This window comes from Scomber japonicus, chromosome 10, assembly GCF_027409825.1.
Source record: "Scomber japonicus isolate fScoJap1 chromosome 10, fScoJap1.pri, whole genome shotgun sequence".
Lineage (NCBI taxonomy): Eukaryota > Metazoa > Chordata > Actinopteri > Scombriformes > Scombridae > Scomber > Scomber japonicus.
This window is the reverse complement of record NC_070587.1, coordinates 23,668,743-23,792,579: the sequence shown is the minus strand read 5'-3', so window position 1 is coordinate 23,792,579 and position 123,837 is coordinate 23,668,743. Positions and strand designations below refer to the sequence as shown.

Below are 123,837 nucleotides of genomic sequence, written 5' to 3'. Positions count from 1 at the left end.
GAGAGGACTGGTCTGTTTTTGGTTGTTACTGTAGAGAGGACTGCTCTGTTTTTGGTTGTTACTGTAGAGAGGACTGCTCTGTTTTTGGCTTACAGTCTCTTGGTTTGATGCTTGGACATAAAGAAGAGGAAAGTAAGTCATCACTGGTAGTAATTAGTTCAATTCAGTTAATTACACCTGAGTCTCTTATGGACAAGAGCTGACTAATAAAAGCCTGGCTGCCTCATTAATAAACTGGCTCATAAAACTGATAAATATTCTACTTTTTCAGCAGTAATCTTTGACCTGCTGCTGAGGACTTTGGCTAAATTTCCAGTTTCACAGACTGGTACTTTACAGTCAGTTGTATTTACATTCAGTATTTATATTCAGTATCATTTGTTCTGATTATAAATGTGAAAGAATAGATATTGCTCACTAAATAATGATGATTCCACCACCTCTCCTGACATCTAGCTGTATGAGAGTGAGTCAGAGACAGGTGCAGGATTCAGGGACAGAGCAGAGATCCTTTACTGTGGTGAGTGATGAAAGGGATTTAACAGTTTAGAATCATTTGTCAATGGGAATATTGAATGTTAAACATTTCAGTCAGTGTGCCCTGTATGACCAATAAAGTCAGGAGAGAATCACTTATTTGAAAATGTGATAACTTAATATCATACCAGAGAGGACCCCCAGACCACCCCTTCCATTATATTGTCCCACCCACATTTCAAATGCTTCCTACAGCCATGCTGTACATAGTCATGCTTCTTTACTTAAAGTATACATTGAATAAAATGTATTTGACATATGGTGGCGACCATAAAAGGGCCAAAAAAGATTGGGGGCCCGCCCAACTCCCCTCAAATCTCACTCCAAGGTTTTCTGAAAAGTTGACAGCTCTGTTAAACAGCATGGAAACATACCTGCAAATATCTCTTCAGTGTAGATGCTGATTTGGTCTTTGCTCTTCAAAATTCTCATTAGCATCACACTGTGTATCCATGACTTGTAACTATAGCTGTTTTTTTGTGTTTTTCTTTTTTAACTTTGTCTCTGTTCTGTAAGATGTAACACTGGTTGTCAGTCAAACAAGAAGCACTGATTGGTGATTCAATGTGATTTCAGTTTGACTTCAAATAGAATCAACTCATTTCACCTGACAAACCTACTTCCTAGAAATTAGTTTTGAAACATTGGCAAATATGTTGGAATGGAAACGTAATGGAAAGCAAACCATGGCACTAGACATAGGATCACATCCTGAGTCCTGTTTAAGCAATAAAAGTACATTAAAAGCATCATAAACTCGTTGTGTGTCATACATCAAGACACTTTTGGCTTCATCAGTATTAAACCAAGACCACAAACAGAACCATAAAAAATATATTAATGCTTTAAATGCTATGAGTGGATTTTGTGTTGCAAGAGCAGATCTGAAACAAAAGAAACAAAATGGAGCTTTTTAGTAGTTCAGGGATGTACATTTTATAGCCCTGTGTTCAATCATGCAAGACCACAACCCATTTCTCTCAATAGGTGGTCCATATTCTCATTCACTCGTTCAGTCTGCATATATAATCTGTGATCGTCTGCGTAACCTTGTGCAGCTCGTGCTCTGCCAGGGTGGTTTGTGAGGTCAAACTACGTCAAACTTTTCCCCAAATAGAACCACACTCCCAAACTGAAATGCATATTGCTGCAATAAATGGTTAAAAACTTTTGATGTGACTCCTGACCAAAATAAAGTATGTTAGCAATATTACCTTGCCAAAATGATACATAAGTTGGCAGTAGATTTCTCTCCAAACATATTAAAATTTCTAGTAGACAGGGTTGCAACCTTTAAATTAGTCTTCTCTAATCATGCCTTGTGGCTCCTATTAGAGTTTCTCTGATAATCTTTACATGAGAGAAATATCAAGACCCTTTTAAACTCTTGAGACTGAGTGTCAAAGCAGCAGAGGCAGCAAAGTATAAGGATCTAATTAATACATGGCACACCAGAAGATATAGCTGCAGGCAAGGTTAAGGTGTGCATATATATAGTCTTTTCCTGGGCACCAACCTATAGTCATTTCAAAAGGGACACAATTATTATGTCTTGTAAGTTAAATTAATTTTTCACATTTGCGTGAGCTGCAAGAGTTCCAATTAACAGTTAATATGATAAATGACACATTTGTTTAATGTCTTTCCAACTTTGTCTCTAGTATTAAGAGACACCAACACATCTCTATTCTTATCAGGTAATGTTTCAGTTCAGATTTCTTGGAAGCCATTGGAAAGTGACTGGCAGAATTTAAGATGCTAGTGGGTCACTAGAGGTATTTAACTCGCAGGGCAGAAGGTACTGAAGTGTCCAACATCGATTGGAATGGATTGCCATGAAAATTTGTACTGACATTCAGGGTTCCCAGAGGATGAATCCAGATTACTTTGAGGATGTGCTGACTTTTAATCTAGCACCAGCAGTTTTTATATGCATGCCTTGTCAAACATTGAGCCCACCTCATATAGTATGACAAGATGTCGCTATACAGTATATCAAACATGAAAACTATCTAAAAGTAAACTTTACTAAATAATAATAAAAGAATAAAATAAGAATATATAAGAAAAGAATAATAATGGACATGGGACAAATGTCAAAAAGGCAAGTATCAACAAAGCCAGATAAGCCTGTCACAACAGGTGAAATGATATCCATCAGGTCGAGATATAAGCAGCTTATTTTGAGGTTTGAGAGAGTTCAGTCACGCTGACAGTTGGACTGATGCCATGATAAATGTGTCCCTTGACTGTATATTAAAAAGTGAAACCACTATCAAAGGTGAAAAAGAGAGAGATCGGCTAGCTCATATGTCAGTTAATAGCTTGGACTCAGCAGTGCAAGTCTTGTGTGATCAAATGAAGTCAGAAACTATCTAAAAGCTGGAGATGACACAAACACTATCTAACAATCCAAGCGGCACAACAAGAGATTTTAAAATGCTGCACAATGCTCACCAGCTAGCAGCTAACTTTGTATGTCTGCAAAGATGTACTAGTGTTAAACACACCTGCTGCTGCTGCAAGTGAGAGTAGTAAGATTGAACCAAAACAGTATGCTCTTGCATTTATACAAAATTATTGTTTTTCTCAGTTGACAAAGGGTGAATTCAAATGTTAAATGTGTACAATTGGCAAAAGTATGTGTTAAATAAGAAATGATCTGATGTAAGAACATGCCAAGAATACTAAGGCCATATTTCAATACTTAATAGTCTTAGATGCTTAGTGCTGGTAAGTTTCAGTCAGTAACAAATTGAGTGTGAATACTCAATCCTACTTGTGCACAGGTGGAAAAGTCCTACATCTAACTTTCCGAAGTATTCACTAGAGAAAGTAGATCATATAAAAGACATTATTTCTCATGGAAAGTAATTCAGGGTCATGCTGCTTAGATCTGAGCAACTTTAGTGACAATCAAGGTTGACAAAACTGTTGCTTGCTCAGAAAATACAAGTGCATATAGAATATTCTATTATTAAGATGACGACTGATTATGATATATACTTGATTTCTTTACCAACACACGCATCTATGAATAATATGTCTCTTTCTTCTCTCACACATGCTCTGATCCGCATCATGACTAATCCAGATGTGTGTCGTATGTGTGGCTCTCTGGTTAACTTTAAGGAAGAATTGTTCCTTTTTCTGTGTTTTTGTAGGTCCAACATTGACCTTCAACTGCTGCACAACATTTCGAAATATCTTGACTATATGTAATTATTTGTTACCCTGGTGAGGCTGGCCCATGTAGCTTGGTCAAAGCTCTTAATGGTTTCTACTATAAGCTTTTTGTGTGTGAAAACAGGTACTTGTCCACTGATCGATAGAGTGAATGTTTATTGCTGATGTCTTTTTAGCTACTTCAGCTCCTGCCTCATGGGAGAACAAAGCTCATGGATCTACTACTCATCCATTTCAGGTCAGTGACACCTTCTAGATATATCCACTTAGCTGGATAAACACAAAGGCACGCTGTGACTTTCAAGTTGCTCTCCAGCTATTGATTTCTGTCCAACTAAGTCTTGAGGGCCTTTGTGGACCTGCTGGGCTCTGATAAAACATCCAGTTTGTTTCTCTGTTCAGTGATGGGAGCTTAAGTATATTACTACTGATGTACTGAATAAACTGTGACCTCTGTTGCATACTCATAAGCAAAGTTTCTTTTTGAGATTTGATTAAAATACATAGACACCTGTAAAGAGAAGATTTTTAGTTTATTTAAGACAATTATACAACGTTACCCACAATGGAATTGCAATTATATACAAAAACAAAAGACTCCCTTGAGAGAATAAATTAGCAGCTGGAGATTAGCCAACATGATAAATAGTTTGAGTACAACCCCAAACCCCATATAAGTATAGTCTCTCAGGCCCCCTACTTTGAAATATTCCTGACAGGCCTCTCCCTTAAAATAAAATTACCTTCCTGTCTTTCACTTCATTTAACACACAATAGTTGCTGTCTAGGGACCTCAAAGGATCCTGGATTAAGTCCCAGGAGATCTTCACATATGCAAAGCAGTGACAGGTATGAACACACTGTGATATTATCCCCAGATAATATCGTTCAACAATTTTAGATCATAGAATCCCCTTAACATCTTCTGATAACTGAGGCATTTCAGTTGTATGTCTTGCCAATGCAGAAACATATTTGTTGGAATTTCGATTGAGGTGAGGAGGAACCTCTCACAAGAAGTACGAAAAGGTTTGATGATGGTAGGGAGAAAGAGCTCCTAGTCTGTAATGTCCTCCCTTTCACATTAATAAAGAGGGGCAGAGAGGTTCTTCACTGACACTGACATTTCTTCACAAGTCCTTCCCCAGATTGTGTATCTCATCCAAGAGGAAGTCCATGTCCCGCTTGCTGACCTGAGGGCTGATGATGATCATCCTGAAGAAGTTAGCCTTGTCTCCGTGCGGCTGGTAGCCCACCATCATACTGCCCTTCTTCATCATGCGTTCCTTCACCACCGGGGCCACCTACAGAAGGAGAGAGAGGACGCTGCAGTGACTGACTGTGCGAACAACAGCCTAACAACCAGATCTGTGCAAATGTATTGATTTGATGTCCATCAATGATTGATTTGAGCACCTCATAGCAGAATTCTATCTAAATGTTAAATGTTCAAATATTTCTGTTCAGTAATTGGTTACTTACTGCATGGAGCTTTTTCCAGAACGCAGGGCTGTCTGGAAGATTCCTCAGACTTGGTGGAATGTACCAGAAGCAAACATTCGTATATTCAGGCTGTAGATGGAAAAGCAGATTTTAAAATGTGGCATCTACAACACATATAAGTGATTATTTAAATATATCACCAACTTAAATAATAAGTGTCAATCTTACTGAATTCAGTTTTGGACAAACTTACTTCCATCAACAGACGAAACCCTTCTCTTTTCTTGATTTCTTGGGTAAGATACCTGTAAAGAAAAAAAAAGAGCACATTTAGTTTCAGAATATTACTTTCACTTTAGGTTCACAGCATTCTTCAGGCTCAATAATCCAGAATAGTAACAGAAATTACACAAATTACCATCAAGAATAAGTCATAAGACATATTTATCAGCGAGACTGTGAGAAATGTGGCCATTCACAAAATGACCACTAGAGTGCGCCATCTAACAGCTGACTTCTCTAAATCAAGCTTGAGAACTGATATGATGTCTTATAATAACTTGTGCATCAGTTAGTGTGTATGGATTTTACTGGGGCTCTGAAATTTTCTGAACATGCAACTAAATACTGTCTGTTTTCCTCTGACTTACTTGGCCATGGCGAGAGCTCTGTCCACCCTCTTCTCCATCTCCTTGGCTCCCAAAGCCTTCCACATCAGCCAGAACTTGAAGGCGTCCGGCTTCCTGCTGCACTGAAAGGATTTGTCCCCTGTGTCATAGCTGACATCATAGAACTTATCCTGCTGGAAGAGGTAGGAGGCCTGAGCAGAGTAACAGCGCTGGAGGAGACCCTGAGGAGACACAATGACGAGGATTGTTTATAAAGCATATTCATTCTACTGAACATAGATGGGTTTTTTTACATATTGCATTAAGACTCAAAATGAGAACACAGGAAATAAAATGCTATCTAAAGTGTGTATCCATATTAACTGGATGAAACAAATCACATCTGCACCATAGTTAACACAGTTTTAAGGGAGGTACTGTAAGAATAAGATATACTTTATTAATTCTGAGGGAAATTGAATTGTCACAAGTGCACCATCCAGTAAACATCACACACAACAATAGAATGAAATATAATCGTTTTTCAATATACATTGAATCATTGTATTATATATGATATAACTGCCTAAACCAGTTACAATGAAACAGTCATTTAAAGAAATGTTCCTACAACATAGTTTAACATAAACGGTGTGTCCGTTAAATATGAACCTAGGGTTAGCTTAAGCCAGGCATGGCCAAACTATTCCATGAAGGTTCATGTGGCAGCTGGGTTTTATTCCAACCAAGAAGGAACACACCAGGATTGATTCATTTAATCAACTGATCTCAGACTTGTTTGTTTAATCCAAGCAAAACATTGTGTAAAAAAAGTGTAAAGTTCTATTTTTACAGGATTTATGTGCAGTACTATTTATTGGCAGGAAGCAGTGACTGACATTTTTAATCAAGTAAGCTTTAAATCAAGAAGATACTTTGTGCGAAGGTTGTCCTCTGTCATATTTATACATTTAAGAAATTGATATTTTAAGTAAAGAATGACAAAAAAGTAGTAAAATCCTCCTGATAAAGTTTATTTCATGGTTTGTTGATGTTGCTTCCTGGAGCTGCCCAATCACAACAGAGTGGGCTCATTGGAAAGGGAGCCTTAAAGAAACAGGAGCTAAAACGGCCTGTTTCTGACAGAGGCTTAATGAGGGGCTATGTCAACGGTCAGTAAGAGTTAAATTAGGTTTTTTTTAACTGTAAATTATGCAAAGATATTCCAGTAGAGCCCCAGATGAAAAATATAGACCTGGAAATGTGCATATGTCCCCTTTAAATAAATCATATCCCTATCATATGCAATATCTGTGATTCTTAAACTATCTTTCTCGCTTAATGGTGCATTCAAAGACACTCATTTGAAAATCTGAGATGTTCACATATGGTTGCCTGTCTTAACTGCTTTTTCCTGTAAAATATTTAGTAATCGACAATATGAAATGGTTACACAAGCCAAAAAAGAAGAAGCCTGAGAACGACTGAACTGTATGTGTTGCCTTATGTGGAGCAGATGACACATCAGGTGATAAGCAAGTCTTACCGTTTTGTCCCTGACCATGAAAGCACAGCACTGCAGACATGCCATCAGCATCTTGTGAGGGTTCCAGGCCACAGAGTTAGCCCTTATCAAACACAGAGAGAGTTTGCAGTTAGATTATTATCACTGAATCTGGTATCACATTTCACCATGTATGTTGCTTATCAGTGAGATCAAAATGCTTCCTCCTTATAACTGAAATTTTCACCAGCAGGTATGTTGCTTTGATTTGACTGCTTACCTGTGGATTCCCTTCAACAAGTGTCTGTGCTTCTTAGACATGAGAGCTGCTCCTCCCCAACATGCCTGAGAAACAGGGAAGAGAAAAGGGATTTAGATTGATTGGAAGACAAGATTTTTGGCTAGTGACTGACCGACTAACTGAATTAATTCACTCACGTCCACATGCAGCCACAGGTTGTACTTCTCACAGATGTCTGCGATTTCCTCGATGGGGTCAAACGCTCCGAGCACCGTGGTCCCTGCTGTGGCATTTACCATGAAGGGAGCTGCACCCTGAACACAGACATAAATAGATTTGACTCTATGGTTTTTTTTTCAACATTTGAGAATATATAAGTCATATTGTAACAGGAAAGATGGCTTCCTCACCTCACTTTTAGCCTTCTTTATTAGCTCCTCCAGAGCAGAGGGGATCATCTTCCCTCTGAAAAACACACATAATAATCCATCATTCATTTTGTGATAAAAGAGTCAGTTGATGTTGAGATGAAACTATATTTCCCGCCTGAGTTCAGTTGCTCATTACTGTGGCAATGGTTGATGTTTTTACAAATGAATGTCTTGGGTTTCAGTGAGTGTCAGCTGTCAGACTGCCATTAGTAAGGCTCACAGAGGAGCAACCACGGTATCAGTCAGTATTATAAAGTGTGTGTGAGAAGCAGTTTACCTCTTATCAGATGGAACCACGTAAACATTTTTAGTGCCGATGCCCAGGAAAGCCGCTGCTTTGGAAATGGAGTAATGACACTGAAAGAGATTAAACAAGAGACTGTCAACAAAAAAAGTGTTTGCTCTGGTCTGCTTCATTTATTCAAACACGACAAGCAAGATAATTCTAATCGCACATATCAGATGTCATTTGTAATTCTCCATAGTTAAGCCGTGAAGGTCTGGTACATTTTTGAATTAGGAGTCCCTCATGAGACGTAACGAGGATTGATGTAATCTGCTTAATCAGGCAAGTACGTCATTCACTTCAAGATTCACTTCTATGAAAAAAACTGACTGACAAACAATTATCTGTTCATTTAGAATTAGGGAAGTGTACAGGAGACAAGCAAAGTGTGAAGAACGTCAGAAAAAAATCTAACTGCTATCTTCATTAAATCTTTAATTGCAGAGAGAGAAAGCAGTTATTTTACATGTATTGACAATATACCTTGACATGTTTAACCCTCACATATTGTTCGAGTCAAATTTGACCCGTTTTGACATTTGACAGCTGTAAAAACACCCCAAATGTCTTTTACCCTGAAATTCAAAGACTTCTCCTATAATGGCCTAAAATGCACAAAAATGTAAATTATTTCAAGTTTTTGTCCTGTGAAGCTGTTCTGGGTCAAATTTGACCCGTATCTATTAACATGTATTTTTGTTAAATGAATAGTTAATAGTTTTAATAAGATAGTAGTTATGAAGATTTATTTTCATGTAGCAGTGAAGACTGATGGCTCTAATGGTTATACAATAAACTCCACAGTTCCATAAAGTTCTTTTTTAGTTTCAATAAAATACATTTAAATAATTATTACTGTTATATGTTCATGTCTTAGGGAAAATAGGACATGACATAGTGTGATAGTAGCTGTTTTTTCTCTAAACAGTGATGTAAAAGCTAAAAAATACACCTTCTGCTCTCGGAAACATGAATCAAGGTTTAATCACACATTTATTGATCAGTCAGATTGACTATTGATGCTTTCTAAACACATCTGTGGTTCAAAACTTAGTTTCTTATTTTTTTAAATATTTTTTATATTCTAAGGAATTCTTAGACCGGGTCGAAATTCAGCTAGAACATACTGTGAGCATATGTAAGGGTTAATGCAGGTCTACAAAAACACTACAAACTCTTAAGCTTGACAGGTTCCAGTAAAACCAACCTCCTGTGATGTGAAGAGGACCAGTCGTGGAGTAGCAGAGAGGCCGAGCTCTTTAATGTCAGGACAGTGATGGTACCTGGCTAGGTTCACTGCATACATGTTGGACAACGAGCCACCTGCAGAACAAACAGCACACTTTATTAATGATATATTTGTTATTGACTTTATTATTAATCTGTTGTCATAGCAGCAGAGGTGAAAACACTAGTAGCTGTCAGTGATATGTACCAGCGTTGAAGATTCCATCTCCTCCTTCTTCCCAGCCAATCACCTCCATCATCTTCTTCAGAACAGCCTGCTCCATCAGAGTGAAGACTGGAGCTACCTCATAGGTGTACCTGATGAAAATCATACAGTATGAAGAACATGATTTCAAATGTTGGTTGTGCATGAATCCTGCTGGGTTTTCTACAAAAATGTACAAATGTGAATCAGTTATGACTAATTTGTGTGACTCACAGACTGGGTTTGAGGGCTTCTGTAATGAAACTTGCCACCATGGAGTAGGGCTCCATCCCTGCATACAGCTGGTTGAAGAAACGAGGGTGGGCTATAGAAATGATACAGAACAAAAAAAAAAGATTAGTTTTTGTAAGATGTTGCAAATGTAATATGATTCATGCTGTGGCATTGGATCATTTTGCTCAGAGTTCATGTAAATATGAGTCTCTGTCTGTCCTTGAGAAAGAGTGCTGTCTTGGTGACGGTCAAAATATTAACAACTCTCCTATTGAACCAATTTCACTTTGAAATGCTCTGTTCTTTCATATTTTAGTCATTCAGTTTAGTGTTCTCCACACTGCCATTAATCAAATATACAGGATACTAAATCCTGAATGCAAGAATCAGTCTATTGCACAATGAAAAGTTTGATCAAAAAGGCACCCTCCATGATGGGAGGAAAAAATATTTTTATATTTATTTTTATTTTTTGTTTTGTTTTTTGATCGGACTTTACAGAAACATATACACTCTCTTGATGTTGATCATTACTGTTGCTTTCATATGAAGAAAATAAATTCTCATGATTTCCAGTTTCATTTCTCATTTTGACGGCTGGGCAAGTGAGGATTGGTCAGCATGTCACAATATTTGTATCATTCATCACTTAGCGGAAAATGAACAGTGCCATCTGTAACAAAAAGCTCAATGGGGAAGCCAAAAAAGAAGAAGAAAATGAAGCGAAAGAAGTGGCTGCCAAAAGATAAAATAAAAGTCCTGTGAAAAAAGTCGTATTTGCATTAAGGAGCCTTTCTGCGCTCTCTTTGATGCCTCAAGTTTATGAGGTTGCAAGGTTTCCAATGACAGCAGTGTTATCCAATCAGAATAAATTAAAGGTTTGTTTGGGGGACATGAGCTTCAGTGCCCAGGGGGCTGGGGGTACTAATGCAGCTCCATGGACACTAATGTTCTCAATGCTACAGTCTTCCACCACGTAAAAACCACACAGCAGCCCACCATCTGTTTCTGAACTGCAACATTCCCAGGATAGACAGCTAACCTGTGTTTGTTTCAACTACATTTATAAGTTATAAGAGCTGCTTTTGTGATGGAAACATTTCTTGAGTTAAACTTCCTGAACTGACTGATCTTATAGGAATTCATTAAAGTTTAAAGACATACTGGTTTTGACGCTGTACTTGATGGCATCTCTGCAGCGTTGCAGGATCTCGGTCTCAGACTCTCCTTCGTCTTTCAGCTCAAGGTCCAACAGCTCCTTCAGCTGCTCGGGGGAGCGCCACTCACAAACCTAGTCAGCATGGACAAACATCTCACTGTCAATGCAGCAGCAGTGGTTCTAATACAAATGTGAGATTTCCTCGAATTTGCTGCATCTGCATAGAATGAAAGAACCTAGTTACCTTTTCTCTGACATCGGTGGCCTTCTTCACAGCATCCTCCACGATGATGTCCATGGCTTGGTGGATGAAGCTCTCTGTTGCATTGATGTTCACAGCAGGACCATTCAGGCGAACATTGTCTATGACAACTGGACTACACGTCTCTGCCTCAGGGCTCTGGTTTTTACTGAGGATATCCTCTGAAAATACAGAACTATCCATGTTACATGGTCAAAAATGACATTTTTTCAAAAGCCAGTGACCTCAAATTGGAATTTCTCTTAGATTCTCAGATATAATAAAAAATACGATGCTATATCAGACTTGGCTGGCAGAGTGGTGTCATTTTACTTCCCCAAGTGTTCTGGGCAATGTGTACCAAGAGTACCTGTGAGGTCAGTGTAGTGGTTCCTGCTACATGACTCATGAACTTACCCTGCTCCTGGAAATTTCCACTTTAAGTTTCATTTGATGAAATGTGTAATTTGACATCAAATATAAGTCTAGCTGTGATTGTAGAGGCAGATACAGTTCAGTTTAGGAAGTTTCGCAACAGGCCTAACCTGTTAATTTAATCAATTCCTTGTAAGGAGTTGTTTTTCACTATGCTTAATATTCTTAGGAAATCTTGGCCACCATCACTTATGAATAGAATTCCAGGAACTGAAAATTAGCCTGAACACACACACAATGACGCACGACACCACACGCAATCAGTTTGTTTTCTACAGTTTGCTGTTTGTATTGTTGCTGAGTATCTGTAATAAAGATCCCAGTTGGCTGTTCGACGACTTCTATTCTCCGTCTCATACTTTAAGATTACCGAAGTTAGGTGATCGGGTAAAGCTTCTATATAATTGGCGTCACCACGATTATGCATAGTGAAAAACAACTCCTTACAAGGAATTGATGAAATAAACATGTTAGGCCTGTTGTGAAACTTCCTAAACTGAACTGTATCTGCCTCTACATGATATATTTGTTTGTTGTACAGTTCAATTTGTGTTCTTTCTTTCCTAAAGTAAAATAGATTAGGTAAAGAACTGGATAGATAATTGGATGCAGATGTCAGTTCAGTGATTACTGCAACATGACTCATGAACCAATCCTTCTTCTGGTTTTTTCCACTTCGAATAATTTACCGCTTGGATTAAACTTAAACAAACTGTGGGTGTGTTTTTCTTGAGATTAGTTTTGCATTTGTTCAGAGGGGCTATACTTGAACACAACTTACATGCATAACTGGCCCACTTTATTATACGTAATTATGTAATTATGATAGTCCTGCAGCTATCTGGAGCTAAGAATGTTTCTACCTTCTTCAATGTAATCCGCTGATGCTGTTTAACTGGAAAGATTGCTTTAACAAACTTGGCCTCCCTTTTCCTCTTAATGTGGACTATTTTATTTGTAACCATTTCCCTTCTGTTTGATGAGATTACCTGTCCAAAACTGCACTGTAGCTGATGACGACCCACTTAGATATTGGTTTCTATTCCACCGTTGTAACAATAGACTACACAAGACTTTCTTTGACATACTGAATGAGCTGATTCAGCTGTCCAGCTTTTGCTTTTTTTGAAGTAATATTGTATTTTACATGAGAGGAGGCTGTCAGCCAGACCGCAAGCACCGTGACCTACCTGACAGCCTTGAGCTCTCTATATGCCTCTACCACACCGCTGTCACGCACACACATATCTCATATCTCATGCACTTAATCATTCATTTCTTTAAAGTTTTATTTCCTTGTTGGTGGACATTTGACTTACAATCAATCCACACCAGGTCTTACAGGTGGAAGAAGAAATGAAATAAATGTGGCTAAATAAATTAAAAAAAATCATATCATATATCATAAAATGGCAGTATTACAAGTACTGCTGGAGTCTGACTATTTTCTATATTATGTCTATACTTCTATATGTGTTGGTTAAGCTGTGGGCAGTAATTGAAACTAACTTCTAACTGAAATTTAAGTATAATCTTGACATACAACTTCAATATTTCCCTTTATACTTCTCTGTGTGAAATGTTGTACTCATTACTCCACTACATTTATATGAAAGCTGTAGTTACTGGTACTTTCTTTGCTGATATATTATATATTTTTTAAACATGCCAGGCTTATAGATTCAAGTGTATTAAGTAAATAAGAACAGCTCTACTCTGAGCAGCTACAACTGTGAAATGCTGTTTAATCATTATATCAATCCATTATTGGCCCCTGTGATTGTTATATTATGTTACCTAATAATGCAACAGTCACAGAGATCATCATTCCAAGTATCTTTACTGTGACTTCACTGTTGATTCATTAAAGCCAGCCAGTTGAGGTGAGTATTGTATAGTATAGTATTGTAGTTTAGTTTAGTTTAGTTAGTTTAGATTAGTTTAGTTTAGTTTAGTTAGTTTAGATTAGTTTAGTTTAGTTTAGTTATTTCAAACATGTTAAAATAACACAATAAAATATATAGGCAGTGAAACAAAACAAATATAAATGACAGCAAACTTTCTGTAAACAACACACATAACTATTCAATGTTCAAAAAGGATGTCGGGTGGAGTAAAGAATTTTTCTAGTCCTATTCTTTTTTAATACTCCGTTAAAGCCATAAACATTCAAAACAACACAAGCAAATAAAGACAACCAGCACAGTAAAAATGACAACAACACAAGTCAAAAAGACACACTGTACCAATCATATTATTCCAGTCTACCTCTGATCATCCATTATTTATCTGTTCAATATGTTATTTTTAAAGATTTGTTTGAACTTACTTAAAATCCTACTAGTTTTCACTCATTTACTACATTTGTTCCACAGAGTAAGTTTGTATTTGATAAAATGTATAATATTATTATTAATACAAGTCTGACTGTAATATAATAATTTGAATGTACAGTCATTGGGTCATTTTGCCACAGATGCATTATCTATTTGGTGAAAAACTGGACATTCAGATTCTTACCTTTCATGTGTCCTTCCATGGTTGATGCCATTGTTAACTTTGATGCAGCTGTAGTGTCTGTTGCCTGTGTAAAGTATTGCGCAGTGATAGTGGGATGTCTGTATTTATACACATTTCGGATCCTCTTGGTAACGCTACCATCGCAAGACAATGTTGCGTCATAGCTTTTGACATATACTGTAAATTTCCATGTAGGCAATTTCAGGTCTGTGATGTGTGAGGGGTTTTTTGTGTCATGAGGTACTCATTGTGTCATGTGTTTGTCTGAACTGCTTTAAACGCCTAAGCCTCAGGCATTAGGCATCTTGCCTGATTTAACAATCAGGCAAGACACCTGGTAGCACAACTGACAATTTCTGACTTAGAAGGGGGCAAAGATTATCAGTATTCCTTGGTTGGTTTCTGTACTTTATTACTTTGTTATCCTGTCTTATTCAAATTTGCACTGCAAGGTACAGTATAAAAGCTGAAACTGTTTCTTGCTTGGCAGAACGACTGTGGGTCCTTTTCCATGCGGGCATGTAATGAGTGAAGAGAAAGATTCATCACTCTGTTGTCTGTGATTCTTCAGATAAACTTCTAGCACAAAACTTCTACTACAGTGGAGTGATGACAGATTCAACCAAGCGTAATCAGATTTCATCGTGAAACCAGGTCAAGTATGCTGGATAAGAAGGTAAGCTGCTTCTGTTAATGTAGTCCTATAGTAGTCAAGGTATAGACGGGCCAATATAAGTCACACAACTAACAACTGATATTTAACCTGACACCACTTTCCAAAGCAAAATTGGGAACTGCAGTTACTTTATGTGCCGAGAAGAGAGCTCTGTCCGAGAGCTTCAAAAATCTCTGCTGCTGCTTCTTCATCTTCAGGAAAGAGGAGGAAGGGGAAAACTTCCTTTATCTCTCTATATAAAGAAATAAAGGAATGTCTGTCTGTCTGTCTGTCTGTCTGTCTGTCTGTCTGTCTGTCTGTCTGTCTGTCTGTCTCTCTGTGTCTCTCTGTATATATGTCTATCGTGTATTTCTTGAACCATTCATACAGTCAACTCCAAACTTGGCAGGTGCATTATTGAGGAAAATTGAGAGCGTCATTTTAAATTGTGTGCAATTTGGACCTGCATTACCTTGAATCTTTGAATACACCAGCGATCAGTGAGCTGCTCTGCTCTGAGCAGGGGCAGGGCAGAGATTCAGGACGGCTGACTCCTGCAGGTCAGGGAGAGACCAGAGACGAGGCGTGACACGAGTCATAGAAAAGTGTTCTGAAGAGAGAAAAGTAGACAGAAAGCATAGCATTAGCAGAGAGTGACTACACAAGAGGTGTTCAAGTACATTTATGAACTCAAGTCAACTGCATTTTGGACACACTCAGAGCCAATGTCTGTAATTAAACGTGTAAATGAAGGAAATACTTCCATGGTTTGTCTCATATGTTCAGAGACTGTGGCGATTGTGACAGACAAAGCACAGATATCTGCAGTAAACATACACATTCAAATCTGAACTGAAGGCATAGAAAAAAGGAAGAATCTAAGATCCTAATATGATCAATCCACTTTTAGGATGTACATTATAGACATCCTATAGAATGTTAGTTTCTTTCATGGTGTTGGTGTATAAACTTGTTCACTCATCACATCAACTGCATTCATTTTTCTGTGTGTTTAAGTAGTGGCGAGAGGACGAGCAATCGGGAACATTTTGTACGGGAACTACACCCGTAACTCTAAATTCTTCCAGTTGAGCTGCACCCAACTAAGAACCAACTGTACTTCATGTCAATATCTGAGGCACATAACATTTTAACTGTTCAGTTTGTGCAAAGTTTTACCTCAGTGCATTTTTCTCCAGTGCAACCTGTTCTAGCTCCCAGATCATCAAATACCAATGCTTTTATACTGTACAAATAAATAAATACATTTCCACAGCTGAATGAGGACATGGCCAATGGCAGCTAAAGCCTTGAGTGGTTGGTCTAATTTTTTTTGACACACTTTCAAAACTATATTTCTATATTCTAGTCTATATTTTGCTGTATTAAAACTTTCATTCTATTAAAAGTGCACGTAACATGTGCTGTGTCTGTTTGTCCCATGGGCTTGAATTCCTAATGCTTTGTAATGCTGTGAATTCAACACCACCGGCTGTACGACTCATGTTCCTGCTGAGTCAATGAACATTACGTCATCAATGAAAAGGACACAGAGAAGAATGCGCTAACAGTACAGATTTCGAAATACTTGTGCATGTGTTTTAAATATGGAAAAATCCATCGGTGGAGTAATCTGTCATCAGCCCCTCGAAACAACAAAAATTTGAGACAGCAGCTCATTAGATCAAGGTTAAATTTAGCCCAAAGTCAATGGGCTTCATGCATGAATGTTTTCTTGTTATTCTTGTGCATCTGTTCTCGTGCGAAGCAATGAGAAGAAAACTTGAAAATCTTAGGTGGGGTTCCACAAACTCAGTAAACTGGCAGAACTTCTCATAAATTGCTCATTTAAGTGTAATTGATGAATGTTACCTGCTTATGAGGATTGTCCATGCTATGTTATCATTAGTATAGTCCACATCCCATAAAAAAGCTGATATGTAATTAGATCAGCTCTGCACTGTGACAGAAAGAAAGAGGGAATGATTTGACCTGAAGTTACAGTGGATATAAAAATGTATACACCCCTGTTAAAATGCCAGATTTTTGTGATGTATAGAAAAATGAGACGATAAATTATTTCAGAACTTAAGCCAAGAATCTTTGGGCTGACCTGAAGAGGGCTGTGCACAAAAGAGCCCCAGATAGACCTCTACCCAAAAAGACTGAGTGTTAAAATCAAATCAAAAGGTGCTTCAACAGAGTATTAGTTTATGGGAATATTTATGCAACCAGGTTATTGTAAGTTTTTTATTTTTCACCCCCCCCCCCCTGCTGCACCAAAATATGCCAATAAAAAGCATGAAATATAAAGAATATTACAGTAAGTTGGCAGCCATGATGATGATAATATGTTAAACAGAATATAAATTTTGATTTAAGTTTGTTTTACTTTATTACATTGTTAATTTTAGTAATAAAAGTCAAACAGGTGTTTCTTCTCAGTGAAGAAAGGCAGAGATGATCTATTCAGTACATGTAGGCAATGACAGGTACATTTAATTCGTACCTCAGAGAAAATGCATCTTACATGAGGCTCAATAGTCCTTCAAGAAATAAAGGTTATTGCACTTTTGTTGGCCTCAGATTAAATTATAAGCACTAGAAAATTGATGAATGCCACAAATGTTCTTTGTACATACAAATGCATGAGGCCCAATGTTCCTTCAAAAAGTAAAGTTTAGTGCACTTTTATTAGCAGGAATTTGTCAAAACATTGCTCATAACTCTTTTGCTTAAAAGTCTGAATATGCTCACACTGTTCTTTCCATATTTCTGTTTTTTACATTACTGTTCACAGGAGAGTGCTTGCATGCTAAGCCCACATGCCATGGCCTTTCTTTCTTAGTTTACTTGTTCAACAGGCCAGTCAAATCCACTACCACACGTCCAATGTTATCATAGCAAACATGCATAATACAGAAAGTTCCAGCCTCATCCAGCACATGTTATCCATCTAACTTTGTCCTCTAGGGACAAAGAAATATTGGTTAATGTAGATTATATGACTGGGCTCAGATTAGCAGATGCACTAAACCCATATGGTTCCACAAGACAGAATCACACCTTAACATGACTCTCTTTGTATTATCTGCAATATGATATTGACTCACCACAGACAATAAAATATTCTCTTGAAAGCAGGTGATATAAGCAAATCTGCACATCCATGGAGTCTCTCTTTTTAATGTCAATTATTGCACAGTGCACATCTGTATTTCAAGCTGCTGTGTGTGGGTGGACAGTAAATGCTCACCAATGACAACAATGAGAGAGAGAGAGAGAAAGAGAGAGAGAGTATTGTTATCCTTTCCTGGAAGCAGATATGTGCAGTCCATATGATATGATTATGATTCTTGTATTCCTTGGGCTTTCAGGCAGGGTGAAGGAGAAATGTTTAAAAATCTTTTCTTTTAGGTCCTCAACTGCTGTATTTTGTCCAGATTCAAAAGATTATAGGTAGTGTCACCATAGATACTATAATATGTAAAAGAACACGCCAAAATCCGTTTTCTAATAGTAAGATACACGTGTATTCTGCATAAAGACAAAATCAGATGGAGGCTGCCATCAGGTGGCTGGATATGGTACTGCTTCACAGATCATGTGAAAGCAACAGGTAGACTGTGCTTCAATTCATTCTCTTGTCCTTTTGGCCCTCACACACTCCCATATGTAAATATTAAAATATATACTCACACTATAATACACTATAATATCTGATGATGTGTTTCTGAGTCAAATCAGTATTATTATGAGTCAAATCAGTATTATGTTGCAATTTGGGCGGGAACACCTTTCAGGAAGTGGAGCCAAATGTGACTCAGTGCCAGTAAAGGGTGAGATTAATTTGAATATGTACTGTAACTCCTTCAAATCAGGATATCATATCTAAAAAACAGCAAAAACGTAATTTCTGTAAATATATATTCTTAAATATGATTTTAGGAGCTGTGATACTTGTTTTGACAATAAAATGTTCAATGATTGAGACACAGGCAACAATATCAGTGTTTTTTATGGTGAAAAGGGGTGAAAGAAACCTTGCGAGCAGTTTGGAGCTTTTCTCATTGATAGTGAAGAAAAATGTCTGAGGAGCAGCTCAAATTATTCCTTTTAATCCAAAATGGATGCATATTTGCTATTTATGAACATTTAAACACAGGTGTAGGGTTGAATAAGGTAAAAGTAAGAAATAGAACAACGTGGCCATATAAATATATTGGATTTTAAGGCAAAGGTGGAATGGAGAGAAATTGATCTTGGTCTCTGTGCTTCCTGAGGTTCCACACAGAATGAGAAACCAGAAAATCAAGGATGAGGTCCATGAAGTATTCTTTAAATTCTGAATTATTGTATAAAGAAACAAGGGAACATTTGTATGAATATTCTAATACAACATTTCTAATGCATTTAGTATATTGCTTTTTTCCACATGATAAATGTTCTATAGAAGTTTTCCCATATGGCACAACAGTGTCTGGGTGGTTGGTGGGCTGACGCTGAACTCATTCCAACTAAAATCTGAATCAAACTACTGTATCTGTGCTGGAAAAATAGCATTATGCATTATGAAACTGTGGAACCTATATCACACCTTTACTAGAAATGAAGCAGCAGGAACACAGCTGACCACAAACAGCTTCCTGTGTTTCGATAGTGAGATAGTCGCTGAATCTGCAGCAACTAAGAGAGTGCATGGTGCAGAGATGTGACAAATGAATGAATTTGTCTCATTAGCTGCAAAGGTCACTCTCTACCACGTCATTAATTACCTGAAAAGCTGCAGGTTAGTCCATGTAGAATTAGTGCAATGATGATTCACACTCATTTAAGCATGTGATTACTCTTTTGAGACCGGTGAGGGGGGGCACCAGAAGCAGGCCTGCAAGTTATCATCATCACCATCAGTCGGTCATGTTACATTTCACTATGTGTTGGTTCTGCGGTCATGTTTTATCCTTATCCAAGCTAACATCAAATACATGGTGTGTAGAAGAGGAAGATGGGTACAACCAAATTATCAAGAGATAAAGAACGGATTTTCATCAGCACTAATCAGGTTTCAATAGGTTTGGTGATGGATGCAGGTTTTACAGATAACGGCTCAAGCGCAAATTCTACAGAAAGTGTCTAAACCGAGATGATTACTCAACCATCCGGTGTGAAAAACAATACTTATCTGCCTTTGGTGTTATTTTCACATCGACCACATCATGCAAAACAAGTATGGAGAAAATACCGGGTTACTGTGGTGTGCAAAACTCTCTTTCTAATGTTGTAGATTGGAACAATATGAAGATATGTCATTTGCATTAGAATTACTAGATTATTGGTTTGATGTGTTTACCTAACTTACCTGACTTCTGCAAAAGTATATGAACAACAACACCTATAGAACTGAGTTTGGAGTATGAGGAGATACAGGCCTTAAAATTCCAACCTCATCTCTCCTGCAATGTGTAGCAGTCTATATGGTTGCTGCTGTTTGCGAGTTTTGCATACCCTGCAAAGAACGGAAGGTAATTTACATGAGGATGTTGGTGCACATAATAAGTACAACTCCAAGAAGAGTATAGATTAATCCTTTGTTATTGTTTGCCTCAGTATGTTCTTGTCTTTCTTCATTTGCGGACAATGATTCGATGCATTTGCAGGCTGAAAGAGATTCACTTGCAGGCATTGTTAAAGATGAAGCAGCTCATGCTGTGGGTTTGAATAAAAAAGTATGAGAGAGGATTGTGGCAATCAAAACACACAGACACATATATTGCCTTGTTTTTATATAAATTACATGGAAGTAAGGCACCCTGTTTCATTAAAGTGCTTCCATGTCCATGTGCACCCACAGTTGACACACACACAGACACACACACACACACACACACACACACACACACACACACACACACACACACACACACACACATACAGTACACACACACACACAAACACACACACACACACACACACACATCTCATTATAATCCTGAGAAAACAGAAACAGTTTCGGATTGCTTTCCAGTGTGGACTGATCTCAGGTTATCAGGCTGTTTGTTCCAGGAACAAAGAAACAAATCACTAGATGTGAATCAGACCTGAGAGGTCCGATCGGCTCGTATTCAGGTAAAAGGTAAGAGATGTAGCAGGGATTTAAGTACTGGACTAATATGCTCAGCTTTGCATGTTACCCGCAAGGACTGTGAGCTGGAACATTCCTTTTGTTTGCTCAGGTAATCCAATAAAGACAGCATTACAGTAGTCTAATCTGTGTGAGATGCTTCATGAAGCAGTTTCTCAATAGTTGTTAAGATTGTTCGTTATCCCTAAAGCCACACCACATGCATGGCTTATAAAAAAAAGTAATGGTCCAAGGATTGACACCTGTTGTACATATGCTAACGTTTTGTTCCAGCAGATTTTAAACTACAAATGAAACACAAAAGCTTTTATCCTTTAAGTAGAAGAAAACCAGTGAAGAACAGACCAACTGAATCTGCCAGTGTTTCAATTTTACTATCAAGCAACCCCTGATGTGTTCTTTAAAAAATAATAAGTGATGCAATGATGAATAATTAAGCATTTAAGAAACTGACACAGATAAACATATAATACAGACAGGAAGATCACTCAACATTCATTTGCAGTAAAACTGAGGATCAATGTCTAGACGTACACAGTGCAGTGACACTGTTCAAGCCTTTATTCTCTCTTTGTTGATTCTTCTCGAGAGGGTTGCCTCTGTTCTGCATAGAGGTGAACCTCATTACAGGCTCCAAACATCACTTTTTGTTCAGAAAGCTGCCCCTTTGCTTCAGCAGATACTTGATGAATTATCAAGCCCTGGAGCTCCTCCCCGAGCAACACAGCTCTTTCATCTCAGAACTATCCCTCTCCTCTTTTCTTTTTGTTAGGATGGGTTTTAACAGAACCTCTCTATCTGACTACTTGCATCCAAGAGACATAGATCTAATAGTCTCAGATTCCCCAAACTGCTGGAGGATTCCAGCTTTGTTTCACGAGCCAATCTGTTAGATCTGTTGGCTCTTTGCACACTGGTTGTTTCAGTGCATCTCAGTGATAGAAGAGAATAGAACAGAAATGTATTTGAAATGTTGATATATCAGTAAATTCACGTGATAATAGTCATTAGAAAGGGCGGCTGTAGCTCAGGAGGTTGCCACTAATCGGAAGATTGGCAGTTTGATTCCCGGCTCCTCCAGTCCACATGTTGATGTGTTCTTGGGTAAGATACTTAACCCCAAATTGCTCCCGATGGGTGTAGCAACAGTGTATGAATGTGTGAGTAAATGTGGTAGTGTACATGTAGTGTAAAAGCGCTTTGAGTGGTCAAAAAGACAAGAAAAGTGCTCTATAAATACAGTCAATTTAACATTTACCATTTAGAAGAGAATAATAAACGCCTGCAGCAACTTATGTTAGCAACTTATTAATAAAGGGGAATAAATATCATGTCTGCAATTAATTAAGGGTCAAGAGTTTCCCATTCTCTACTCCAGTGGTAAAAATTTGTTTTATTACTAAATTATCTGTAATATTAATTGTTAATAAGTAATTATTAAAGCATTCAAGTAATATATACCATCCCAGTATGCACCGGAGGTCAAGGTTGCTCTTAAAGTTGTTCTTAAAGTTGTTCTTCTTGTTCTTAAAATGGCACGCCACCATTTTACACATGCAGTTCAGTATATTGCATCATTTCTTCCACAGTTGAAGGACAATTTCTAAAGTTTGATTTTTTTAAAAACCTGATGATATCTGATGAAAGATTCAGTTGTTGCATTGTGGGAAATGTAGGCGTTTCTGTAAGTGTTTTCTGAGCTTGCTTGTGCAGACTATAGACTATAATTCATAAAAATCTGCCTCTTTTGATCACCCTTTTAAAAATCTGCCTCTTTCTTTAAAAACATATCACTTGTGAGTCCCTTGATTTTGTAAAATCGGAAAGAAATTGTGGAATGCTCCTTTAATACCCTCCTGTCACACTGGCTCCACTTCTACTAATATATGCAATATTTTCTATGAAATTCATTTATTTCATTGGCTCATGTGACTGTCTGTCATCACGTCTCCTTTTCTCTCACGCTAGCGCATCTTCAACGGTCATACTGCTCTTGTTATCATTGGTCGCTTCGATTGTCTGTCAAGTAGCGCTCTGCCATGGGATTGGGCTTCTCCCGGAGCCGTGTCCCTCATGGCTGTACCTGTCTCACTGTGAGAGGCTGACACTTCTTCCTGCTCCACTCGCCGTTCCCGCCCCCTTCACCCAGCTCCAAGGAAGCGAGGAGGAGCAGCAGCCCGAGCCGCATGTGTCACTTCCAGTATGCTGCTAAACCGAGCTGCTATGTGACTCTTTGGGAACATTTAGCTGCTTTAGCCGTCGGTGGGAAGAAAGGTTAGAAAGTTTGGAGCTACAAACCGGTGTTTTGGGGGGGCGCGGGGCGCATAGGGAAGTGGTTTCGGAAGTGGAGCGTGGCAGAGAAGGTTTGAGGGGGGGGGCTTTACTTTACTGTGTGATACCAGATAGCTCGTTTTTGCTTGCCACGACGGGACTGACGTAGAATATGGCGGAGCATCACCCGGTTCCCGACAAACACAAATCCTCACTCAACTCCGGAGCGTCGTATTCGGGGAACGGGAGGAGCAGCACGGCGGTGGCAGAGAGAGGTAGCACCGCCGGCGTAGGAGGTGGAGTAGGAGGAGGAGGAGGAGGTGGTCTGTCCGGCGGCCTGTCGCAGCCGGCCGGATGGCAGTCCCTGCTGTCTTTCACCATCCTGTTCCTGGCCTGGCTGGCCGGTTTCAGCTCCAGGCTCTTCGCTGTCATTCGCTTCGAGAGCATCATCCACGAGTTTGACCCCTGGTGAGTCCCCCACACACTGAGCTGAGCCTGAGCTGAGCAGACAGGCTAACAGAGGGAAACTGAGCCCTGTGAATACACTGTGAGCAAGTTTCAGTTCAAACATGAGCTGCTTGTCATATAAAGGTTTTCAATGAGCAGGTGCCTCAAAATCTGTAGGCATGGAGCCACATTGGAGCCACAAAGGAACCACACTTGCAAGCTTATGTTTGCTTAATATGACTAACACTGTTTTTTATTAGAGTTAAAACCATGATGATAATAGTAATAACTGTATTTATATAGCACCTTTCATACAATAAATGCAGCCCAAAGTGCTTTAAAACAACAAGAAATGACATACACCAAGTACTTCACATGAAAGAGAGTATAAAAGGAGTATAAAGCAATGTTAAAAATAGTGGAGAGAAATAAAAATGTAATATAAAACAATCATCACGATGAAGCCATTGATACCAAACTCATTATACTGATTAAAAATAGCCCAGTTCATTCACCTTTTCAGTAGCAAGGGGGGAAGCCCTTATGTGTCTACTGCAATTCATAATGAAGGCAACACAGCTAGTGGAGGAGGGGTAGGTGGTGTAGGAGGAGAAGGGGGAGGGGGGGTGTCACAGCAGAGTAAACGAGGACAATGGTGACAGCTTCATGTGACGCGGCCGGGGCTGTGAACCCGGAAAGACGTTCAGGCTCGTGGAGGAGGTTGAATGGGAGCTGTAAAGTCCTCCTGACACAGATTTCACCTTCTGTTTACCTGCCCGTCACCTCTTGCACTGATTTGTCACCTCGCAGCCACACGCCGGCACTCATTCTGGGGTCTGTGTGCAACTATAGCGCTTATAAGGGCCCAATCAGCACAGCTTTTCATTCACTATATACTCATTCATTCGAGGAACTTGTAGCTCTGGGGTTGACATTTGCATAAATTCCCTGTGAAGTGCTTTAAACTTGTTTGTCTTTAGATTGAAATGCAGCTCTTAAAAGTTCAACTTAACATATGCGATAATAGGAGTATTTCCATCCAGACCTTCCCTCGAAACGCTCGAGCAAGTGCAAAAAGGTTTTTCTCACATCGTCTTGACATGAGTGAGGCCAGGCAGCTGCTGACAGTTGGACAGCAAAGGTTGGCAGATTTTGCTGCAAGATAAGGTGTAAAGAGGAACCAGCCAAACAGTCACAAAGAAGAGTTGCTTACATTTTTCTTTTCTCTACCTCCTCCTCCTCCTGTTTGTATTCACTTCCAATACACCTGATTTCCTACAGCTCGCTGTTGAGATGCGATGCTTTCCAATTGTTTTTATGTTCCAGTTCAAAACCCTCTACCCGGCATGCCAGAAATCATCCCAGCTTTTTTTTTTTTTTTTTTTTGGTAATATTTGTACTCCAAATGACCAAGCTTGTGAGTGACCCCCCCCCCCTTCCCCTCCTCTTCCGAATAATCATTAAAAGCTGAAAAGCATTTTAATGATTATTCTGAGACCGGCCAGGCAGCGCATGGATTAAAGTGCCAGCTTCACGTCTGTCTCCTGAATAAAAAAATAAAAGAAGAGGAGGCTTGAAAGCTCCGGCTGTGGCGAGAGAATTCTTCAGTTTTAGTGCTTTGCCGTCTGAAAAGCCTAACATGGCACGACACAGAGTGAAATTTATTCATATGCTGCTTCATTGTTCTATCGTTCTCCCCCCTTTTTTTTTTTGCTATCAGAGTGGCAGCATTATGTAAACTAGGTGTGTGTGTGTGTGTGTGTGTGTGTGTGTGTGTGTGTGTTGTGTGTGTGTGTGTGTGTGTGTGTGTCAGTGGTTTCCCCGCTCCAGCAGGATGTGATCAGGTGATGCAATGTGCTGAATGTCAGGCAATGTTTGCTTTAATAGTAATGTTTGTGGGTCACAACTTGGGAAACTTGGGAGCCAATTGCACAGCTACATTTCTTATTGATTTGTGTATCAAATATAACACATCAGCATTCTAACTGTGGCAAAAGTCTGCTAGGTGTGTTTGTGTGTGTGTGTGTGTGTGTTTGTGTGTGCGTGCATGCATGCTGTAGTAAAAGGGAAGTTACTCATATTTGCCCAACTGCTGTAAATGAACAACAGGCTCCAGTTTGAATATGAAGTTTTACAGTGTAACAGATAGAAGGAAGGAGTCTGAGGTCACACTGAAGAAACTTTCAGGCTTGTCAAGCGATCAGCGTGATAAAAGGCAGCGGGACTCGCAGCCACGTCTGATCATTGTTTGATAGCAGCTCCCTCGCGTACAACCCTGCGACCTCACTGCAAGGTCTCTGTCATTGCGCGACTCCGCTTTAAAAGGAAGAGAGCCAACAGTGGGATCGCCCCTCCGCAAACCCTGCTCATTCTCTTCCCCCCTCTCTCTCTCCCTCCCTCTCTCTCTCTGTCTCTGTCTTGCTCACACAATTTCTGATGTGTCGTTTTGATGTGGTTAGTTAATAGTCTTTTTCCTTCAGAAGCGCTTACATGGAGCTATTAGATGTGACAGCAAAGCGTCAGGCAGCCGGCCCGGACACGGTTAGCAACGCTTTCCAGTTTACGGGCTGTGTTAATCATGCACAGAACAGCGTCAGAAAAAAAAAAAACAGCTTCATTAGTACTTATGTCTCTGTCTGATGCATTAAAAGTTGCTGGCGAGCGAACCGGACCTCCCCCAGAGCAAGGTCTTGTCAAAAGGAGACGGAGGCCGATCCACCTGTCATCTGGCGCTCAAAGCTCCAGCACGATGAATAACGACCCAGAGGAAAGATTTGAGTGCAATTAGTGTCACTCGGGGGGTCAGCTCTCCTTTTTAGATAGAATGACACGGCTGATATCAGCGTAGACACGAAGCCATTACACTGTTCAAATAGAGGCATTTCAATTAAAAGCTAAGCTGTCTTGGGCTGGACGCTGAACCCTTCAACATGTAATTCTGTCATATTGTGGTTTATTTACTCTTTGATCAGATAGTTCTTAGTTAGTAGTTAAATCATCAGAAGACCCTTTTTACATAGAGCGCCACAAATACATGTCATGAAAAAGATGCTAAAGATCTCAGCAGATATATTTACTTCAAATGTCGCTTGAATTTAAGACACCAACCCCCCTCTAATTAGGTTCAGCACCATGAAAGGATAACATGATGACAGGAAGCCACAGTTTAAATTGCCCCACTACAGTTTGACGTCAGCATCTCCCTACGTGTAACCGGCATCAGTGATAATGACACACACACCCACACACAAACACACATGCGTTCACCACCTAAGTCACTTTTGGATCATTTACATAGACTTTCATTAGTTTCCTGGGGGATTCCCCTAACCCTAACCCTAACATAACCACTGCTTGCATACTACTGACTTAAAAGTCACTGGCAACATGTCTATTGTCCCTAACTGCACAAGCTGCCCCTCATCTACTGATCTTAAGTCTGGTGTTGTCCCCGAAAGTAAGGGAAGTCACACACACACACACACACACACACACACACACTCTATCACTCTCACACACACAGCTCAGTGTATAGTATAACTGAAACTTGAGTGTACCGACACATATTCTCTCTTTCTCTAAACACATTCTGTAGGAGACGTTGCTATGTGAAGAAAAACTGACCAGTCAAACCACAAAAAACCAGAACAACCTCAGTCTGGTTGTCTCGGTCCGCACCAGAGTGCAATTACTGCGTTCACACCTGCCCACATCGATCGCACCACTGAGCAGAATGAACCAGGGTTTGATTCAGCTGAGCTAAGAAGGGCAGGTGTGAAGACGCTCTAAGTGGCTCTGAAATATCTCTATCTGAGTGCAGTTTTACGTTCACCAAAGACTCACACAAAGGTCTATACAATCTGCCATCGCTGTTTAGAATACGTTTGCTTGTAGCCGTTGCCATGGGTGATGTCGCTTGTTGTGATTGGCTGGATGTATTTTTATCGCTGGAGGAAACTAAACAAATCAGCATAGGAAGAAATAGAATAAATGTAGCATTTCAGGCACGAAACGTTGTGAGAGGAGTAGGGCTAGGAAGCTGTTTTTATGAATGACAGCCCTGCCAACGATTTCACACTACACCTTTTAATAATCTTAAACATAAAGCCCTATATAAAGTTGCTGTTCTCATAGGACTACTTGTGTTAACACAGCATTTAGCCTCACAAGGTTACAACAGTACTGAACATTGTCATATCACACTCAGCTTGAATGATATCATTGTTTGAGTTTGTTACTGATTTGCCTTGATTTTAATATCCATGTTTGCCTGCAGAGTAAATACGACAGAGCTATGAGCTATATGCATATAGAATAATAAAAGCAAACAGTTAGCATGGATTACCATCTACCCCCACCGTCTAATACCAAGATACCGTCCACTTTGTTTTCACACGCACTAATGGAATATAACAGGAAATGGCCCGATGTTTATAGAGGATGGAGTTGATGATGTGTATGCTTTTTATTGCGCCCGGGCTAGAAAATGGGTTATCAGTCGTGCCACATTACAAGGCACTCAGAGAACAAGAGAGGAAGGTTTTTTTTTTGTTGTTAATGAAGAGGTGTCAGACCTGCACTGTGCTGCTGTTACACATCTGTCTGGAAAATATCTTTTGGTTGAAAAATGAAAAGGGAGGCAGGCTCAGGAGGAGAAATTAAACGCACCCGCTTGAAATGGAATAGGGAAGCAGATCCTACATTTAGCCCCATTGGATTCATTTACACAGGCTGCCTCTTCAGATCAGTCTTTTCAGTTTTTTCCTCTCTCTTCACTCATTTCTGCTTAATCACCTCATCCCTTTGCTTCATTTGAGGTCAAAATATGAAAGGTAAAGATCCCTTTGTGTTCTTTTCTTATTCATTTTCAGACATAGTTGATAGTTAAAAGCTGTAGTGGTCACCTCAGAAAATTAGGATACAAGTCAGCAGCGCACTGTGAGGCCACGTCTGGGTTTTGGCCGATGATTCATGAGAGCAAGCATAGTTCCACTGTCTGCTGTTTTGGCGCCTTTAGTGGTGCGCTCTGCACGGTCACAGGAGGTCATGACAGTTTGTGCCTCGGGTCCGTTCTGCTGACAGCCTGCACCAGTCCACCTGAAACCTGATCTTTGAGCGGCAGAGACTCCTCCAAACAGCAGCGCTCTGTTCTCACTGACTGTCTCTCCTGCTGGCTGCTAGTAACTGGCAGAAAGATGAAGAGCCATATAGCTGCCTGGCTATTACACACACACACACACATACACACACACACACACACACACACACACACACTGGCAGGCTGAAGTGCTGACAGACCTGCTGGGCAGCACTGACCTTGTGCAGGTTGGACTTTGCTTCACACAGCGTGCAGATATTTCTCCATGCTGCCAGTTTGATGCATTTTTTAGCTTTCATGGTGAGTTTTTTTGTTTTTCGCTCTGACACACATTGACCTGAGAAACATATACAACACCCTGTGATAAATCAGAGCTCTGTGACACTTCCAGTGTGCAGTTGTTGACACTGGGGCCGGGCCTGTTGCTGCATTACTGCAGTAATATGATGCCTACCACAGAGTTGAGCCCATTACTGTTACCACTGCTCATACTTTCAGTCATTGTTCTCGTAAGTGGTTAACAAGGAAACAATACTCCCTACTCGGAAACATGAATATTGAAAATAATTTGATAGAATAATTTTAAATATTGCACTTTGTGGGACTATTTGAACATTTTTTACATGACTTCTTATTGACTGAAGTGCACTGCTCTTTCACCTCTGTGAGTACACAATCTATTTAACCTTGACCTGTACTGATACTGTGTCAGAGAGTAGTTGACTCCACTCTATGGTAAGTTTGCAGCTAGAATAAGTAATGCTGTTGGATCGGATTGCATTATATTGAAAGGTGAAGAAGATTTACCCCAATATTCCAATAGGGATAATATAGGCATTGGAAATCAGTTAGAAATACAGTTTATTATGCATTTGCACTTTGCAACAGTGGAACATGAGCTGTGTTTGGTGTAAACTGCAGGGTAGAGTGTCACCCTGCAGCAGGAGATAGGACAACAGTTGGAGCCATTTGCTGCAGGAAATACACAGTTAAAATATGTATTTTATTGCATTTAAGTTATGGGATTGCATTTATGTGTATGTGTATAGCTAGAGCAGGCATGTCTTAACTATTCCACAAAGGGTCGTGTTTCTGCAGGTTTTTGTTCCAACCAATCAAGAGCACATGATTACACCAATCAGCTGTCTGAAGATGGAGATCAGCTGATTAAATGAGTAGAGCCTGGTGTGCTCCTGCTTGATTGGAATGAAATCCTGCAGCCACATCAACCTTTATGAAATAGTTTGGACACTTCTGGAATACTTACTAAACCGTAAGTGTATAACATGTTATTTCTATTGACAGTTCAGCACAGGATCAGTTTGGTATCACAGTACTAACCAACATTAAGTGTGTTGCAATACAGTGTAGCAATGAGCAGGCAGATGCTGGTTAGTGAATAACAAGAATTTAGAACTCAGCTACTCTTTACCTACAGACACAATTTCATCAGAGCGTGTCTAGTTGAAGGTTGCTGCATGTTTGTACCTATTTGTACCTTTTAAACTCAACTTAAGTGGACGTTGATCCCCTCTGATCCCTTCAGGAAGTTGACAGACATATGAGCCCTCTCTTTCAACATCTCCCCCTCATTTGCATAATGAAACAACTGCCACTGTATCATATTTCAGCTGTTGTGTCACAACACCATCGTGGGTGTCGCCCCGAGCTGGCACGGTGCACCGGGGAGGCCCGAACATTTCAGAAAATGTTTGGGTTAAGCATATTTTTGAGGCTTTGAGGGCCCACTTCTGTGACAGGATTTTTCTTTTTCAGCAGGAAACCTTCCCCTCTGTGTCTGTGTGTATGTGGAAGATCCCCTTTTTTATTCAGCTTACATAATAGGAATTCTGGCGTTTCATTATGCAACATGCAGGATAGGGGATGAGTCATTTTAAGCTGTCATTCAGAGGGGGAGGGTGGAATAACCTGGCAGGAGAAGAAACTTTAACTATTTGACCATACCTGGACTGGCCATCTGAAGCAGTGGGAAAGTTCCTATTGGCCTGCCTGATTTGTCTGCTGATTGGCCAGAGCTGTCAGACCAGTGTCAAAATACTAAATTATTAAGGTACATCAGAGCAAAGACAACCCTTCCCTTTCTTTGCTTTTGACCTGATGTAAGATCCTTACCTATCGTGACACCTGATTTGTCCAACATACAAAGCCTCCTGCATCCACACACATCATCGCCTGGCAACGTTCTAGTAGGTGCACAAAACACAGTGATGCAGGATTTTCCCTCTCATTGTAACAGTCAGGCACAGCGCCTCAGTGTGTCTTTACAGGACCAAAGCCAAAATGAACTGACAGAAACTAGTATGCAGAGAGTTCTCTACCATGTTTTGGTGTCATTACGGTTGGGCTAAATTCTCTGGCCTCTTCTCTGCGTTCTGTGTGTTTATCAAAGGCAACAGCAGAGAGGCCTGAAAGGAAGATAGTGTTTTACTCAAGTTGATGACAACTACGCTTGTTGCTGCAAGATCAAAAAAAAACTATCACGAGTAAAAAAGCCAATAAGTATCAAACACTATTTGCCTGCCATCTCCCATCTACTGGTGTTTTGTGTTACGCAACCACAGTACGCTAGTTAAGCTAATAAAATGATATCTTGTTGTTTTGTGCGAGCTGATGTTATCGAATACGTCCATGCGGTCACTACGGCTTGCCAAAATCAACTGTTCTACAAGCCATCAAAGTGATGTTACTCTGCGTTGATGGTTTGTAGATGAGTTGTTTAGCAGTTCTCAACTAGATCAATTGTGGGCTTTACTGTGGATGTGCATGTTTGACCATGCTGCATGTTAGCAAACTAGTGTAGGAAAGACAAACTATATATTCATTGTATTAAAACGTGTTATATTGGGATATATGTTGTTATCGGGATATGTACTGTTATCGGAATGTGTTATCGGGATATGTATCAGGCTATGCATCGTTATCGGAATATGTATCGGGATATGTATTGTTACCGGGATATGCATCAGGATATGCATTGTTATCGGAATATGTATCGGGATATGTATTGTTATTGGGATATGTTTTGTTATCAGAATATATGTTGGTGAATGTATTGTTATCAGGATAGGTATCAATATCTGAATATGAATGACCTATTTCATATGGCCCAGCCACAGACTCATAGTGAATAGTTATGAACAAGCTAAAACAAAAGCTGTTTGTATGCAGCATTATATTAAAATTAGGCTGAGATGCTGATAAACCAGCCCCTCCTCTCTGCTAGCGTCACCTACAGCAGTGAATGACATCAGCAGCAGAGGGAGGAATGACTGATACTGACTGATGTCTGTGTTCTTCACTCAGTATTTTCATATCAGGAATATCATTTATATTACTGACATGTTATTATTGAGTTCATATAGTGACTTTGCTGGTGCTGCTCTAGAAACAATATTGATATTTTCACTTTTCATCATGTTCTGAATGAATTTCTTTTTTTTTTTATAAAATGATAAAAAAAACAAATTCTTTAGTAATGAAAACCAGTAAACGTATTGATTAAGAGTTATGATTTGATAAAGATATAATTCTAATCATATTCATCCCAGCAGCTGGTAAGGCTTCACACTGACTATAAGTTTCAGGCTCACAATATGCCATAATGTATATGTTATTCTTTTTTAAATATATATAAATATTGTAATCATACTCAGAAATGATGTGAAAATGCATAGTTTGTAGTCACATAACTTTCTCTTTGTTCTGCCTGCTTCAGCTGTGTTGCTGACTCAGCTGTTATTCTGCTTGTAGCTAAATATGAGGATTTCACTCAGTTTAATTTAGTTACACTTTGAAGATTTGGCTGTGTTTCACTGTGTGCACTTATTTAAAAAGTAGCCTAGTCTAGTCTGAGGTGGCCTGAATATTTGTCCCAGTCCAGATCGAAGTCAGAGAAAGCAGGTGCAGTTATGACAGTTTATCAGGTTACATATCTGTGTGTGTGTGTGTGTGTGTGTGTGTGTGTGTGTGTGTGTGTGTGTGAACATTGAACTATTTGCACTGTGGTTTTGACCCCTGCTGGAGCTGTGAACTATTATCACGCTGTCCCACTTCCACTACAACTTTTTGATCTGCGACTTCCTCTACGGTTTATTCCTTTTTTTTCTGTGAAGTGTGTGTGTGTGTGTGTGTGTGTGTGTGTGTGAGTGTGAGACTTTGCTTACTTTCGGGGACAACACCAGCAGGAGGGGGGGCAGCATGTGCAGGGCATGTGCACATCAACAAGTGTGTGTGACTGGCTCTTCTGTGCATCATATAAACTCCAGAGCAAGATCCCTTTGTCTTTGTCTTAACGTATCAGTACTGTATAACTGTACAAGCACACTGACAGATAGCGATGATGAAACAGCCGTGCAATAAACCGTCATGTTCTTGTCAGGCGTCTCTTGATCACGTCTTCTTGTTTTTGTTAGTTTTTTGTTTGTCTTTCGGTTTTCTTTTTTTGTTTTGTGTGCGGTCAGCCTGTTTTTTATTTGACAGCCTGTATGCAGCTGTGCTCAGTTTGCTACAGTTCAAAGTGTGTTCACTTAAACACAAGTTTGGTATAGATTCAGATCCTTTGTCAGAAGAGCTTATCTTAAGATAAGGCAGTGAGTGGATTATTTAACTGCTTTACAGAATTTGGAATTTGGACTCTGCATTTGACATTATTTTTTATGATATTAGAAGTTACTGACAATTATTTTTATTAATGATGGATCTTTTGGTTATTGGGTTTTTTTATGTATCTATTTATTTTTAATGTATAGATATTTTAAAATATGTTTTTACATTATTGTCTTTTTATTTATTATTTAGAATTATTTTTAAATGTGTTAACATTATTATTTTACTTTTATTTTTTAAATTGTATTTTACATTATTATTTTTAATTTTTAAATAAATTTAAATTATTTTATGTTTTATTCATTATTTTAACAATACAATATCTTGTTTTGTTTTTATTAAATATATTAAATATTTTATTTTGTCTGACCAACGGTTCAAACCCTAAATATGCTGAGTTTACAATATAAAACAGAGAAAATACTGCAAATCCTCACATTTTACATATCATTTGAATTAAAAAAAATAGTTTGGGGTGTTCTGATTTCCTCTTGCCTGTCGTCTGTTTGCTCACTGTCAATATCTGCAGCCTAAAGGCAACCCCCCACCCCTCCCCTAATTAATGAATGATGAAAAGAAATGCTAATTGTTGCTGTCGCTGCAGTTCCAGCTCAAGAGGCTGGATTGATATGACAGTGATTTAGGAAATAACTTAGTTAAAGGGTGTTAAAGGAAGGAAAAGTACAGCTCACATTTACTGCAGACTTTACACAGTAGTTTTATTTGATAGGTTGAGTGTAGGTGTGACTTTCATTTGTGCTCAGGATACCTTCTTTACACTTCAACAGGCCCCTACTGCACACAGCCAGTTGTTCACTGACCTCCAGCTCTATAACTAGAGGCATGTGACTGAGTGTAAGGAGTTGTAGATTTGTGACTGTCACACACACACACACACACACACACACACACACACACACACACACAGCGCTGAATGTCCCCACCACCCTGCTCTGACTCTGCTGTGTTTCTCTCCCTGTCTGCAGCTAATTGGCTTCTCTTTACTCTTCTGTGGGACTTGTCTCAGTGTGTGGAGATATGTGGGTCTGACCCCGCTGGCCTCAAACAGACTTAAGGGCGTTTTAACTCCTCTGCTTTGTTAGCTTTGGTCTGAATCAGTGGATGAGTTGCTACTTTGTTGCGTTTTTCCATCGGTTTCAGTTCGGTTTCACACGCCAAAATTTCAAACAAACCAAAATGTATCAATGAAAGGCACGCAGGAGCTGTCACCCCGTTGACTGGTCAGAAACTATTCGAGGATGGTGGGTGAAAAAAGGAGCTTGATTTTCAGAAACTGCAGATAGACTACTACAACATTTATAAAAGACTAATTTTCATTCTCGCTTTCAATCATTGCACTCAGGGATACAAAGGTGTACTTGAGGGTCGATCAGTAATGTGGTCTTTTATCAGTTATAAAGTGTACTACTGTAATTACTGAAATAAGCAGCTTCTCTCTCCACGCCTCTGCGATGCTGAGAAATGCACACTGTTCACTTATTTTCTATTTTTCTTTATTATTAAGAATACAGATAACTAAAAGCTAAATCCAGAGCTTTTATAAATGGTGTGTGTGCGGTTTCTGAAAATAAAAGCTATCAATGTTTTCTTTTTTTTTTACACTGATGCCCCCCGTCCCAGCATGGCAGATTGGCTGCTGCCTCCAGGCACCATCTGATGTGATGTATGGATAATCCAGCCGAGTCGTATATCAAGCCTAAATATGCAAGCAGCAATTTGAACACACTTCAAGGCAACGTCTAGAGAACAGTATGTTGGGTTAAGTGAAGAAGACTTGCTGCCTTCAGTTGGCTGAAGAGGAGACAGGATCATAATGCACAGTGCAGCAGCCTTCAGGAGAAGGTTTAATCCAAAGATTGCACCTTCCTGCAGTCGTGTTGGCTCACATTCATACTACAGATGAACCGTACCAGAGTTGACTTGTAACCAGACTGAGAATAGGTGACAAACTCTCCAGGTTATTGGCCCTGTGGACATAGCTTGAGAAAATTTATGATGTTGTGTACATGTATGATGTATGATTATGATGTTTTCCAAGGTTTCATAAAGTGTCCTTTTCTCTTTAGGACTCCCACAGTTTGCAGTAATAGTGAAATTGCAGTTCTTCATGTGCCTCATTCTTGGTCACAATCTGCACAGTGTTTCCCCTCGTATGTTTTAAACAGAAGTGCAGTAGCACAGCTCTAAATGATGACTGCCACTGCTGAAACACCACGTTTTACTAAATAATCATGATGAACCCAAACCACAAACACGCTTTCTAGGTTTCGGGCAGCTGACTGAAGGAAGTGGTTAGCAGCCTGCAGCCCCTGTTCTCTGTCCTCTCCTCTGCTCTCTGTGTCCTCTCCTCTGCTCTCTGTCCTCTCCTCTGCTCTCTGTGTCATCTCTTCTGCTCTCTGTGTCATCTCTTTTGCTCTCTGTCATCTCCTCTGCTCTCTGTGTCCTCTCCTCTGCTCTCTGTGTCCTCTCCTCTGCTCTCTGTGTCCTCTCCTCTGCTCTCTGTGTCATCTCCTCTGCTCTCTGTCCTCTCCTCTCCTCTGCTCTCTGTGTCCTCTCCTCTGCTCTCTGTGTCCTCTCCTCTGCTCTCTGAATTGGGATAATGTCACTTTTCTTCTTGTTGTCTGAATGTAAAAAACAAACTTAAATTTATAAATATTCTAAGCTATTAAATGATGTGAAAATGCCGTTTTTAGTCAAATAGTCACGCTTTCATTACAATGAAAAAATGCCATAATGTTAGCGTAGCAGAGCAGTGAACTGGGGCACAGTGTGTGGAGACAAAGACCAGGTAAAGGGATCTGTCACAAGCTGATGTCAGCTCTGGCTGAAAGAAAAAAATTGTTCTAAACTGAGCGTTCACAGCAGTCTGACGATGGTGATTTTTCCTCCCAGGGATTACCTACATACCTTCATGTCATTATTTGACAGTTTGGCTATGTTTAATATGAACATTCAACATTGTAACATTACATACTACTAAAAACCAGAAAAAGCATGGTAGGTCCCCTGTAAAATTTGGTGAATGGCCATTTTAACAAGTTTGTCTTTTTGAGTAATTGCTCCGTATGTTAACATGTACAGTCTGTTCTAATCACGTTATTTATAGAGACACTCTGACTAGATGCACCGCTTTCCTTGCAAATTCTCCCTTGAAGGAAACATCACAGACACATTTAAAATGCAGAGCGCCATATGCTGAATTTTTATGTCGGCCCACGGTACTTACACTGCTGCAGACTGCACTTTATACTCCCCATGCTTGCGACTCCTGCTGTGATTTTGAACTAGTTTTGTGGAAGCACGCTGTGAATGCTCTGAGAGGGAATTTCTTCAAATTTGGCACAGACATCTATTTGGACTCAGGGATGAACTGTTTTAGATGTTAGTGATCAAAGGTTAAAGGTCACTGTGACCTCACAACATATATTTGACCATTACTCAAGAATTTATTTGCTAATTATGACAACATTACGCACAAATGTATAATTAGATAAAATGGTGAAGTGATGACATTTTATATAGAAAAAGGTCAGATACTATCCCACCAGGAGACTGTGGTGATTCTAGTGATCTTCTGTGCTTGTTGGATTGAATGTGAATGTGTGTGAAGCTTTCGCAATTTGTAGTGTCTGTGTAGCAACATTCATATCTGAAGTCTACTGTCATGGCTACAACTTTGTGTTCTATCAGAATCAGTGTCAAAGGAAATTAGATTGAATGCCTTTTTATTAAATTCCTTCAAAGTCTTCACTCCAAAATTATATGAGGCTGGATAGACATGGATTTACACTGGTCTGGTTGGCAGAGATAGCTGCAGGGTTCCCTTTGCTTGACTTCATTCCTGAAAGATTAACATTTTAGATCATTAAATAGCAGTTTTTTAGATAATTATGAGAAACATCATTCTTCTCTGACGTCCATTTGTCTTCTTTTTTTTGTCCATTTTTGCCCTGTCATCCTTTCTGCTGAAAGCACTATCACCCCTTTCCATTTTCCCCTGTTGTACACTATCATCACTCTTACACTTCTTGTTCAGTGGAGAGAGGCTGACAAGCTCGCTGACGGCTCCACACAGGCAGGCAGACAGACAGGCAGCCAATCAGGCCGCACATCTGACTGATTTAAGCTCCCAGAGTATTTCCAAATGCATCAGTTTTAGGGTGAATGTGCTGGGCTTGCAGATTATCCCATTAGGTTGAAAGTCATCTGTAACCATTTCAGTCCATTTGCTATCTGTTTTGGGATCAGATGAGTGTTGTTGGTCCTTGTGTGTGTGCAGAAGTAGCTGGCTATGCATAAGCAGTGAGGATTTGTCATGGTTCATTTAATGAGTAAACAGATGCAGGCTGGCTGCAGGCTCCTGCTCCGGCTCACTCACTCTAGGAATCCCCACTCTATCTCTACACCTGTTCCTTCAGTCACATTTCCCCAGTAAACTTCTTAAAAGTCATGTAAATGAGACCCTGGTTACCATAAGAGAGGTTGGGATTAGAGGAACTTGATTTTCCTTGATAGATTTTGTCAGTTTCTTGGCTATGTAAACAGGAAATGTATGTGTGTGCATGACAAAAGACTAAAAGCAGGGAAATATCACAGCAAAACTGAACATAAGGCACCATCTAAAAGTCTAAACAAGTCTGCTTCCACCACTGGACATTTCTACTATTATTATTATCATAGTTAAAGGCAACACATGAGTGACCTACACTCAGTGCTGTGCCCAAACACATCCTGTGTAGACAATGATGGACATGCTGCTTACCTTTCATCCTACTGCCCTGCTGTCATAGCAATACTTTCCCCAGCTGATGTAAACATGCATCCAAGCCCAAAGCAGTAACCCAAAATCAAAATCCAGGAGAGCTGAGGAGATATGATTTCCTAAACCCTAAACTTACCTGAAATCCGGTTTATTGATCACATGAACATCTGGTTACAGGTGAGATTTGATGTGAAGTACATGTAAGTACACTAATTCATGTTGAGCAGGACACAAGCTCATCCAAATATGAATGTACACAGTAGAAAAGAAGATAATATTTCTGTGGCTTTAGTGTTAGTGATTACTGTAAGATGAGTCCTCATTGTGTTTGGGGGAAATCCACGCTGGTGTTTTTTTTACTCACCATCCACTTATGTCTCACTATTCCACGTTAAGCATTTACTAATGAAGAATGAATGTGTTTGTTGCAGTGATCACAACAGTCAATTTTCCCAGCATGCACTCAGCAGGACTTTCCAACGTGATAATGAAATGTCCTTGACAGAAGGCTTGTAAAAGGCAGTTAAGTCAACAGAAACATAACCCTGATAGTAAAAGCACAGTAGACATGGTGAGAAAGTAGAGAAAACCACAGCAGTCCCCTCAGAGGTAATTCCCACCCTAGACTCCTCCGCCGTTTCCTTGATGTCCCTCCTCCCCACTGTTCTTCCGCTAAGATCCCGCATATTAAAAGAAGCGACTTCCTCCGCTAACGTCCCATCAAAGAAACGTCGTTATCCTGATTAAACATACAAACAAAGCTAGGAATTACCATAATGGCCTCGCTTTCTTTTTTTTCTCCCCCTCGCAGTTTATTAATCTTTTAATGTGACAACAAACAGAGTCTCTGTAGCTGTCACTGATAAATATTTATCAGGATTACTCTTTCTTTGTCCCAGTTTGATAACTGACAAAATAAGACAAAAGGAACTTGTTTGCCTTTTGTGTTACATAACTTTAGAATTTGCTGCACAACTCTGCAATAAAATTGGAGAATTTAACTGAAAAAAGAAAAAAAGTCCAGTTTCTTCACTTGACTCCCTGCTAGGCTTCACTGATTTCTCCTCCTTTCTCACTTCTCTATCTTTCCCTCCTACCTTCCTCTCCCTGGATTTGGTAAATTATATTTGTGCCTTCTTAGGTTGCTGCTGGTTGCCAGTCAGCCCAGAGTTATTCTAGCACAAAATTCCTCTTCAATATAACCCAACCAGCCCATGCTCTCTTTTCTTTTTACTCTCCGGTTGTTGCTTCTTTCCCTTTTGTCTCTCATCATTCTGTGACATGATCTATGCTTCTTTGTGCGCTCCCTCGTCTTTTTTGTTTTTCTTGTTTTTCCTGTCATGTGGCTCGACTCCCAGCGGAGCAACAGGCCCCTGCGTGTTTGCCCGGCAGTGTCATGAAGTGAACATATGGGGATTTCGGTGAAGGAGATAATGGCAGTGTGGTTGCATTTTCTTTAGATAAAAAAAGATTAGAGGGGTCTGGATAAGGAGATTGATCTGAGTCCTGGCTGGTGACCTGGATCAGCACAGGAGAGTGAGGTGTAATATTTAAGGTCAAGAAAGTAGTAGTAAATTCAGCTAAATATAGGGCCAAACAGTGTATTGATATTAAACCAGATATCATCTTAGATTTTAGACCTTAAAGTTAGGCCCATCATAATAATTACTTCTGTTGGACGATATACTGTTTTAGAAGTAATTGCGATAAACAATATTATTGTCATTTGAAGACCATTTTATACCACTGATATAATGATAATGGAGGGGGGGGGGGTTGGAGATGCTACTACTAATACTACTACTACTTGCTTTGACAATGTGACATGAATAGCCTCTTAGCTGCTAATGTGAAGTGTGGAAATATTGATGGCATTGTTATTGTACGATAGGTCAAGTGACGGGCCTAATTACAGTAAAATGATGTAATATTCTGAATTGTCCAGACCGTTCTAGCTCTTCTATTGTTTCTCTTTACCCACTTAGTCTCTATATTTACATTTATCTCTACGATATTATCGCAATATCGATATCAAGGTATTTGGTCAAAAATATTGTGATATTTGATTTTGTCCATATCAAAAATGAGATGTTTCAGACATTGTCTTTCTTTGGCAGTTTTTTGCAAAGTGAGGAACATTGTTAAAACATAATTGTAGACAATATATATCATACAGCCCTAGGCAGGATAGGTAAACATGACCTAGAACTACAAGAACAGTCCCACAAAGCTACAAGGTTGTCCATGGTTTCTGATTGTTTATATAATAATAATATAATAATATAATAATAGAGCACCTTTTTTAAATAAAATCCGGTCAACATTGTAGCCACCATTCTAAATCAGCTCAAAAGATATATTAAAATGCAGGTAACCATGGCAACAATATTTCAGCTTTATCCTTGTGTTACTGAATCATGTGGTGTTGCCCTTTTTTAAAAATGAGTGTAAAAGAATTCCTGCCATGACAATCATTACAGATGTCACTCAGCTCAGTTTTTGGCTTTTAACACTTGAAGGTAATTCTGTTTTGGGTTTTTTTTATCTGTTAATCGACAGAACTCCCAATCCACCAGCAGTTTACCAGCTGCTCGTTCAAAAAACCAAGTTTAAAAAGTGATCACTGAGCCCCTAGTCGAGGGAGAAGCTTCGTGAATTCTCCCTCTCAGCCGGAGAGCCAAATGACAAATAGGACAGTCTTGCCCTAGAAGCCAGACTCATTGAAACATATTGCCTACTTCATCATGTGGGCAGCCTCCCACCATAGATAGGCCTGTGACCTCTAATTTAAGAAACAAAGCTCCAGGCCTCTCAGTGACAAACTGCAAATGCTCTAGTTACTCTTCATGCATCCCGTCCCCTACCCTCCACCCCCCCACTGCCACCCTCTCTCTCTGTTTCTGCACAGTTAGAACCGGCGTGACCACATTGACCTACATGTTCCACTGCGTCCATAATGGAAACGTCATGCTTTTACTTTGCACTCCGATGGCGGGCGGCCGCAAGTCATTCACACGGCAGCCTTGTCTCGGTATCAATGACCCGCTCTGAATATGAGATACATACAGTGGGCAGCCATTTCCACCGCTATAGCTATGCCATTTATTATTAGAAGTTGACCTCAGCCTGAATGGAGGTAGAGTGGAGGAGAGACACTAAGAGAAGCTGAGTGGATGAGCCTCGGTCTGCTTATGCTGTGAGATTTTTAGTTTAAAGAGAAAGCATTTTATTCTCAGAGGAACGATCAGTGCCTTCAGCGATACAGTAAACAACCAAAACCAAGGCCGGGCCAGCCACCGCCTCTGTCTATAATCTCTAATAGCTCTAATACATTTTGTCATATAGTCTGGAGCCTGTAGGGCGAGCGGTGCGTTCACGTGGATGACTCTTGCTTCTAGCGAGCCAGCTAGATTTCACGGTCTGCATTAAACAGCCCAGTACACCCAGACGGACCGCGGCATCATCTGTATTCCTAATAAACCCGCATGATTTTTACGCCGGCGTAGCAGGCGGTGGGGGGGGGCCCGACACACACAGTAATCACAAAACAACAGTCTCTGGGCCAGGGCTGCAGTGATATGACAGGAAATGCAGTCATCACTCAGTGGAAAATATGAAAGACCAAAGCTAAACAGTTCAGATAGTTCAAAGCTTGTCTGCTACCAGAGCAGTACATGTGACAATCATAGTCCTGTGTGTGTGTGTGTGTGTGTGTGTGTGTGTGTGTGTGTGTGTGTGTAGAAATCATCAGTGCTAAGAGTAGGGCTTTATCACTAGATTGCCTTGAAGTGAACTTTAAGGTTTCTTTAGAGCTTCCTCTCAAGTATAAAAAAATAAAAGATAAAAGTCAACACTCAGGAAACTTCAACTCAATTGAATTTTTTTTAAAGTAAACTAACTCTGTACCCAACTTTTTTTCCCCACAGAGGCTTTTCTTGCAACGCGACCATATCACTTGTGTCGCCATGCTGCGTACTGAGCACTTAATAACTTAGTCTGACATGCAGAGTAATGGCACCGGGCCATCAGCTAAATGGAGGTCAATTCCTTGCCGTGGCCGGTCAGCTTGTCTCATCCGTCAGCCGTGGTGGCAATTCACAGTAATCAGCCATCAGCTGGAGAGTTTTATTCAGTACCCGAGACATTTTTTTGACTCGTTCATAAAGGAAGGGGAAAATGGCCAGCGAGGTCTGAGAAGTACCAGACACTGTGGGTAATACATAGAGAAATCAGCTCTCTGCTCCTGAGCTACAGCAGTGACAGAATGAGGTGATAATGGTTAGTTTGTGTTGTGGGTAAGTTGATACACATATAAGCAGTGTATTTCCTTAAAAGGCAATAATGAGATATCCCATGTGTTTGCATCTGTTTCTACTGTATACATGTATTGTTTATGCAGGGTTATAAATGTGAAGACCAGGATAAGTAGTGATTATTACCTTTTCTTCTAATAAAGGTCATGTTAGACTCCATATAACATTTTTAATGAAGGTTAAATGAACTCAGGCACTCTAGAGCACTTATCACTCTTTTTGAAGCCACAGAATCCTTTTATAATCATTTCTTATTAATCACACACTCCATGCACACGTTGTGATATGTCATCATGTGACACATGAGTAGAGCCCGACTGATATGTTGGTCAACCGATATTACTGGCCGATATTAGCCTATCACAGATATATCGGTATTTGTGTTTATGCTGTATATTTAATAGAGCCCACTGATATATCAGTCAGCTGATATGATATTGCCCTATCAGATATATCACTATCTGCGAATATGCCCGATATTTGAAAATGTTTATGTGTATGTTCTGTACATATAACGTTACTGGCCAATATAAATCCATATCAGACTTTTTTTGCTTTGTTATATCTCTATTGGCATCAGCCCCTAAAATCCAGTATGGGTCGGGCTAGACTCATGACATTTGACATATTAACTATTATGAAGAAGTAAAATAAGACTGGGCTAATCTCTGTCTAATAAGAAAGTCAGCTAACACGCGACATATGAAATAATATCTAATAATACCAAAAAGAAAGTCAACTGTTTCACTTTGCTGTCTGGATTTCATTTAACTTAAACTAAACCATCAATAGAAAATGAGAAAAATAAGCATTTCTTTTTTTTCCTTTTCAGAAACAAAAGCTTACATTTTGGGGTTTTCAGGAACAAAAACAAAGATGAATGCATGAAATTGATTAGTGCTTTTAATTTACCTCTCTATGGCTTAAACTATTCAATTTGCTGGTTTTGACTAGAGAGCAGTGCTTTGTCTCTAGATGCTTCTGGAGCTCACTTGGCACCTTTTGCAGCGTGACATAGTTTTCCCTGCAGATAAAGTGTTACAGTGCGGGATAACGAGCAGGATTCCTCTCTGCACAGAAGCTTGTGAACGTTTCCTGTTGTTGTGCACAGGTTTGTCTCAGGATGTGCTGAGGGCTGATAAGTATCAACGTTTTTCTTCTAGCTTTATTTACAGAAAGAGATCTGCTCATCTCTTCCCCTCATAGTCACCAGCTCTGACTCCTGTGCACCTGGAAACTCCAGCACTCAGAGAGCACATTGTGTTACTATGACAACTGACAACCGTGTGCTGTCAGTACAACATAATTGCATATCTAACTAATGCAGTGATTTCCATGTTTGCTCATTTCTCCCGTCGCTATGTGTTTGAAAACGTAATGTAAAAACGTATTTAAAGTAAACATCTGGTAGTTTCTGAGTGATTAAAAATGTACGCCTGCAGTGAACGTGCTGTAAAGACAAAAATTGTAAATGGGTGTCGCTGCGCCCTCAGCCTGTCCTTCAGGCACCCTGGAATGCTGTGGCACCCACTTTGGGAAGCACTATTGTAGAGTAGCTGTAAGCTGCTTTGAAGTGCACCGCGGGCTGCTCAAGAGATGCAGCACAAACCCCTTTTTCCTAGTTGAAATAAGCCGGTCTGTCCGCTGTAAGCTGCGTGCTTTACAGCCTGGAAGAGCCGGCAGATCTACTGGAGCGCAAGCATCATTGCCTCAGTAGCCCAAAAAGCTGCATCGCTAATATGCTTGTGTGTGGTTAGTTATTTCAAGACACAGCAAAAACCATTAGATCAACCTATGCGATTACAGACAGTTATTGTAGTGAGTCAGACATTGAAGTGAGCTGATAAACCTTTACATGCTGTGGTCAATAGGCTTTCATCAAAAGAAAAGTTTTTGAGTCTTTTTCCAGAGGCTGTGTGAATAGCCTCTGCCTCACTGTTGTTGTGTATGTGCAGTAAATGATAGTTTGCAGAGCTGGTCCGTCTCATCTCCTAATCTGCTCCTGAGGCACTCAGATGTGTCGAGCAGCTGGTTGGAGGAGCAAAGCAACTCCTCATTAAATAATCATCATGACTGCAATGGGCTGAGACAGTGTTGTTGTTAGGCTGTTAGCGCTTCTGACCGACCAACCACCAGCACCGCTTAAAAAAAAAAGAAAGACGCCCAACCAACCCTGTGAACTCGCCTTTTATTAAGGAAAAGCAATTAGATCAATTGTGTAGTGCATCACTTTGTGCTGATAGGGTTTGGCTAGTGTTAATGTAATGCTCCAGAAAAAAGGAAGAAGTGTTTTTTTTTCTGAGTTCAGCGCTGTAGACATCCCTTGACTTTGAAGTGTCAAAGGTCAAAAAAAGTTTAGAATCAATACAGCGCAGAATTTCAGCTCCTCCGAGCCCTCACTTCATCCTCAAACACACAAACACACACTCTTCTTCCTTACACTCCCTCGCTCCAAAAATCCAAGAAGGCATATTTCCTTAATGTATATTTGATGGCGCCTACTGTCCAGGAGGAAGGATTTTTTCAGTGTGTCAGGTCTCAAAGATAACTAGTCAGCAAGGTAAGCTCTTCCAGGCAGGAGGCTGATGTGATTCCCTCCTCCTCTTTTCTTTTCTTCATCTCATCAGCTGATATAAACTTTATAAAAAAAAGAGCTGTACTGGTTTTACCTCTCCGTCTTATAGATTTTTCTCTAATGTATTCCTCTGTGCAGCATCAAGCAGCAAAACGTCTCAGTTAGAACAGTAGCAGTCCCACACGCTGGGACCTAAGTGAGCAGATGAGGCCGGTGAGAGAGAGAAGAGTGAAGGAGGAGAGAGGAGAGCAGTCGGAAGCAGCAGGGATTCTATTCTGCTCCGTCAGGCTGCTAATCAGTCTCGTGTCAAATTCAACATGAAAGTTTCCCTCCGTTCAGTAGCTTTTAGGATACTTTACCAAAATCAGTAAGAAGCACCTGCTCATGTCACGTGACCATTTCTGCTCCACTGTGCACTCTGGCTTCCCTAAAAAACTCACACACACACACCGCATCAGCATACACCTCTCTGCTCTATGTGTGTGAATGTTATGAATCCTTTTTCTTTCTTTTTTTTTAACTCTGACCTTTTATTCGGCAGTTGCTGCAGGTTTTGGAGAATGTACTTAGTGTGAAATGAATGTAAAGTTCAGATAAGGGACAGATTTTTATCAGGTAGTAATTTCCAAGTACAGGGTGGAGTCAGCATTGATTTCCTTTAATCAAATGTCTCCTGAAAGCTGCGTTAGTCAATATATTTTATATTAAAATGGACTAAAATGTCTGTGTCATAATGAAGAGAAGCTTTGCAACCTCTTCTGACTTGCTGTTTTTTCATGAATTAACCCTTTATACACCAGTAGAAACAGTCTGATAAACCAACTACCTGTCCAGCACCAAGCTACACAGAGACAGGAATATACTCTTAGTGGTAAACAAGGTCACATGTTGCTGGATGTTTTTTCTTAGGAGTAAACAGAGACCAAAACTGAGCTAAAATAGGAAACTGGCTAACATGAAATCGACATACTTAAACTTATTAGTCCTAATAGTATTTCTTTAGTCCACAAATGTAAAAATCCAATTACTATATTTACTCCATAATTTGTCTTTAATAATATGATATTCATACGTTTCCTCAAATTAAAAATGTATGTTTCCTTACATTGGAAAAACAATTTCTGAGCTGTGAAAGCGAGATGTTCTTTCGACCACTTGTGAAATCTTCTCATACATAAGAGAAGAGCAAAAATAAGAAAACTTTGGCAAAATGCAGAAATCAATACATGAAATGGAAATAGTAAATGGACTGTACTTTATATAGCACTTTTCTAGTCTTTTGACCACTCACAGCGCTTTTACACTACATGTCACATTCACCCATTCATACAGCCATCGGGGGCAATTTGGGGTTAAGTATTTTGTGGACTGGAGGAGACAGGAATCGAACCACCAATCTTCCGGTTAGTGGACAACCTCTCTACCTCCTGAGCCACAGCTGCCCAGTACTACTGAAATAAGAACAAATCATAGATACCAATAAAAATGAGAGGGAGTTGGATGGTATATGGCTTGTTGGCCCATTATGTCAGGACTGTGTAAAGCAGTTTTAAGTAGTTCTCATCACTGCTGGACATCAGGCAGATACAAACTTAGCCTTCTTGACTGCATTAAGATAAACTTTCACACCACATCGTACTCTTTGTGCTTTCTTTTCTACAAGTACGTAACAACACCGATACCAAAAAAACCTTGAACAAAAGGCACTGGGGCCGCACTGGGGCCGCACCAGTGAACAGATTGATGTAAGGAATCACACCAACATGATGAGATGAGGGGAACAGTGACCGTACTGGTACGCTCCTCTTTAAAGGCTTTCTTCTCTTTCTCATCAGTTTCTGAAATGGACTTGAAATGCAGAGAATCAGAGCATGAAATAGCCTACTAACTCAAATGACTTTTCTTGAATAGGATTTTTTTTTTTTTTTTTTTTTTGAGGTGCGGTTTCAGTCAAAAAAAGGACTATTTTAAACACGGGTCATGGTGCCAAAAAAACACATTAGTCATCGTTACTGTTTTTTTTTTTTTTTTTTTTTTTTTTTGAGCTAGAGTTGAACCTGTAACCTGCCAATAATAGGCTTAATCCTACAAGCCTATATATAGAACTATATATAGAACTATATATAGAACTACATGGACAGTTTTGATGTTGCATTGAGTGCTCTTCCCCAGAGAGGAACAGGAAGAGAATTAGCTGCTGCTATGACACCGGTCTGAGCCTCGGTTCACTGATGGGGCCTATTTTCCCTCCTCTCTAGATAACTAAAGCAAATTTTCATTAGAGCTGCCCAAGGGTAATCTCTCTAATTTGCTTCTGTTACTGGCCAAGTCTATGACCACCTGTGGTTATCATTTCTGTCGCTTTACTCCCCCTGTTGCTAGCTTGTAGGTGATTTTAGAAAATGAATGAATGAATGAAGGTCACCACTACCTCTATAATATTCCAAATTATGATCCCCCTTATTTTGTCAACAGTCTCCGAGGTGCAAACGGAGCAGGAGGATTAAGGTTAATTTAGTTTGGAAATGGTCGTATCTGATTTATTTGGCTTATGCAGAGAGAAGTGGAGGAAAAAGTTATGCAATTGTTGCTTCTTACCAAGCCCCTGGGTGCTGTTTTTTAATCAGCCAGTCATACTCAGGTGCAGCCACCCTCATTGTGTCTCCTGCCTGCCTGCCTCCGCTTAGCGCAATATAGGATTTGCAGGAATTTGATGAGACATCATCAGATTTTAATAAATGCTTTTGTGTGAGGTCCTCCTCCTCTCCCTGGGCTTTAAACCGGCTTAATTTTCACTCAGTGGCTCTGACTTCCACACACCGAACCTCCCCGACTCTTTACCCAACCAAACAGAATGGGATGTGGGAGGTTAATCTTGTACACTTTTCTCTCTGGTGTCAGCGTATCACTCTCTCTTTTTTTAATCATATTTTACATGTGATACGCCGTCAAATGTTCTGCGGAGCTACTCTGAAGCTCTACATTGACAAGCCTCTGTTCACTCTACTCCACACTCTTCTTCTTCTTCTTCTGCTGTGTCTCATCCTCCTCCTGTGCCTTCTCTCTTTCTTCCTCTAAAGCCCTCCAACAATTTGTATAACTGGCTTTAATTTGAAATCTGAGAACCAGTTTTGCTCCTGGGTCCATTTCAAGATCAGTTCCGCTTCCAAGTAGGCCTGTCAAGATAAACTACTGTTGTTGGGTATATTCCTATATGTCCCAGACATAATTGTGATGAACAGTATAAGATAAGATAAGATATTCCTACAAGAAGTGGATAGCAAAAAAATAGAAAGAGCATCAATAAAAAGAATAAAAAACTATACATAATAAGTAAGCAATAAAGACAATAGTGGTATTAAATATATATTTTTTAAAAACAGTATTTCAAGACCATTTAATGCCTCATAATAGTTACAGTTAAAGGTGCAGTGTGTAGGATTTAGAGACATCTAGTGGTGAGGTTGTAGATTGCATCCACTAAATTCTACACACTGCTCCTTTTTAACATCGTAGCACCAGTTCAAATACATACTTAGCTACTTAGTGGGGGTCTTGGCACTTCCTATTTACTCACATCATAGCTGCAGTCTACATACTTAGCCCATATAACCCCACAATAGTTTTTATTTTATTACACATTTTTTAATTGAATTGTTATTTTTCTTGCTGTGACCTCAGCTCACAAGCTCTGTGATGATGTTAATTTCACAAACATGCTCTCTGAGCCTTTCTCAATTAATTACTGTAATTAGCTACGACCTCACTCTATTTCCAGGACTGAAACGCTTCAAATCGCTGTGTTCATTTCAGTGTACAAACAAATGATGACTCAACTTTAGTTATATAAAAAATGAATGTACTTTACGAACAACTGAGTTTATCCAACTGCTTTACAGCTCATTGAAAACAGAAGAGAAGAAATGAATAGTATAGGGTTAAGGTTTAGTGTATAAAAATCATAAAAATCACATAGTAACACAATGAAAATAGAGACGACAAACACCTTCAATTGACACATTTTAAAAATCATCTTCTAGATCTATCAGCTTCATCCAAGTAGAGGCTATTCTTCCCTGCTTTTTGGGGCTGAACACAGCAAGCAGCTTCTTGAAATGTTCACATTTTGCTGTAAATAAAAATGACACTATTGAATCAGAGTGTTTGAGTCTGGAAGTTCATTCCTTTAAGACCTTTGTGAACAGTGTGACTCAAAAAAAAGCCAGATTGGTAACATCCTCCACATCCTTCACTTCCCCCTCTACATCCATTTCTACTAATCGCACGTTTTCTCTTTCTTGTTCTTTGTCATCTTCTCCTCCTCCCATTTTCTCTCTCTCCTTTTTTGGAAGATCACATCTCAGCCAAAGCTTCAGAACAACGCAGCAGTTCACAAACAGAGGAGTTGAGCCCCCTCCGTCTTCTATCTTTGCGGACTGTGAAATTAGGTTTTTACGTAAAATTGGGCCAGTGGAGTTTAGAGATGATAAGAGCAATTTTTAGGGGGATTGTTTGCGTTTGCAGACAGATGGAGAAGCAGGAAAAGAGAGCCTCGTTTCTTTCATGTCGGCTGCCCCCCGTCTCATCAAGCATTCAGAGAGCCCTGCCCCATCCTCTCTACACTCCTCTCTGCCTCCCTCCTCTGACCAGTTACACAACGTGGCTGCTGTCACGGCAGCACAGGCCACGCAGGTGACCAAAAAATGCTATTATAGCTTCTAACTATTTTACCCCAGGGCCTCTGACCCCCCACCCACTCATCTGTGCGGTTAGCACTTTCCAGCACGGCACCAATCTCAATATGTTTTAGCCATTTCCAGTTCTGTGATGCTGTGAAACTAGGGCTGCCTGTGCTGGCTCAGTCTCCTTCTCAGAGATGATAAAGACAAATCCTGACCTTATGCTCTGACGGTTAGCTGAATGCTTCTCATCAGACACATTATAGCAACACCGTGTTCAGTTCGATCACACATGAAACAGGCATGTCCGAACTATTCCATAAAAGGTTGTGTGCCTGCAGGTTTTACAGGCAGCCAGTTGACAAGTCCTACATTTAAAGGAGCAGGGTGTAGGATTTTTTTCTAATGGCATCTAGCGGTGAGTTTGCGAATTGTAACCAACAGAATACCCCCTCCTCCACCCCCCCCCCCCCCCCTCCACTTCCCCTTTGAAGTGTGTAGTAGAACCTATGGTGGCCATGAAACTTGGAAAAGAAACCTCAAAAGGCCCTATCTAGAGCCAGTGTTTGGTTTGTCCTTTCTGGGCTACTGTAGGAACATGGTAGTGTGACATGGCGGGCTCCATAGTTTTCTATGGAGCCCGCCATGTCACACTACCATGTGACATGATAGATATAAAGGACTCATTCTACGCCAACAGAAACACAATGAATCCTATTTTCAGGTGATTATACACTAACTTAAACATACTTTACATATATATTATCCTCCATTTCTTCCAAGTTTGCTAAATTCTACACACTGCACCTTTTTAATAGTACATTGGCCAGTATGTGGTTTTCACTCTTTGTTGAGTTTTTCAAAGACAACTAAATTCTAGATAGCAAAGCTTAACAGAACAATATATTACAACAGTACAGTGACTCGTTGAGAATATGTCACATGAGCCCGGGTGAAGTCAGGGCCGTGTGTGTGTGTGTGTGTGTTTATGTGTGTGTGGCCATGCTTGTCACGGTGTGTTTCACTTTATAGTCATACTTCAGTGAGTTTACATGCCCTTAACTAGCCTGGTTGCTGGTTGCTGCTGCTTCTGTTCAGTAAACTAATCTCTTAAAAACCATATAAACAAGAAATGTGCTCCCTTTTTGGAACAAGAGACTTCTGTAGATGTTGGTAGTATTCTGCTGGAGAAACCTGGCTTTGTTTTTTCAGGGTTTTTTGAAACAGGGTATCTATAGCAACACGTGCATGATAAATAAAGACTTCAGACTTTGTTTTTCTTGTCCAGTATTTGAATCTTAAAAAAGCATAGTGAGCTTTTAAGTTTGGTCTGTCTCGCTCTCATGAGACTCTATGTGAGTCTTGACTTAACAGTCTGGTAATGAAAAGGCTGCAATTCATACAACCTAAGCCAGAGATATACTCTAACATCTCAAGCTTTAAACAAATTGTCAGGCAGTCTGTGTTTGTGTAAAGAAAGTGTTTGAATAGTTTTAGGTGGATTTACTGTTCTCGTTGCGGTTTCCCTCAAGAGCGCCCCGCTTTAAAACAGAACGCGCCACATACACATCCTACAGAATCTGTAGTTCACAAGGATATTCCCCTGCTCCCATCTTCCCTGAATGACTTTCATATGCGGTGTTACTGCAGAAAACGTATATGAAACGAACCACTTCAGTCATGCTGGTTTTGCATAAAAGTGAGGCAGCTGTTAGAGGACTGAATACAGTAAAAAAAAACCATAGAGAACATCTGTCTGGGAATGCAGGTGAGGCAGTGGAGGTGTGTATGTGTGTGTAGCTGCAGCTTTGTTCTGGCTCTGTGCTACCTTAAGCAAATAGTCTCTCTATGCCTATTATTCACCACAATGAAATTAAGGGTTTGAAGGATGGAATAGGGTTAGAGGACGGAAGCTGCAGGAAATGATGCATCCCTGCTTGTTGAAATGCAGCGTGTTCATTGAATAAGTCTTAAGCCATACACAAAACATGCACAGCACTGTTTCTTTATGGAATTATTTGTAGAAATATAATCTCATGCTTTATTTTATTTGTGTTGCATATCAGCCTCGTGAGTTCATACTGTTTGGCTGCATGCGTGATTGAAGCATGCAGCTGTGCGTTAGTCTCTTTGATGCCACCTCCTGTCATCTCTTCCGAGCTATGTGTCTTTTTTTCCCCCCAGTCCTCCTGCGTCGGGGCTCACACACACACACACACACACACGCATGCCATCTGAAAGCAGCAGGTAGCACGATCGCCCCTGCAGAGGCTGCTGCCACCCTGCCCGTCTTTGGAAAGAGATAGAGCGGGTCATTAAAAGGTGACGCCGCCCTCGGTTCGGCTGCTCTTTTGGCCATCTGCCACGCTTAAAGATACAGCAGAGCGATTGTCGGCGTGCACGCAGGGAGGAGGATGCGCTTATACCAGAGATGATAAAGCTGGGTGTTAACTTCCATGTGTGTCCAGGAAAAGATGACACAGCAAAGAGATTAGAATATCTAAAGGAAGATAAAGATATTAAATGATCTAACTCCATCTTTGCCAATAAATAAACACACCTGTTAGATTTTTTTTAACACACAACTGATGAAATTGATTGAAGGAAAACTGTAAATCGGCTTTATTTCATTTATTGTCTTGGGTAATTAAAAGCAGGATTATGGATCAGTGTCAATCATCAATCACATACGAGAGACTTCAGCATCAAGATTTAAACGTGCGACCTTGCCGCTGCACTGCACCACTTCAAAAACCACCAGAGGCTGATTGCCAAAGGAGACACTACAGTCGCTTTCAAAATAAAACAACACTTTGGCCCAGAGGAATTTCGGCACACATTTACAAAAGAAACCGAGTTTGTTTTGCTTGCGTTTATGAAAGCGTTTAAGTTCACCTCAGAGATCCGCTTTAAACTATTTTCAATTTGCAGTGACAGGCTGCTATACAACTGTTGCCATGGCAATTAGTGCAAATGATGCTGGCACCTTTTGTTCTCATTCAGTGCTTCAGTGTCTCCTTGGCGGGGGGCAGAGAAAGGTGCTACATCGAGGACCGTATGTGGTAAAATAGATTTACCTCAATGCAGTAAAGCTTTCGACTGTGAGTCTCAATTATTTACAGACTTTAATTTACCTAATGACAATTGACTGACAATGCTATGCTACCCAAGATGTATGTATTCAGTGCTGGATTTTGCAGCTGGGAACAGTTTAAAAAAACAAACAAAAAAACTGCCTTGTCAGCAATATATTTAAGTGAAAAACCGAGAAGAAAACACACACATTTGTTACTCTCCGTGGATTTAAACAAATTGACATCTGAATATATTTTCTCCTCTGCACACTAAAGCTATTAGCCAAGAGTGAATAATGCGCAGAGTTCATCCAGCCAGTAGCAGTGTCATACATCTTATATTTGTTTTATTAGTTTATCTTCCAGGGACAAGGATGTGTGTGACATAAGTAGGCCGCTGTGTGCCTGACAATTATATTACACTGTGAACTCATCACTTGGTTTCAGACCCACAAGGGATGCTTTGATCAGGCTTTTTTTAGGTCCCTGGTGCTGATCACTGAGTTAATGTAATTAGAAAAGGCCCAATCTAATACTGATTGATTGTTTTTCTGGTACACAAACTAGCCTAAATAGTAAAGTCATATTTTTGAAGTTGCAAACCACAGTTAGGGGCCATGGAGCAAGAAATTGAAACTCTAATTTGTTTGATTACACTTTAAATATATTACATTTTGATACACACACAAGAATGAATTCTCCAAAAGCTCAATTATCATCTGGAAAATAAGTGAAAATAAAATGAAGCTCTGTCAGTTTGAGCCTTTGGACACTAGGAGCTCAATAGTGGTGTAATGGAACATAATTGATCTGTGATTCATACTGACTGCCCCCCCACTTGTTCAAGCATGCATGTGAACTCTGGATTAATCACAAAATTGAATCTCTGATTGGAGACAAAGTAAAGAAACTGCTGTAGCTATAAGTCATAGACAGGCAGTGTGTCACTAACAGAGATTTTGAAAAGTAAGAACCAGACCAGCATCTAAAGGGTCTGAAGTGACATTTGCAGGTATGTTTACATGCTACAGCTGAGCAGCTAATTATCTAACTGATGGTAGCAGTGCACTTTGCTCCAGTTCAATGTTTGTTTGGAGGCTCGTTCAACCCGCTCAGCTGCAAAACAGGATGTGTGTTCATATTTGTGAGTTATCATCCAGTTTTGATGATGTGGACACAGGCGATGTTTTCATTTACTGGCATGTTTAAAGGAAGAGGCTATCATGCCTCATATTGCACCTTAATTTAACAATTATTATAGAATATATAGTGTATTTTATTTTAACATTGGACATCTTGTTTGTTGTTTTCGTTTCGTTCTTGGGCAAAAGTTCCTTGCTTTAAATTGATCCAAATAAATGGAAAACAGTTATTTGTTTTCTTTTTTTTGCAGGTCTGATAAAATGATCTTATCTGATTCAAAATCGTGATAAAATCCAAACTGAATTTTTGTGATCTGTTGCACCCCTAGAGCCCAAACATACCGACGGCCTGCTTTAGTGATTGCATCAAGTCAAGTCAATTTTATTTGTGTGGCCCAATATCACGAATCACAAATTTGCTCCTGGAGGCTTTGAGCCTGTACAGCAAATACAACAAATCCTCTGTTCTTAGACCCTTGATTAGAATAAGAAAAAACTCCCTATAAACCTCTTTTAATGGGGAAAAATGGAAAAAACCTCAGGAGGATGCCTAACTCAAGAGGGACAGATGTGTAACAGATGTTTGGACAGAATAGAACACAAATGACAGAATACAGCATTGAGCAGGATAACAAAATGATAATGGATTTATGATATGTATGACTAATATGATGAAGAGTACGCCAAGCAGCTTCCAGATGTCAACAGAACAGGACCTGAACCATGTGACCTCCATCACCATGGAGACCTGGCAGGAGGACAGACGACACAGGCTCACATCACAGCATTCACATACACAGAGGAGAAGAGACAAGAAAAGACATTATTCACACAGGAGAGAGAAAGAGACAGACATGAGGTGAGGCTGAACTCCTGCAGGATGGAGAGCCAGGTCCAAAACCTCAGGGAAGTGAGCAGAGATGAGAGAGGACAGGAGGAAAGAGAGAGAGAGAGAGAGAGAGATGTGCACACAGCTCAGATGCTCATGTGCTTGTGGAACAAACAAACAGAAGGTTAGAGAGATGTAGTGGTTATCAGAACAGTCACAATAATCAATAATCAATAATCTCCATGTCTGGACAGCACTTAGTTAATTCAATGAGACTGAAACCAACACATCATGTAGTACAAAGTCATGATTTGCTCAATTAAAGGCAAAAAGATGAGTTTTGAGTTTAGATTTAAAGGACTCAGTGGACTCAGATTGTCTAACATCAGTATGGAGGTTATTCCATCAAGAGTCCCACAGTGATTACCAGCATGAACCAGTCTGTGTTGGCCTACACAGCAAACATCAACTGCCTCAGACACCTGCATGGTAGATAAGGCAGTGCTGTTTGATGGACATTTATTTGTCTGCCTGATGGTCTGAACCTGGCCCAATAAAGTTTTTGAGCAGAAAAAAGAATATGAAATAGAGACTAGTCGAACCTGTAATTTCTCTGATAGTTGAAAATATTTTCATGTTCTCATCTGGCTCAAGAAAGATCAGTTTTGCTTATTTCTGGCGAGCCCGCACATGAAAAGAGCTTTCCTGCATTTTAATGAGCTCGGATCTCACACAGCGAGACAATATTTCGGTTTTCCCGAGACCCAGGATGGGAAGGGTTTTAAGAGCCCATCCAGAGAATCGAGCGTTGATGGTAAGTGTTTTTCTTCTGTCCACTGGCTGGCTGGCTGACTGAACGTTTTGGGATTTCGACTGGCTTTAAGGGACTGTGATTATAAGAGGAAAATGAAAGGAACCAGAGCACCAAAGACACGATGGATTCTGTGTACAGGCTGGCGCTTTTTTGTCTCGCCTTATTTTTTTTCAATCAAATGGCTGAGCGCCAAGAGCAAGCATAAACACCCGCACATGGACTTTCAATCTACAACTCAATCCGAAAGGGGCTGGGTGAGCCATATGCTACAATCCCTCCATCAAATTCCTGTTTTTCATGGAGGGACAGTTTGTATTGAGCTCTCTAACACTTATGGAAAGGCTCGGGGAACAAGCAGACTAACTGCTGTGTATGGGCATAGTCTCTGTCTGAAAGCCAGAGGCTGGATGCAGCATTTGTACAATAGCAGCAGTCTAGCAGACCCGCCTAATTATAGACAAGGCTCTAGTTGGATTGTTCTTACTAAAAGTATCGCTGGCTGTAAACAACTTGAGAAGTAGAAGGCTGACAAAAGATTGAGGAGGAACAAGGAGGAAGAAGAAAATGAAGGTATAAAGAAGTGTGAGAAAATGAAGGACGAATGGGGACACTCAAGTTGTAATTTTCTCAGTTTCTCTTTGTGTTTCTAAGAGGAAATGGCAGTAAAGTCTAGTTTCTACCATGTTGTTAGCTGAGATTGTAGTGATGGAAAAGACAAGTTTGTGCCAGTTTTCCTTTCAATTAACAGCAACTGTTTTTTTTGAGTGCTGTTACCCTGGACACACCTGTCCTGACATGAACTGACTTAAGTGGAAATGTCACCCAGCCCATTGTAGATCTTTCAGTCAGGTGTGCTGCAAACCTTTCTGTAAGGATGCTCTGTACTGATGGTATCTCATCAGCCAGATAGAATCGTGTAGTTTGAACGCTGAGCTACAGCTTGCATTGTAGCACCTGTGCATGTATGTATTATAAGAACTTGATACTGGACCAACAATAGCAATCATTCAATCCTGACAGTTGCTTGGCCTGCACATACACCAACAAATGTCCCTAGCTTATAGTTTATAGTGCGAGGCTCCGCTCGGCCCACAGACTTTACATCGTAATGATTTTCAAATTGTGTTTCTCAGCTCGAGGAAATTTTTTCAAATATATAACCTCCATGGATCAAAAATTCATAATAAAAAGAATCATAATTTACCTTGTCCGCTGTTCAAGGTGTTCCGTCAACAGTTTTACAGACATCTCTTTTACAGTTGTGGTCTATGGAGATGTTTCGTTACAATACTGTGTGTGTCCGCTGGGGAAAAGTGGCTGATTGGCTGTCCTTTTTACTACATTTAAGGCCTGAAACACACTTGAACAATATATCACATCAGTACTTGTGATGATGAGAATGTCTTATTGAGAAAAGGTTTGGATCCCTGACCCTGATGAAGACTTGATTACCAATGCTCGAAGAATAAATTCTAGGGATGCACCGAAAATTTGGCCACCGAACATTTTTGACCGAAAATGGCCCAAAAGAGCATTTTCGGTTTTTGGCCAAAATACTTTTATCACAGAAACAACACGGCCGAAACAGAATGTTGTGATGATGCAAACAAAAACCGCGGCCAGCACACGCTTGTCTGGATAAGCACCAACTCTTCTTGCCCCCTTTGAGCAGCTAACTAAAGAGATCCGCTCCTCTGATGCATCTGTAGCAGATGTTATTCCTTTAATTGTAGCACTAAAGCATCTTCTAAGCAAAGAGGTTGAGACGGACCACAGAGTGAAAACAATGAAAAGTACACTCTTAGAGTCTGTCAGCAGTTTCACTTAGATCTATTCGGATCCTCTGCACTTAATCGCGGCTGTACTTGATCCACTTTATAAAGATCATTACTTGGATGTGGGATTAAAGCAGCGCGCACAAGGCCGTGATGGATGCGGAGAAGCACAGCTCAGGAGAAGGAGAGCAGAGCGCGGAAAACAGAACTCGTCTCTCTGCACCAGATGAGATCTTTAGACACACTGTTATGTTGTAGGCCTGCAGAGAAAATATTGTTATATCTTTCAGCAGTTGCACTTGTTCTGAATGCACTTTGCTGCAGTAGTCCTACAGAGAACATTTTAAAATGCACTTGACTTAAATGCACTTTGTGTTTTTATGAGAGAACATATATAATTTTACAATCTTTCAGCAGGCCAGTCAGTTATAGGCCTGTACATTATTATTTAATGTACACCAGTGGGGTCAAGTTAAACATTTTATTTTGAATTTTATTTTATTTTATATATGTGCATTGTTGTAAGGTCAGTGCTAAATAAATCTGTTCATACGTGTGTAATTGATCTATTCTTTGAATTGCAATGCCTTAATTTTAGTGAGGTTAGTACACAGTCATAACCATAAATGCAATGGTACTAATAATTGGCATAATATTTTCTTTCGGTTTTCGGTTTTCAGTCTAGGTTTCCTCATTTTCGGTTTTCGGTTTCGGTCAAGAATTTTCATTTCGGTTATTATTATTTCACCTTAAGACTGAGTGGCTTAGTTTGTTTTTTTGTTTTTTTTAACCATGTTTGTCAGTACCTCTTAAGGACAAACATCAGACTTCCTGGATTCTGTTTTTTCCTGATTGTAAAGATTAGACACTGTGGATAGAGGAAGTTCCCACATGCAGGTAGAAACATCCCAATACTATCACAGTTTTCAATTTGAAATCTCTCTGCTTCTCACATCTGTAGAGTGTATAGCTGGAGGTGACTGGCTGGCTGTGGCACTGATGTTTGTAGTGATGTTCTGGTTCACATGCATTCTCAGTTTTGTAGATTTCAGGTTGAAGTGTGCAATACTATCAGTTTTTCATATTGATGTTATTTCATCAGTTTACTTTCCAATACTGAGACACAATCATTACTTCCAAACTTGTTCATAGGAGGAACTTTGAAGATTCTTCTGTTGTACATTTCAGTTCTGCAGTTTCTAAATTCTGTTTAATACTTAAGTTTACTTAATAAGAAGTTGTTTGTTCTCTTTTTTTATGTACATCCAATTTTATATCACATAACCATACATGGGTTTGTTTATACTTGTACATTAAATAACTTACACTCTCAAAGTAGGTGATGGTAACATGGGTGTATTAATGTTAACTGGATATACAGTGTTGCAAGATTACGTCACATTCATTCCTATCAAAGTTACTCACTTGCCAGATCATTGAAGCAACATTAAGCCATAGTTTTATCCATCCATCTCTTTTTGGTCAGACTTCTTTGATATGATCTGAGGTCGCTGCCACCAATCTTAAACCAAATCCTTGGCTTATCATCCCTGGCTCAGCTGAATCAACAATGAATCTGACTTAAACCCAGAAGCTTTTTCTTTCTTAGAACCTAATTACAGCAAAACCAACAAAAAACCCTCACACACTATAATACAACTAGTGTCCCAAGTACTAAGATGAGGCTGGATGAGTTAATTAACATCTTACATTTAGAGAAGATTGGATATGCTTTAAAAAAAAAAAAAAAAAAAAAAAAAAAACTCTTTCGGTTTGATTGAATTTGGTAACCCCTCATTAAGTACTTAACAGCATAAAATTAGAAGACAAGATATAGTTTCCATCCATATCATCTTACATTATCATACAAATATGAAAGAAAGTGATGAATGAAAATACACATGGATTTTGAGTGAGATTACCTAGACACTGCTGTTCCTTCTTTTTTTTTCAAGTTGATACATATAAAGCATTCTTTGGCTCTATAATTGTTTAACTGAGCAGTAACTGATTCATGGTCATCTGTATATGAACCAAAATCTCAGTAACTGGTGTAGCTGCTGTTGTTTGTTTGGTGTAGCTGCTCTTGTTTGTCTGGTGTAGCTGCTCTTGTTTGTTTGGTGTAGCTGGTGTAGCTGCTCTTGTCTGTTGTTGGTGATGTGTCTAACAGTCCTCTCTCTCTCCCTCTGCTCTAATCCTTCAGGTTCAACTACAGGTCGACTCACCACCTCACCACCAATGGCTTCTATGAGTTCCTCAACTGGTTTGACGAAAGGGCCTGGTACCCTCTGGGTAGGATAGTAGGGGGCACTGTAAGTATTTCTTCTAGTGTGTGTGTGTGTGTGATAGTGCAAATGTGTGCACTTTCTATCACAACCCCACCCCTTTCTTTGTCCTTATTCCTCAAGAGTCACTTTAATGCGATGAATCTTCAATCATCCTATTAAACTCTCGTTTGACTACACACACACACACACACACACACACACACACACACACACACACACACACACACACACACACACACACACACACACACACACACACACACACACACTCACACTCACTCACACTGACAGTCAGTAGCCATGGCTGTATGGTTTAACAGCTCCTGGGGGAGGCAGCAAGCAGCAGGGAGTACTCACACCACACACAGAGTACATCTATCTTCATAACAGCTAAAGGACAGACAGACCGGGGTCACTTTTAACACATCGTTACACTACTGCTCATCTCTTACTTCCTCCACTGTATATTTAAACCTCTCTCTCACTCTCTCTCAGTTGTCTCTTTATAAGTTGATTACTGTAGAGCTAAGCAGTGTGGGTTAATTTGTCTGACAAAACAGCTTTAAATGCGTGTCACTTTGAAGCAGGATGTTTGCATCATAAGACATAAAGAACAGAGCAGATCTGCTTAACACACACTGCTCAGTCTCTCTTTTTATTCTAGTGGATACTTGAATTTGTTTGCATTTACTGCATTCAGATACAGACTATATTTGGTTAAGAGGCAAAGCATTGGGAGGGGTGTAAATTGTCACAGCTGCCTAGAAGCATCACATTTAAAGACTGTTCATTCCGACAGTTTATTGAGCATTGAAAGCGATAATCGACACACGTCATTTGATGCTCCTGCAGGTATCAGATTTGAAATCCCAATACCACAGAACCGAGGCAGATTTGTGCCGCTCTTTGTATTTACTGCTGCATCAGTCAGATGTAATGAACGAATGAATGAGAAGGAGAAATGCAGAGGAGGGAAAATGAAACTGAGAGCGTCTGTTTTTCCACAGTAAATCATCTGAGCGGTTTTGATGGTGATTTATTTGTGCATTAGAGCGTAACCGCCATGAAACAATCAGAAAATAACATTTTATTTTCTCTCATTCACTCTATCATTGCTTGCACTAAAACCACTGTGCTGTCTCTCTCTCTCTTTCTCTCACTGGCCCTCTCAGCTCTCTCTCTCTCTCTCTCTTGTTTTTTTGCTCGTGAAATAAAACAGCTGTGGTCGCTGGATCCTCAGTAGAAGCTCTAAAATCAAAAACAAGGTCAGAGTAGGGACATCAAGGCAGTTTGATGCACCTTGTAACATTTTTGGTGCACATTCAGCGATTTAAAACAATAAGATAATCTTTTATTTGTCCCATGATGGGGAAATTTACAGCGTTACAGACAAAAAGACTAAAGAACAATAAATGATCAGCAAGTAAACAAGCAACAGTAAGAACAATTGGAAATGTGTCACTTTCAGTGCTTTTGAGCCTTTACAGTTGGTTTGGAGACAGGAAACACAGTAACATTTGCTTTCATGGGAAAATTTGTTGTCAAGGTGATGATATAGGCTTCCTGTGAGTTAGCTACAGTATTGTAATGTGTGTGTGTGTTTTTTTCCCCTGCTGTTTAATCACTCCATTGATGACATTTTGCAGTCACAGCAGTGAAAAGATGCATGAAGCAGCATTTTGCCAGCTTGTCTATATCAGTGCTCTTCTCATCACATTAAATACATATTATATGAAGAAGAGTGAATGAGAATGAGTCAATAACAGTCAACTTTTATAAATTATATACAGAAAATTTGGATTTGGAGAGATCCTAAATCCTCTTTCCCCTCCGTCCTCCAGGTGTACCCAGGTTTAATGGTGACAGCGGGCCTCATCCACTATGTGCTCAACCTGCTGAACATCACCGTCCACATCCGGGACGTGTGCGTGTTCCTGGCGCCGGTGTTCAGCGGCCTGACCTCCATCTCCACCTTTCTGCTGACGAGAGAGCTGTGGAACCAGGGGGCGGGACTGCTGGCGGCCTGCTTCATCGCCATCGTCCCAGGCTACATCTCCCGCTCTGTGGCAGGCTCCTTCGACAATGAAGGCATCGCCATCTTTGCATTGCAGTTCACCTATTATCTATGGGTACGCCATTACATGCTGTGTTAGTCTTCCTGTTGTATGCAGCTCTTTAAACTGGTGCTTATTCATGTTTCAGTTGGCTGCTCTTTGTTAGAAGTTGTGAAATAAAGTGTAAAGGATGATTTCATCATTTTTCAAGTCTGGCTTAAAAAAAGTCAGGAGCCCAAATCAAGAATGAAGTAGATTTTTGTTGCTGTAATCATTCCTGTAGTTCATACTGACCATTAGAAGATCCCTTCATTATACATTTACAGTCTAAGTGATGAAGGACAAAATCCTCCTTCTGTGTAAAAATGTCTTTAAAAGTTGATCTGAAACTTTGTCAGTTGTCCAAATGAGTCAAATCATGTAGATATATTTCAACGTTAGTCTTTTTCTTACTATACTTCCACCAGAGCTCAACAGGGAAACACAATTTGATGGAATTTGATGCTAAAAAGACTGTAAATGTGTCAAATATCACTTGATATGATTTTTAAATGACTGTGTGGACACACTGGATTTTGTCCTCATCATTTCCATTGAAAGCACATTTATAGCAGATCTTTTAATAGTCAGTATGAACAGGAAGAGTGATTACAGTGAGGAAAACCTCTTTCACTGGCAAGACAAACTTGAAAAATTGTGAACCTGTCCTTTAAATAGGCAGACTACAATGCTAAACTCATGTCTTTCTAAGTAGATTACACTTTACAGTAGACTTAAAGTTCTAAAGCTCTAATCAATATATTTTTTCTCATAGTGATGAACCCACAGACAGAGCTTTAATTGACTTCATAATTCTGAAATCTGGTTCATGTTGGCAGTTTTATGTTAGAGAATTGTTATTTTGTGGAACCACTCGGTAGCAGTAGTAGTGATCTATGCTGCCAGTGTCATTTTCAATTAAAACAGAAGCTGTGGTAATAGTTGTAAAAGCAGTTAACCTTTCCATAGTTCATCATACAAATATGTCAGTTTAAGAGTCATTATTTCAGTTAATTTTGCTTTAAAATAGCTCAATTAATTTCTGCTTTCTAATAATAGTGATTGTGTGGAAAGTGTGCAATCACAAATGAATGTGTGAAACTCTATAAAGGGAATTTTGAGAAGAATAAAAGCCTTGTTAAGAGTCACTTCACATGTGACCTTCTTATGATCCTGTAAAGTTAAGTGCTCATTTATGTTGTCCCCTAATGCTGAAAACAGGAATCCCAAGTGTCTTTTTAAACAGGGTAGTTTTGGTTTCCAGTGTGTCTAATATGTTGTATGGAGATGACTTAATGTGAGGATATACTTATTCCTTTAACCACTAATCTAAGCAGTCAATCTGCTTTAACAGAAGCAATCCTCTGTGGTTTCTGCATGTGATTATATGGGCCAATGTTATTCTTTGTGAATATGATCAACTATGACATTTCATGTGCACCACTTATATTTAAAGAAGGAATTCTCTCTCCCAGTTATCAGACCCTGAAGTCAGTTGATTTGTGGTATGTCTAGGCTCTTACCAGGTGTGAGATATACCTGGATAGGAATACAGAATCACTTCATTCCGTCCCTGTCTTCTGTCCGACACATCCCATCGGCTCGACTCTAGCATTCACCCATCCAATAGTGGCGCCTCCCGCCCGTGCCTTCGTTAAGTCAGGGCTCGTTAGCCTCGTTAAGCCCCTGTTAGCCCCCACGTGCCGCGCCGGGGAAGGTAAAGATGTGTAGGACACGGCGCGCTGCTTTGTGCAGGTCATTAAATAGAGAAACATGATGAATAATTCAGACGTGTTGAGTAAGCAGCAGCGAGGGAAATCCTCAAGGTAAAAAAAAAAAAAAGACGTGAACAGCAGCTTAGTGGAGGCATCTGATTTAGATTCAACTGTATGTGTGTATGTAATTGGTTAACTCTGTTCTGTGTACTCTGCAGGTGAAATCAGTAAAGACGGGGTCGGTGTTCTGGGCCATCGGATGCTGCCTCTCCTATTTCTACATGGTGAGAACACACACACACACACACACACACACACACACACACACACACCTACACCTAAACCATAAACTTCAAACACACAAATGAAGCAGCAGGTAAAGTCTCACCATGTCCACACATACACACAGACTTTTTTTTACCATCCAGCATTTTTTGGACGTCAATCTAATTTCTGTTGCTCCCACATCGACGGAAGCCATTTCCATTAGACAATGACAGACCTTTTGGAGAACCTTTCCCCCCCTCCTTATCCCACCCTCACCCGTCATTCCTTCCAGACTGTGACGGGCCCGTAATGAATCGTTTGAACGCCCCACGCTGTAAGCTGTGACGCCTCTTCTCTGGCTGCCACTCACAGCCTGGCAGTTACATGACACTCACAGACAATAAGCACAAAGCTTGAAAAGAGGTAGATGTGTGTGTGTGTGTGTGTGTGTGTATGTATGTGTCTGTGTCTGTGTGTGTGTGTGTGTGCGCGCGCCTGTTGTTCTGAAACACGTGTTAGACCCTTGTGTGTGTTTTTGTGTGTGTGCCTTTGAGGGGTTTTGGGACCAACAACATAATCTGAATGGAAGCCTTAATGCTGTATCTCATAATGATTTCACAGCTCTCAGGTGGGCTGTTCAGCTCCGCTACCAGTCTCATTATGGACGTGTGTGTACGTGTTGTGAATAAGAGAAAGAGAAAAATACAGCCACCCTTCACTTCCCAGCCTGCAGGGACTTGTAGGATGTTACAATGCTGATTATCTGCTGCAGCTGAAAGCACCGATTCAGCAGGGATCACATCACAACCACCAACCAAGCAAACTAACTTTTCTTATACGACTGTGCGCAGGTGCATCTGTGCTCCAAATTATTACACACCACCTCCATTAAAAGACTCACTTTAATTGACAAGAAAATGCTCTGATAAAAAAAATCTGCTCTGTGTTTCTCAGGTTTCAGCTTGGGGCGGTTACGTCTTCATCATCAACCTCATCCCTCTTCACGTGTTCGCCCTGTTGCTCATGCAGCGCTTCAGCAGGAGAGTCTACATAGGTGAGAAGCTACAGTCACACACACACACACACACTCTTGAACATATGAATACTTCATTTATGTTCACATTAATTCAAAGGAAGTAAACAGATGAGTTGGGGGGGGGGGGGTTACAGTGATGCTTGTTTCATATGCAGCATAGCACATCTGGGATAAGCAGACAACAAGTCAGACGAGTTGTAGCTGCACACACACACAAGCCGCACACACTCTGATGTTGCGGTATCACACAGAGAAGCTTGTTATTCTTTGTCATATAGGCGCCGTTTAAACACTGTTACCGATAATTAATGTCATCCATTAGCAGCCGATGATGCGTCTGTAATGAGACAGATATCAGGTTTACACAATTCCCTCAGAGAAAGAGCAGAAGGGGATTCAGGATAAAAGTAAGAGATGGAAAAGTGGAAATGCAGTCAGGGAAAAAAGAGAGAGAGAGAAGGGGAAGAACGGGGAGATGAAAGCCGCCTTCCCTTCAAAGAGCCCGCCTTGTCGCTCACTCTGAACTTGCCTCACTGATCATGAATCGAGTCCTCACCCCCAGGCTCACAGCTCCATAACCATTGTTTCAGATTCCAAATCAATAGCCAATACACACTGAAGCAGTTGGGGATCCTGTGGAAATAATGACATATACATACATACATACATACATACATACATACATATACATATACATACATGCATACATACACACACATATACATACAAAAGAAGAGAGTACACAACTGGGATAGGTTAACTTGGCAGCAACAGCAGAAGAAAGCTGTGAAGTATGGAATCAAAGGGAACCCATAGTGAGAGGAATGAAGACAAGTGCAGAGAACGGAAGAGTGAAAAGAGAGTGAGTGGAGAGAGTGTAGGATTGAGACAGGGGTGACGGGTGGATTCTGCATCCTCCAATAGGATTATTGGTAAAATGAATAATTTAGCATCAAGCTGACTTTCCCCATCTTCCTCCCTTTCCTCCCCCCATACTGTTCTGTTTTTCCCTCCACCGCCTGTGTCTGTCTCTCTCTCTCCCTCTCTCTCTCTGAAGACGAGCCTCACACATTCCGCCCGCAGCAACACAGTAATTGCATTAGTTCAAAGTTGTAATAGCTCAGCACGTTCTGTGATGCGTACGTAGTACCACGATTGGGAGTCCAGTTGGTCACCTGTCGTCACACAGCTACCCCACCTCTTTCTCTCTCCATCTTACCTGTCTAATAAAGCAGAAAAACCATAATGAAATCCAACCAGAATTTCATTATCTCATGCGCAGCGTCTCCCAAGAAGATCCCCCCCCCCCCCCCCCCCCCCCCCAATCTCTTGATGGATGCCTCCACTCTCTTAACAGGAATCATCTTGGCTGCTGGTTTTCCCGGCACTGGTCCGAGCCATTATACCGCTCAGCGTCTAAGAGAGCAGGTGCCATGTGCCGCCCACCGGGACACTTTAACACAGCGGCGCCTGGCTCATCTGTTACAGAAGTGACGTTGCTTGGCTGCCTGAAACAGGAGCAAATGATAAGATTAGACTTGACGGGAGGGTTTGGGAGACATATGAGGCCACATTTATTCGTCATCTTCAAATTTGGATCCAGTTCCAACAGAAAACGCTGCCAAAGTTGCGGAAATGGCCACATATAGCGTGTGCCCGATTTTTAAACAGCTTGCACTTTTTTTTTTTTTACTAGCAAATAAAATTGAAGCGGGCAGAAGGCAGCATTTGTTATGGTCAAAAAAATACATACACACCCAAACAAGCAGCACATTAATTTCAAAGGGTAAGTCTGGCAGTATTCTATATATTCCTTTTTCCAGCTCCATGAAAAGACTATAACCAACAATGAACTGTGTATACCAAGCCTGATATATCTTATTCCTCTGTGCCAGAAAGCATTGTTGTCCAAAAACTATTAATGCATCAGTGAGTCACATTGTTGTCTTGTTCCTTCTTTATCATGAACACACACACACACACACACACACAGTAGTTTCTTTTGACTCAATCCCATACATACCGCCCTGCTGCTGGAAATTCAAGAGAATAAAATGTGTATCAATTCAAAGCTGAAAATAGCTGCACCATTTACTTGAGTCTGAGCAAAGTTTTCTACAGTAACCAGCTATTTAAGAAATTGCCTTTTAAAAAAGGAACAATGTATTTTTGACAAGTTTTAAAAGATTTATGAATCATTGGGCTCGGGGCTCCACAGACAAGGTAGGAAAAGTAGAGATTAAAGAATTATGAACGCATCGTTGATTTCAGTCTTTTCATGGGATTGTTGAATAGGAAAAACACAGTTCAGCAACTCTACTGAACTCTCCTCTTCTTTAAACTCACAAATGCAAAGTTCAGTCTCAGCCCATTTTTAAACGTATGGTCCATTTACTAGCTTCTTTTTATGGTTTTGAACTGCATCTCAGCGTCTTTTCAGCAGATGCTTAGTTGTCATGGAGATCGCTGAGTAGTAAGTGGACCTTGAGATGAAATGATTTTGTTCAAGATATTTCAACAAATGTCATCTATTAACTGTCAAAAAACAAGATTCCATCCATGTTTTCAGACTCTAAGGTCAAGTCTTTTACACTGACAAAAGCTTCAGAGCTGAAATGTGTTGCAGCTTTTTGATTGTTGAACCTCAGAATTTCACTCTACGTTTGCAGTTGAAATCATCACCTCCAGCTGCTACATGTGTGGACACAGTTTGACTGCTAAGTAATCTCTGAGAGGTGCAGTGCAGGAACACATCTGCAGCAGCAGCACTCAGCATTTAAAGCACTGACCATTATTACTTTGACTTCAAAATGCAACAGATGTAATATACATGGTGAAACACATATTGGATTATTACTATTGTATTCATATACAAAGTGTGAAAAACCCTACCAATAAGGCAGAAAAGATGCATTTAATGACAGTGGACTAAATATCAACAGTTAAACTACAGTGATAGAACATTATTAAATACATTTACTCAAGAGCTGTACAATTTTTGAAACACTGACTACAAAGCAGAGGGAAATATGGTGCTTTTACTGCACAGCATATTTATTCCACAGCTGTAGTCGCTAGTTACTAAGGGTGTGCATCTCTTAAATATAAGACAATCCAATACATATCTAAATGCATGGGGTACAGTAATATTTAGGGACGATTCGATGCAATTTGATATCTGCAATATGATGCAAACTGATAGTTATTTGTTTAAAGTAGACATTCATTTTACATTATAAATGAACATAAGTCAATCCTATAAATGTGGCATTGCTTACCTTTAAATATACATATTTTATAAAAGAGCAGGGAACAAGTATTTTTGTTATTTTTGACAAGTGTCAGAACCATGTCATTGTGTTTTTGAGAACTTTGCAAAGCCCCTCTGACAATGAAAACAAACTGCATATTCAATCTTCACTATTGGCACAAATTAGAGCTAAAGAAACTAGTAAAGGAGGTGAGAGAATTACAACATTAGCAGTTCTGTGTAAGCTCAGATAAAAGAACAATGAACTAACCCTAGTGACGTAGAAAATTATAATAACACAATTTCAAAAGACATCCCTTGTCTCATTTTGTAATTTCATAAGTGCTTGAGCCAACACAAGAGAGTTAATGCTATAGTAACAATAAGCCTTTTTTTCCCCATGTCTTCTCACTAAGTATTGAGATTAGTCGTACTACTGCTGTCCTTTAGTGCTATTTACACTCCTTACATACTGCAACACTTTTATCCACTGTTCTGTTCTTCTTGTAAAATCTGAATCTCTTCCAACACAGTTGAAGGTCCGTTATAAATCCTGTCCCTGCACTTAGCTAGTTAGTGAGCTAGCATTAGCATTCGCTGCTTACAGATTATTCTATCAGTTTTATATCCGTAATGTAATGTAATATAGTATGGCTCTCAAACAGACTTCTTTCCCCCCATTGGCTTTACAGAGCTTCATCACAAGTTTCAACTCATTGTTTAACTGTTTGGCTGCAGTTGACTGTTAAGCTTCACTCAGCACCCTCATAGCATTTTCAACTGTAGCAGGTGACTGTTTTCAGAGACAAAGCTCTAAAAAGCCACTGAACACTACCTGCTCAGCATCAAACACACACAGTTAGCAATCACTCCTATTCTATCTGTCATAATACCAACAACAGTTGAATATTTAAAATCTCACAAAGGTGGGTTTTATTGCAGGGTAATTGTATTTGATCACACTTGACTGTACAGCAGTAAATTGGTAAGGCAGTGCGCTGGGGATGCATTAAAAGTTATTTGCTAGCGTTAGGTTTCAAAGCTGTTCTTTACACAGCAGTTTGTAAAGCAGGTCTGTGTACAGAGGGTCAGCAGCAGTCTGTATTTACATTTTCATTGCTCTGACATCTCCTGTAATGTTGTCCTCATCAAAAAGACAGCAGTAGAGGAAGGAAGTAATTGAGTCAGGGTAACCTTGGATCTGCTGCTTTTATATCAACTAAGTAAAACTGACAGACTGCAGGTGAAGGAGTCAAAATCCATGGAGTCTGATTGGATAGCAGAATATTTGAACTTTAATTTGTGTTATCACTTTGTTCCCAGCAGTCTTATCGAGGCAGTGAGATAAATAATCATGATTCCTGATTGAAACTGTATGTTCATCCAACAGAACAGCAGGGTATTATCACAGCAAGACACACATCTTTTTGGTGTAATAGCGCTAATAATCATCTCTTGTTGTGAAGACAGCAGTGGAGAAGAGGTGGAGGTTTGATTCTGTGCCCAGACACAAATTGGCATGGACAGCACACACACACACACACACACACACACCGAGAGAGAGAGAGTTCCCTTTAGTGTGATTTGCTTTCTAAATGTATTTTAAGCACAGCAGAGAGTGGAGATTAGAGTTCTCTCTTTTGGAAAAGCCATATTGCAGAGTGACAACCACATCAATGTCCATCCCCTTTTCTTTAATGTTGAATACAAACAACATTCAGTGATCTGCTTTAATACATACTGTGATCTGATTCAAAACAAGAATATCCGTAACGAATAATTGAATGAATGTAGATTTATTTATTTTTTTAAAGAAAGGAAGAAAAAAAGAGATGTTCATTTCATCTCAGCTGCTGAATACAAAAATGACTCCGTGTCTCTGGGAACACCGACCTCCACTCACTTCTTGTTTTTCCATCTCATCTTTTCCCGCCAATTTCTCTTCCTGTCATTAAAAGAGAGCGATGTTCAGAAGCCCTCAAAAGAGCTGTGATATCCTGTCAGTCATGATTCCACTTGTCTGACTGCTGAAAGCTCTTACAGTCTACAGACACACATGTGCTAAAAGAGAGTCATGAAGTGATTTCTAACCTGAGGTATAGTTTGAACGCCGGTGTTCGTTCAGGAGAACCGCCACATTCATTTCATGGGCTGCGCTGTGGCAACATTCTACCAGAAAAGTGCCAGTTTGGAGGCTTTTGTTATCGAAGCTTTGTTTCACTGTTTTTTTGACCCTCGAGGGTTTGTATGAAACGCTTTTCAGGGTTAGTCGGAGCGTTCACAGTGAGCCTTTTGTCTGGTTTATGCCGCCGACTCCCAAGTGTGTAAATCGTTTGAACGTCGAAGCTTAATCGCACTTAGACTGTCAGTCATGATTTAGGCTCAAAAGGTATTTTTGTTCTTGTGTACGACGTCAAGGACTTTGCAAGGCTGCGTTTGAAAGTCAGAAAGAGATGGAGGGTGTCCTAGAATTACCTGCGCCATCTTTCATTATTTATTTTATTAAAAGTTTTTCTATTGTGTATTTTCTCTTTGTGTGTACATGTGTGGTCTTTTTCTCTCATCTCTTTACTTTTTCATAAACTCAGATCAACTTTCTCCTCTACAGCCTGCTGGGTTTACAGCAGGATTTGCTTCTGGGTTTAGCAGTGAGATCAGGTTTAAGGGTGGAGGTTAAGCATGTAGTAATGTGCTGTGAGAGTGTGACTGCTCTTAACTGCCTGATTTCTCCCTCCAGCCTACAGCACCTTCTACATCATCGGTCTGGTCCTGTCCATGCAGATCCCCTTCGTGGGCTTTCAGCCAATCAGGACCAGTGAACACATGGCTGCAGCAGGTTAGTAACCAATCATTTGGGGTTAGGATGAAAAGTGAAGAATAGCATTAGAAGCCAGCAGTATGTGTTTTACTGCAGGCTTGTGGAGTTTTATTGTGAAGAAGATCATTGTTGATCTCTAGTACAAACACATTCTCCTCTGTACTTCAAACATGTCATTTGTATTACTCATACTCATTCATATATAAATAAATCATATGTAAGTATTAATGTAGCATTTTAATCAGGACTGCATATATTAGATCTTCTAGATAATTAAATTTAATCATGCAGCAAGCTCAACTCTTAAACATTGGGCTGAAGTGCAGTTAAGGTGCATGTAATGTCTTTAATTATTTCTTTAATGAAAATAATGAAATGCCTTAAAGAGCAGGCTAAAATACACTTTTAAGGTTTAATAACTGATTTATTGAAGATTTTAGGTTGTAGAAACTAGATCTGTAATGATCAGTCAGATAATCAATTAGCTGTCAACTGTTAAATTCATCTCCAACTATTTTGATTATCAATTAACCGTTATGAATGATTTCTTAAGAAGAAAATATCTAGATTCTCTGATTTCAGCTTCTATTTAATCTTCTCTATAATGAACTGAAGATCTTTGAATTGTGGACAAAACAAACTATTTGTGGATGTTATTTTGGGCTTTGTGAAAGAATGATGACTTTTTTTTTTTTTTTACCATTTTCTGACATTTTATAGACCAAACAACAAACCAATTAATTAAGAAAAGAATCAACAGATTAATATGATATAATAAGAAACCATTTACAAATTAACATCATAATAAAGTACATATCCATTTCCTCTATAACATCCCTAACCCTAACCCTTCACTCAGTTTACTAGTTAAATAAAGATCTTGTGTTGTGTGTTTTCTCTGCAGGTGTGTTTGTGCTGCTTCAGGTCTACGCCTTCCTGCAGTACCTGAAGGACAGACTGACCAGGCAGGAGTTCCAGACTCTGTTCTTCCTGGGAGTCTCTCTGGCTGCTGGAGTTGTTTTTCTCTCCGTTATCTATCTCACGTACACAGGTTAGTCCATATTGTGTGGTTTGTAGAAGGTTGGTCTTCTGAATAGCTGTGAAATGCTTTTTTTAATTTAAACTTCACAATGAAACAACAACTTTTTTTGTTGTTGTTCTTTTGTGGCGAGATAACTCAATTACACTTGTGATGTTTAAGCTGGAAACACACTCCACAGCGTTACTGTAAACACAGGCCACAGTAGAGCTGACTAGTCACTTGGTTCGATATTCAATCAGCTGGAGAATTAGCTGTGTAAACATATTGGATTACTAATATGGATTTGCATTTAGAGATTGTTGTCAAAGGAGAAATGAAACATCCATACAAAGCTGAGTACACAGCAGCTTTTACCCTGGTAAAGATTCCCAGTTCCCACCATGTTTTCTGTCTGATTCACACATTTAGTCTTAAAGGAATAGTGGATCAGACTTAGTAGACTTAGTTTTAGTAGTTATGTTATGGTACAATTATGACACAAAGCTTTATTTTAACCAGATGATGAAACATTCGCAATCCTCGATAATAGCAGAGCTTTTATTCTGTCAGAGATAATAGACCTGCTTTTCACACATGAGTTGTAATGAACAGTGGAATTAAAGCCAACAGGTGGCGAACACACACAGTCAGGTAAAATGTATCAAACAACACAGCTGAAGTTTGAGAAATGACTGTATTTATACACATCATTGGGAAGGAATGTTATCTTACTTTTGTGTGTTTTTAAAGGATGAGGCTTGTATTATTGAATATTTTTCCTAAAGCAACAATGAGTTAGTTTCCTACTCTGTCTGTGACGCTCATCCCAAACCAACTAGATCTAATAGAAGACATAAATATTTAAATAGAGGTCATGAATATATAGTTTATAGCTCAGTAATTTCCCAGAAGAGCTGGCCACAGTAGTTTTCACCTAACACCACCCTAATCAGGAGCAAATGCATTTTTGGGGACTATTTTCAGCAGTGGATTAATACATATTTGGTCCTCATGTGAGTATTTCTGGGGTGTTTTTTGTGTATTTTTTTCCCTCAGTATCTTTTGGACCACAATGGAGCTCTACAGCACAGAGTAATAAACTATATCAGGCATTCTTGGTACAATCAGTTCAATGCCAGCCTCATGCTTTAGCTCTCTTGTTGTCCTCCCAGGATTATAGGCGTTAACTCAAAAATGAGGTATAATTTCATTTAAATGAGGTCTATTCACCATCATTTCCAAAATGGAAATGGAATGAAGTTGGCTAAAGTGATAACACAGAATCTGGTGATAATTTATACCTTATGCTTTATAAACACTCAATTTTGACCGGGGAGGACAAAAGATCCACAGTTGACGGGAAGATAACAGGAGGGATAAAGAACTGAAGCAGCATTTTAATATCTTGACTATTTACAAGCGTTGTTACTTTGAACCCCAAAATAGCTGGAAGCTGTAATATTGTGGTGATTCTGCCAGACAAGAGACATTTGGACCCTTTGATGAGTGTGGTCACAGTCATTAAAAGCCTTATCTAAACCAAACAGCCACATTAACGCTACATGTAAAGCAATAACCAGTTATGATGAGAGCCATCAGCCATCCACTGACATCACACATGTATTATCTATATGATAGGACCACCTGCTGTATCCTGTTTTGCCGTGTAACAGCCGCGATTAGTTTTCGTGCTCTCGTTTATCACAGCAGAGCCGGCCAGAGAGAGAGTTCATTACAGCCACTCATGACGTCCGCAACACGCAGCAACACGCTTATTAGAGAGTAATTATATGATCAATACATGCAGGAGGAATGTTGCAAAGCTTTTACGCCTTCCACTGATGCGTGACAGCATGCACAGACAGTCCACAGCGGTGTGTGTGTGTCTGTGTGTCTGTGTGTGTGTGTGTGTGTGCAGGTCAGGTTGTGTGGGCTGCTATTTGTTTTAAACACACTCACATTCTAACAGAGTCCATATGGTTTGTGTGTGTGTGTCTTTCACCTTCAGGGTACATCGCTCCATGGAGTGGGCGCTTCTACTCCCTCTGGGACACTGGGTAAGTCATCAGAATGAATGTTTTGTACTTTTCCACCAGATTTAAAGCACCTCACCACAGCGCCAATAATGAATTAGGTTGAAAATTATGTACAGCAGCACCTTTACCTATAAATCTGTTGAAACTGTAGGAGGTAGAAAAGTGGTGGGGCGGGGAAAGATAGTCACTTTCATCCGAGATTAATTCCACCTTGTCCACTGGTTGATTTACTAAGTTTTAATTTATTCAGCTTTAGTCCATCTCGGAGCATGTGGTTAATAACAGATCAAAGGGATAATGATTCTTTCTTGAGCAGAGGGGAGGGATGGTTTTTACCTTCAACAAATGGAGATTTCTTTTCTCTCAAATACTATAATCGATATTCTCATGTTTTTGTTCAGATTTGACAGATAAATCAAATGCATACCAAGTACAAAAATGTTGTTATTGTGAAGGAGTGAGTCACTCAGCTTCATCCGAAAATCCTAAACAGATAATGCCCCTCCTCCCCCCTCCCTCATCCCAGATCTGGCTTTGCAGAGAAGTGGCAGACTGAAGCATCAGCTGTAAAACCCTGAAACTCTCATTTTGTCAATGTGCAGTGTGTGTGTGTGTGTGTGTGTGTGTGTGTGTGTGTTTTGTTTGTGTGTGTTTTGCTGCAATGCAGTGAAAGTAATGGGGGTCCTCCTCCTTGGACCCCGAGACAACTGACCTCATCTAACAGAAAAGTGTCGTTTTATAATGACAATACTTTCACTATGTTTACCGTCACTATGAAGAACTCCTCCTCCTCCTCCTCTTCTACCTTTGCTAAACTGTACTCCTCTGTTATATCTCACTTCTGTGTGTCTCCTGTGTCGTCCACAGCTACGCTAAGATCCACATCCCCATTATAGCATCGGTGTCTGAGCACCAGCCCACCACCTGGGTGTCCTTCTTCTTTGATCTTCACATCCTGGTCTGCACCTTCCCAGCAGGCCTCTGGTTCTGCATAAAGAACATCAATGATGAGCGTGTCTTTGGTAAGAGTCAAAGCACACAGGAAGTTCTTTTTCTATATCATTTTTCTATACTTTTTTAATAATGTGAACACTGTTATTGACCAAAATCCTCAAACATGTCACCACTGGCCTTTGAACACAGTCAGAGTGTGACTCAGTGTTGATGATTAACAACCAAGGCAGCAGTTTTGGATTTGGAAGCGAGGTGCATTAGAGTAGCAACACTATCAATAATGCTGGTAATTTCACTGGTGTTAATGGCTTTTACACAGTTGTCATGAGTTATTTCTTTTCCTGTCACTCTGCACTTGAACACTGTGATACAGCCTGACATAAGCCTTTAATCCAAACAACATCAGTGGTTGTGTGAATTTTGAAGTTTTTATTGAACTTTCAATGGTAACAGTAAATTCCATGGATGCAGGGTTGGTGATACAGGTCATGGCTCGGGTCTAGACATTGTGAGACATGGTGTATGGAAAAGAGGAATATTAAATAATCAGGAATAAAGATAAGTCTGACTCGCATATATGACAGTGAGAGGTTCAGTTCATAATAGAGAAGGAGGGAGTGTACTATAATCACAGTCACTGGTGCTCTCAACCAAGTTTTCATCAGTCCTTCCATATAAGCGTTGCAGATAAATAACCAAACCTTACATAATAAAAGAAAACATTCCCTTTGATACATTTGGTATTTGAGATCTATTCCTTAGTAAACATACAGCAGGAGTCAGGGGATTGAATATTGTAATCTTAGCATAGTGTTGCAGTGTGTACTATAATTTAGCATAAAAATACTACAGTAGTAAGAAAAAAAAGGTCTCCTGAGAAAAGCATTCAGATTAAAGTTTTTTTTAGTGCTGAATTTATTTGATAGTAGATATTATGCAGAAGCATTATAAAGCACATCGTCATGGAGATGTGTTTGAGGTAGAAATATATATTTGTTATTTAAAATCCAGCTTGCCCACACAGCACACTACTTCATATAGTGTGATTACAGCTTTGCATAATGTAGCGTAGTTACGTTTTTTTGAAGTTATATTGGCTGAATTTTTTATGCATTTTATTTTAGTGTTTGAAATTATTTATTCATTTTGATGTAACCCTCTAAAATTCAGTTGGACAGTACTGCATACTGAAAGTTTTCAGTACCTGGATGAAGCAGAAAGTGGTGATGTGTGGGCATTTGTCAGTGAGACATTGATCAGTGTGTTGGAGACACACTGCAGAGAATCAAACACTTGTATGTGTGTCTGTCTCCCCCTGTTTCTTCTGATGCTCAGTGTATACTTCCACTTTTCTCCTGTTTTCCGCTGCCTCATTATCACTGACTTTGTCACTTTAGTTCGCCAATGCTACTTTAGTTTCTGAACCTGTCTGTTTGTACTGTACTGTAAGTCTTATTTTTGATTTAAAAGTAAAATATATTCATCTGGACTTTAATGTGTGTCCCTCTCTCTCTCTTCTGCTCTCTCTCTTTCCTTGTTTACTTTGCTGCCTTACTCTCATCTTTTTTTTCTGCTCATCTCTTTCTTGCTCTCTACTTGTTGCCTCCTAATCATGCACCGAGACTCTTTGATCTCAGTGTATGAGAAAGCATGTTAATACAGACACACAAACATTTTATAAGCATATGCGTGTGTAGTGTACATTTTCTCTACCTCTAATATAACTTAACAGCATTAAACTGAAGTAAACAGGATACATTATTAAATAAATCATCATAAATCAAACCTCTTCATCTCTCTCTCTCTGCTCTTCCTACACCAGTGGCTCTGTATGCCATCAGCGCTGTGTATTTTGCCGGCGTGATGGTGCGTTTGATGTTGACTCTGACTCCGGTGGTGTGCATGCTGTCGGCCGTGGCGTTCTCAAGCGTCTTTGAACACTACCTGGGTGATGACATGAAGAGGCAGAGTCCGCCCGCAGAGGACAGCAGTGACGAGGACGACAGGAAGAACGCCGGCAACCTCTACGATAAGGTCAGGGGTCAACAGCATGGGTTTGTGTGGGTGGGTGTGTAAAATGTGTCACCTATTTTCTTATCTTTCCATTAATGATTAATCATGTTTGATTAAGTGGAAGACAGAAAACTAAATGAGCTGCTCATTGCTTATTTGAAAAGTAATGCAATGACACAATGTCACATTTGTTTAACAGTCTCATAACAGCACAAGCATCATTTTGTTTCACCTTTAAAAGTCAGAATATCCCTGTGGCTGTTGTTTTATATTGAATCCTTTAACTACACACACAGAATACAACTTGAATAACTGAGAGCCTGCTCACCTAATATCAAAACATTAACATAAAAAACTATTAACAACATTTAAAGCTGCACTAACCATTATTTTTACATTATCCAAAGGTTAAATGACTGTGTGTAATGTGGAAGGCGTCACGCAGAGTGATGAACCTACAGAGCGTTATCCACCGACTCTGCAGTTCAGCTTTATGGAGCATTTTTACCGTCTTTCAGCTTTCTTGTTTTTATGACCTAAAGCTTCACTGTTCTGGTTCCCTCTCACTGCTCTCATCTATTTTGTTTCCAGCTGAAGCAGGCAGCTGTTTTCAGAGAGAAAACTCTGATCAACCCACTGCATTCTACCTGCCTAGCAGCAAACAGCAGGCAGAGTTAGTGATCAGCTAGGGAACATAGTGGAGCATTTTGGAGCTAAAGCTACTTTTTATCAGATCAAAATAGAGCTAAAAGCAGAGAGAATATTAGAATTTACATTACAAGTGGCTAGAAACACAACTTCAAATGAATCCTGAAGTTGCTCTCAGCTGAATGTGTAAATAGGCAAATATTTGCTAACCCATTAGCCACAAAAATCAATTCATGCTGCTTTCAGTTAAATAAACTTGTGTACTTACATTTGTCAGACCTGGCTTTAATATACAATGTTTCCCCCTTGGAAACATTAGGTTTCTTCATGTATTTTGTCTTCTCAGACAAAATGATTCTTGACAAACTAATGAAAAGCCATTCTTGGCATGAAATGATGCAACATCTTCTTGTGACCCCAAGCACACAAAGTGTAGACATGAGTGGTGAGCAGCTCAGCCAAAGAGAATTAGCATTTTACAGGCCTGCAGAGGAGGTATTCAGAGTATTTTACAAAAAAGAATAGAGAGAAATCAGAAAAAATAAACACAATTTAATTTAAGAGAAATATTGTTCCTTTCTCGATTCAGCTTGTGACCCTTCAGATTTATCCAGTGACCCTTTTGGGTGTCCCAACCCCCAAGGATGCAAAACATTAAATGTGAACAGCACACATGTAGACAGTTAAACATCCAATAATATCCAAGAATTGCATCCTTTCCAGACTCATCTGAAAAATATTTGTCTTGTTAGAAGGAATTTCTAATAAATATTATTATTGAAAATATTGTATGCTGGTATCTCTGGCAACATAAAAAACAGCCTCCACCTTCCTTCCTCAGGGAATCTTAATAACACTGATGGTCAATGGTTTCCTCATCCGTTGAATGCTTTTCTTCTGAATCGATACACTGGGAACAATACTAAGCTAACCTCTCACAGCTCTCCTCTAAGAAACGCCATAAAAGAGCTGAATGTCTGTGTGAGAATTCTCTTAATGTCTTTTAGTACATGAACAGCTAATTTGTACCGCTAACCTGTCTTGTAAGAGTCTCAATAACCTTTACAAACGGCCTCCTGTCTGCTCGTGTTCTCCCCCTGCAGGCCGGCAAGGTGCGTAAACATGTGTCAGAACAGGAGAAGGCAGAGGAGGGCCTGGGCCCCAACATCAAGTCTATCGTCACCATGCTGATGTTGATGTTACTCATGATGTTTGCTGTGCACTGCACCTGGGTCACCAGCAACGCCTACTCCAGCCCCAGTGTGGTGCTAGCATCGTACAACCATGACGGGTGAGAGTAATGATGACCCTGTGCATTTCTCATATGTCATATTAGTAAGATATTACCCAGTATGGAGTGTGACTGATGCCAAACAATACAGTAGCAGTGTGTCTGGATGATGGTAGAAGCTTTTCAGTGTCTTTAGTGACTGTAGTGGATTCATGTTTACCTCAGTTGAATTGCAGCACTTTTTCTCACTTACCCCTCAGCCAGACATATAGTTTTTATTTTCCAGCTTCCTGGTTTTGAGATATCTACTGCTTCCCGATCTTTGCCACCACACTCAAAGCAATGAAAAATGACTTTTTAAAATTTCATCAGAGCTTTCTCTCCAGGAACAGTGTTCCCATTACTCACAGACCTCACTTTTTATCAGAACTACTTTCTACCACAGAAATAGTCCCCATAAAAAGCTTTTTTGTGTTATAGTCCATCTATACCAGTGTTGAACTCTTTCAAGTATCATTTTTCAATTCTGTGAACTTGAACAGATAAAAAGACATTGGGTCTCTTGGTACAGATAACACAATAAAAATGTAATAAAAGTAATAATCAGATCAGACATTAGTGTCAGTGGATCCTTATTCTGACTGAGCCCTGACAAGAAATTATTGAAACAGTTTGCTCTAATAGACTGTTGTTAGGAGACCACAGTTCATTCATCTCCATTGTAGTGATGGTAGAAATCTATGACCCAGTCAGATAAAACAGAAACAATCTGCATGATTAGATATCAATAGCAGTGACTGAGTAAAAGGTTTTGGTCTAATATAAGCAGTTTATACTTCCACTGTGTCGTCGACTCACCCACTTGTAACTCTCTCCTCCAGCTCCCGGAACATTCTGGATGACTTCAGAGAGGCCTACTATTGGCTGAGGCAGAACACAGACGAGCACGCCAGAGTGATGTCATGGTGGGACTACGGCTACCAGATAGCAGGCATGGCTAACAGGACAACGCTGGTGGACAACAACACGTGGAACAACAGTCATATAGCACTGGTGAGAGAATGAACACTGTTGATGACATCTGACCTTTCACCTAGATTTTCTAAATGCAACCTTTGATTAAAGGGACCGTCCACCAACTTTTAAACATCACAGGCATATATACTCTTACCATCTTGTGGCTGTTTTGAGTTTTGTCAAATCTGAGAAAATAACTCTGATGTCAAAAGTGAGAATACAAACGCATTTAAATCTTCTTTTAAAAAGTGGCCAAAACAGACCTGGATTAGAATATACTGGAACTTGTTGAATATACAGATGAGTGTGTCTTTCAATTTTATTTTTACCTCTGTACTTACATAGTTTAACAGCTCCTACTTGAGTTTTTGTCAGCCAGTATGTGGGACTGTTACTGTCTTGCTTTGGTCTATTGCACCACCAAGTGGACACATGTTTAATATGTAGGCCTACTCTGCACTGTAACTGAGAAAAATGTCACATGGCACTTTCATCAAGTTTGGACTCACAAGAGACAAGATTTTAAAAAGTCATCAAAGCAGTACAGATATCCTGACTTTGTCCCTAATACAAGTCCAGCCTACACTTCCCATAATGCAATGTGATAGCATGTTTTTGCCTGGCCTTTCAACCTCCATGACTCCTTTTTTATGATTAATCTTTTATTCTATATTTAAACAACACAGAAAAAGTGAGAAAAATAAAGTCATGACAGATTCATCTGAGCAATGTGTTGCATAGCAACTCCTAAAAGAGAAACAACATAGTCACAACTCACTCAATAAAATAGTTTCACGTCTAATCATACAATAATTATCAGCATCATCACGTCTATATATGGACTTATCATATGATACATGGACCTTGATCCTTTTTTTATGTCAGTGTTGCCACACTTCACATTAGCAGCCAAGAGACTATTCATGTCACATTGTCTAAACAAGTAGTGTCCTCCATTCCTCACTGTGCAACTCTTTATTCCAGTTTGTCAAGTTATTTCTTTCTACTTATCTTTGTGTATTCATATATAAACGGTTTTTCAGAAGTAATTAATCGTTGACTCAGATTTGACAAAGGTTGACTGGCACAGTGCTGGTATGGGTGTACTTTCTATTCCATTTCAATTTGGCACACAAAACAGCAGACAGCTCTGTGCAGCATATAAACAAATGAGCACATTTACTAACAGCTCTGTGAACAATACACACTCATTTATCCTGGCTCTGCTTAACAGCTGCGATAAAACCAACTGATGAACTATGCTCGCTGTTTAAAATCGATGGACTATCACGTCATTCTCAAGCTCAACCGGACTGATACCTTTATGTCTGCGTTCCCTCAGGTGGGTAAAGCCATGTCATCTAACGAGACGGCAGCCTATGAGATCATGAGGTCGCTGGATGTCGATTACGTCCTGATCATCTTCGGCGGGGTGATTGGCTACTCAGGAGATGACATCAACAAGTTCCTCTGGATGGTGCGCATTGCAGAGGGAGAGCACCCCAGAGACATCAGGGTGAGACACACACACACACACACACACACACACACACACACACACACACACAGTCACTTAATTAAAGAACTCCTTCCACGACAGACCACAAAGAAGTGAGCGTGCTGAAGTAGTTAAATATAATGGAGAGATGCTTGTTTGATGCGCTCTCTCAGGCCCGCTGAAGGAAATCACTGACTGATGATCGAGTGTGTTTTAAGAAGTTTTAGCTGCAAAATAGCATGAAATTGTGGCTCAGAGTGTGTTTTAGTTCATTTATCGCTCCAACCATCTGTCCTCCCTGTCATCCACCCAGGAAAGTGACTACTTCACCCCACAGGGAGAGTTCAGAGTGGATAAAGATGGCTCCCCCACCCTCCTCAACTGCCTTATGTACAAAATGTCTTACTACCGCTTTGGAGAGATGCAGGTAAGTCCTCATGATGAATCCTTCTAACTGGCAAAATGATTGATTTTTTTTTTTCAAAGTCGTTAATGGATAAATATGATTAACGTCTCCATTTGTTTTTTTTTAACTTCCGTCAAGTTGGACTTCCGGACGCCGCCAGGCTTCGACCGGACGCGTAACGCTGAGATCGGTAACAAGGACATAAAGCTGAAGCACCTGGAGGAAGCGTTCACCTCAGAGCACTGGCTGGTCAGGATTTATAAGGTGAAAAAGCTGGAGAACAGGGACCGCGTGGAGCATAAGCTGCGAAGCTCCGACACCGCCAAGCAGAAGTACACGTCCAAAAAGGTAAGATGGGAGAGAAGGCACAGCAAAGAAACGTGTGTGTGTGTGTGTGTGTGTGTGTGTGTGTGTGTGTGTGTGTGTGTGTGTGTGTGTGTGTGTGTGTGTGTGTGTGTGTGTGTGTGTGTGTGTGTGTGTGTGTGTGTGTGTGTGTGTAGGAGTGTGTTTGTTTTAGAGCCACTCTGAGGTTTCTAAGTAACAGAAAAATGAAAAACAAAGCTGAGCCTGAGTCCAGCTCCATGACATTATTGATCAGCTGCTGGTGCATTTTAGGGGGTTGAATGAAAAATCTTTACAAGCCAGCGCTGTAATGATCAAAAACTAAACATGGAGCTGCTTTTGGAGCCTTTTGGAGCCATAACCTGCCTCAGTTTAATACATGAGACACACTGAGTTAGATTTCATTACAAGTGTTACTGCCAGGAGGAAAATGATCCCCAGGTTAACAGTAATATTACCCACCAGCCTCTCAAACAGCTGCTGATGTCATGTTTTATCTTTACCAGATTTTTACCTTATCATGGCTCATTGTAAGACACCACAGCAGACAGAAAAGTAACACATTTAAGTCAGGGACCGTCATAAAAGTGCCAGAAGACACACACACACACACACACACACATTTTATTTTCATAGTACAAGCTCCTGTTTTAAAGGGAAATCAGGGAATGAACTTTAGGCAAGGCAGCTTTATTTATGTAGCACATTTCATACACAGGGGCAACTCTATATGTGCTTTACATAAAAACTAAATATCACATGATTTAATAGTAAGATTTGATGATGCAGCATGTGCTTGGCTACTAAAGCCCTCCTCTGATGTTTTATTAGTTTATTCATTTAGATAATTTTATAAAACTATGATGATGTAGCAGTGGAGATGAGTCTAATCCACTCCTGATGCATATTTTTGAGATATAAACAGCTAGAGGTACAGGAGGAAACTTTAGATAGAAATCTTAGTTCATATGTAAAAACAAAAAGTGTGAAGGATGTTTTTCTATCAATCTATCAATCAAACTTTATTTTTATAGCAGCTTTCATACAGGTTAATGTAGTTCAAAGTATTTCACAGTTGATTGACAAGCTGATAATGAGACAGAACAAGTATAGACCAAGAACAACACAAATAAAAGGAATTAAAAACAAGAGGAAAAAATAAAGATCAGTGCACACAAGAGAAACAAAGAATGATAAAAATGTAATGGAGTTTTTGGTCATGTGTCCCTCTGCAGACTGCCAAGAGGAAGCGTGGATACATCAAGAACAAGCTTTCCCTCAAGAAGGGCAAGAAACTGACCAAGAAATCTTTATAGAGCGTCCACCACCGACAGAGGCACACTGGAGAACAACAGAAGAGAAAGAGAGAGAAAGAAAGAGAGAGAGGGTGGGAGGGAGGGAGGAATAAATCTTACGTTAAAAAAAACAAAAAGAAAAAAAAAACAATCAGTAAAAAAAATCCACCAATTAAGACGAATAAGGAAGAAGCAGAGGTTCTCCAGCCTCCCCTCACCCCCCCACCCCTCCCCTCCCACTCCCACCCTCCGTCACGTCATCCCCGTGCGTCCTCACCTGGAGGGTCCAGGCTTGGAAACGTTACATCATCACAAAGCGGAGATCACGTCGACCTGATTTAAAAAAACGCAGAGGGGTCAAAGGAGGCGAAGAACGGGAGACGCCAGCTAGTCCCAGCCCCACCCCTAACCCCCAAATTCCCCAACCCCCCCCAACGCTGGTTTTAACCTGAGGAACTGTGACCTTTAACTCACATTTCTTTTTCTTTTCTTCTTCTTCTTTTTTTTTTTGTACTTGAATGTGCCGGTGAGTGATAGGAGAGGCAGAGAGAGCAAAGAGATGAGTTGTCTTGTAGTTGTAAGGACTGCTCTATGCATTACATCATTTCTTCTCCACACACCCTCTCACAATGAAAACAGGTAAAGCATGACTTCAGGATGATTGTTAATGGTGTTCCTTCCTTGTTGGAGTTCATTCAATTCAAATTCTCACTCCTGATACATGATGAGAATATTCCAAAACATTGCAAAACCTGATTTACTCTGATCAGTGTTAACACATGCTGGTTTTAACTGTGTTTCATCAATACACACACACACACACACACACTCACACACACGTGCCAACAAGGAGAAGCCATCGCTCTTCATCAAGCCTCATTCTGCTGCACTGACAGGACATTTTTAATGATAGAACCAGACATGTACAGACGACTTAAAGAAGCATTCTTGTTTATTACAACTTATTTTTCAAGTTCATTTGTGATATCTAACAACAGCATCATCTCTGGAAGGAAGTCATGTGGTAAAGAAACCCGAGCAGGCGGCTTTTAAACAAACCTCCAAGAGAGAAAGAGAAAAAAAAATAATTTCCTTTTTAATTATAGCCTTCAAAATAAAGTTAGCGTGAATCTGGTTAAATCCTCAGTTTGTTTACAACCCCAACTGATGTAAAGCTACACAATAAGAGCTGAGAATGATCCGTCCATCAGTGTCCAGCTGCAGTGGGTTTAAATATCAACATATCTTTTTAAATCCAAGACCAAGAACCCAAGTCTCCTCTTTCTTCTTCTTCTTTTTTTTGGTTGTTAATGATTAGTGAAGAGCAGCATTGTGCAGGCAGGTCTCTGAGCTTTAGGGAGTCAGTGAATTTGTGTTCTCAGTGTAGTTTTTAATGATCACTCTGCTGCACGCTGCAGGTTCAAACTCCACTGAATGTAAAATGGACTGATTTAAGACGGAGCGCCGTCGGATGTGAAGCGGGGCCTCGGAACTCTCCGGCTCTCGTCTGCTAGTCGCTAACAGAGGACATCTGTCTCGTCCTGCCGGGGTGATTATTAAAGACACATTTGAAGTGTAGCTGCTCATTAGCTTTAAAAATTAAAAACGCTTTCAGCTGTTAGCGCCGAGGGTGCCGAGCCTTTTTCTTTCTTTCTTTTTTTTCCCCCTTCCTAAAACTCTTCCAATTGGAAAAACCGATGAAAATGGGAAGCAGCGCCTACTTTTGAACACACAGCTGTAGTGTTCTGTAGTGTTCCTACACACAAAGTCTGTCACGCATCCACCAGCTTCTTTTCGAGTCAAATGTGAAGACCCCCACCCCACCTACCCCACCCTCTCTCTCTTTGATCTCCTGTCAAACGTTCCACTGCGCTCTGTAGATAGCAGACTTGCTTCTCCCCTCACAGGTACAGTAACAGGATCAAACGCTCTGCTCCCACTGCTTTATTCCCTCGTGAATTTAGAAAAATATGAAGTCTTCTTGAGCTGCCAGCAGGAGCAGGAGGAGGTGGCTCTCCACCAGAGGGGCCGGGGGGGTGGGGGGCCTTTCATAGGGTTAAAACATTACACTCAAATCACTGTTTGTCAGATGTTTTACCTCCAGTGGTTTTCCTCCAATTGGCTAAATTCCCACTTTGTTCCGGTTGTAGCTCCGTCACACAAACCAGTGGCTTAAACATGAGGATTTCTTCCTACATATGTGATATAATATGGTTTGAAAGTGTAATGCCCCCCCCCTACTGTAAATCCTCCCCTTTATAATTTAATCCGCCTTATTCTCATTTCTTGAAGATAGTCCAAGAAACATAATCCACGCTGCGCAAGCTCCACTTTGATTCTGTTGTGAGCTTGTTTGTTTTTGTGAGAAGAGCAGCGACGTGGTAGAACCCAGGAGGAGAACCAAGAAGATAGAAGATAGCATCGGCCTTAAAGAGGGAGAGAAAAAAAATGAAATCATATCCAGAGCTCAGCTTAGAGACAGTCATTGAGTGTATTTATTTACATGGACGATGAAGGCTGCGCTGGTGAACTAAAAAAAAAAAGAAAAAAAGCGAGTGTAGCGTCCTATCACGACATGCAAGGATTTTATGTTGTTTTTTTTTGATTTTCTAAGTCAAGGTTTCTTCCATCGAATTGTAATGATCTGGATGCAGGTGTGAGAATGAAACATGCCTTTTTGAATAAAGAGGTTGAAATAATAACACGCGTTTGTTGTTTTATTGTTCAGCTCATGTGCACAATGTTTGGATTTAACATGTATTAAAAATGTATCTCTCTGAATAACACTACTATTAGTTTAATAATATAACTAATACCTCCACCACCTTATCGTTTGCATTCATTTCTTGATGTTTAATTAGTTCCTTGTCTACAAAGTGTAGTCGACTGTTGTGTAGTTTAAGTTGATATTAAATGATGTAGTAACAATGAAACACAGTGGTCACCAACACTGCTGCCCTGCATGTGTTAGGTAGCGCTCCACTCTAACACACCTGATTCTAATTATTAACTTGTTATCAAGCCCTAGACAAGCTTCAGCTGCTTCATAATGACTGATTAGAATCAGGTGTGTGAAAAGTGAAAAATGTTCCTTTGGGTACCTGCCTAGTTATAGTTTTAGGGTACTTCACAAACTGAACCTATCCTTTAAAGGACCAGTTGTCCTGTTTGTTCAATCACACTTTATTCTTATATTACTTTTCCTACATAGTAACATAACAAAGTGCTTTATATAGAACAAATGACTCAATAAAAACAGGAAATGAGAAAAATGCTATAACTCATGAATCTGTAATGAGGAAACACCAGAGGTAGGATGTGAGCAGTTGGTAAGTGTATCTGCAAATCAAACCATAGACTTGATATGTAGTAGTTAGTGTAGCATGAGAAATGTGAAGGCTTCCCTACATCTGCCTCTCAGGACATAAATAATGAACTGTGTCTTCATCTCTTTCAGTTGCTGTTGAACCCTAACCCTCCCTTGAGCACTTAGAGCTACAGCTTGGTGCAACTGACACACAAACACAAGCTTATAATACACAGTTGTTTTAATGTTTCATATTTCAAATGATACAGCCATAACCATTCTCTAAAAATGCACACAATAAAAACAAACATCACATTTTGTCTTTAAAAAAAAATCATACAACTGCATTAACAAGAATGCATTGTTTCTACATAAACTGTTACAGCTCCGTTGTCGAAGCTAGAATATATTTATACATTCAGTCAAATCACTGAATGTATTAAAAAATTCCACAATGAGCACGTTCACACTACGTGACATTTGTGATGACATCACAGATGCAAACTAACAAATAGGAGATGAAGATTCAGACTCAACAAAAGGATGTTAATACGTATGAAAGGCAGGAGTGCCACCTTTAAATGACGAGCATCTTTAAACATCTGAATCCATATATGAGGAGTCAGTAGTGCTGTCAGGGTGACATCATGACAGCAGGAGGCGTGAATGAGCTGCAGAAGTCTGTTTCACTCACTAAATACTGCTTGCCATGTTTAATGTGAAAAGAAATGCTACATATAGAATGAATGAAGGACAACACTGACAGTTTTCCTCTTTTTTTTAGCCCATTAACTACTAATGACCTAAATTTTACATTATTAATATTGATCATAGGTTTTTTTGATGCATTCATTCTTTTCAGTACTGAGTGAACACTTTAAATTAAAAATAAAATTATGGAGTCTTTTTTAATGTCCATAAAAAAGACAGAGTGGCGGGTCTTGTCTGCATAAACAATCTGATGGTTCCATGATGTTAGCTTCTCAGAGCTAAATCATCAGATATCAAAAACATCATCAGATGTGGTTGTTGTCATTATTACCAACTATGCAGCTGTTATGATAACAATAATGTTGAGTGTACAACTAATCTTAAATGCAAAAAGTAACTATTTATGAGAATCTGTTGATATAGAAACAAGACAATTGTGACAATGGTTGGCACATTCATTTAGTTTCATATTAAGTTCACCACAAATACAGACTAGCCTGCAGGTCTGTATCTTATGAAAATAATCACTATTTCAATCATAAATGAAAATCACAATTAAATGTTTTTGGATTGTTTGTGAGTGTCCTTGAATGCACCATGTTGAAGTAAAACTGTTGCTGCACACAACTATAATCAAGCTTTGATGATAATAATGAAAATAATGCAAGTTGGTTTTCAGTGTACTCAGATGAAAGGAGCAGTTGTCAGTAATAATCAAATATAGGCTACTTGTAGTTATTGGGCTTAGACATGCAAAAAATAGTGGCACTGTCCTTTAAAAGAACTGAGAATAGACAGGCTCCACACAATGTCTCTTAATTTTTACCTCCATCCCTGTTTGTCAAATTATGAAAGATTCACTTTGATTTGTGTCATCTGTCACAGGAGTAACAGTAACATTTAGTCCTCCTCATCCTCTTCGTCATCATCCCCTCCGAATGACAGAAGGCTGTTATTTTTGACTTTCTTTCCAGACTTCACCTCCTTCTTCTCCCCCTCCTCCTCCTCCTCGTCCTTCTTCTCTCCTCCATCGCTCTTCTTCTTCTTTTTGCTGGAGCTGGCGGTGATGCCCTGGAATTTGTCTGAGGAGGAACGCTTGGCTGGTTTCTTGAAAACGATTTTACCATCAGCTGGAGCTTCATCGTCTGTGGAGGAGATGGATGTGAATGACTCATCAAAACACGTTGAGAATTGTAGGAGTTAGTGATCATGTGATAAGGTGGTTAATGCTCATTCAGTCTCACCTTTCTCCGAGCCACCACGTGTGTCCTCCTTGATCTTTTTCACTTCCTCTGTAGTCAGGTCTCCATCTTTTAGGACCACAATTTGAGGTAATTCATCATCTCTATCACTCCCGCTGTCATCATCCAGTGTTGGCATCACCTGACGCTGAGAGGAGAATATGAAAGTTAACATTAAATACTCAGAACAAGTATTCAGATCCTTTACATAAGTAAAAGTACTGCAGTATTATGAGTGATGTAGTATGCAGTATTACAGTAAAAGTACTGCAGTATTATGAGTGATGTAGTATGCAGTATTACAGTAAAAGTACTGCAGTATTATGAGTGGTGTAGTATGCAGTATTACAGTAAAAGTACTGCAATATTATGAGTGATGTAGTATGCAGTATTACAGTAAAAGTACTGCAGTATTATGAGTGATGTAGTATGCAGTATTACAGTAAAAGTACTGCAGTATTATGAGTGATGTAGTATGCAGTATTACAGTAAAAGTACTGCAGTATTATGAGTGGTGTAGTATGCAGTATTACAGTAAAAGTACTGCAGTATTATGAGTGATGTAGTATGCAGTATTACAGTAAAAGTACTGCAGTATTATGAGTGATGTAGTATGCAGTATTACAGTAAAAGTACTGCAGTATTATGAGTGATGTAGTATGCAGTATTACAGTAAAAGTACTGCAGTATTATGAGTGATGTAGTATGCAGTATTACAGTAAAAGTACTGCAGTATTATGAGTGATGTAGTATACAGTATTACAGTAAAAGTAGTGATATATTATTATATATGACATCATTAGATTATTAATAGTGAAGCATCAGTGTTAGAGCAGCATGTTACTGTTGTCGCTGCTGGAGGTGGAGCTAGTTTATACTACTTTATATACAGTTAGCTAGTTTACACTACTTTATATACAGTTAGCTAGTTTACACTACTTTATATACAGTTAGCTAGTTTATACTACTTTATATACAGTTAGGTAGTTTATACTACTTTATATACAGTTAGCTAGTTTACACTACTTTATATACAGTTAGCTAGTTTACATTACTTTATATACAGTTAGCTAGTTTACTTTACTTTATATACAGTTAGCTAGTTTACACTACTTTATATACAGTTAACTAGTTTACACTACTTTAAGGAAGGGAAGAAAAAAAACAAAGTTCTGATACACAATGTGTTTTCAGTTTTTGAACTTTTTCTCTAATCTTTGATTTTTGCTGAAATATTGGATCATTTGAACATTTATTGAAATGAAAGCATGTGAGAAGTTTAGAGGGAAAAATCACTATTTGGTGGAGCTGTTAACAACTCAGGCATCTGAAATGTGAGCCGACTACACACTGCTTTCTGGTTTCATCTTTAACAATGTGTTGTATTTTAAAAGCTTGTTATATTATCCATTGTGTCAAATCTTCATCTGAAAAGTCACTAAAGCTGTTAAATAAATGTAGTGGAATAGAAGTATAGAGTAGCATCAAATGAAAATACTCAATTAAAGTACAAGTACTTCAAGATTGTACCTAAGTACATTACTAGAGTGAATGAAGTGAGAGAAATAAGCCGCGTGGAGCTGTGTTGAAGGGGGTGATGTGGTTTGAATGAGCGCGTCAGGATACAAAGGGGAGGTGGTGTCTTGTTTCAATAGTATTAAATGATATAATCAGTATATTGTTACTAAAACACAATATAACATTACATACAGTTGGTCAAATACACAGCTAAAGTGTACGTGTCATACACTCAAATAATCTAATATTAACCTGATCCAAGTTTACACGGCTAGCTAAATGAGCCAAACCACCACAGTATACATACCTTAGTATCAACATTGGGTCCTTCTTTGTAACCGACGTCATTTTTAAACTTCTTGAGAAAGGACGGCTCTGCTGGTTTGACCCAGGACACTCCACTGACCTTCTTATTCATTGCAAAGCAGCTAAAAACAAACACGCTAATGAACTGGGCCTAAAAACACTTTAATGTTAGCGTAGCTTCCGCCAAAACAAAACATACGTCACTACGATGTGCCGAGGTGCGTCACGTGACTTCAGGAGCTACTACGATTGGTGAAAAGGAGAAGCCGTCGTACAGACGTCAAAAATGTAACCGGTGACGCGGGCTTCGACTTCAAAATAAAACAGAGACATTTAACGAAGGCGAAACGAGCATCTTATGTCAGTTTTGTCAACTGCCGAGAGACAAAGATGGCAGTCATTTACGCTAAGCTGCTAGTCTGCACAGGCTGTAAGCAAAATCACACCATATATATCCAACACAGCTTAGTAGACGGCACACAAAGTGAGAGGCAAGACGACACATAGCCTAATAGTTAGCAACAATGAAGCGTTCACACCCAAGTGGCGTTGTAATTGTTGTGATGTAATTGTGCGTGCATTTGTGTGTGAGTGCATGTTGGCTCATTTGCAAAAATGATATACACATAGTTAATGTTAGGCCTACATACATTAAATAAATAAATGGCATAGAGATTAATCAGTTATTTGCTTGCAATATGTTTGATTTGTTGCATAGCCTATGGAACAGTTATTACTAGCCTAAGTGAAGTATTGTGCTGATGTAATTGTGTGTGTGGGTGAGTTGGCTCATTGTGGGGGGAATTATAAAGTTCTGTAGCCCAGGGGCCCTCCAGTGATGTTAATGCACCCCTGACTACAGCCCCTACACCTAAGTAAGGCCTTACCTTGATGAGATCAATGTGTGGATGACTCATAAAATCACAACAACTGATTAGTCTACATATAATCAGTTGTACAGCCCCTACCCAATGTGTGGATGACTCATAAAATCACAACAACTGATTAGTATACATCTACTTAAGGCTATTGCCTTACCTTGATGAGATTAATGTGTGGATGACTCATAAAATCACAACAACTGATTAGTCTACATCTAATCAGTTGTACAGCCCCTACATCTTAGTAAGGCTATAGCCTTTCCTTGATGAGATCAATGTGTGAATGACTCATAAAATCACAACAGCTGATTAGTCTACATCTACGTAAGGCTATAGCCTTACTACAGCCCCTATATCTAAGTAAGGCTATAGCCTTACCTTGATGAGATCAATGGGTGGATAACTCATAAAATCACAACAACTGATTAGTCTACATCTACATAAGGCTAAAGCCTTAAGCCCCTACATCTAAGTAAGGCTATAGCCTTACTACAGCCCCTACATCTAAGTAAGGCTATAACCTTACTACAACCCCTACATCTAAGTAAGGCTATAACCTTACTACAACCCCTACATCTAAGTAAGGCTATAGCCTTACTTTGATGAGATCAATATGTGGATGACTCATAAAATCACAACAACTGATTAGTCGACATCTAAGGAAGGCTATATAGCCTTACCTTGATGAGATCAATGTGTGGATGACTCATAAAATCACAACTGATTAGACTACATCTGAGTAAGGCTATAGCCTTACTACAGGCCCTATATCTAAGTAAGGCTATAGCCTTACCTTAATGAGTTCAATGTGTGGAACAGGTTTTACGTTAGCCGGTATATGCCGGCTTTTGGCCGGTATAACCTGTAATTGGCCGTCAGAAAAATATCAACGGCCAAAATGTCCGGCAGTAAAAACGTCAAATAAATGAATACATGTATAAATTCATTAATAACATATTAAATACTAATATTATCATATAATAGTATGTGATATAACCTATAAGATATGTTGCCTTGACAACAACAACAAAGTTGTGCAAAAGTTTTGTTTCCTTCCGTTTCATTGAGAACTTCACTGAGTGTTTGATCATGTCACTGACTGCAGTACTTATAAATCACGCTGCAAATAAATGTCAATTATATGTGGAATTCGGACTGGACAAACATCTGCTCTAGAATAATGTCTGTATTTAATACTGAGGAGGAGTGATTTTCACAGTTATATCCAGGCAGGTGGAATTTGGATATATTAACTTCACAAAGAGAGACATGCTCGCAAAACATTGCACAATCATATCCCAATTTTCTGCTTCAAATGTCTTATCTACAGGCCTGTAATTAGTGGCCATAGCCCTATTTAAATAATTAATCTGCTAAACAGAGTTTTACTTTGAAAAGTTAACACAGCTCCACATCCGGTGTTAGGGATTTGAACTTGCTGCTTGTTGTGATTCAGTTACTGCTATGGGCTCCTGTCAGGAAGACGCGTTTCACTCTGTCCAGACATGATCTCTGGGTCATTTTACGCCTTGTTAGCGGGCTGTTTAGCCGCTGCTAGCTCTCTGTGTGCTAAGCTAACAGTGGGAGCAGACTACCTGAAGGAGATGTGTGAAGCTGGCCTCAAACAAGACGCAGACTACTGTGACTGGGTGAGACTAACTTCTGTCTGTGTGTCACAACGTCTCTTTCTCGGGACAGTGTGCTTTACTTCTGCTGCTGCTCGAAGAATGTTTTACCAGCCAGGGTCAGTGTGTGTTCATGTATACTGTCTGTATCTGTATAATAGAGACAGAAGCTACTGTTTGGTGAACTTATTACTGTGCAACACGACGCTGAAGTCAGTTTCAGATTCGTAATAAGGAAACATACATAAGTATCAGTTTTTCATCACGTACACTTATTAAAAATGTAAAAACACTGTTAGAACCTACTTGAAAAATGAAAAAAAGGCGTTTTTTCTTATATTTCTCTATCCAGACCACATTAGACCAGGTCTAGACCATAGACTGTGGTCTAGACCTGTCTAATCTTTTGTGGCTCCAGAGGAATCTGCACTAAATCTGATACATTGCTTCAAGTGATGTCACTCATCAAGGCATTACAAACACATCTGTACAATCCAGTAAAACCAGTTAAGTTGGCTTGTGGGTAATGTAGGCACCAGGTTTTAAAAGGAAGAAGAAATCATGAAATGAAAAGAATAAAGTGGAATTCTTTGTATTTTACACAAATTCTGAATAAAACAGTGGAAAGTGACGAGAATCATAAACTAATGGCCTTCACAGTCAGATTTTGGAAGGTCCACCTCCATCATAAAATCACCAAATGAGAGAATATCTTTTGAAAGAAAGTTGTTCAGTCCTCCACTTCAACACAAAGTGTTTGAGAAGAAGCACTGAAGCTGTTCTGAACACCTCACTACGCTTTGTTTCCCATTTAATTTGTCACCCAGCTGTTGCCACTAACTCACAGCAGCTTTCCTGTTTCACCTGTTTGCAGCTCCACATCCCCCTGCGGCTGGCGTGCGGAGGTCTGCTGTTGACCTGCAATACTGTCATGTGGACCTTCTTCTCCAAGGCTCTCCGGCACTGCTCCTCTTCAGCCAGGGCCACGGTGACTACCACTGCATCCAACTTCATCTGCTCTGTAAGCTCTCTGAAATGTCCTGTTTTGAACAATACTGTTTGTGTTAATGAAAACAAGCATCTTCATTTTATTCTCTTTTTTTTATCCAGGCTGTACTTGGGAGGGTAATTTTTGGAGAGACCCATGCACTTCTATGGTGGGTGGGTATCTCTGTCACTCTGTGTGGGCTGCTGGTGCTTCATGGATCCACATCTCAGACCCTGCCACAGGAGGAGGATAAAAAAGACAAGTAATGCCGCTTTGGATCATTATAAGTGTGCAGACACTGCTCTTCCTCTGGGGTTCTTCTCAGGTACTGAAAAGGAAGAAAGGTTGTTGATAAAAGAAAGTGAATCAGTGTCTTAATAAGTGCAATTGAAACAGTGGATTGTGTTGCACGAACCTCTACCTGTTGAACAATTTCCTCCTGAATCCTTTGAGTAATGATGAGCTTTATTAATATAGTACAGTCGGTGTTGCGCAATAGCTTGGTGAAATAAAACAAGTCTTTGAGTCAGTTAATTAGACTAGAAGACTTGATTTTTCACTTGGGAATCAGGAGACATCAACTTGAGGTCTTTGTTCTTGATATTCATGATATGAATATTATACTCTTTCCTCTTTCTTTCTTACCAACTTCACTTTATTCATTTTATACTGCTCAAACACAATAACCCAACATAGTTTATGGTCTGGCAAGTAAAACAGCACCTACTTTGCCAAAATCACGCAGATGGAGAGGAAAATGTTGCAATGTGAAGGATTTGACATTTGGTGGCAGTAATATGACACTGTGGTAAATAAAAGAAGGTTGTGTATATTAGTGTCTAACTTAAGTATTTAATGATAAAGCCAAGCTTTGTGTCAGTCAACTAGGGCTGGGTATCGTTTAAAATATGACGATACTGGTACCAATCCAAGTACTCATAAAGTGATACATCAGTATCACTTTATGAGTACTTCATTTGATATCTATCCACATTTAGCACACTTGCTTTTATCTGATGTAACAGGTGTGTAGTGTAGACACACTTTAGAGCGTTTAGGTGGCATCTTGACTGCTGAACTGCTAAGCGTGCTAATTCAAATTCACCACGACCTCACCAACCCAGATGGGCTGTAGCTGCTGTGGCAGTGGACCAATCACATGTTGCATTAAATCCAAGAACGCTTGCATTGATTGGCTGTGAGCAAGTCCATACAAATAGTCATATTTTCTAGCTCTGGGTGCAAAAAGGATCAACTGCAGGTATGGTTTGACAGGAGACATTTTGATACTACTTGGTATCGATTTATTTCAGTCGATACTTAAAGATATCAAGTACTGATACCCAGAACTACCATCAACCTTCATCAGGGCAAACAAGGTGAATGAAAGTTTGATTACGTCATTAAATCATTAAATTTGGAGTCAATTGTACAGAGCTGTCTTTTGCCCAATGAGAGACGACATTAAACATTCCTGCTGTTCTGTCAGATTACGTAGGCAATTATTCAGTGTAGACAAACACACAAAGTGAAACATCTTTCATATTATCTCCAGTTATCCAATTTCTAAGTACACAGGTTTCTTATTGTGTGTGTGTGTGTGTGTGTGTGTGTGTGCCATGAATCCTGCTTAATGTCCTCTTACTTGAATGCTGTGAATGACTTTGCAGCTTTATTCATGTTCTTCCACACTGTCCTCCAAAGAAACAGGAATGTTGTGATTTACAAATGTTATGATTGATATGTATATTAAGTGTATGAATTTGATGTGGCTCAAACTGTTGTATTAGAAGTTTTCTATTATGTATGAAAAGATACAGAATATGTTTTAAAGTATTGTTGGTATTGTTTTCTTACCAACCAGGAATGTGAGATTGAAAGGATAGGTTCACATTTTGTCAAGTTTGTCTTGAAACAGTAATCATATGACTCCATGTAGAGATCACTCCCTGACATGACTACAGTGTAAGTGATGGGGACAATGTCTAGTCCTTCATTACTGTGTAAAACTCATTCTAAATACACAGAAAGGTTGGGTTTAGTCCCATATACCTAGTATTTTATTAGAACAGACTTGAAAAAATGTGGGCTTATCCTTTAATTTGAATAAAGTCAGCATTTGAAAGCACCTTTCTGAACTATAACTGCAGATAAGTTTGTTCAAAAAATAAAAAAAACACTTCTTCAATATTGTTTTTTCAATGATTAATGACAAAACACTTAACATAATGTACAGTTATGATATGAAACATGTCCATTTATTTGAGAATTCATAAACAAAACCCACAAAATGATTGAAGTTTGCTAAAATGATGTAAACATAAAACATGAGTGGTCCCATGAAATCCAGCACCCATTTATAATAGCAGTAAAAGCCCTTATCCAGCAGCCTTTTCATGCTTACTCCATTTACACAGTCTGCTCCACACACAAAGACACTGTTCATTTTCCATATATGTGCAACAGAGTGACAAAGATGAAACCTCAGACACAGATACCAGAAATGGAAAGATGAGTAGTTGAAGTACATAATAATCTCACAAAGTTTGTTTCCCCCTCCACCTACTGTGTGTCACATTGAAACGATTGCTCGTTGGGACAGATAAGGCACAAAGTGAATTTAAATCTTCATGACAAAAGGAAGCAGAGACGACAAAGAAGTTCAAAGTAACTTGCTCATGCTTCAGTGATTACTGCTACGGTTAGTGTTCTCCTGAGGCACCTCCATGAGATGCTTTCTCATCTACTTGAATAGAAAATACTTTGGTGCTGCAGGATTCTGAATCCTTCCAGCTCCTTTTGCTCCAGTTTTATTAAACTACTGAAGGTTCAGCAGCATCAGTTAAGTAGAGTGAGATCATTTCCACATGGTATTATATCCCCTTTCATTGTAACTGTGCATTTAACGGAGACGTTTATAAGATTTAGGGGGACCAATTGGCAGAAATGGAATATAATATTTATATACAAAATATATATTTTAATTAGTGTATAATCTTCTGAAAATAAGTATGACTGTTTTCATTACCTTAGAATGAACCCTTTATATCTACATAGAGAGCAGGTCCTCTTTTATGTGGCACATCATGTTTCTACAGTAGCCCAGAATGGACAAAGTGGCTCTAGAGAGAGTCTTTCATGTTTTGTTTCTTTTTTTTTTTTTTTTTAAGTTTCGTAGCCACCTACACTTGGAAGGAATAGTTTGGGGTATTCAACTGCTTGCAATCTGCAACCTCACCATTAGATGTCACTAAATTATTTTGTTGCATCAACCTGCCCAGAGACTACGGGTGGAAAATAGCAACTTGCTAAAACCTGGTGCAACAAAGCATTTGTCCTTGTTTTATACAGGGTTGATGTTTTATTGCGCACTGTCCCTGTTCAAATGAAAATGAAAAATGAAATCCCTACAGACTAGTCCTTTAATGATAGCCAAGATGTTTAAGTATTCACAAAAGGTTTGCTACCCTGTCCACCTTACACATGACACTGCATTGACACTGGGAGATATAGTGGTTATGTCCAATGTGATTTTATTTTTCTTGTATAGATTTATTAAAAATCAGATAAAAATATAAATAAAAATCCAATTCTGGGAGTTTTTTTGCTATTTAGAAAGCCCTGAAAAAGACTGGCGTGCTCGCTCAGCCGTAGTGAAGCGCTGCCAGACTAATCAAATGTCTCCTTGACAGCAGGCAGTACTAGTTGAGTGGTATCTCAATGATATCCTGCTCAATGATCTCCCCCTGTGGGACGGCAATGAGTTCCTGAGAGCTCTTCTTGCAGCTCAGCCCTGAGAAGGGGCTGCACCAGGACAGGGAGAACCGCCCACCAAACGCCACCTCCATGGCTTCTCGACATGGCACCTTCGCCCATTTCCCAGTCTCTCCCTTCAGACGCTCGATCCCCTGCGGAAGACGGAACAGTGAGGTTATGAGGTGAAAGCAGTAGAACTATCTGTCATCTGCATGCAGCATCACTCGTAACTATGAGACAAAGGTGACAACGGTACGAAAACTGCAAAAACACACTATGGTTTGCTCTTTGGGCCAGGTTCTAAGACATGGTACAAGTCTATTTTAATACAACACTCATTTGCTATATATATGTTGAAAGACTCGGTTGCTGTAATCATTCCTCCTGTTCATAATAGCCATGAAGCAATCTGTCATTGTTATGTGCAGAAATTAAGAGTCTGCAACCATTCAAGCATTTGCTAATTATCACTAAACACAAAGACTGAGCTTAAGGAATAGATCGTTGTAAGAAGTAAACTAAATAGTAATTAAGCTCTTTTGTGGAAATACCATTTCAGATACATTAACAATCAAAGCTTAATGTCTTATAAAGATGTGTGGAGTGGCTCTTTAAGTTCATTAAGGGTAATGGAAGGATATGGTTTGGGGTCACATATGACTGGCTAATAGTTTGAGCTATGGCTGGGTTCAGGACAAAGTGAGGGGAAGGACACCTGCACCAAACCTACATGGTCTGCCACAGCCTAGCAAGGAAACACAAAGAGGGAATTTGACACTAACGGACTGACATTTTAGAAGATACTATGGCTGTCACTTTTTATGTACACTTTGAACAACCATGTACCATATCTTACAGGTGTGGTTGTCAGTCTAATAAATATCCTGTTGCCGTCAGTAAGTTAAACAATTGTAGAAATCATGGATAAAAGTGAGTGTTTGCTGCTGTCTGCTGGAGGTCATCATATAATGAGCAAATGAATGAAACTCTGCATGTGTGTTCAGGTTAGACAGTGCACAGTGTTATCACATGAATTCAAACTGATTCAAAGCTTCTTATTCATTTTTTAAGTGACAGCTTTAGAAGGTTCCCACATAATTTGACTAAGTCAGACTTGATATTCATAATTGCTTCATCTGAACTTTGGTTTAGTTTTTAGAATAAAAGGAGGGTGGATTTAGTCTGCTGTGTAGGTGTGAAGGATCTACATGTAGTAAACAGGAGGAACAGTTCCAGCAACCAATAACTATCATCATACATATGAAATGTGAGTATTGTGTTAAGATAGTTTTGTATTTTTTCAATTATCATCTAAATATGTTATGATTCATTTGCTTTCTAAAAAACATACACAAGATTTAATAAATACTGAACAAAACATGCATCTTAATAAAAAAAAAAAGAAAAAAGAAGTCTAAGGAAGGAGCAGATGGTGAAAAACAGTGCATGCATCGTATCACACACATAAAAACTCACTCATTCATTCATAACGTTTGGTTGAATCTGAAACAGCCAAAAATAAATGAAAGCGAAGAAGAGTTTTTGCCCTTCTGATTTAGAAATCTGCATGCGTGTGATGTTTGAAGCTTGGATGGGGACGGCTAAGTGTGACCTCTGTTGCGAGCTTACCTCTGTCAAGATTATTAAGAGTTGTCTGCTTCAGAAAGCTTTTGGCAAGAGCGAGTTATCAACCAAAGCAAATGCAATGAGTGGAAAGGGGGAAAAGGCAGATTACAGATGCTGAAGAGGGAGCAGAATGAAAGTATGAACGCGAGGAAGTGAGAGACAAGTGAGAGAGGGACTGTGCAGCGGAAGAGTGGAAACCTTTAACATTACTTGAACATAAATAACATTGACATAAGAAGCCCTCCACATTCAAAAGGAAAATAAATACACCCCCAAAAATAAGCAAGCAAACACGTTTAGTTTTTTTTTTGCATTGCAACTGAGAAGTATTTATTCTCTGCGCATGTGCTGAAATCTCTTCAGAATATTTAAGAAAGAATTAAAATTTCTGTAAAAAACAAATCACCTCCAGCGTCACTCTCACCTGCGAGACCTGGCACCATCATACCAGCAGTGTTTCACATACCATACTAAACTATCCTTCACCTTTACCATGCATTCAGATAACAGAAAAAAAAAAAAAAAAAAAAGAATACATACAATATCATGTAAACAAAGAAGAGAAGAAGAAAATGCACACTTCAGAACAGGTTCAAATCATGAATGATATAAATAGATGTTTTTTTAGTATTTGTGTAAATGTGAATGGTTGAAGTTAATACTTTGTTAAATGCTTTTAAGAGCTAATGCTTTATAGGCTGTTTCCCTTTGACTCCAGCAAATTTTCTCCAGCGAGGGAAAATTTGAACCTAAGAGTGAATGAGTGTCCCTTTTTCTGACAAATTTCACGTCGAAGCTTTCCCGGGCAATCGTGATTAAATTTGGCAACATTAAAATCACAGTCATGTGTTCATGCACACGCACACAGGTAGCATTGGTGTTACTGAGTGGGGCGGGTATTCTGTCTTTGCGACAAGGAACGATTGGTTGATTCATTGATGGACAGAAAATTACGTACAGTTTTTTAATCAGTGATTCATTGATTTGAGTTGTCTTTTTTAAGCAAAAATGCAGATTTTCAAGTAGTTGTGATCTCGTCAATCCAGCTGCCTCGCAAGGTAAGATGATGATAGACAGATGGATCATCTAATCACCTGCCGAGTATTTTTTTAAAGCGACTGCGCTTTTCCAAAAGTTTCCAATGACAACTTCCGAGATGGTTCTGTGTAACGAATAGGGCTGGGTATCGTTTAAAACAATACCAGAACAATACCAGTTCTAATCCAAGAGTGCACATTTAGTGCTCTTGCTTTTTTCCAGTGTAGCAGCTGTGTAGTGTAGACATGGCATCTTGGCTGCTGAACTGCTAAGCGCGTGGACTAAAATTCTCCTCAACTTCACCACCACAGACAGGTTGTAGCTGCTGCTCACATTAAATCCAAGAACACTTGCATTGACAAGTCCATACTAAGTCATATTTTCTAGCTCTGGGTGCAAAAAGGATGGATTGCAGGTATCGTTTGACAAGAGACGTTTTGATACTACTTATTTCAGTCAATACCTCAAAAAGGTATCACGTACCGATACCCAGCCTTAGTAACAAACCATCTGGAGCGTCAGGTTCATTTTCTGGTATTTTATACTGACTCAATTTATCAAGGAAATAATCAGCGAATAAATCGATGATGAAAATAATAGTTAGATGCAGCCCTGAAACTATGTTACATTCCAATATGTTTTCCGGTTGAAAAAGACGAGTTGAGGTGGATCATTTTATTAACTGTAACCATTTTACTTGCTAGGATGATTCAGTAACGCCTACCAAGGCTAAACAAGCTGGCACATTCAAGGACTGATTCTGCTTCCTGGTTTGTTTTGGCAATAAAAATTAAATAAATTAAATACATTTCCGCTTTGTTCGTGTCAAGCATGTATCAGAGAGGAATCAGGGAGAATGTTCCACACTTGGGCAACATGAAGGTATTTCAATCATTTAAAAACAAACTGCCTTTTTGGGACTTGCATGTACAGTAACAGTGTCAAAGGGAAACCTGTTGTGAGGCTCACATGCAACACTTATAAAATAAAAAAAAAGGAACACTTAACTGTAAGCAGCATTACCTTTTTTTGGCAACTTGTGCATATTATGTTATAATATTACGTATAATATTTTCACAATCTTAATGGACCAAATGTCCACAATAATGATGGCAAACTGTTCCTTCATGTGCTGCATTTGGCACCATTTAAAAAGGGATCTGTTTGCAGAATGGCTTCTACATTGTTTTTCCTGAATCTCACCGTTCTTGTTGGTACCCATTTAAAAAAGGTTTATTTTGTCCATGTCTGGAACACACACTACTGACTACTGTCTGACAAGTGGAAGATTTAAAGGGTCAATTCACCCAAATTACAAAAAAGACCTCTAGTGGTTTCTGGCCAAGCAGATAATTTTGGTTTTACACGCCCTGGTTCTGAAACATGAGTCTCTAACATTACTGCCACCATAGTACAATAGAGGTGAATCATGGATGTATTATACGTGCTGGACACTGGATCAAAAGTGGCACCCGTTCAGTCTTATTGCTCGGGTAGAGCACATGCCAAAAAAACGTTCTGGCTTCCGGGCTTACTTCCATGTTATACAGTAGTAATGACCCACTCGGCCCACACACTTTACATTGTGATGATGTCACAGATTTTTAAATCACTTTTCTTGGCTCAAGTAAAGTTTTAAAACCTCCATGGATCCAAACTTCATAATAGAAGGAGTCATAATTCATCTTGTTTGCAGTTTAAGGCGACCTGTCTACAGTTTTACAGCCATCTCTTTTACAATGGTGGTCTATGGGGAAAATGCTGTTTGGACCGCTGCAATACTACACAAGTGACCACTGGGAAAATCGTCTGATTGCTCTTATAATACATCCATGAGGTGAATGGAAATTACATTTAACATTTGACTGGTCTAAAACAACATGACTCTATAGGCATCCTTAAATACATTTGTTTCTGCTGTATATGTGTAAGTATATATTTGGTTGTCTTTATTTTTTCACACGCATCTTATTTAAATGTTCTTTGTATTGACGAAGGCCACAAACCCAAACACTTCATTACATTACTTTTGGTTACAGAGGGTATTTACTGTATTGAGTGGAAGCAGAAGGTTCAGGGGTGGATATAGAACTACCTGCATGACCAGACACCACCGCAAATAAGTGAGAAAATAAGTGTGAATAAGTAGGGTTTTTTTGTAATTCATCTGCCCTTAACCCTTTAAGAAAAGCAACAGTAAACACAGAGCAAGAAAAGAGGTTCCTGATACAAAGACAAATAGAAGAAATAGGCCAGAAAGAAACACAGATTGATCACAGTGTTTGCAAACAGGACCACAAACCCAAAGTGTTTCTTTTTCTCTGCAACTCGACTCACTGAAGGCAACACATAAAATAAATGTCTAGCGCACTTAGTCGGCAACACAGAACAAAAAAAAAGCAGATGGAAAAAGCTGTCCATGGCTAGTGTGGGAGATGCAAAGTAAAATTTTCGGCACTGGGAGCAACAGACCGCCATAGCTGAGCTCAGTGTGGGGAAGGGGGGGCTGTGCTGGGCGTCCCACTTTGGTTCTGACCCCCCTGGCCGCCTTGTTCCCCGCGCGAGCTCTCACACCACATACTGGTAGGTCTCAGCCTTCCCGTGGTCGGGGGTGGAGAACGGGCTAAACCACAATATGGAGAAAGGGTGTCCGAATACCGCCCTCATGTTCATCCACTTAGTTTTTTTAGCCCATCTTCTCTCTTCCTTTTTCAATTGCTCTATGCCCTGAAAACGAGAGACAACCACACTTCAGTTGGTGTGTGCTTTGGTGACCCAGGCAATCATCACAAACCAAATTCCAAATACCAAATTGTCTTTTTCAACTGGCTAAATATGAAAAAAATAAACCCCCAAATCTTCTTTCTTGAGGATTCCTGAGAATCACTTGGGCCATGGAGTGATTTCTCTTCCAAGATAATGTAGCTGCTTGTGTGTCCCTGTGTGTTGTACGGCCCTCAATTTCTATATATATATATATCAAACCCCACTCTCTTTAATTAAATGGTAAATTGCCTCCCATGTCTCTGACCTGGAGTTGCAGACAAAAAGAAGCTCGAAGCAGGAAAAGGAGTTTGGTTTGGTGAGCTACGATACACGGGCACACCAAGCTGACACCAAACTTCAGAGAGGATACTGATTCCTTGATACTGATACATGATACAAATGTCAGGTGATTATAAAAAATTACTTTCTGTCTTTTAAGTGCAGCATATAGTGATTATACCACTTTAACCACTATGTTTGTGGCTTCAGCAAATAGTGAAACCTCTGAGTGATTTCATGAGCAGCTTAATACTGAAACCTGCACATAAAATGACATCAGACAATTCAGTATTTTGTTTGGCCCAATCGAGATGTTCTCCTCCTATAAATTATAGGAGTATTCATTATATGTCGTTATTATTGTCTAGAGTGAATTTTGTTTTAAGACCAGTAAATCTACTTGAGTGTGTTTTAAATTCTGTTTATGGGGCAACTTTTGTAATTCCATTCAGATGACAGATTGTGCTCTTTAAGGTAACTGCCAAAATAAAGAAAGCAGCTGAGAGCCAAATTCGAATCTGGATTAGGAGAATATTAGCTGACTGCTTTCTGTTGTTTCTAGCTGACTCATTTGCTTCCGATTGCTGATATGACGTCATCACACAGCAAAGGCTGTGTATTTAATAAATGAGGTGACAGTTGAAGTGACGTCTACAAGATGAGATGCGTCAGTCTCTGATTCAGCTCAGCAGGTCACTGATTGATCACGTGAATCGCAGCCTTGCAGGGATGAATCAGAGCAGCACGACACAATTTCAGGATAAACCCTTCTGAGTTTTTACGTGCAGGACTTTCATAAAATCACCTGTGCTACACATTAGACACTTTCTTGCTCTAAGTAAGTAATAATGTCACAGTGAGCATTGTGAAAGCTGCACAGTCACAACAATTCATTTGCTTTTAAAAGGCTCTGAGTATTGAACTTTCTGTCTTTTTTGGCAGTTACTTGCATTTCAGACATTAAGCCTCATGCAAGAACAGATGTGTATGATGTGTGATTTTAGACAGCAACACTTGAAGCACAGTACTTTTTACTCCTTGTAAATGTATGTCTATTTTAGGTTTATTAACTATTTTTACTCCTGTTAAAAGGTGAAGGTACACAAGTTTAAGAGAGTTTATTGAATCTAACTTAATACACAAATATCAGAACACCTCACAGAAAACTAATAAGAGGGATTCGGGATAAAAATACGTAAATGTTCTTGCATGAGACCCGTTGTTTTCAATAAAAGCAAAGACTTGCAGGGAATTCATTGCACCTTATTCTACCTCATGCTGAAGGGGGCGAGAGATGTCACAAAGCTGTTAATCGTCAAAGATGTTCACGTTAATGTTAAAAAAAGCAAAGGGTGGCAGCAGCAGTGGGGAGGTTTGACGAGCAGAAGGAATTAGGGAGTTAAAGAGGAGGGGGAGGAAGAAAGGGAGGAGGATTTTTCGGACGCTGAACGGGTCACTTACGGTCTCGTCGGTACAGATGGAGTGGACTTGGGTGCCGAACATCACAGAGGTGAAGATTAGGAAGAGGAGACCCTCAAAGCACAGGAGTATGAGGAGTATGACTGTTGCTGGAGGAGAGAAGGAACTGCACTCTGGGAGGGGGGGGGGCACGGAGGAAGAGAAGTGAAAGGGCAAAAGAGGAGGATCGTATGAAGAGCTGCTACACACTACAATCAAACAAACTACTGCACTCTATCATGACTATATATTCATCTGCAGCACTACAGTAAGGAGACTAGTGTGTGCCTTGGATCAGGAGAGGGTTGAATGGTTATGCAGGTAAGGAAACTTCTAACTATAGTTTTAGCACAAATACAATGGGACATTTATGGGAAAACAGTATTTAGGATAGCATATAAATTCCTTGCCTGTGCTGTGCCACCCATCCTCCAACATCTGGGAACAACCAAGTTGGGTTATAGTGTAGGTAGGAATCTTAAACTTTAAAATGACCCTCGATTTTTGAATGTACAGCTTAAAGTTAGGGGAATTAATAACATAATACATTGCAATGGAAATGGAATGAAAATCTGGGGGCATAAAGTAGGTTTGTTAATGGTAGGGTTCCTTTCCATCTTCAACCACAATTTGCCCAAGAGTCTGAAGATTTACTGACTGTAGCCATACTGCTGTAATGCAAAGTCTTAATCAATCACACACTGTAGCTACCGATTAGTAAAACTCCTCCTTTGCCTGCTAATATCTCTTGTTCAAAGGTTGGTTTAGCCGCTTGACTTGTTGCACAACCTGCTAAAACTAGCGTAACATAGTAACGTAGTGTGCTATCGTTGCTATTAGAAGAAAAGAGTGGTGTTCATGAATTAATGTCGCTCAACCATCCAAATCGTCCTGTAAATGTTCGCTGAAGAAAAGTGACTATGCTATTTGGCATATCTTAGCAACGCTTATTTTAGCTCAGCAGGAATGTTGTGTTTAAACCTGCATGGTTTCTTGAAGAGAGTCACTGTGTTGTGTAACTGCAGAGCACAGTCACATGGACAGTGTGTGTGAATAACAACTTCTTTTAACACCAACCTTGCAAAAGAAACCAGTAACCATGGTAACTGAACCCAACAAAGATGAAGACCGCTGTATCCTCAAAATGCCTTGTAAACTTTCGTGATGAAAAATTCGTGATGAAAACTAGACTATGATCCATTCAGTTTTTGTTCACTAAAACTAACAAGAATCAAGTGGGTAAAACTTTACACTTTCAATAAAAGAGTACGACCGTATCAAAATCAGGTACCGAAATTAATACTCTGATGCTCCCTTCAACACACACCTGTGTCTCAGCTTTAACAGAACAAGAACTAAGCACGTCTAAGATGATGGCAAAAAGGCTGAACATTGAAATTGAGCTGTACAGTATGTCACATTACAACTAGGCTGACCAACAGAACAGGTTCAGGAAGTGTGAAGGCCTCTGGGTGTCACTGACAACTCATTTGACACAGAAATCAAAATGGCTCACGGTGCACGGCTCAGTCTGCAGACGTGCCGTCCACATGCAACTCACGAGGGTTCCCAGTGTGCTACGCAACACAGTTCCTTTGAAACACAGCAGCAAATGCAAACAACAGTAGATTCCATTTCATTTCATTCTTAGTGGTAAATATGTTTTGGTACCTGTGGAGAGGGGCTATGGAGTATTACTTTAATATTCCTACAGCACTGTGAGATCTGAGGAGAAACTGTATTATTTATTTAATATTCATATTCTTTATCCCTAGGCACCATACATGAAAGGATAACTTTCTTTGTATCATCAACAAACACCCTGAAGAGCTCAAATATGGATATGAATGTATCTAACACGCATAAATCTGTTATCAAAAGAACCAATACCAAGCCTTACTGTTTCATTAGATGGCATATTCCTTTATAACAACATATGATCTAGTCTAAGTCTGTTGACTGTGTAGTTTTGTGTTTGATTTTTACATATAAAACAAAGCAATTACAATATGATTTCATGACTGTAGTTTTGTGGACCTGAATAAAGTGTGTGTGTGTGGGGTAAATAAATTAATAGGACTCACTCGTCCAATCGTCTTCAAAGCAGTAGAGGAAATGGAAGACCACCATGACCAGAGAGTGGAGAGAGATGAGTGCAATATACATCTGAAAGAAAAAAAAACAAGAGCAGGGATAAGTTACCACATACAGCGACTGCAAAAATCACCTTCCACTGTAGAAAACCCTGTCACATCTGCATCTGTCCTCATTTAATGCACTGCAATGAATTTTCCCCATCTAACTCTTCCTCAGGGATGTGAAGAAATAATGTCACCCACACACGCATAAAGACCTCTACATTAGTGTTATCTGTATTCGCCTTCCCCCTGCTGACAAAAACATACAAATACTGGCCTGTAGCAACCTTCTTGGTTCGTTTCCAAACGTCCTACATAATCCAGTGACTGACAGTGTTACTCTGTGTCTGTGTATGGGAGTCTGCTCGTGAACTTACTGTGAATAGCACAAAGTACTTTTGGTTGTTTTCCCCGACACAGTTGTTAACCCAGGGGCAGTGGTGGTCCATCTTACGTATGCAGCGTTTGCAAACACTGTGAGAGTTACAGTAAAGTGAAATGAGGGAGAGGTGGAGGAGGAGATTAAGGCAAAAACACTGGTGGAGTGAAAGAACAGTTTCTATTTCACAAATGAACCAAGTCAAAAACACATCCCAGCAGTCTTCAGTGCGTCAAACCACTGCAGTTGTTAGCGTGGGATATTGGGTTTGTGAGTGCCTAATGCAGCAGCAAGACTTTTCTGTCCCTTTTCGCCCTACCTGCAGTGGTGCGCTCGGTCAGGCTTGATGCTGCAGCACTTGGGACATTTGTAGACCACCTGCCCCGGTTTCAGCTGAAGGCTTTCAATGTATTCCTTAGTGGCGTTCCCTTTTGGCACCGCCCCCTAGCAGGAAACAGACCGTACAGTAGATGACTCCAGCACAATTTACAGCTCATTAAACATCATAATGAAATAAGTGTTCAGTGGTTAAATGCAGTATAGTTTTATCAAAGTTCAGCACAGTTATTCATTACTAATAACCTTGCAATAAAGTTGCACTTACAGGGTCAGTGCACATGGCCCTGAGGTGCGAGGCAAGGGCGAGGAAGGCCAGAATATTGAACAGAGTCCCGTTCACAATGCTATACGTCAGATTCTTGGAGGGCAGCAGCATTACGAACAGCACCACGAACTCGGCATACAACACCAGTATCCAGGTGATGACGGCGCACACGATGCCGCAAGCGTCCCTGATGAACCACATGGCGGAGGCAGAGGAGGAAGTGATGACGTCTTTGGAGATGGGGATGCGCTGCTCGTTCTGTAGGCAGTTGCCTCCCGCCCCGGTTGCGGCCTGCGCGCGGTTGTGCTCCACATCCCTGCATCTGTGCACTGGGCTCTTCATCCTTCATCTAAGCTTGATGGCTGCTGCTGCTGCCGGACCTGCTGTGCCTTCAGGCTTCAGTCTCAGTCACCACATGCTGGGGAGAGGAGCAGGAAAGTTGCAAGTCAGAGGCAGGTCAAAGGTTGGGTTCTCTAGACGATCTCTAGGGGCAAAAGTGCTTTATTAAAGATATGAATGACTCTCAATCATCCACTTAATAGTCCCCAGGATAATGTGTCATTGCACTTAGTTTTTAAAGTTTCCCTACAGTACATATAAACAAACTGGCATGCATGGATGAATATGCAGGTAGGTTGCCCCTGATGTAGACCTCTATGCAGTTAGCCATCATGTGGCTACAAGCAGATAGTTTCTATGTTTACTTTAGTTTGGACTCAGAAACAAACCATTCATGTAAAAATTACATTTGGAAGGATGTAGAACAGTCAGCAGCTTGTCCCAATGTTTGCATAACACATAGAGACACATTGGCCACATTTATATGAAATACAGCAGGCTTGATATATTCCATGTACAGCAGACATGCCTGCAGTTCTGTTTAGAGCTGAAATGACTAGCTGACCAGCTTCTCCACTGTGAGGACTTTCAGCTTTTCTCTTTCTGATGTGACTGTAAACTGAATATATTGAGGTTTTGAACAGTTGGATGAACCAGTAATTTGAGAGGTGTTAGAGTTTAATTACATTAATCTGAATTGTGATGAGCTATTCTGACATTTTGTAGACCAAACATTTAACAGACAAAAAAGAAACTAAATGGCAGATTATTTGATCCCACTAATATGAGATAATTTATATTTTTTGTAATTTATCAAGCAAAAAGTCAAACATTTGTTGGTTCCAACCTCAAACTGAGCATTTTCTTTGTTCTGTTATCATTATAAAATGAAAATCTTTGGGTTTAAGACAAAGCCAGAAATCACAACTACCATGAACCCAAGATTACTTCTCCAAATGTCCTGATTTGTCGAACCAACAGTCCCAACTCAAAGATATTCTATTTATCATCAGCAAATATTCACATTTAAGAAGCTGGAAGCACGGAAGTGGTTTGGTATCTGCTTAAAATATTAATGACTATCAAACATTATTTTCTAGATTGACTAATCAAATACTATCAAACACTTGTACAAACCTGGCTTTGACAACTCTGTTTTCTACCACAACTAGGAGCAATGAACTTTGATTAACTGTGAACTTTGTACATGAAAAGTCCTGCCTAAAATAAAGTATATGACACAGCAAAATCATGTATGATGACATAACTGTTTGATACAAGAATGTTGACTGAAACTGAACCTTCCTGTTCTGCAGTACAACCCCTCTGTGTCTAGGTCTCTCCTTGTTATGGCCTCAGTTAAAATATATATATATATACACACACAACAAGTGCCAGTAATACTTCACTGAAAACATTTCTCAATATTGTACTGAATGTAAATATATTCTTTAAAATGAAAATACCCACAGGCAGGAGATGGTGATCAAAATCAGTTGCCAAACATTTCAGGGGTGAGAAGAACTAATAGTCCTATTCAGACTGGAACCAACGAATAAAGAAATCTTATGACAAGAAGCAAGTGAAACCTATCAATGGCCTGTCAATGCTGTGTCACTGTGGAGGTCAAAGTAAACAGTGAGCAGCACAGTGCAGCTACCTCTACATCACTACCAGCAGCTGGATTGAAGGATCACTGACTGGATGGAGGAATCACTGACTGGATGGAGGATCACTGACAGGATGTAGCGGTCACTGACAGGATGTAGCGGTCACTGACAGGATGAAGAGGTCATTGAAAGTTGTTGAACAGTCACCTGAAATCTGTGCTCATCATTGTACATAAAGACACTAAATAACATTTTATTCACCCTGCTAGCTTATACACATATAAAGTTACATTTTCACAATATATATAATAGAATTAAAACACTATTATTGATCACATTTAAAAATCTGAAAATGCGCATAGAATGTGGGTCATTGGTTCCAATTCCTAGAGCAGTTTCTGTCGCTAAGTAACCAAACTAGCAGCTTTATCTTTAGCCAGGTACAGTAGCTATAAAACGGTTAAAAATGCTAAACCTTAACAATTACAGTAAATGAGGCCATTACGCAGCTTTACTGTTAAGTTAGAGGTAATAACAGTTTATAGGCCTGTATGGAGCTGAAACCTGACTAACTGACTCCCAACACCAGTCAGTCCATCGTAGATTAGCCGTTGAGCTAACATGTTGCAGTGAGCATTTACTGACCTGTTTGAGAATATCTGGCAGGTCAGTGTCCTTCACTTCAGCTGTAAAGCGATACAATCCCCAGAACGTCTGTTTACTTTCATATCACATTTACTGACGTTTTATTTCCTCTGAAAATCTCACCTGAAATGATGGGCATCCTTCGGTCGCTTTCGTCGTTGCTTGATAGCTTCCCTTCTTCTCTCCCTCCGCCCCTTCACCAACAACAAGACGTCTTGACGTACAGGGAGGACGTACCTGAAGCGAGCCAATGGGACCGTGAGAAAGGTTTCGAGCCTTCCTACGTCAGATGGACATGTCCAGACCAGACACACCTTTTTCCCATACATGTTCCACAAATGGAGATTCTTGAAAGTAACCCCTAATTTCATCAGATATTCATTGGAATTTGTTGAATATATTAAAATGCTAGATTTTATTAATACAACAAAAAGTAACAAAACTGTCAATATATATAGAGAAGAATAATGTAAACCTTAAAATGATAGAAAGCGTAACTTACTGTAATTTAGTTGGAACTTAAGAGTAGAAGTATGTCTAGATAGTAGAAGTATGTCTAGAAGATTTCCAGTTGTAATCGCAGATAAAATAATGCGCAACTCCTTGACTTAGGTTCATTATTATATGAAACTAGACAATGGATTTATGGTTCACTTATTTATTTCTTTATTTGTATATACTTCCTTACTCTTTCACTCCAATTGAAATAATGTGACAGGGAAAAGGAGGTGGATGATGGCAAGTGTGGGCTGGGCTATGACTATACTATACTATATTGTCATTTGTCTGTTTAATTTAACCTACGTCTGAAGGTATTCTGATTAAACGTCACTACGTGTGTGCGTGTGTGTGTGTGTGTATTATTATGTATTACATTTGTGTGTGGTATGTTGATGTGTGTACGTCTAGAATGGTTGCTAGGGAGAGCTTTGCCTATATTATGTGACCTCAAGATACATTAGTGTACATGCATGTACGTCTGCTATATATTGTATATATTATATCACCAAAAAGGTTATGTTATCTCCACTGAAGTAGAGGATGGTTTCTCTGTAATTATACAGATTTGATGGGTGAATAGTGGATGGGTTCCAGGCCTTGGGGACTCAAAATAGTCATACCAAAAACAGTGTAACACAGTAAAACAGAAATAAAACATGTGGCTGAAATTGCATGAAGAAGCATGACATCTATCAGACTTACCTCTACACCTGGATAGATTCCAGACAGCTGGGTTTAGAGAATTTAACTTTGTGTAGAAGTCCAAGAGTCCAAATTGTGTACTACTATTAAAGGATGGGTTCACATTTGTCCTAGTCTGTCTTAAAACAATACTTACATGTCCATACTGTATGTACATTGAAACTGTTTTTGGTTGCTATAATTGTTCCTCCTTTCCATATTGGCTGTGGAGAGACTTCCTAAAGTGATTCCAGTGTAAGAGATGGGGAACTAAACCCACATTGCTCATTCTGTGCAGAAACTAGTAATAAGAAACTTCTGTACAGAAAAGCCAAACTAGGTTAGTGTCACTGTTACATCATTTGCACTACTAAGACTTTGAATATTAATACAGCCTGCCTTTATTTTAACAGCACCATTTCATTAAACTATTGATGTTTATTTTTGCTTTGATATGCTTATATTTACTCTTAGTTTTCTTTTAGACAATTCTTTTTGTTCTATTCATACATGTGCTAGGGATTTGTCCTACCACAGTTATGCTGCTTTATATATTACATCATTGTTTTATAAAGCATTAAGAAAATAAAGTGTGAAAAGTAAGAGACGCTCTTTTACTCCACAGAACTAAAGCTTCATATTCGTCACTAGAGGGCAGTGCTATACAAACAACTCTGCCTGATGCTACTCTGGCCTGTGAGCAAATATAGAACAATCGACATGGATTCAATTTAACGCTGCTGTGGTTTCAGATTGACATGTTCATATTCAATGCTTTTGTAACAGAGGATACAATACACTGTATTTAGTTTGTGGCTCCACAGCACATGATCTGAACTGAAAAACCATTAAGTCAGAGAGTACTCCAACTGTCAGCCTTCATATCTTCATACATAGGACTGAACAACATACTTTACATGCAGTAAAGATCACAGAGTCTTCACCCGCCTTCACAGCACACATGCAGCACGACCTCAGTATGAGTTCTGTCAATGTGGAGTATCATGTAGTTGTGAAACTTCGAGGAAAGTGGATTCATGCGTAGGCAGCCTCGTATGGATTCTTCCGTCTGCCAAAAGAAACAACCAGAAGTTTATAAAAACATTACATCATTCATCATATAAAGTAAATGTAGTTGCAGTGTGGTTACAAAAACATACAGGGGGAAAAAGTTGAATCTGTTTTTCACCTTTGTCCACATAGCAGTGTTTTCCATGTATGGCACATATAAAAATGAAATGTTATGTGATATTTTTTGCTGTAAGTTCTGAGGTATCAAAGAAAATATAATGGTGTACTCATGACCATGAAGCTGTGCAGCTATGCCTGCACTCCAGGGTTCAGGTCAGAAATATTCCAATTTATCTGGACCCATGCTAGCCACCCCCTAACCACCTTCCAACCACCACCCTCCACTTTCACACAACAACACACTCACACACACACACAGAGCTACAGGTAGATGTTGCTCTCAGCTTTTGGTCCCTAATGATGTGCTGTAACAGGTATGTCCCTCTTCACAACAGCTGCCAATTTCCATTAAAAATAGTACAACTTAATAATCCCCTGAGACAAAGTCAGTCTCAGGTGTGACATTTCACACAATCTCTCAACAACCAGAACAACTTCCTCTATTTTATAGCTTTGACAGAGCACCACAAGAATGAAGAACCTACTGTTTTCTTTCATTTTATTGATCAATTTCATTGCAGCGTGCACAATTTGAATTATGCATGGTATTTTAAAATGAAAAGACATGATCTTCTAATCATCTCTAGGGAAGCTCACCTGCATCAAACTCATCCAAGTTAAGTTGAGTCCAACTTCGGTTGAATCAACAGGAAATGAGAAAGCTCAGTGCCTGAAATTAGATTCTTCTTAAGTTCAACAGGTCAGTCATCTGAAGCATCCTTTCATTTGCCATAACAGTCCAGTTCTCTTCAGCCTATTTCCTCTTGTCCAGGTAGTTTTGCTTTAGGATTGGCTGCTGACCCATTTAGAGCAAAGACTGTAGCGGAAGTGCTCTTACACTAATATGTTTCTTTTGAGGACGCATTAGGAAGGCCTTATAGAATCTCTCTAGGGAAATTCCTAAAAATTCTCCTAAGATTTGTTTTGTCCCCTCCAAGCTACTTCTGATTTCCTGCTAAATTACCTGTGTGGTTGCAAGGCTATAAAGTAATCATAAAAATATATTCTTTCTTTCAATTTTTGCAGAGTTAAAAGTCCCACTGTGGCCTGAAAGCTGTTCCAGAGGCTTTTCCAATCCGATGAAAATGGCAAATTCACTCTAAACTATGGTGCTAAAAACACTGTAACAATAAACTCCAATGTCATAACACTACTTTATCCTTAGGAAAAATGTCACAGTGCTCCTCACATATTACTAACCCTAGATGTTTCACTGTGTGTCACATTGCATGTAATGTCAGCTCCACCAGCAGCCTGATGATGAATGTACATACATTTATATTCATCGCACTCTTTAAATGACTCATTTATCATTTAGCTCATTTGTCTTTGTTTTCGCACAGATGACACTTTGACATAGTGCACAGGTGTAAATAATAAAGTAATGAGGGCTGAATTCAATTAAGCTGTGTTACTTTGAGAGTCCTGGCTCACTGTCACACTGTCATAGTCATCGTTTATATCATTAGTAACACCTGTCAAAAAGTCCTTAGAGGATCATGAAAAGCTGCTTGTGAACACATTTAACCATAGTTAATGTTAATAATGTTAATAATGTAATGATGAGTTTCTATATTAGTGAATCTACATACTCTCTAAATAAGACATTCCCTTAACGTGTATGAAGTAATGAAGGACTTCTAACCCATTACTTCTCAGTACAATGCACAAACATGTGATCTTTATTTGAAGGACAATGAAACAGTGACTGGTTAAAAAAAACAGAAACAAATAAGTAGTTGATTGTTTTATGAATATCTCACACTGCACTGTAACTTTTTATTCTCTGTTTTTATCTCTTATTCTATTTGAACTTAATTTAATTTCCAATTTCATGTTATTTTGCCATGTGTTGCTTTTATATTCTGTCCTGATACATTTAATGTTTTATGTAAAGCACTTTGCCTTGTTGTTGAAATGTGCTACACAAATAAATTGGCCTTGCCTTATGCGGCTCAGCAGCTGTTTGAGTTAAATTAATCAGGAACTATTCATTAAATGATACCTGTAGTGATTTTTTCAGTATTTCATATTTTTCATATTTTCAACAAATCCGATAAAAAAACAAAACAAAACATGAATTTATCTACTAACAAGTATTGATGTGTGTGTGTGTGTGTGTGTGTGTGTGTGTGTGAATGGTAAATGGACTGTACTTATATAGCACTATTCTAGTGTTTTGACCACTCAAAGCATTTTTACACTACATGTCACATTCACCCATTCACACACATTTGTATACTGATGACAGGAGCTACACACAACCTGCTCCTCATGAGGACCTAACATTTAATCACACATTCATACACTGTTGATGCAGCCATCAGGAGTAATTTAGGGTTAAGTATCTCGCCCAAAGACACATCAACATATAGACTGGAGGAGCCGGGAATCAAACCACCAATCATCCGATTGATGGATGACCGCTCAACCTCCTGAGCCACAACAGTATGTGCGTGTGTGTATCAAAGCTTGTTATATCTATTTTCTCCTGTGCCTTAGAGCTCCATTATTTTCCAAAAACCTATTAAAACATATAATGAAGCGTTCTTGTTGACATGTTCCTTCATTACCATTGACACACACAATTTGAACTCAATCCCACATAGGCCTACACCATCCTGCGGACAGAAATAGAGCAAAGCTGTGGTTGGCGTTATATCCTGGCAGGTATCAACGAGTGCCAAGAATTCCGTGTTTCTGTATTCTGTCAGGTTCCTTGCAGTGCATCAATTTTGCGAAAAACAGCCATGCCTGAATGAAAACAACCAGCAGACATATGTCTGAGTGTCTATCTGTTTATCTATGTAAGCATGCTTTTTTTTTTTTGGATACACACGAGCACCCAGCTACAGTATCTGCTGTACCATCTATACACCTCTCACATTAGACATTAGATTTTGTGAGTACTTATAAACTTTTCTTTTTATACAAAGTGTTAATATTCACCCAAGAAAGATTTTTGTACCCGTACCTTAAAGTGAGTGAGATACACCAGTCTCAATTTCTGTTCTCTAAATGAAAATTAAGACATACATTTTTTTTTGTTATATCCCCCAAGAGGAAAGCTTTTAAAACACCCACACAGAACTCGCTCTCTTTCTGACAAATTCAAATTCATGCAAATTGATGACATGTAATTTCCATGCACCTCTCTGTGGGCGGTCTCTCACAGGGTACACCCAAACAAGAAGGGGGCTGGTATGTTCATGGTTTTCTGTACTTAACCTGTGATATAACATATGTCTGCCTAACTGCGCAGAGGATAATGAAAGCTGTGTGATTTCTAGCCATGCGCGGAATTGAGGTGAGGCAGGCACGAGAACGGAGTGTACATGTGAATCGAGACACCCTGGTGACTCACCGATGCTCGATCTCAACTTCAACTGTCTGCCTTCCAGCTCCTCACACGTGCCTCCATTATGTCTGTCATTTTCTATCGGCTGCTATCTCTACCTGTCTGCCTGTCTGCCTGTCTGCCTGCCTGCCTGTCTGCCTCCACTTTTTTTTATTTGTCTCTCAAGATGTCTATCCCTCCTGTTCAACAAGGTTAGATTCTCTTCGCATTTTTCTTTCCACCCTGCTAGTTGAAGAAGGTCAGGTCATTACCCATCAATGCCATTTGAAGAAGGTCAGAGAGCTTTTATCACAAAGACTTGGAAGGTTGGGGGTGACAATGTGGCTTGATCAATGATGCAAAATGAACTTGGACAGAAAAAGAAAATCTATAATAGGGAGTCTGAGATTGATATTTGGTGTTCTTCTTTGTCAGACACATGCTCTGATGTATTAGTTTTTCAGATATAAAAGTTACTGTCACTCCTTTTCTCTTCCAGACTGTGCATTTTTTTATCTATCAACTGATGTCACAATCTCCAAATGCACCTTAAGAACAGTCCTGCAATTATGGAAAGTAATGTTGGAGCAGAAAATGTTTCTTTCCACCTGCTAAATGATTTTATTCTAATCTTCATTGCTTTCGACTGGTAATTGACTGTTCTAAGCCGTGCCCCCCTTAGATACTGTTGCTATGTCTGTCAAGCTTTTCACAGGAAGGCACATGTGCAGTTTATTATAAGAGTGGCGCATTTACCATCTAAAGTCTTTTTTCTTTTTCTTTTTTTATAGTGAGCAACAGTAGAAGGATGTCAGGAAAAGACATTGAACAGAACTAAAAACCCAGCTTTTCTCAGCCATAAATGGAAAATGGACAGTTGTTATTATTAATGGCTTTGTTTTTCTAGTCAGATAAAGACTGCTCCAACTTACACAAATCACCCTCCACTCACTCTATCTCTATCTACATCGTACACTTTGGAAGAAATCTACATTCCTTTCTGAGTACTTTTTTGGATTGCTCAATATTTAAGCACTCATTAATCGGGGCACTACCTCCTTAAGAGGGAAAATTAATTAATTAGGAATAATTACTTAATTTTAATAAATCAGTCAAAAATATAGAATAGACACACAACAATTGAGTAATTGTTAAGGATTTTATTAACTGACAAAAGTACTAATAAATGTAATGATGCACTTGAAACACAATTCAACAGATTGTTACTCATGAATGAAAGATGAGGGTGAATTATTCATTTAATGATGGATCTATAATTATGAGGCAAGTAAGAAAGTTATAAGTTTGACTAAGTTTTACTTTTAAAGAAAATTTGAATTACTCGATCTGACATCAACCCTGGATTAATGCACTATGTACCTGCTTGGAAAACCAAACGATACAAAAACAGCTTTGTACCAGCAGCCATCAGAGCTATTAACAAGAGAAAGAAACAGCAAAATGTAACATTCTCCATTTTTTTGATGTTTCGTTTTATTTCTTTTATCTTGTTTTTACTAATGGCACATATTTTATTTTTTATTTCTTTTTATTCTTGTATCTTGTTTTCTTGGGGCCATTCTTCTTCTTTTGTCCTTTTAGTCTGATCACTGTCGTCACTTTGTCTAACATGTTCTTGTCCCATACTGTCTGTCTGTCTGTCTGTCTGTCTGTCTGTCTGTCTGTGGGTGTAACAACATGAGATGACTCACTCACTGCTCACTGTAAACCAAATTGACTTAAGAGTACAATAAATTATCTGAATCTGAGTCTACCTGCAGGCTCCATGCCTCTCAGTTATGATGAGTCGTAGTGTTGACGGATGTTTATCTGCCAAAACACTCTCATAGGTTGATGACAGATGGAGGAAAAAATCCAATTTAACTCGTTCACTGCTTAATAACTTTTCAGAGAACTCATCATTGGCCACATGCCAAATCTTCAAAAAATGTCAAAAACAGGCTGAATGGAAACTTCATGTGACTTATTTACTTTCAAGGCTTTTTTTCTGTATGCTTGCTGACAAAAAATACAAGATACCAAAAAGTAAGTATTACATTTGCTCTAGACACAATGTATACATACCACAATGCAATGTATTGCCACTATCCATGTAAAGGAATAATCACAGTTAATCATTCTGTTGCAAAAGTGAATTTACTGCATCTTAGTTTCCATATTCCAATCAATAAACCTGTCATATCAACAGATGTGGTTTCATGGAAATAATAAAAATGTAACAAAATGGAATATCACTGAATATCATCAGTTAACAAAAGATGGCAAGAAGGGAGAGTGTTCAGTACACTGACCGCCCTTGTGCTGATACCATACATGGACAAACAAGCATGAAATAACATGTCTTTGCAGCCTTGGTGAGGCAGTCTTTCAAGGCTACAACAACAGTGTCCCCTGTCCTATCACTTAATACCAATCCACTGTATGAAACCCTGTCGTTCACATCAGCAGCACCGCTCCTTTTCTGGAGACGCTCTGGAAAATTATGACAAAAGAAGATGACAAATCATCTCCTACAAGGCCCCTAAACAACGAGGTTGTGTCATCGACTGGCGGAGGGGTGTGAAACAAGTAAGAGTTTTCTTTTCTTTCAAGCTTTTACTCACAATGTCTTGTCGAGGATTTGGCGGGAGCACTCAAACTAAATCCATGTTTTGTCTATAGCTGCAGAATATACAAGTGCATTACTTTAAGTGCCTTGCTCACATAGCTGTAACAGAAACACCAAAGCCTAATGTACCTACATAATAAAAAGTGTTCAGATGAGTATGGCTGACTATTGCTGACCTGGAAAAAGAGACTAAACCAATCGTGGTCACATTAGGAGACTCTATTCCTGAAAAAACCTTTCAACCTTACAATGTGAGCAGGAAATAAAGGCTGTGACTACTTTTTAATGAAAGGATGGCAAGCAGAGGTACATAGGGTTGATATTCTGTCTTGATGTTACTAAAGCTCCATCCATTACCATTCCTGCTATTACGTTGTGTTGTTCCGGCTGATTCACATGGTTTTGATCATCCTTCAATGGCAGTTCATTGTTGGGAGCACTGCCTTCACCATGGCTCACTTAAGCAACTAATAGAAATTGGTAGTGAATTTCAAGGAAAAAGGAACAAAATAGACAATAGGCCTTTTATGTAATGTTATAATATGTAACAGTGTTTCTTTTCCGGTTCATGACATTCACCGTTTTAATCAAATCTGCTTGTTGAGCTCAAAAGATATCAGTTTATTCATTCTTCTTGCATGCTAAAGCTGCAGATGTTGTTGTCCCTCATTATACAGCATGGGAAGATGATCATATGACACATATTCAATATCATGACGGCATCTCAGTCTCTGTAAATCCCACTATCCAAAGATAGACGCAGATATTTAATAAGAGAGAAGGAACCCAGCTCAGATAAGGTGTGTGGGGGCTTTAGTGATGGGGGGAGAAAATAGATGTTAGTGATGTCTTTGAGTTGATCACGTTTCATTTCATGTTTATATCTGATTAAACCAAGCTGTGACCCAGTAGACCTATGCTATAACTTATGGAGACATATGTGCGATGTAAATACACATACTTTTGTATACTTTTGGTCTGGGGGTTGTTCAAGGATATGGATTAGGCCCCTTTAAAAATAAGGCTGGTGGTTTTCTATATTTTTCTTCCTGTCTCATGAGCAGACTCAAACCAACAGTGAACTCATCCTTCTTACAAGTATCATATATGTATGTCCACAGCCTTATTCCTCTGTGTCACAGAGCTCCCCTACTGTCCAAAAGCTATTAAAAACATGTGAACATCCAATGCAATGGTGTGGCTCATTGATGTGTTTTTAATAGTTTTTTTATATATCAGTGGAGCTCTATGGCACAGAGGAATAAGATATAAGCTTTGATACACACAATACCACACAATAAGATGAGTTCATTGTTGGTTTGGCTCTGAACATGGGATTTGTTGACAGAAGGAAAAATATAGAGAATTGCCAGACATATACTACACTTTTGGTGTACAAGTACAATCCTGATTTATGCCCAACATCAGTGTCCAGCTTCCCTTAAGATCTCAGTATGCTTCAAATGCTTGTCTGAGAGCAGCATCTGAGGGTGTTTCATTCCTTTGTTGTTTAGTCTGGTTGAATCAGACTTTAGTATGTTGGTATAATTTGTTTGGTCAGATATGAATGCAACAGGTTCAGGTGCAGTGAGATTCTTTGAGGAAGTGTTCTTGGAGCAGTTGGTTTGTGATGGGAAATGATTTGACTTCAATCTGGCCCAACAACTAGACATACTCTGCAAGTTTGAGCTAAACAGGTCCCGTTGCCAAGTGCACTTTGCATGCTGTGATGGAGGTGAATGAAATCAACAGTTGCAGCTGGAGAATGAACTGAGGACTGAGTGGACTAACACAACACATTATTAGTGTGTAGAAGAACTTCCTCAGGACTTTCCTCCTGTTTTTATCTTTATGCTATGTGAGGTTTACATTGCATTTACAGACACATCTAACCAATGCATCATCTGAAAAAAAAAACCTAAAGCAGTATTGGTAACTTTCTGAAACAGACAATTTAACAATCACTTCCACTTCACTTGATTAATGAATAAAAATTACATTTATATTTTATATCAATTACATTTTTGGAGTGGATTGGGGGGGGGGGGGGATGAATGAGTTAGTACATTTAAATATTGTGAGAAGCTGCTGCACCTGTTGCATCATGATCCTTATGTCAAATTCACAGCACTTCTTTATGTGTATACTTTATTTCAGTGTCCACATACTAAAGTGTAGTGTTCTTCAGATCTAGATCTAGGAGTGTGTTCATTTTATGTAGTTACTACCAGCAGCCTAAAATCTTTTTAACTATTGAAAAGAGTGTATTCACTACTTTTTTATTGAGGCAATTTGTATATTTTCTGCTTGAGGAAAACTTCAGAGAAAACTTAGAGTTGAGTTTTAAATAACACAGACAATAAGTCAACAAGTTAAATTGTTTAGATGAAATTTGAATAATCCCTGAGACTAAATATGCAGAGCACAAGCAGAAACATGGAATAGAAATTTGACTGTAGCACAAAAACACATGGATTAGACGTAGATGTGTAATAATGAATTTATAAGCAATTTAGTTTAATGGGTTATTAAAGTGCGCAGTGTTACATACAATACCAGTCAAAAGTTACGACTGGTACTGTGTATATAGAGAAATGTGTGCAGACGTAAACTGCCAGGAATTGAAGGACTGACGTCACAAGGACTCTTAATTTTATTTTTAGTGACAGAGAAAATCTGCAGCTGGTCTCTGTTAAATAAATTCCCTTTTGTCATTTAATCAATAATGTGGTGGGCCCCTGCAAATTTTACCCCAAAGGATTATTTGACCTTAAGTTTGATGACATTTGAATATTGACCATGTACCGGGGAGAAACACTCTCTCTCTCTCTCACACACATACACACACACACACACACACACACACACACACACACACACACACACATACACATACAGACAATGAATTAAACCATAATTTCAATCCACACTAGCTGAATTTTTATTTATTGACAATTTTCAAAACAGTTAAACAAGTATTCAATCATTATAGCAGTGAAAGATGTGTTGTTTAAAAAATGTTGCCTTACCGTAATATAGCACCTTGAAAAATTAGAGTGGCAAAATTTCACTCTTTATCATTTTTCTTCTTCACCAGTACAGAAGCACATACATACACGTGCAAATCCACACACACACACACACACACACACACACACACACACACACACACACACACACACACTGAACACACACTAAACACAATGAAATCGAAACATCCTGAACTGTTTGTACCACCAGTGGAGATAAATCCTAGTCATTATATTGTCAATAAGTCCTCATGGGTCTGTGAACAACATAGATGACAGTCCTTTTCACAGCTCTGTCTGTTAGGGCTGCTCTTATTATTTGTTATTTTTATGTTGTGCACATGAAAAGCTGAGAAGTGGGTTGGTCTCCTGCTGGAGTTCATTGATGACACAGATGTTTTCTTTACTAAAAGTGTAGTTAAATCTATGAAAGATGCTTTAGTGCGTTTGTGTGCTCCTATGATGAAGCAATATAATATGCTTATAATAACAATGTATCAAATTACAATGACAACGATCAGAGCCATTCTTGGAGAATGATTATCTGACTCGTCCCCAAGCAGCCAAACAATCTATCATTGTAGGTTTAACTTTTATTAAAGATAGCTGCAGGGCTCTAGGTACAGTCAGTCTTCTTTTTTTTTACAAGTCTTACTCAAATGTTTTGCTTTATTTATTGTAAACTGCTGTATTTTATCTCCTCAAGCATCTAAAAGTTATTCAGATAAAATACAATAAATTATAATACTATGTGTGTGTGTGTGTGTGTGTGTGTGTGTGTGTATGTGTGTGTGTATGTGTGTGTGTGTGTGTGTGTGTGTGTGTGTGTGTGTGTGTGTGTTTGTACGTGTGTGTGTGTTTGTACGTGTGTTGTGATCACTGATTTGTAGCATATGTGTAAAGTTGTGGGCTGGCCTATATAGGTGGCTCCTTTTTTGACTCCCTGCTCTCTAGAGGCGGCTGTGGCTCAGGACGTAAAGCGGTCATCCTCTAATTGGAAGATTGGCGGTTCAATTCAGTCAGATCCAGTACAAATGTCGATGTGTCCTTGGGCAAGACACTTGACCCCAAATTGCTCCTGTTGCTGCGCCAGTGGTGTGTGAATGAGAATGAATGGTTAAATTCCCCCTGATGCCCCTCATTGTTTTGTGGCTCTCGAGCCAGTCATAACAATGTTTTGTTTTCCTGGTAGACAGTGTAACAAGGGGTCCTGGGTAGACTTTATTTTAAGGGGCCTCAAGCCAAATAGGTTGAGAACCACTGCTCTAAAGAGCAACATAGAATATGTTTGTTATAGCATAACAATATAGCGCATGATTGTTTTTCACTGTAAGCCCAGAATCTTGGCATGTGTTCACCCAAGATGCCACAGGTCAGGATAAGCCATACAGCTCCATATAAACAGCAGTTTTATCATCTCCAATCCCTGAATTAGCACTCCTGTGTGTTTTACTTGTTTTAAGTTTGAACTCAGTTCTAGAGAATCAGAAACACTTGACCTTAAAGGGAAACATTGTTGATTTATAACCAAGTCTTATTCTGGAATCTCACTAGAGTAAAGTTGTACTCAAAATCAGCAAAATATCTGGCCGTGACTTTGAAAATCATTTTGATAATGCTAAGCTACGCTTTATGTACTCCAATCAAGCAGGTACCTCCTTGTATGAAAAGTGAAGCAAAAATGGAAGTCCCTTAAACCTGCATTCTTCCTAATGGTCAGCAAGGGGCAACTCCCCTGGTTCCAAAAAGAAGCCATGCTAGTTGCTGCTTAAGTGTGACCAACCTTTATTGTTCACTCTGTCCAACTTAGACCAACATTTCTGATAGAAATAAGGAGGCAATAAGC

General features: G+C 39.5%; 5 protein-coding genes across 9 annotated transcripts; 2 read left to right on the top strand and 3 right to left on the bottom strand.

Moving 5' to 3' along the window:
• Positions 1-4,853: 4,853 nt before the first annotated feature.
• LOC128365962 (acidic amino acid decarboxylase GADL1-like) lies at positions 4,854-14,288 on the bottom strand. The gene is made up of 15 exons (XM_053326593.1): positions 14,258-14,288; positions 11,306-11,424; positions 11,067-11,193; positions 9,903-9,993; positions 9,672-9,781; positions 9,444-9,559; positions 8,228-8,307; positions 7,930-7,984; positions 7,717-7,833; positions 7,559-7,623; positions 7,321-7,402; positions 5,817-6,016; positions 5,420-5,471; positions 5,206-5,295; positions 4,854-5,027 (listed from the first exon to the last, which is right to left on the bottom strand). The coding sequence occupies exons 1-15, from the start codon at positions 14,286-14,288 to the stop codon at positions 4,854-4,856; spliced, it is 1,509 nt and encodes a 502-aa protein (XP_053182568.1).
• Positions 14,289-23,211: 8,923 nt separating this feature from the next.
• Positions 23,212-86,110, top strand: LOC128365800 (dolichyl-diphosphooligosaccharide--protein glycosyltransferase subunit STT3B-like). Its single transcript, XM_053326386.1, has 16 exons — positions 23,212-23,793; positions 59,684-59,792; positions 61,610-61,897; positions 63,795-63,860; positions 64,798-64,897; positions 70,867-70,965; positions 71,852-71,998; positions 73,977-74,025; positions 74,872-75,026; positions 76,781-76,992; positions 78,723-78,910; positions 79,732-79,903; positions 81,210-81,383; positions 81,679-81,792; positions 81,910-82,119; positions 83,349-86,110. The coding sequence occupies exons 1-16, from the start codon at positions 23,498-23,500 to the stop codon at positions 83,427-83,429; spliced, it is 2,460 nt and encodes an 819-aa protein (XP_053182361.1). The 5' UTR covers positions 23,212-23,497; the 3' UTR covers positions 83,430-86,110.
• Positions 86,111-86,959: 849 nt separating this feature from the next.
• kiaa1143 (KIAA1143 ortholog) lies at positions 86,960-90,664 on the bottom strand. Its single transcript, XM_053326802.1, has 3 exons — positions 90,493-90,664; positions 88,671-88,815; positions 86,960-88,571 (listed from the first exon to the last, which is right to left on the bottom strand). The coding sequence occupies exons 1-3, from the start codon at positions 90,601-90,603 to the stop codon at positions 88,327-88,329; spliced, it is 501 nt and encodes a 166-aa protein (XP_053182777.1). The 5' UTR covers positions 90,604-90,664; the 3' UTR covers positions 86,960-88,326.
• Positions 90,665-92,841: 2,177 nt separating this feature from the next.
• LOC128366539 (transmembrane protein 42-like) lies at positions 92,842-94,730 on the top strand. The gene is made up of 3 exons (XM_053327274.1): positions 92,842-93,021; positions 93,872-94,018; positions 94,108-94,730. The coding sequence occupies exons 1-3, from the start codon at positions 92,878-92,880 to the stop codon at positions 94,249-94,251; spliced, it is 435 nt and encodes a 144-aa protein (XP_053183249.1). The 5' UTR covers positions 92,842-92,877; the 3' UTR covers positions 94,252-94,730.
• A 1,439-nt stretch (positions 94,731-96,169) lies between these two features.
• LOC128366086 (palmitoyltransferase ZDHHC3-A-like) lies at positions 96,170-110,809 on the bottom strand. Of its 5 annotated transcripts, none has more exons than XM_053326754.1 (8): positions 110,747-110,784; positions 110,624-110,692; positions 108,030-108,447; positions 107,745-107,869; positions 107,424-107,520; positions 106,993-107,074; positions 104,912-105,042; positions 96,170-97,893 (listed from the first exon to the last, which is right to left on the bottom strand). In XM_053326754.1, exons 3-8 carry the CDS (start codon positions 108,369-108,371, stop codon positions 97,687-97,689), a joined length of 984 nt encoding a protein of 327 aa, XP_053182729.1. In that variant the 5' UTR covers positions 108,372-108,447; positions 110,624-110,692; positions 110,747-110,784; the 3' UTR covers positions 96,170-97,686. The 5 variants fall into 5 exon arrangements, with proteins under 5 accessions (XP_053182729.1, XP_053182732.1, XP_053182730.1 ...); XM_053326757.1 differs by having other exon boundaries at positions 110,624-110,664; positions 110,747-110,771; XM_053326755.1 differs by lacking the exon at positions 110,624-110,692 and having other exon boundaries at positions 110,747-110,809.
• Positions 110,810-123,837: the final 13,028 nt, after the last annotated feature.

What these genes read in the sequence shown, in the direction of transcription:
- LOC128365800 (XM_053326386.1), top strand. Translation starts at nt 23,498, where the DNA reads ATGGCGGAGCATCACCCGGTTCCCGACAAACACAAATCCTCACTCAAC. An exon ending in GCCTCTCCTATTTCTACATG is followed by an intron (nt 63,861 to 64,797) that starts GTGAGAACACAC and finishes TGTGTTTCTCAG; the next exon opens with GTTTCAGCTTGGGGCGGTTA. An exon ending in TACTCCCTCTGGGACACTGG is followed by an intron (nt 74,026 to 74,871) that starts GTAAGTCATCAG and finishes TGTCGTCCACAG; the next exon opens with CTACGCTAAGATCCACATCC.
- kiaa1143 (XM_053326802.1), bottom strand. Translation starts at nt 90,603, where the DNA reads ATGAATAAGAAGGTCAGTGGAGTGTCCTGGGTCAAACCAGCAGAGCCG. An exon ending in GACCCAATGTTGATACTAAG is followed by an intron (nt 88,816 to 90,492) that starts GTATGTATACTG and finishes TTCTCCTCTCAG; the next exon opens with CGTCAGGTGATGCCAACACT. An exon ending in ACGTGGTGGCTCGGAGAAAG is followed by an intron (nt 88,572 to 88,670) that starts GTGAGACTGAAT and finishes TCTCCTCCACAG; the next exon opens with ACGATGAAGCTCCAGCTGAT.
- LOC128366539 (XM_053327274.1), top strand. Translation starts at nt 92,878, where the DNA reads ATGATCTCTGGGTCATTTTACGCCTTGTTAGCGGGCTGTTTAGCCGCT. An exon ending in ACGCAGACTACTGTGACTGG is followed by an intron (nt 93,022 to 93,871) that starts GTGAGACTAACT and finishes ACCTGTTTGCAG; the next exon opens with CTCCACATCCCCCTGCGGCT. An exon ending in CATCCAACTTCATCTGCTCT is followed by an intron (nt 94,019 to 94,107) that starts GTAAGCTCTCTG and finishes TTTTTTATCCAG; the next exon opens with GCTGTACTTGGGAGGGTAAT.
- LOC128365962 (XM_053326593.1), bottom strand. Translation starts at nt 14,288, where the DNA reads ATGGCATCAACCATGGAAGGACACATGAAAG. An exon ending in CATGGAAGGACACATGAAAG is followed by an intron (nt 11,425 to 14,257) that starts GTAAGAATCTGA and finishes CAGTTGTCATAG; the next exon opens with ACAATGTTCGCCTGAATGGT. An exon ending in TCCTCTTCACATCACAGGAG is followed by an intron (nt 8,308 to 9,443) that starts GTTGGTTTTACT and finishes AATCTCTTTCAG; the next exon opens with TGTCATTACTCCATTTCCAA.
- LOC128366086 (XM_053326755.1), bottom strand. Translation starts at nt 108,371, where the DNA reads ATGAAGAGCCCAGTGCACAGATGCAGGGATGTGGAGCACAACCGCGCG. An exon ending in AGTACTTTGTGCTATTCACA is followed by an intron (nt 107,075 to 107,423) that starts GTAAGTTCACGA and finishes TTTTTCTTTCAG; the next exon opens with ATGTATATTGCACTCATCTC. An exon ending in CCATCTGTACCGACGAGACC is followed by an intron (nt 97,894 to 104,911) that starts GTAAGTGACCCG and finishes CGTCTTCCGCAG; the next exon opens with GGGATCGAGCGTCTGAAGGG.